The following is a 121,896-nucleotide window of genomic DNA, read 5'->3' as shown; positions in this document are numbered from 1 at the left end:
CCTCCCCAGTAGCTGGGACTATAGGCACTGCCACATTGCCTGGGCTACTTTTGGAGATGATCTGGCTCTTGCTCAGACTGGTCTCAAATTCCTGAGTTCAGGCAATCCACCCACCTCCATCTCCTAGAGTGCTAGGTGGCTTACAGGCATGAGCCACCTTGCCTGGCCTCAATTTGTTTCTTTTTTTTTTTTTTTTTGTAGAGACGGAGTCTCACTTTATGGCCCTTGGTAGAGTGCCGTGGCCTCACACAATTCACAGCAACCTCCAACTCTTGGGCTCAAGCGATTCTCTTGCCTCAGCCTCCGGAGTAGCTGGGACCACAGGCGCCCGCCACAACGCCCAGCAGTTTCCTGGTTGCAGTTCGACCGGGGCTGGGTTTGAACCCTCCATCCTCGGTATATGGGGCCGGTGCCTTACCGACTGAGCCACAGGCGCCGCCCCTCAATGTGTTTCTTAAAGACACAGTTGTGGTCAATAGCTTCTGGTCCTAGCTCTGCCTCCCATAAGCTTCCTGACCTTCAACATCCAGGTAACCTCTTGAGGCTCTGTTTTCTATTAAGTCAAAAGAAGATGATAACCCTGACCTCACAGGGAGTCTCCTGGTGAAATGATTTGTAAACTATAAAGTTAGGCTGGGCTCCTTTCCCAGGCTCTGAATCTGATTTCTACTTCTAATTCTTTATTCTTTTCCTTAAAGAGAGCCCCCAAATTGCACAAGCTTCAGGCCCCACCAAACCTAGATGTGACCAAAGTATTGTACAAATGTTAATTATTAGCATAAGTGGTTAAGAAGGGCTCCAGGGTCAGATGACATAGGATTAGAATCTTGGTTTTGTGGCCTCTGCCAAATTGCTTAATCTCCCGGAGCCTTAGTTTTCTCATCTTAAAACAGAGATAACACTTCAGAGAGTGTTCTAAGGATTTAATCTAATAGTATTGTAAAGCATTTAGCATAGTTTCTGCTGCGTAAGTGCTTAATACATGGTTTTTCTTTATGCTCAGGGGTTTTTGTGCTGCAATAGGGGAAATCTGAATTAGACTCAAGAAAGTACATAGTGACCTCTTGAAGTTCCCTTTCAGTTTAATTCTTTGGTGGATGATATCTTTAGGCCCTTCCCACCTATCACCACCTGGCGCTTCCCACTACACACCTGCAGGGGTAGTGTCCCGCCCAGTCTCCAAACACTCGGTACGAGCGTGAATGGTAGGAGGGGACCTTTGAGATTCTGCCCGGCTGGGCGCTGAAGGCAGGAGTGGATGAGAACAGGTTCAGTCTGGGCGAAGCTCCCTGGCCCGAAGTGCGCTCTGTGAAGGAGGCGCTCATTTCCACATCGACAGTCTTATCCCTTGATACCAGAAGGCTCAGCCCTTAGGGAAAAAAATGTTTTTTGCTCATTACAATTAGTGATATTGGTATGGTTGCAGCTAAGTATCTGTCTCAGTCGGATCACGGTGGTTGGGGCGGGTTGGAAGGATAAATAAATCTCGACACAAACAGCGAGGGGGCTGGGTGAGAGGAAGAACGCCCAGAGACCGCCAGACACCTCTTTGGGACTCACAGCTCTGCGGAGGCGAGTCCAGCATTCCAGGTAGCCGCGCAAGTCGGTGAGCAGATGCACCAACGCCAGTTCTCTCCATCCAGGCCGAGGTGGCCGCGCCTGGAACGGCCTTTCTAGCCGCACTAGCCGCCGCAGCAAGGCACTGGGCAAATCCCACCCACGGCCCCGCCCGTCCAAGCCATCTTGCTCCGGAGGCGACGCTTCTCTGGAGAAGCGAGGGGCGGAGAAGGGAAACACAAGTCTTTGAGGGCACCCGACAGGTGTTTGGGGGAGAGGGCGGAGTCGCAGTAGGGAGGATGAGGCGGGAGGGGCGGTGCTGCCCCTTTAAGAGGCGGCGGCCGAGCCCGGACCTTTTTTCTTTCCCCGGAAGGAAAGCGGAGCCCAAGCTGGGCGCACAAGGTGGGGAGGTGCGGGACTGGGCGTGGGGAGGCGGGGCACGCGCGGGGAGGACCCCTCCCTCCTGTTCTCCTTGCGGTCTACGGTTCTGCTTGCCAGATCCGCTGCCGAGCCCGGATCGAAGGCGACAGTACGGCCAAGGGGGCGCGGCTGGGATACGCTGGAGGGTTGGGTGCCTGGGGCAGGGACGGCGGTGACCCGGTTGCCAGGAGGCGGGAGAATAGACTCCACGGACCTTGGAAGGGGATCTGAGCTTGCAGACCCTGAGCAGACGTGAAACTGACCCCGGCTGGGGGCAAGAAACTGTTCTGCACTACTGGGCTCAAGGGCGCGGCAGTTCCAGTGTCCTCTGGCGGCGAGTGGAGCAGGTGAACAGGTCCTCACTCTCAGCTCCGAGCCCTCAGGCGCTCTCACCCGGGCCCCCGCTGCCTCTCGCAGTCATGGGCCCCGGGCCCAATCGCGCGCCTCACGCCCCGCGCCCGATGCTCTGCGCACTCGCCTTGATGGTGGCGGCCGGCTGCCGCGTCGCCTCCGCCTTCAACCTGGATACGCGATTCTTGGTGGTGAAGGAGGCCGAGAACCCGGGCAGCCTCTTTGGCTACTCGGTCGCCCTCCATCGGCAGACGGAGCTTCAGCGGCGCTACCTGTAAGTAAGGCTGGCGGGGTTTGGGGAGGAGAGTGTGTGTGCGGGGGTGCGATACGGACCCTGAGTCGGAGCCCTGGGCCGCTGGTTTCCAGGCCCTGGTGAGCCAGGATTAAGGGGGCGGGTACCCTGGCAGCCCTTCGGCTTCTGGGGCTTGGCGGGAAATGGAAGATTGGGTGTGGGATGAGGGGCAGTAATTATTGGCAAGTGCTGACCGGGCTAGAACCTGTCTAGACGCCACCCCTCCGCCCTTTAGACCTCTCTTGCGAGCGGAAATGGAGTCCAGGTTGTTTGAGGCCCCTCCCATTCTGTGAACCGAATACACCAGGGAGCTGGGAAAACTGCAAGATAAACACCTAGTGGAACCCCCTTTCCCTGCGCTTGGGAAAAACCCATGAGCATATGCATTTAAGCATCCCCCTCTTCCCTCACACCTCGCATGTAGTCTGCGGCCACACCAACCACACCCTCTGCAGAACCAGGCTTTCTCTGCTGCTTGGTGCTTGGAGCTTGGTGAGTGAGGTGATGTGTGAGTCTGGGCTTTTGGAGCTGTCCAGACACTCCCTCTGACCCCAAGGATGAGGAGAGTAGAAAAGAGTGGAGGAGCTGTCCTGACTTAGTCTCCTGCTGCCCACCCCCAGGCAGTGGCGCTCTCCCACCAGACATCTTCCCTGCATTCCACAGATTCATGTTGAATCTTCAACCCTGAGTGTGTTTGTTTTGGTTTGAAGAGGAAAATAGTGTTTTTCTCTTTCTTCTGTTCTCCTTCCCCAACAGCTGCAAAGGGGGGGGGGGGGAAGCCGTGCATAGGGGAGGCAGGAGGACATTGCATCCTCCTCCCCCATAGGCATTCATGCCCAGAGGGTCATGTCCAGATTTCAGAGGTCTCTCTGCTGTGGGCACAGAGTATGCTGAGTTTGGCAGTTGGGAGAAGACAGTGGCAGGGGGAGATGAAGCTGCCCAGGGAGACAAGGTGGTCAGGATAGGTCAGGGTGGTCCCATCCATCTCTTTGGGCTGACCCAACCTGGCCTCTAACTCCACTGAACAAGAAGATGTGGTCAGATTAAGGTTGCCTTGAAACCTCTCCCAGCTCTGACTGGGACCTGCAGAAACTTGAGGAAGTTGGGAATGTTCAAAGTCCAAACTCTGCCCAGCTTTGGCCTCTGCCCTTCTGATCCAGCCCCTGCCCAGCCTTCCTAACTAGGCTCAGCCTCAACTCTTGCTCACTTTGCAGAGGGCACCACACCCTTCTCAGCCCAACCCTAGAAGCTGCCATCTGGCCTTGGCCAACCCTCTACCTTTTGGAGATCCTGAGTGTCCAATAGGGCAAGTTCCTATATCAGGGCCCTTTCTGTCCTAGCCCAAAAAAAGATTTTCAGATTTTCAACACCAAATCTGCATGACATAACATAGACTTAGAGATCTGTGGGGAACGAATGATCAAATAATAATTCTTCCTCTTTGCTAAGTGACCTTGAGCAAGAAATTTCCTTTTCAGGGGCTAATTTTCCCCCCAAAGGGTTAGACCTGGATCTGTAGGCTCCTTCCTACCTCTGTTGGCCTGTGAGAGGCTACTTGGCATTGTAGAGAGAGCAGAGGCTCAGAAGTCCCATTGCCAGGATCCTGTCTGGTCTGTCACCAATACCTGGGGTTTAATTTCCTCCCATGTTGTGGGGAAGAGAACAATATGCCTTCTTCCTGGATGTTAGTGGGGCCTTAATGAAATAATGTGTATAAAATCCCGTGCATATGCCCATCTTTCTAAGGAGCACCCGAGGCACCCCCAATGGGCCCCACCCAAGATGGCTAAGCAGAGGTGTTCTGCTTTTCTTCCTGAGCAGTTACTGATGGCATTAGGCCTTCCAATAGCCCAGACAGTTCTCGAGCAAATGAACCTCTGAGAGGCAGGTACTTCTAGATAGAGTTTTCAGTCTTCCCTTTGGGTATCCTCAGTTTTTCCTAGGGCTGGTTCATGTCTTCATCTCACTGAATTCTGCCCCTTGGCCCTTTGGTAGAGCCAGCTGGGTCAGCTGGGCTTAGCTGCAGCCAGCTGTGTAGCCAGATGTGAACAGCTGCCTCAGTGCACAGCTCAAGGGAACCAGCAAGTCAAGCTTCAGCCTCATGATTAACTTTAAAATCTCTTTGGAAAAGCGGGGTGGTTCATGGTCTTGAACAGGCTCTTAGCCTGGGATTCATACGCTTTCAGGAGATACAGGGATCCCTGGAAGTATATGAAAAATCATGTGTTTGCACATTGTCCTGGGGGCAGAAAGAGGGGAGATCATGGCTTTCAGGTTTCAAAGAGACCTTGTTCCACAAAAGGTTAGAAACCCAGGGTAGACCTTTGCTGCACCATCATCTTCATTTCTGGACTGTTTCTCTGCCCACAACATGGGAGGTCCTCCTCAACCCACTTATCGATTTCTCAGTCTTTGGAAGTGAGAAAGAGGGACAGGCAGAGAACCAAGGTGCTTTGGGCTCCTTGCCAGGATGTACAGGGGCCCCTTGGAGAGAGAGGGACTGTTCTATGGAAGGTGGTTACTGACACCCTCCACCTAGGACCTGGTCTGTCATTCCCTCCTGGGAATTCAGGTGTCCTGGTCTGGCCTGACCTCATGGGCTGTGGAGGATACCTCTGGACCCTCTGTCCTTCTCACCTTTGCTGGGAAATAAGGGTGTCTGGTAAGTCTAGGGAGGCGGTGGCTGTGGCTTCTAGAAATGAGGTCATGCCTGAGGTAGGCAGAAGCCGGGCTTACCTGCTGTGCTCTCCTAAATCATGTCTCCCTGGGCAGGGCGGGTGCCTGGCACCTTCCAGGGCTCGTGCCAGCAGAAATGGGCACAGCAGCAGTGGCTGCAGGCAAAAGGCCCTCAGACGTGTATCCTTTTGCTCTGGCACTCTCCAATGACCATCCAAAGGGTTTTTAGTTGGGCTGGAGGTGGGGAAGCCTGATCTAGTAGTGAAAAAAGCAGCAAAAGGGGCTTGGTCAGAGCTAAACAAAGGAGGAAAAGGATGTCCTTTACAGTAAGAGGGACTGGTTAGATGATGTGAAGAATGCCCTAAGGGTTCAAATATGGAAAAAATACTAAAGAGCCAGAGAAAGAGAGAAGAAATAAGAAAAACAGCCTTGTTCTTTCTTATCCGAGGCTTGGCCCTGGCCTCTTTCTCCCCTTCTTTCTCATTTTCTCGCTCCTTACAGCTTGTTGCTGTGGTTCTAAGGCTGAGTCACCAGTAGGGAGAGGGGACTGGGTGGGCAGTGGAGGAGGAAAGGGCAGGACAGGGAGGGCTGCAGCTTCAGCTACCATAGGAGCAGCCTCTGGGGAGTTGGCTAATTGGGGCAGCAGGGCTAGCACAGAGCTGGGATCCAGGCATCCAAGAGCTGTCCCCCACCCCTACCCTGGGGCTCAGGATGGAACCAGCCCCCTCCCCACCTATTCCTTGCCTAGTGAGGGAGGGGAACCAACACAGGTGTCAAGGGACCTGAAGAGCAAGGCTCAGAGTCCCTCTGGCCTGTGTGCTAGATCCTCTGGAATTTTCCCACTGGAACCGCTGATCACCCTCAGGTGAGGGATCTGGGAAATAGAATCTTATAGGGTGTTTCTCTTAGCATCATCCCACCCCAGTTCCCCCACAGGGCCTAATCCTCTTTGGGGTGAGCTATTCTGGTGCCCTGAACTCTCCTGGGCCCCATACTCCAGCCTTCTTATTCCAGTCTTCTCAAATTCTATTGCTGTCCGCTTGGCTATTCCATTAGCTGTGAACTGCCCCGGGAGAAGTGCTGGGGCAGGGGTGAGGAGGCATTTTTTTCAAAATTTGGAGTTCAGAGGGTTCCCCAGAGGCCAGTAGGGGCTGTCTAGCCGCAGCCATTGAAAGGGTAAGGAGGCAGCTACTTGAAAGCCTGTGAGAGGTCATTTTACCCACCCCCACTACCTCCAGGCGGCTGGGGCTCTCAGCTTCGCCAGTCTAGCCTGACTCCAGGACAGGGGCTGTCCCTGGTATCTTCCTCCTCTAACTGTGGCTGGGAGGATGGACCCATAGTGATCTGGAAGGGCTCAGCTTTTGCACTTTGTGATCTAGACTAGGTCCAATAGCAGTGGCTAGTGGATGTACTCATCTGCATGGTAATTTACATTCATTTGCATATTAATAAAGGCCCTCACCCCCCCACCCCATTCTTCAGCTCCTACTGCACACACCTGGCTGTGGCTGGAAGAAGCTGTACCTGAACCTCTGCCCACAGCCTTCCCCCATCCATGTGCAGGCTTCTGGCTATAGACCCATTGGATCCTGGGCTAGGAGCCAGAGGGCCTAAGAGGGCTTCTGAGCAGGCCAAGTAGGAGCTAAAAATACTTCGGGGGGGGGGTTGAGGGGGCTCCCTGTGGAATCTCTGAGAAGGGAGGGCCCTGGGATAGGGGGCCTGGGTTTAGGTCACTGCACCTCCCCCACCAGTGGCACAAGGCTGGCTTGAGGCAAGAGGCGGGAAGGTGTAAGTGGTAAAGAGGGTCATTTCAGCCCAGTTGCTACTCATGCACAGTTCTGCCTGTCCAATACCTCAGGAGGCTTAGAAGAGGGGTCCCTTGGTACCCCCACTCCCAGACAAGGGAGCTGAGAGGGTGTGGAGACCCTGTTCCTTGGTCACCTTTCGCCCAACACCTTGGGTAAGGTGATGGCAGCAGTGAGTGGGGAGTGACATTCTGCTGCATGTCCTGGGAGGCATCTTGAGCTCTCTAGGACCCCCTTAACCCCCTGAGGCCTTGACTCCTTTAGGGTCATTGTAGCCAACCCTCAACTTCTGTCTCCAGCCAGATCTGAGCTCCCACCCTAGTATGACTCCCCAGTGTCCCACCCTACCTTAGTGATTGCCTGGTATCTTCAAGCCATGGAATTCCTCCTTATATGCCATCGCTGCTCCCTCTAAAGCAGTGGTTCTCAACCTTCCTAATGCCACAACCCTTTAATACAGTTCCTGTGGGTCGCCATCCACAGATTGAGAACGGCTGCTCTAAAGGATCTAAGAAGTCTGTTCTTTTCCCTTTGTTCTAGGTTCCTGCATGGGGCAGGGCAGAAATTCCTGGGTCCCTAGAGGGAGACCTAAGGTCATGCCAGGGCCACTTCTGGTGCCACAAGAAATCAATGCAATAGTCCTCACATAGGCCATGCCTTCTTAGTCATAAAACCCTTTGGCAGAATAAACCTATTTGTTCCTCCAAGCACCCCAGAAGTCAGGAGAACATCAGCTGTCCCCATTTTACAGAGGAGGTGCTCAGAGCTCAGAAAGGGAAAGGAAATTGCCCCTTCAGGCAGAACAAACCCTAGAACCAGGTCCCCAGGCTCCCAGGATGACAATGCTTCTTCCCCAAGGCCGTAGCTTCTCTCAGGGGTCAGGTACGCCAGGGTATGACGTCCCTGGTGGTCAGGCAGCTGACTCATTGGGCCCTCTCCATAGCCCAGACAGAAGGTGACTACCCAGGCCTGACTGCCACCCTGGCTCCCTGCCAGCCTCTCTGGCTAGGAAGCTGTATCCCTGCTCCCAGGAACACTTCTGAGGGTGAGGTCTGAGCTGCAGAGGTGATGTGTAGGCAAGCTCCCGCCCCCTTCCTGGCACCCCCCAGGCAGTACATTCCTGACTCCCAGTGGGTGGAGGCATGCCCAGGCCCTGGCATGCCCAGGCCCTGCCCTGCCCACTCCCTGCAGCCCACACTCACCAGTCCCAGGCAGCCATTGCTTGGCTCTTCCAGACTCTGGCAGAAGGCCCAGAGCCCAGGTTCTAAGCTGGCAGAAGGGTAACAGTGTTGTTGGGGCCAGATGGAGGAGCCCTTGGGAGGTGCTTGCCACCCAGCAGGCTGGGTCCATCAGGATTGAGGAAGGTGTTCTGGCAGAACATTGACAGGATGCAGGAAGATGATGTGGGGAGAAGGGATGGTAGAGCTGGGGTGTACAGAGTCCATCTAGATGGCCTATGGTGGGCAGAGGAATCTACCTCTTTAACAAATACCCCAGGGATTTCTGATGCTGATGGTCCAAGGACTGTCCTCTGAGGTGGTATTTCAGGGTCAACCCCCTGCCCTGGTCTACTTTAGCTACCCCTCTGGTATGGGGTGGGCTGACAGGGCCCTAAGCCTCCATGTAGGAACTTGCCTTTGCCATCCCCAAAGATAGGCTCTGGGAAGCTTGGGGGCAAGACAATAGTCCTTGCTCACCCCAACCCTCATGCCCTCCCACTGGGAACTCTGCTCTGGAACCACACTGTCCAACGCATCAGGTACACAGCATGCCTTGTGTCCCTTGTCTCAAGGTGGGGGGATGTTGGACATCACCTGGACCACTTAGGGGCCCAGGCCTCCAAGAAATAAGTCCTCAGATGGTTTCAGGAGGAAGAACCCAGGCTTCCATGACCTGCCCCACCCCCTCACAAATTCTCCCTCTGGACCCCCCAGAATTTGAACCCTATGCCAGGATTCCTCTAGTCTTGCTTTTTTCTGTTATACCTTCATCTCAAAGACCAAAGCATTCCTTCCAAAACCCAGATCTAACTGTGTTACCCTTTTGCCTAAAAATCCATCTGTGGCTCTCCCACATCTTTCCTATGTGTCCTCCCCTCCTATCCTTGCTAGGCATCCCTGGAACCCTGCTATTCTGAGGGGTTTTTAGACCCTGAGTCACCCTGCTTGCTCTCGCTTTTTGGCCCTTTTGCTAAAGTGCCCTTCCTGTCCTTCACCTGGTGAGCCTGAGTCATTGTCCTTGCACTCAGACGCCTGGGTCGCCTCCTCTGCAGGTGACTGCCCCCACCCCAATCTGTGTGTGCCCCCTGCTTCCCTCCCATGAGGCACTTACAACAAGTGTCTGTTTCCTTGCCTGCCATCCCCTACACCAGACACTCCTGAGGACAGGGGCTGTGATCCATTCATGTCCAGACCCTAGAAGCTGGCACAGAGCATCTGTAAATGCCTATTGAATTGTACTTGGTTCGAAGCTAGCCTTGGGAGTCTGAACTCAAACCCACCTGCCTCCCTGCCCCCAGGCTCCTGGCTGGTGCCCCCCGGGAGCTTGCTGTGCCCGATGGCTATACCAACCGGACCGGTGCCGTGTACCTGTGCCCACTCACTGCCCGCAAGGACGACTGTGAGCGTATGGACATCACAGAGAAAAGTGAGGGGAAGGGGCTGGGGACCAGTGCTGGGTTGGAGGCCTGGCAGAGGGGTAGCACAGGGAGAAGGAGCTGGAGGAGATGCAAGGCAGAGTTTCTAGCCACTTGTCCAGCAGGGAAGAGACAGCTTGGAGAGAATGGAACTGTGTGGGATTGGGGGAACTCAAGAGTAATGATGGGCTGCAGAAGGGGGGTGGGGAGGGTCCAAGAGGACTAAGCCCTCTGAGGATTTGGGCACTGGGGTATGGAGTGAGGTGCCTGGGCTCATGATCCCTCCATGCCCACAGGTGACCCTGGCCATCACATTATTGAGGACATGTGGCTCGGGGTGACAGTGGCCAGCCAGGGCCCTACAGGCAGAGTCCTGGTAAGTGAGCACTCAGTGTCAGCTCCTCCACTCCACCCAGCTCTCTCCATCTCCTAGGGATTGGGAGGAAGGCTGAAAGCCATAGAGGGCTCCTCGTGTATGTTCCGGGGCCTGTGCAAACATCTGTGTCTCTAGCTGTGTGTCCCTTGCTCCCTGAGCTCCTGGGGAGTGGGGTGCCTGGCATTTTCCCAGGGCCAGGCATGGCCTGAGTCCTCTCTGACTCAGCCACATCCTCCCTATACCCACACTGGGTGCTCACCCTCGTGGGAACCAGCCAAGGGAGCTGCCAGGAGGAAAGGGCAGAGAAGGCCCCAGGCGGCTCTGCGCTGGCCAGTGCTCCTTCCTGGGAAACTGGCTGCCGGAAGAGGCACAGCCCTTCTGACCTGGCTTACTGGGCTCTGGTCTGGGGGCCACTCCCCGATGTCACTTGTCACCTCCTGCCCACATTCCTTAGTGTGTCCCCTGAGTTTTCAATTTATGAGTCTCAGATGGACACATTTTTCTTCATTTTTTAAATTGATGTAAAATGTATATACAGTGAAATGTACAAACTTAAAATTTCAATAACTTTTTTACAAATTCATTGAAACCAAGGCCCTTTAAAGATATAGCACATTTATATCACTCCAGAAAATTGGCTTGTGCTGCTCCTATTAGCTATCACTGCTGTGATTTCTGTCACCTTTGAATATTGTTTTAAGCCTTGAGTTTGCATTAGTTTACTGAAATGCCTTTTCAAGACTCCTGTTATGGGCTCGGCACCTACAGCTCAGCGGTTTGGGCACTGGTCACATACACCAAGGCAGGCGGGTTCGAACCCAGCCCCAGCTGCTAAACAACAATAACAACTACAACAAAAAAAATAGCTGGGCATTGTGGTGGGCACCTGTAGTCGCAGCTACTTGGGAGGCTGAGGCAAGAGAATCACTGTGATACCACGGCACTCTACCAAGGGCGACATAATGAGACTCTGTCTCAAAAAAAAAAAAAAAAGAATGACTCCTGTTATGAAAAGTTGTGGGTTTTAGAAATCCATTTAAAGTGTTTCTAGATGCTGGGTTCTTTAGCAATTATCTACTCCAGACATTCGCTCAACAAGTTTTGTAGTGAGTACCTACCATGTACCAAGCAGTAGAAACTTAGCAGTGGCTCAGGGCAACTCGGGCATCATGTTAGTGGCATTCACAATAGGAAGGGACACGAAAACATGTAAACAAGAACTAAGACTACTTCTGGATTTTGCCTGACTCTGGATTTTCTAAGACTACTTCTAGATTTTGCCTGACTCTAGGCTGTTTTAAAATACCCTATTCTGATCCATTGATTTGCCCAGTAAATCTATATTAAGCACCAACCGTGCCCTGGAACATCTGGTGCATGTTCGGCACCCCTCCAACCCCCCGCACCCCGAGGCAGCACACTATAGTGCTTAGGAGCTTGGACTTGGGAACCAGACAGCCTTGATTTGAATACTCTCTGTATCTCTCTGGAAGAGAGAGCTTAGGTAAGTTATTAAGCTCTCTGTGCCTCAGTTTCTTTACTTTTTTTTTTTTTTTTCTGCAGTTTTTGGCTGGGGCTGGGTTTGAACCACCTCCAGCATATGGGGGCCGGCGCCCTATTCCTTTGAGCCACAGGCGCTGCCCTGCATCAGTTTCTTTATCTGAAATGGAGAATAATTGTTCCTATTCCATAGTTTGTTAGGAGCCTTAAAAGCTAATTCCTGAAGAGCTTAGAATTGTGGCTGGCATAGCATAAGCACTCAATTAAGTGTTAGCTGCTGCTGTTATTATTACTAGCATACCATTATTATCTGATTTTTTTCTTTTCTTTTTTTCTTTTTTTTTTTTTTGAGACAGAGTCTCATTCTATCTGACCAGGCTAAAGTGCCATAGCCTTAGCCTAGTTCGCAGCAACCTCAAATTCATGGATTCAAGAGATCCTTCCATTTCAGCCTCCTAAGTAGCTGGGACTACAGTCACCTAACACAAAGCCTGGCTAACTTTTTCCATTTTTTATAGTAGAGATGGAGTTTCACTCTTGCTCAGGCTGGTTTTGAACTCCTGAGCTAAAGTGATCCTCCCGCCTTGCCTCCCAGAGTACTAGGATTACAGAGCCACCTCGCCCACCCTGCTGTCATTATTATCTTAATAATGGTCTTTTCAATGAAAGGACAGGGTCATCTGGGGACAGCAGTGAAGCAGGTTCCTAATCTTTCAATAAATAGCCTCTTTTAGACCCAAGAGCTTGAACCTTATAGTCCCTCATCCTCCCCCGATTTCTACTTGCCAAGATCTCAAATCCAAACCTTCTGGCTTTCCAAAAAGTATTCCCAAACTTCAGAGTAGATTTTTGCATTCTGGAAAGAAGATATGGGCTTCAGTTTCACTATGAGAAGAAAGAGAAGTCAGGAGACTGCCTTCAGCTCCTCTCCCACAAAACCAGAGGTGTACAAGGCAAAGGACACAACTGGCCCTGGGTCCCCTACTCTTGACTGAGGCTATATGAATTGTGGGGGGGGGTTCCCCAGGTCTGTGCCCACCGCTACACTCAGGTGCTGTGGTCAGGGTCAGAGGACCAGCGGCGCATGGTGGGCAAGTGCTATGTGCGAGGCAACGACCTGAAGCTGGACCCTACTGACGACTGGCAGACTTACCACAATGAGATGTGCAACAGCAACACTGACTACCTGGAGACAGGCATGTGCCAGCTGGGCACCAGCGGTGGCTTCACACAGAGCACCGTGTACTTCGGTGCCCCTGGTGCCTACAACTGGAAAGGTGAGGACCGTGGGGGAAGGGAGGAAGAACAGAGACCACTCGCCCTAGTTAACTGCTAGGACAGCCAGGCCAGATCATCCACCTGGGGGACAGAAGAGCCAGGACGCCTGTACCAAAATCAGCAACCACCATGACCGCTACTATTTTACAGCACTTGCTTTGTGCCAGGGACCTTACGCATATTACCCCAGTGGATCTTAAAATATTCTTAGTGGGCAAGTATTATTATGCCCATTTCACTGAAAAGAAAACTGAGCCTCAAAGAAGTAAATTGCCCAAGGCCTAGTCGGGCGTTGTGGCGGGCGCCTGTAATCCCAACTACTCGGGAGGCTGAGGCAAGAGAATCACTTAAGCCCAGGAGTTGGAGGTTGCTGTGAGCCGTGTGAGGCCACGGCACTCTACCGAGGGCCATAAAGTGAGACTCTGTCTCTACAAAAAAAAAATAAAATAAAATTGCCCAAGGCCAATGGTAAGTTATAAAACCCAGATTGGAAAGAATGTCCATCTGACTTCCATTTAACCATTTAAAAACTCATTTTAAGGCTGGGCACCTGTAGCTCAGTGAGTAGGGTGCGGGCCATATACACCAAAGGTGGCAAGTCCGAGCCCAGCCCTGGCCTACTAAACAACAGTGATAACTGCAACCAAAAAATAGCTGGGCCTCGTGGTGGGCACCTGTAGTTCCAGCTACTTAGGAGGCTGAGGCAAGAGAATCGCTTAAGCCCAAGAGTTGGAGGTTGCTGTGAGCTGTGACTCCATGGCACTCTACCTAGGGCGACATAGTGAGACTCTGTCTCAACAAATAAAAATAAATAAATAAATAAAAATTTTATATATAATATAATTTATATATAATATTAAAATTATATATTAAAATGTATAATTTATATTTAGTATAATTTTCAAAATAAAACAGGCTCCTGGTATGACTACTAAATAGTAAAAAGTAAAAGTGCCCCTCCTCACCTGCACCTCCCTTGTCTCATTTTCCAAAGTCAACAGTATCTTGTGGATCCTTCTAGATTTATTTTTAATGTATAGTTAATCTTTAAAAAAATAAAAACAAAACAAAAAACCCTACAAACAGAATCATACTAATATGCTATTCTGATATTTTCTCTTTTTCTCTTAGCAAAAGCCGTGGGCTTTTTTTTTTTGTAGAGACAGTGTCTCACCGTACCGCCCTCGGTAGAGTGCCGTGGCGTCACACAGCTCACAGCAACCTCCAACTCCTGGGCTTAGGCGATTCTCTTGCCTCAGCCTCCCGAGTAGCTGGGACTACAGGCGCCCACCACAACGCCCAGCTATTTTTTTGTTGTTGTTGCAATTTGGCTGGGGCGGTGCCCTACCCACAAGTGCCGCCTGCCGTGGGCATTTTTTCGCATCAATATATATAGGACCATCCTTTTAGGGGCTGCAGAGTATCTTCTTAATATCAAGACCCATGCTTATAACTGCCAGGCTATACACAGGTATCTATCTGATCTTTCTATCTCTTTGCCTCTTTCTCTCTTTTTTTTTAAGAGATGGGACTTAGCTCTTGTTCAGGCTGGTCTTGAACTCCTGATCTCAAGCAATCCCAGAGTGCTAGAATTACAGGCATGAGCCACCAGGCCCTGCCTCTTTGCCTCTCTTTTTGTTAACACCAATTATAGCCATAGCAACCCCACTCTCCTTAGCAAGCCCTTATTATTACTGAATCAGCAGGCAGAGGGAGCCCTAAACCTCCTCTTCACCAACAGGCAGCATGGATGGAGCATAGTTAGAGCTCTGGGCTCAACTAAGGCTGAGGCCTTTGCCCCCTCCTCTGGTCCTGCCTTCCAGTCCCCCTGGCCCTTTAGAACGTTGGCAGGATCATTAGTCCTTTCCCAGCACAGCCTGGGGAGCAGGGGCCAGATTGGCAGCCCGAGTTCGGGGTCAGGACCAGAAGGAGGTGACAGTGCAGTCCAACCTCAGCATCCAGAGAGTGGGAAACGTCATCTAGTATCTAATACCCAGGAGCCAGGATAGCTGGATTCCAGCCATGTCTCTACAGCTAGAACCCCATGACACTATAAGCATGTCATTTTTTCTCCCTGAGCTGTGCTTTTCTCACCTGCAAGATTGTGGTCACAGTTCTACCTCACTGTATTTTTAAAATAAAAAGGAAGTGATTTACAAATGATGGAGGTCTCACAAATAAAAAGGGTTATCCTTCTCCAGTGTTGGGGCTGGGGGTGGGGTAGGGTCTTGGACGGGGTGGGAGGGGTGGGGGGAAGGAAGTAGTGACTTATATTCCTCTCACATCCCCTCCCCAAATTCTTGTGAAGGAAACAGCTACATGATTCAACGGAAAGACTGGGATTTATCTGAGTATAGTTATAAGGACCCAGAGGACCAAGGAAACCTCTATATTGGTGAGTGCAGTTGTGGTGGCCCATTGGGTGAAAGAAGGGGAAGGGGGCCCAGTCCAGGAACACTGGCCTTACCTTCAGCACCTGGTGGAAGGGTGAGGTCAGGGTACATGTGTGACTAGTGGCATTGAGTTCAACTTACTGAGCACCACTTGTATGCCAGGGCCTGTTCCAAGCTCCCAAGATGCAAAGTCCCTACCCTCAGAGTTCACAGTGCAGTGTCTAGTGAAAATAGGGGCTGGATGGGGTGTGGCTACTGGGTATCTGGGGTCAACTTTCTTGCCCAGCTTGTTATGATGGAATAGAAGGTAATGGCAGGGGAGTGGGAACAGACTAGGACGATGAGTCCAGAGTAGAAGGCAACACAGTTTACTGGGGCCTTCACTGAACATCTTTCCCTAATCCCAGGGTACACGGTGCAGGTAGGGAGCGCCATCCTGCACCCCACGGACATCACCATTGTGACAGGTGCCCCACGGCACCGACATATGGGTGCTGTCTTCTTGCTGAGCCAGGAGGCAGGCGGAGATCTGCGGAGGAGACAGGTGCTGGAGGGCACGCAGGTGGGCGCCTATTTTGGCAGCGCCATTGCCCTAGCAGACCTGAACAATGATGGGTGAGAATCTAGGGACATCCTCTGGACCCAGGGAGGGAGCCGGGGGAAGGTGGTCTTGACTAAGCCAGATCAGGGAAATGAAGGTTTTGCAATTATGATGCTGTTTGCAGGGATTTGCAGTCAGACTTCACGGGAGTTTGGGTGTTTTTGTGCTATTTGCATGCCACCTGCACTTGCTTGTCTGTGCCTGTCATTTGTTTGGCTCTGGTGGATGCAGGCTTTTTGGGTGCGGTCTGTGCCCGCATGCTTCTCCATGGCATATGTTTTCTGTTTGGTGGGTCATGTTGCCATTTTCATGTCTTTCCTATGACCTGTGCTGTGACAATCATGCCTGTTAAACGAGAGTTACTTGGCTATTGGAGGTTGACCTCCCACTCCCATTTCCCCCTCCTTCTCTCCTGTGCAGATGGCAAGATCTCCTGGTGGGCGCCCCCTATTACTTTGACAGGAAAGAGGAAGTAGGAGGTGCCATCTATGTCTTCATGAACCAGGCAGGCACCTCCTTCCCTACCGACCCCTCCCTCCTCCTTCATGGCCCCAGTCGCTCTGCCTTCGGCTTCTCTGTGGCCAGCATTGGTGACATCAACCAGGATGGATTCCAGGGTATGAGCCAGCACCCCTCCCCCAACACCCCCACTGACTAAGTGCCAGCTGCATACCAGGCTTGACAGGGCCGGCAGAGACCAGATGGGGGCAGATAAGGGAGTTCACAGCAGTGCTGGAGAGAAGCTGTGCAGAGGGAGCAGTAGAGGCAAGCTCGGTGGGTCCCCTGGAGCAGCTGGCATGCTGCTGTGCCACCCAGCCTGGGCCAAGAGCACACCACAGGCAGGAACAGAAGGACGCATCACAGGTGGAGAACGTGCCTGACATGCCCAAATCTAGAAGGTGTGGAATGCTCAGAGATGAGTCTGGGGAAGGAGCAGGGCTGGGGGTGGACGCTTTGAAAATCAGGTAGAGGAAGTGGGGCTTTATATATGGGGTGATGGGACATCCAGGGAAAGTTTTGGAACAGTGATGTGAGATGCTAACTTGGTACCTTGAAAGATGATTCTGGAGAGGAGAGATGTATGGGATGGATAAGGGAACAAGGCTGGGAGATTAAGACCACAAAAGTAGTATCTCAGGTGTGAGATGATAAGGGCTGGGACAAGGTGGGAACCCTGGATAGACAAGTCATCATGAGTGCTCTGCAAGACTTGGGGACCAGGCTACAGTATCAGACCCAGGGGTTGAGCCTGGGTGCCACAGAAGCACCTGCCTTATCTGGAAGTCACTTCTCTGACAACTTCAATATCTGAGGACATAGCTGAGAAGCAAGAGAAAAAGCCAAAATAGGTGCCAGACATTCTCTGGGAGGCCGAGGCGGGTGGATTGCCTGCGCTCACAAGTTCGAGACCAGCCTGAGCAAGAGCGAGACCCTGTCTCTAAAAATAGCCGGTCATTGTGGCAGGTGCCTGTAGTCCCAGCTACTTGGGAGGCTGAGGCAAAGGTATAGTTTGAGCCCAAGAGTTTGAGTTTGCTGTGAGCTATGACACCACGGCACTCTACCGAGGGTGACAGAGTGAGACTCTGTCTCAAAAAAAAAAAAAAAAAATAGTTGCCAGAAAGTTCTCTCAACAAAGACCAAGCACATACACAGAAGAACCCTTTAGTTTCTGCTTAGGGCCTCTTAACTCTTCCTTCACAAATAGGTTTGGCTTTCTGATCACCTAGGCCTTAATCAGATCAAAAGCAGCAAACTAGAAGGAGTTCAGTAAAGTTCAGGAAGATAATACAGTGTTTTGGGTTTATTTTTGGAAATAATGGTTACAATGTTAAAAGTCTTGATATTTGCAGTAAGATCCACTATAGTGTTATGATTAAAGTCCCAGCCCCTGGTGTTAGACAGACAGGGGCTCAAATAGCTCCTTCTCTACTCATTACTTGTGTGATTCTGGATTATTTGCATCTGTTCCCTCATCTATAAAGTAGGGACTATGGTACCTAACCCGTAGCATTCTTGTGAGGATTAAACAAGTTGAATGCTTGATAACTAACCAGTAGGGTCACCAATGGGGAACACATCTTTTTCTGACCCTGCTCGTAAATGGCATTAGAAGAACTAGAGTGTCTGGAAAGGAGGTTGGTGGGGGAGACGGAAAGCACTAGAATAAGGGGAAAACCCCAGGCTAGGTCAGGAATCTGGGGTGTAGGCCTGCCTGTGGCATTACCTTGCTGTGTTACTTTGGGTAAGTCACCTCCCTTCTCCTGAACCAACTTTTCCACTTACGAAAAGAGGACGTGGAGTGTTAATCCTGGACCACAGAGCTCTGGCCTTTCCCTGATGCTCAAAGCACTACCTGGCAGGGTGAGGTCAACATCATACTGGCTCTAGGGTTAGGGAGATGTGGGACCCAGGGTGCCTGGCTAAGCCTGTTCCACCTCTTTTCCCCAGATATTGCTGTAGGAGCTCCCTTTGAGGGCTTGGGCAGTGTGTACATTTACCACAGCAGCTCCAGGGGGCTCCTCCGACAGCCTCAGCAGGTATGGACGGACAGGGATGGGTCAGCTGCCTCCAGCAGCTGAGATGGGCTTTCCTTCCTTTCCCTCGGTCACCCCTTGCATGTATCCCCAGGCCCCACTCTTCAGAGCCTACCCCCATCACTGCCCCCTGTCCCCAGGTAATCTACGGAGAGAAGCTGGGATTGCCTGGCCTGGCCACCTTTGGCTACTCCCTGAGTGGGAAGATGGACGTGGATGAGAACTTCTATCCAGACCTGCTAGTGGGGAGTCTGTCAGACCGCATCGTGCTGCTGCGGTGAGCTGGGGAGCAGTGGAGAGGGACCTTTCTCTTCTCCATCCATGTCTGTGTGGGAGTCCCATCTTCGTCCATCTTCCACAGACAGGAGGCACTGATATGTGTGTCTGGCTCTGTTATCTCTGCAGGGCCCGGCCTGTCATTAACATCGTCTACAGGACCTTGGTGGCCAGGCCAGCTGTCCTGGACCCTGCACTTTGCACAGCCACCTCCTGGTGAGACTATCGGCCCCCACTCTGTCTACCTACTCCTCATTTATGGGAAGACCAGGAAGGAATCGAGCTCCCAAACCCCTTCCCTGGCAACCCCTGATATCGTACCTTTAGAGACTGGATACCTAAGGATTTTCCCTTTCTACCCAACTTCATTAAAAAGAAAACTTCCGGGCAGCGCCTGTGGCTCAAGGAGTAGGGCACCGGTCCCATATGCCGGAGGTGGCGGGTTCAAACCCAGCCCCAGCCAAAAACCACAAAAAAAAAGAAAACTTCCTGATGCAAGAGGTAATGGATGAATTGAGGAGCAGAAGAGTATAGTGCTTGACAATGGAGATCTGGGTTGCCTTGTTCAAATCCCAGCTATGCCACTGCAGGGATAGGGGTGGGCTTGGAGGAAGTAAGGTCCCAGAGGAAGAGAGAAGAGGGAAGCATTTACGTGGACCCATGTGGGGAAGAAAAGTCACCTTGGCACATTATTAATCTCTCTTGGTCTCAGATGGCTTGGCTGTACAACAGAATTCATATAACCAATTCACAGGGTTGTTGTGCTAATTAAATGAGAAAATGTACAAATTATCCCTAGCACAATACTCTGTACATCTTAAATGCTCAAAAAATGTTAGTTGCTAAGAAAGTGACAATAATCATGGCAATGACCCCCAGGTCTTCCAGTGAATGTGGATATTGGGTCAGAAGGGAAAGGAAGACAGCAGGAAAGCAGCAAAGGATTGTGGAAGGAAATCTGCGCTAGGGTCTGGGAGACTTGGGTTCAAGACTGGTCTGGAGGCTGGATGTGGTAGCTCACAACTGTAATCCCAGCACTTGGGAGGCCGAGGCAGGTGGATTGCTTGAGCTCACAAGTTTGAGACCAGCCTGAGCCAGAGTGAGACCTCATCTCTAAAAAATAGCTGGGTGTTGTGGCAGGTGCCTATAGTCCCCACTACTTGAGAAGCTGAGGCAAGAGAATCATTTAAGCCCAGGAGTTTCAGGTTGCTGTGAGCTCTGATGCCATGGCACTCTACCAAAGGTGACAAGTGAGACTCTGTCTCAAGAAAAAAAAAAAAAAAAGACAGGTCTGGGCCACCAACTGACCGATAACTTCAGACAAGTCCTTCTGCTCTCTGAACCTCCGTTTCCCCATTGGTCGCCTCTAACTCTGTTTGCTATGGCTCTAACAGGAGTGGGAGGGAAGGGGCCAGGGACACCATAGATCGGCTTTGTGGACACTCCAGTTTTGCCCCTACCTTTCTCAAGAGTGGCCCTCATTTCCCTTTACATGATACAGGAGCAAGAGCTAGGGCCTGGATATCTGTATCCCACTGTGACCAGGTCTTCCCATACATCTCCTAACAGTGTGCAGGTGGAGCTGTGCTTTGCTTACAACCAGAGTGCTGGAAACCCCCACTACAGGCAAAACATCAGTAAGTGCCAGGGTGGGGGGCGATGGGGTCATGTTCACTGGCCACTTGCTGACCACCCTGCCTACTTGCAGCCCTGGCCTACACTCTGGAGGCTGACCGGGACCGCCGCCCACCCCGTCTCCGCTTTGCCAAGAGTCAGTCAGCTGTCTTCCATGGATTTTTCTCCATGCCTGAGATGCGCTGCCAGAAGCTAAAGCTGCTCCTGATGGTGAGGCTGGAGCAAGGGGCAAGATGAGGGCTCTAGGATCCCTGGAGGTGGCCAGTGCCCCCCTAGGCCAAGAGTGAGGGCCTGGAATCTCCCCAGAGACAAGGAATGTAGGCCTAGAAGGCTATAGATGTGTAAGGGAACAGTGCACAGCATCCAGCTCATGGTAGGAGAGATGGAGAACCTCTGAGCATAGAGGGCTTATCACCTTTTGAGAAAAGTGAGGGATGTGGGAGCTTATAGCTCAGCTTAGTTTGGGGAAAAAGGGGTCCCTGAGGGGGCCAAGCTCAGTCGCTCTCTAGGATAGCAGGGTGGAAGGGGAAAGCTCAACCTGGGGATCCTATGAAAGAGGAAGCTCAACCACCTTCCCCAGGGACTCCTGGGAAAAGAAACCCTGATTCTTCTCTTGGGGAGTCAAGATGGTAGGAAGTCTCAATTTGGAGATTCGATTAGAAGGGCTTCAGCCTAACTGTGGGGTTTTCAGGGTGGAGGGGACCCCAGATCCTCCCTGGGGTTCAGGGTGATATGAAGATTCCATTGGGCTGAGGGTGCTGTGCAGGGCTCAGCTTGGCTTCTCTCCTCAGGACAATGTCCGTGACAAACTCCGGCCCATCGTCATCTCCATGAACTATTCTTTACCTCTGCCTATGCCCGATGGCCCCCAGCTGGGGCTGTGGTCCCTGGACTCCTACCCAGTCCTCAACCGGGCGCAGGCTCTGGAGAACCACACTGAGGTGGGTGGCGCCGGGGTCGCGGTCCGGGTCTGAAAGGCAGGAACCTGGAGGGCTATGGGGCGAGAGGGCACTGTGGGTAGTGCAACCTCTCACACCTCCGGCCACCCCTAGGTCCATTTCCAGAAAGAATGTGGGCCGGACAACAAGTGCGAGAGCAACTTGCAGATGCGGGCGGCCTTCCTGTCGGAGCAGCTGCAGAGGCTGAGCAGGTGGGCGCTGGGCTCATAGAGAGGCAAGTCCCAGGGCAGAGCCTTTAAGAAGCCAGGTAGGATGGTCAGAAAAGGGGCTTTCACCTCTAGGTGCGACTAAAGGGCGGGGCCTGGATACGCTGAGTTGAGGCTTTCCCTGGCCTTGGCGGCCTGGGGGCGGGGCCTCGTAGATCTGGGGCGGACCCGGGGCGGGGTCTCATAGATTTGGGGCGGACCCGGGGCAGTGCCTCATAGATGGGGAGGGCCAGGGAGCCGGACCTCGTCGATTCTGCCGGACCCTGCACCGGCCCTCGTAGATGGGGGGTGGACCTGGGGCCAGGGCTTTGTGGATGGGGACGGACCCCGGGGCAGGGCTTTTGGCTGAGCCCGGGGCACTCTGTTCAGGCTCCCATACAGCAGAGACGTTCGGAAACTGTACCTGGGCATCAACGTGACCAATGCCCGGAGCTCGCAGAGGGCCGGGGAGGACGCCCACGAGGCGCTGCTCACCCTGGCGGTGCCTCCAGCGCTGCTGCTGTCCTCCGTGCGCCCGGTGAGTGCCCGCCAGCCTGCTCAGAGCCCAAGTAGTGCTCCACGCGTATTTGCATCCATATGTCTGCCCTGTATATATGTTATCATTTGCCATGTGCCACCTCCTCCGGGCTGTCTCTGCGCCGCCTCTGCTGCTTGGCGAGCCTCTAGGGCTTACAACCCTGCACCACGGGCAGAGAAGACAAGCCTTGGTCTGACCTAATCCTGACCTAACTCATCCTCTTTCCTCAGGCTGGGGCCTGCCAAGCTAACGAGACCATCCTTTGTGAGCTGGGGAATCCCTTCAAACGGAACCAGAAGGTTAGCATGGGCCACTTCCTCCCAGTCCCCCGGGTCCCAGGCTGCTCCTCCAGCCAGGTCCTTACCCTTCCTTCTTCTGCCTGTGGCTTCCCAGGCTTCCTTGAAGCAGAGAGCCAGAGTAGGGGAGAGGTAGATCCATTGGAGAGTAGGAAAAGGCCCTGAGACTAAGAAAAATGCAGCTGCTGAACAGGTGGATGTGGGGAAAGCAGTTTTACCATGCACGGAATCTGTGCCAGGCCCCAAGCCCTAAACTATTTTTATTAATCTATGATATAATTTGCACAACCTTCCAGGAAGCACACACTCTTTTTTTACAGAAGAGGAAACAGAGAAAGTTTCAGTAACTATCTCAAGGTCAATGTCATATAGGTCAAAGTATCAGAGATGTGACCCAAGGGAGGCAAAGGAGGAAAAGGAAACAGAGATGAGGTAGGGAGGTATAGACCCCTCACCCAGAATTGGAGGAGGAAGAAGAAGTGGCCAGAGAATTAATTCCCTAGTATAGTGTTCAGCCCCTCTCTCCATGACATCATCCCCACTGGGCCCCAAACATCCTTCTCTGCCTCTCTGACCCTCATTACAGATGGAGCTGCTCATCGCCTTTGAGGTCACTGGGGTGACCCTGAACACAAAGGACCTTCAGGTGCAGCTGCAGCTCTCTACGTGAGTGACATCAAGATGCCAATCTAAGTTGGGGCTGAAGTGTCCTGGGCCTCCCTTTGAGCCTCTGTATTCCTTCCCCAGGTCAAGTCACCAGGACAACCTGCAGCCCATGACCCTGACTCTGCCAGTGGACTACACACTCCAGGCCTCACTCAGCATGTGGGTACCTCTGTCTACTCCACCTCCCACTCCCAGCCTCTTATGCCTGAGCTAAGGTGTCTCCCAGGCTCCCCTAACACCTCTCTTGGCCTAGTATCCTCAGGTTCCCACCTTCTGTGGGTCATCCTCCCCTCAACAACAGCAATCACTATTATTATTATTATTATTATCATTATTTTTCCCCTGCAAAATAGGTAGAAGTGGAGGAATCAGCCACCCTGGGGCTGAGGTGAGCCCCATTTCTTGGGCCCAATTCTTAGGCCTCATCACCCTAAAGATTTTTTTTTTTTTGAGACAGAGTCTCACTGTTTCCCCCTCAGTAGAGTGCTGTGGTGTCACAGGTCACAGCAACCTCCAATTCTTGGGCTTAAGCGATTCTCTTGCCTCAGACTCCCAAGTAGCTAGGACTATAGGCGCCCCCTACAATGCCCGACTTTTTTTTTTTTTTTTTTTTTTTGGAGTTGACGTTGTTTAGCTGGCCCTGGCCGGGTTCGAACCAGCCACCCTGGGTATATGTGGCTGGTGCTGTAACCACTGTGCTATGGGCACCGAGCCTACCCTAAAGATCTTATGTACATTCCTTCAATGACAGAACTATGATGTAGCAACTATTATCAACTCCATTTTACAGATGAGGAAACTGAGGCTCAGAGAGGATAAATAATTTGCTTGAGACCACACAGCTGGTAAATGGCAGAGCTGAGGTTTATACGCAGGTCTGCTGTAGTTCACTAGCTCTGGCACCCACCCTCCCTACCAGGGCCCCAACTCCTGTTACGCTAGCATCTTTCTTAACCCTAGGGTGAATCACCGGCTACAAAGCTTCTTTGGAGGGACAGTGATGGGCGAGTCTGGCATGAAAACTGTAGAGGATGTGGGAAGCCCCCTTAAGTATGAATTCCAGGTAAGGGGACCTCTGGAGTCCTAGGCTGGGGACATGCAGGAAACATAATGGTTTTTGTTTTTGTTTTTCTTTGTGCCTCTGAAGTCTGAAGGGAGGATTAGGGATTGGTGGAGGTGGTTTTTCAGGAGACCATGACTATGATGCCTCTTCTGCCCACAGGTGGGCCCAATAGGGGAGGGGCTAGCAGCCCTGGGGACCCTGGTCCTAGGCCTGGAGTGGCCCTATGAAGTCACCAATGGCAAGTGGCTGCTGTACCCCACGGAGATCACTGTCCATGGCAATGGGTCCTGGCCCTGCCTGCCACCTGGAGACCTTATCAACCCTCTCAACCTCACTCTCTCTGTAAGCCACCAGGAATCTTCCCTGTGCATCTCATTTGCATGCTACTGGGCAGAAAAGCCAGTGTTTCCCTTCTCTGCCCTCATACCCCTTTGGCTACCTAACTCTCCACCCTCTTCCCTCCTCCATCCCTGTTACCACATCTTTCTCTGCCCTCCCAGCAGATCTCCTCTTCCCTCTCCAGGACCCTGGGGACAGGCCGCCATCTCCACAGCGCAGGCGGCGACAGCTAGACCCAGGAGGAGGCCAGGGCCCCCAACCTGTCACTCTGGCTGCTGCAAAAAAAGCCAAATCTGAGACTATGCTGGTGAGTGGCCAGGGTGGGGCTGGAGGGGAGTGTGTCCACCCCATCACAGGTGTGTGGACTCCAGGGGGCACACAAAGCAAGGGGGATGGGGACTCCTCACCAGGAGACCCCAGTCTGATGAGGTGATGTGGCGCCACCCTAAGGAGCCTCCAGACAGCTGGGGAGACTCATCTCCTGCTCTCAGAGGGGACTCCACTGTGATGGGGTAAACAGTACAGAAGATCAAAAGAGGAGACACTGGCTGTACTCCAGGGAGTCCCCAGCTGTTGAGGGGATAGAGCTGCTCAAAGCCTTGGTCCTCAGGGCTGGGGTACCAGGAGGGCAGAAGTTGGGGCAGGGCATTGCAGGTGGTGTAGGGCTCCCTCTGTAGGAAAGGAGTGAGGAGCAGGCCTGACAAGCAAATTGAGGCCTGGCTGGGTGGAGAGGCAGGAGGCAGTGGGGGGACATGAATAGAGGTTCACTGTGGATGTGCTTTGGGAAGGAGTGTTGGAGGTTGGGCCCCGTTTACATGAGCAGAGACCATATTTCATGTTGTCCATGTGCCTGGCGATTCATCAGCTTGGCCCAAAGAATGTGTCTGAAAAGTATAAGTATAGGGGCAGGGTGTGTGTACACGAGTGAAGGCATGAGGTCAGGCCCTTTGGAGTCACCCAAAGATGAGACAGAGTCTGGAAGGGGTTGAAGGTAAGGATTCTCCCTGAAGGATTGGAAGGTTTAGACTGTTTCATGTTTGTGATCCTTGCCCACCTCAGAACTGTGCCACTGGCCGCGCCCGCTGTGTGTGGCTAGAGTGCCCCATTCCTGATGCTCCTGTTGTCACCAATGTGACTGTGAAGGCACGGGTGTGGAACAGCACATTCATTGAGGTCAGTGCCTGGGTCTGGAGGTCTCCACTGCCAGCCAGCCTGGTGGGCAGAACCACAGGGACAGGGCAAGGCCAGGGTCACAGCAGGGCTCTGTGTTTGGGACAGCATTGTGCTGTATACAGTTGTACTCCTGTCACTGTGTGCCATGTCACTGTTATGTTTCTGTCTCTGGATATGGATGTGTTTGTCTCCAGCCAAAGTGACCTTCACTCAGGTGCCCATTATTCAGCCCTCTGTCCATCACTTTCCCACCTCCATGCCTTTGCCCAGGCTGTTCCTTCTCCCTGGGATGCCGATTTCCACTCTATTATCTCTGCATGTAGATTCCTATTCTACCTTCAGCATTTCCATCAGATGCTTCACTGTCAGCAAGGTATTTTCTGACTTTTCCAGCTAAACATGACCTCTCTTCCTCTGGATACCCACAGAACTTTCTCAAAAGCCAAACACATCATTTATCACATTCAACTCTGGGTTACAGTGACAACCTTCTCATGCCATCTGGACTAAACTTTTTCTACACATGACTAGATTATAAATCATTTCTGCTTTGTGGGCTATAGGGTTTCTGTTGCAACTACTCAATTCTTCCATTGCAACACAAAAGCTGCCACAAATGAATGAGCATGGCTGTGTGCCCAAAATACTCCCTATTTACAAAAGCAGGTGTTGGGCCAGATTTCACCTAGACGTGACTTTCATTATCTCTGCTGTCCTCAGCATCCAGCACAGGACCTGATGTACAAATGAATGAAAAAATGAATGATGTGCATCATGTGTAGAGGAGAGGCCTGGCTAACAGATCTTTTGGGGATGCTGTTTAGCAGTGCTGCCCAGTGGATGGGAGTGCTTAGGGTCAGGAGGGAGGCTCAGGGGGCTTCAGCTGCCTCCTTTGACCCACCCCTTCTCCTCCTCCAGGATTATAGGGACTTTGACCGAGTCAGGGTAGATGGCTGGGCTACGCTCTTCCTCCGAACCAGTGTCCCTACCATCAATATGGAGAACAAGACCACGTGGGTGAGTAGACATGCTAACTAGGACAGCAATCTCTGGCCAGGGCATGGGAGTACAGGGCATCTTTTAGGAGCACATGGACACACGTTAGCTATGTGGTTCCCAATCTTGGCAGCATGTTAAAATCATCCGAGTCCATCCATCAGAGGACTTCTGATGTTTAGACAACACTCACAGCAATTCAGTATGAGTCCCTTGGAGGAACCCTGGTATTGGTATGTTTCAAAGTAGCATGGGTGATTCTAACATGTACCCAGGTGAATACCAGTGCTTTAGCTTATCTAATCTGCACAACATCTCCATGAAGAATAGGGCTGGGATTGTATTTCTATTTGATGGCTGAGGAAACTGAGGCCCACAGAAATTAGGTAACCTACCCAAATTGGCTCAGCTTGTCAGGGCCTGAATCCTGGGCCTTCTGATTTTCTCACCCATTGACATATCTACTATGGACATGTAGATTTTTGCCACAGGCCATAAAGAGAGAGAGGCAGGGTGATAAGACAACACAGAGGTTCAACCATGAGACCCAATCAGTATTTGCAGATGATGTGATTGTCTACATAGAAGAATAGAGAAGCAACCAAAAAGTGATTACATCCAATGAGGGAATTCAGGAGATTCAGAGGCTCAAAACAAGTTCAAAATACTAAAGCCCATAGGTTTCCTACATGCTTGTAATGACCAATCAGAAATATAATTGAAAATATCCCATTCAAACTCATCAGAAAAGTTATCCAGTATCCAAGAATAAACATAACAATAAATGTGCAACAGAAACTTGAATAATGGATAGCAAAAAGTCAGTACTGTATTATCAAGTTGTCAGATCTTCCTAAACTATTGCAGTCCTGGTAGAATTCAGGAAACTTGAAAAAAAAACTTCCCAGATTTGATTCTGAGTTACATCTGGAAGAATAAATATGACAAAATGAATAATAAGTTGTTGTAAAAAGAATGGAGATGTATAGGAGATACCTATAAAGAGATGAATGGAGCATTGACTAAATACATTATTGTACATTTCCTAAGATAATGTAGTATAGAAGAGGCAGAGGAAGGGCCAGAAGGATTAGTGGAACAACATAGAAAAAGAAATTTAGTTTATGATACAGATGACATTTTTAATCAGAGGAGAAAGGTAAATTATTAAGTAGTATTAGGGGATCACATCTGTAAAATAAAGATAAATCCCTACCTCACATCATAAACAAAAAGATTAAATATTTAAATGTGGGAATTAAAATTAACATGCTAGAATAAAATATAAAGCATATATATATATTTTTTTTTGAAACAGAGTCTCACTCAGTTGCTCTGGGGTTGAGTGCCGTGGCGTTACTGCTCATAGCAACCTCAAACTCCTGGGCTCAACCTCCCGAGTACAGGCGCCCAGCATAACACCTGGCTATTCTTTTTTTTTTTAATTAAATCATAGCTGTGTACATTAATGCGATTATGGGGCCCCATACACTGGTTTTATATACATATTTGTCATTTTTATATGACATATTTTCATCACACTGGTTAACATAGCCTTCCTGGCATTTTCTTAGTTATTGTGTTAAGACATTTATATTCTACATTTGGTGAGTTTCATCTGTACCTTTGTAAGATGCACCATAGGTGTAATCCCACCAATCACCTTCCCTCCGCCCATCCTCCCCCACTCTTCCTCTCCCCCTTCCCCATATAACACCTGTCTCCATGTTACTCAGGCTGGTCTTGAACTCATGAGCTCAAGCAATCCACTCGCGTTGGCCTCTCAGAGTGCTAGGATTACAGGTGTTAAAGCATAATTTTTTAAATTTTTATATTTTATTTATTTTTGGAGATAAGGTCTTGCTCTGTCAGTCAGGTTGGAATGTAGTGGCATAATCATAGCTCACTGTAACCTTGAACTCTTGGGCTCAAGCAAGCCTCCTGCTATACCTCCTGAGTAACTAGAACTACAGGCCACACCACCATACCCGGGCTTTTTTTTTTTACTTTTTGTAGATACGGGGTCTTGCTATGTTGTCCAGGCTTTTCTGAAACTCCTGGCCTCAAGTGATCCTTGAACTACAGTGGATACTACAGGGTATCTCAAAGGTTGCAATACATAGATACATAGGGAAAATAGGAAATTGTCACTAGATGTACTTTTATTTACAAAATATTCATTACAAAAGTTTTATGAAATATTTATATTTCTCTGCATTGATATATAAATATAAAAATATAAAATATAATATAAAGTACAAAATGAGTTTGATATTTTTCCTGTATATGGTGACTTTTGAGATGCCCTGTATAAAGATAAAAGGCATAAACAGGCAATGTACGTAGAATGAAATACAAATATTCAAGTTACTCATAAAGGAAGCTAAATAACAGTGGCAAGATTTTTTGTCTATCAGATTAGAAGATATTAAGAAGAATTATGCCGTCTGGTGCTGAGGAGATAGAGGGAAATGCTATTGATTGAAGTATAAATTGGTAGATTCCTTTTGGAGATAAAGTTGTCAACATCCATTAAAATTTAAAATGTCCATTTCCTTTGATCCAGCACATGAGAATATATCATAAGAAGCTAATAGGACAAGGATGCAAATATAAATATATAGGAATATTTTAAAAGATTGCTTATAATGGCAGAAAATTGGAAACAATCTAAATGTCTTTCAGTAGGAGATTTGTTCAATAAATTATGGTACATTTCCTGCAATGACTGTGCAGTCTTCAGAAGAGATTAGGTTGATCTTTACTGTGTGACGTGGAAAGGTAATGATACCAAGTGAAGAAAGAAACAGGTTGCCGAAGAGTGTATGTAGTATGATCCCATTTATGTAAACCATACACCTTCAAAAGTATGGAAAGGGACTCAACAGAGATTCTGGAGGCATTTCTAGAGAATAAAGTTCTGGGAACCTTTAATTTTCTTTATATCATCTATATTTTTAAGAAAATAATGGTCAAGATAATTTTAAAAGAAGTGAAAATCATGTATAGTCAGAAAAAAATCTTATACACACATATCTCCATTGTAAGGGAAGAAAAAGAATGGTGTTATATGCTATGCCTTCTTTGGCATTTTGGTAAATATTTATGGAGTGCTTGCTGTATAGCAAGGTGGTTTACTCTAAGCAATTTACACATGTTAACCACACTGAATCCTCCCCAGAAACCTAAGAGGTAGGCATGATTATCATAACAACAGAGGGGTTAAGTAACTTGCCCAAGGTCACACAGCTAGTGAACAGCATAGCTGGACTTGAACCCAGCTAGTCTGGCTCCCAAACCCAGGCTTTTGGCCACTCTGCTATGCTTATGTCTACATAACAGGTAGACATTATGATCCCCTTTGTCAGGGACCATGAAGTGGGGGATTCAGAGAGAAGAAATTTCCTGTCCAAGGTCATACAGCTTGTCAGAGGTGGAGCTAATATCAAAGCTCAGATGTGTGGGTCACAAACCCAGACTCCAGGCTGCCCCCCAGATAGGAGGCTACTCCTCTGGAGTCTTTACATAGCAGAAGCAGGAAGACTGATGGACCTGCTGATTTCAGTTGGGCATGTGGGGGCTTTCCCAGTTCCTGGCTGTCTTCTACTGGCAGTATTTCAAACAGCAGGGCCCTGGACCCAGCTGGGGCAAGAAGGGTGAGTCCAGGGTCAGGGTCCCAGACAGACACAGGACTGAGCCCATCTCTCCCTTCTCCAGTTTTCTGTGGACATTGACTCTGACCTGGTGGAGGAGCTGCCAGCTGAGATCGAGCTGTGGCTGGTGCTTGTGGCCGTGGGTGCGGGGCTGCTGCTACTGGGCCTGGTCACCCTCCTGCTGTGGAAGGTTAGCCTCTGGGACTCCCTCCTGGGGCCTCCTGCCCAGCACACTTCCCTCCCACATCTTCCCATCCCATTCCTCATTCCATCTCACCCCTCCCCAACTCCTCCCACCTCCCCAGCTTCCCGTCTTTCCTGGGTTAGTGAAAAGGGAGCCCCAAGTGCCCTGGCTTCTGGCCACACCACCAAGCCAGGCTGGGACCCGGCACCCAGGCTTCCCAGCCCCAGCCTGTGAGTGATGCTGCTGGTGAGGATACCTCCACACTCCCCTGATGGCCCCCACCTGCTCCCCTCCGCAGTGCGGCTTCTTCAAGCGAGCCCGCACTCGTGCCCTGTATGAAGCTAAAAGGCAGAAGGCGGAGATGAAGAGCCAGCCATCAGAGACAGAGAGGCTGACCGACGACTACTGAGGGGGCAGCTCCCCGCCCCCGGCCCATCCGGGTAACATGGCCTCTGGGTCCTCTTCTGAGGGGCCTCTGACTCTGTCCTGTCTGCTCCTGTCCCCTCTGGGTCCACTCTGACTTGACCTGTCCCCCACCTGAACCAGCAGGCCACTCTGTCTGCCCCATTCCATCCCCCTGGTATGGCTTTCACACGCCTCCCCATGGAGCCCCTCAAGGACTTGGAGCCATAAACCCTCCTGTGATGACTACTTCTGAGCATTGGAACAGGGCCATCTCTGTAGGCCACAGGGCACGTCCAGGGTGATTCCTCACCCCCTACCCACCTTGGTGAAGGGACTAGCAGGGACCTTGCTCCAGGGATCTAGCACTTTTCCTCTGAGCACCCCTCTGGGATGACAGAGTGATGACCACCCATCCCTCCTGGCCCTTCTGTTGCCTCTCTCTGCAGCTGCCCCTCGGTCTCCATCTGCCTCTCCCTCTCCTCTTTGCCTTCCTGGACTCTTTCTTCCTCTGGAGCCTGAGGTGCGGAAGCTCACCCTCCCCATCTCAGTGCAGGGAGATGGGGTGTGTCACAGTCAAGAGGTCCCCACTTCGAGGACCTCTGGGTGGAGGAGGAAAAGGTTGGGTGTTTCTTCCTACTGGCTGGAAGGCTGAATGCTGATGTGCTGTCTCTTCTCCCCAATGCCAGTGTGACTTCTTTAAGCGGACTCGCTATTACCGGATCATGCCCAAGTACCATGCGGTACGGATCCGTGAGGAGGAGCGTTATCCACCTCCAGGGAGCACCCTGCCCACCAAGAAGCACTGGGTGACCAGCTGGCAGACTCGGGACTGATACTACTGACATCCTTCCTGTTCCATCCTCCTCCTCCCCCAGTGTCCCCTTTCTTCCTATTTATCATAAGTTATGCCTCTGACAGTCCACGGGGGCACTGCCTTTGGCTGGCACCAGCAGGCTCAGGCACACACACCTCTTCAAGTGCAAGCTTGTGCTATCTGGCCACAGGCATTTCCCCGCAGCAGGGCTGGAGCTGTGGACCTAGCAATGCCTGTGTCCTAGACACACGTGGGGCCCACTGCTTGTGGATTGTGATTATGCACCAAGGATGGTATGTGGACATGCCATGTCTAGCCTCAGCCTGTGCCAAAACCAAGTCAAAGTCCGCCACCAGAGCCAGGAGGAAAAGGCCCCCAACGTGGTGACACCTCCCCCTTTCACACTGGATCCATCTTGAGCCACAGTCACTGGATCGACTTTGCTGTCGGGATAAAACTACTGACAAGGAGCAGCCCACTGGGCCCCCAGCTGCCGCTTATCGACACCCAGAGAGCTGGGGGTCCTGCCAAATGTTGTCCAGGAGGCATTTGCAGGACCAGATGTGCTCTGACCCAAGTGCGAATGAATTAGAAAGAAGGTCCCAGAATGGCTTTCTTTTATGGATCTCTGTGAAGCCTTCCTTGGCCATAGACTGAACTAGCAGGGAACGCAGCCTGAAGGAACAAAGGTAGACACAGCACTAGTAACCCAGACACACGGTGCTGGGACTGCCCTGGGAGCACGGTGGGCTCCTCCAGGGAGGGGAGGGGACGAATCCTGGGCCAAACGGACATTGGAAGGACGCAGAAGAGATGCCACTGCTGACACACCACTACCAGCCAGCCTGGGAAGGCTCTGGAGAGACCCTACAAGACAACAGAGGGAGCGACACTTGAATGTAGAACAGGGAGGAAGCCCTGTCCCTGCCCCATCCAGCCAGCCCCTACTCTGGCCCCCGGACTGTGTGTTGGGGGCCTAGCAGTAGAATTCTTGGCTACCCTTGGCTTTCAGAGCCAATATGGCTCGCTCTCCCCTATGGGTTATGTCTTAAGGCCCATGCTAGAAGTTGAGACTGGTTCCAAAAAACCTCTTCTGACCTGTTGGCAGCCAACTCCCAGGACCCACCATCTCTATGGTACTGTAGCAAGGGGGGCTCCCTCCCCTTTCTGTGCCTTCTTTGTACATAGGCTTCTCACAGTGACCAATAAACAGCTCCCGGTTTGTACATGCTGCACCTCCCAACCTCCCCTACCTCCTACCAACCCCTGTCTAATCTGAGTGGGTAACGACACTGTCCAGCTGACCCCTAGGTGAACAAAGTCAGGTGTGGGCACTTGGAGGTTTAAGAGTGAAGATTTACAGAGGACACAACAGCCCCTGCACTTGAGGATGGCCCTGTCTGAAAGGATGGTCTTGGACACATGACTGATGTCCACAGAAGGAGATGAGGGAAGAGACCTGAGTAGACTGGATGGGTCCAAAATAGCTTCTTAGAGGACTATGCATGGGCCCTGGAGAGGAGGGGCGGGTAGGGTGTGCAGGGTTGGAAGAGACAGGAGGCTGCTTGGCTGTTAGAACCGGTAATCCTGGTGGGCAGAGGAGGGAGGCAGGGTACAGGGTGGAGAGAGGAGAGTCCTTAGTCAGTGGCTGAATTCAGGTAAGACCCTGCTTTTCTGCCTCCATTTCCCTACCAATTCTCTTAGGCACCCAGGTGAACAAGAGACCCAAGGCTACAGAGACTGAAGGGCCCATAGTGTCCATCCCCCAGCCTCTGGGCAGGAGCTCTGATCTTTTGAGATCTCCTTAGGAGTGCTGAGGACAAGCTTACACAGCCATGACGTTTGCATCAAGCCCTCACATTACTTCTTGCCATTCCCTGGGGTTCCTGGAGCTGCTTCCTCCTTTGTCCTCAAATTGTCCCCACTATGGCCAGGGGAATGCCTGGGAAATGCAGCCAGGCTGCTCTCTGCATGACTTCTTTGAACTTGATTGTGGCATATGTCCTTCTGTTAATTTTCCCCAAGTCTCTGACCTTTGGCAGGACTTCACTGAAGGCTGGAAATTACTACTGAGAGAAGCCTCCAGGCTGAACCCAGGTTCAGATATTTCAGAGCCCACAGACCAGGCCATCCCAGGAGCCTCCCAGCCTCCTCACTGTGTCTGCCAAGCACCCTCCACCAGGGAGCACCCTCATCCCAACCCCTCCCTTTTCTGCCCTAGGATTTGCCCCTCCTCAAGATGATTGACAGTGGAATGTCTAACTCCCCCAGGGAAATCCAGCCCCTAGCCAGAGCTGCCCAGAAATCAGAAACTGCACTTTATTTTCCAGAATATGGGATTCACTTCTTTGGGGATTACACCATATATGGGTTGTCAGAGCTCAGCTCAGTCCTGTCCTTACAGCCACTTCCTGCCTACAACAAGGGGGCGGCTACACATCCTTCTGGCCAGTCACAGCCCCAGCCCCCAGTCTCCTGTGAGCTACATACACTCCTGAGGATAAGTTCTTTTTCAGGGCTACTGTAGCTATGCTTTTGTGAAAGAAACATATTTGGCGGATATACAGTGCCCACTTTAAAAGGACCCTCTACAATGCCAAGCTTCTTGAGCTCCTTGGAGATGTAGCACCTCCATACTGTTCCAGAAGGGGATCTTGGCTCTTGCTTTACTAAAGGACCCATTGAGGTGATTCTTCCCCATTTGGGCACATGATGGGATTGTACTGCCTAGGCCTAGGCTCTCTCTATTGAATGAGGACATGTGACTTGCAAGCAGGAGGAAAGTGGCTCACTTCTGGGCTAAAACATCGTATTGCTGGTGTGAAACACTCCCAGATCCCTTTTTCCTGCCTCTGCTGCTATGGAAGCCTGTATTGAGATAAAGCTTCTGTCGATCTGAGTCCCTGAGAGCCCCCCTCCACTCCCACAATGTCCTGCATTATACAGATAGTGGGACATTCGGGGATTGGAGTTTTTCTTGTTACTTCAGCATCACCTAACCCAGCTTGACCAATTACACCACATTATCACCACTCCTGTTCTCCCCCTGCAGCAGTTTCTACAGAAGGAATTTTTATCCCAACATAGAGCCCACTTTATAGAGGTCCAGTTCTAAGGTGAGGATCATAGGAAATCTCTTCCCCTATCCTACAAGTTAGCCTCAAAGGTTATGGCCTTTTCCTTGTTACTTTATTTTTGTTGTTGTTATTTATAGATATGGGGTTTAACTATATTGCCTAGGCTGGTCTTGAACTCCTAGTCTCAAGTGAGACTCCTGTCTTGGCTTCCTAAAGTGCTCCGATGACAGGCTGTTACTTTAATTTTGACAATAATAGTAATAGCTGCCATTTTTCTCTAGGTTCAGAGATAGGCTTTTGGTATAAAATATCCATATACTCTTCTGGCACTTGAAAAGTGCACTCACCAAGATCAGCAGTCACCTCCTAATTGTTAGCCCAGTGGATGTTTGATGGCCCTCCCTGACTTCTCTATGGCATGTCTCCATAGTGACCCCACCTTTTTCAACCCCTCCATTCTGCTATGTACTAGGCACTGTGCCTGGTGCTGGAGATAGAGCAGTGATGCTACAGACACGACAACCTTTCCCTCATGGAGCTTAAAGCCTAGTGGGGGAGACAGATGAATCAGCAATTACTGTTTATTGTGATAAGAGCTAACATCATGCTAAGATCAGGAGATCTCAGGGGCCCTCGAAGAGAGCCTATTATCTAGCATGGTAGGATCAGGGAAGGCTTTCATTAGGAAGGGGTGATTAAGCAGCTAAGACCTGAAGAATGAAGGTCGGTGAAGGTGAGAAGAAAGGATGATCTAGAAGGAAGAGATAGCATTTGCAAAGGCTTTGAGATTAGAGGCTGGTTCAAAGCCACAGATAGGTATGGCTGAGTTGAGAAGGGGAAAGTGGAGAGAGAAGGCTGGAGAGTTAAGCTAAAACAGATCATGGACAGCTGGAAAAGAATCACTAAGAAGTAGAGTGCCATTAAAGTAAGCGAGGAAGTAACAAGATCTTTTTTTTTTTTTTTTGAGACAGAGTTTCACTTTGTCCCCCTAGGTAGAGTGCTATGGTGTCATAGCTCACAGTAACCTCAAACTCTTCAGCTCAAGCAATTCTCTTGTCTCAGCCTCCCAAGTAGCTGGGACTACAAGCACTGGCCACAACCCCTGGCTATTTTTAGAGATGGGGGTCTCACTCTTAGTCAGGCTGTTCTCGAACCCATGACCTCAGGCAATCTACCCCACTAGGCTTCCCAGAGTGCTAGGATTACAGGCGTGAGCCGCTGCGCCATAGGTCAGTTTTTAGGTTGGCAAGGATCCCTGAATCTCAGTTTCCTCGTCTGTAAAATGGGGATAATAATACAATAGGTTTATCTTGAGAATTAAGTGGGATAATGCATGCAAACAATGCCTGGCACATAAGTTATTATTCATTCAGCTAAGAGGCCCTAACATCATGAAGCTTTGCTCTGGGTTGGCTGTACTGTAATCACGTTGTATTATAACTAATTATTTACTTAGGCAGCTTTCTGCATGTCCTGATCCTATCTGTTCTCAGCACAAAGCCTAACGTACAGTAGGTGCTTGGTAAGTGCGTGCCAATGACCCAACCGTCAAGGAGCAAAGCATTGACCCTAAGCCCAGGATGGGACATACCACGTTTGACCACAAGACGGCGCACTACGTTACCTCCAGGCGAGGCGGGGCTGCAGGGGCAAGACCAGCTCTCCGCCCCTCAGGGGTTTTCTTTAGGGAAACCCGGAGCGAAGGTTGCTTGCTCAGGTGGTCGCGCTAGATGTTCAAGGTTTTATGTTCGGTTAGTGGTTCTCAACCTTCCTAATGCCGCGGCCCTTTAATACAGTTCCTGTGGGTCGCGACCCACAGGTTGAGAACCGCTGGGATGAACTAGGTAATAATAAATGAAAGTGTTTCGAAAATTGACATTGATGTAGCTGCTCCCTCCACCGCTTCTAGTCCGGAGGGGTTGACTCTGGGTGTCTTTCAATTGGAAACGCAAAACGCCTGTCGTTTCCTGAACTGATGGGATCTTTGAGGGAACCGGTGGGCTGCACGTATGTAGGACGGGTTAGTATAGGCCTACATCCTGGTTCTGAATTTTGCAAATATTCACAAGCTAAGTAAGTCACTGTCATCTGGACTGGCAACACACGAGACGCCTTAAGGGAGAGCAGGTAAAGATCCGGACGGGAGAAACGGTACCTTTGAGAGCAAAGGGATCAGCTGAAAGCTACCTAGACAATTCGGGGAAGGAAGGGTTAAAAGGAGCCGGCAGTTGGAAATGTGGGGAGGGAGAAAGAGAAAGGCAGGGACTGGAAGAGGAAGCGAAGGCTGGCTAGCCTTCGGGGAGGAAGGGGTTAAGCCGGGCCTCGCCCCTTGGAGGAAAGGGGGCGTGAACTGGCGGGAGGAGAGCTCGCGACTCAGCCTCCCCAAAACAACAGGCTGCCTCAGCACTGGCGGGGTTAAGGGGGCGGGCCCAGAGGGAAGCCACGTGCCGGGACAGAAAACTATTTGTTCTCCAGTTGTTGTTTGTGCACAACCATTGGCGACGTTGGGCGCTTCGGCAAGCCGATTGGTTGGGCCTTGGAGGGCCTGTCAGGGCAGAGGGTGGGAGGAGGCGGCCGAACCGAGTCGCTGGGCCTAGCGGAGAGCTAGCGCTGCCGGCGCGGGGACCATTTGCCAGAGCCCAAGCCCGAGCCGCGGCCGCCGCTGCCATGCGCTGGGTGCGGGTGCTGCTGAAGAATGCGTCCCTGGTAGGGGCGCCCAAGTATATCGAGCACTTCAGCAAGTTCTCCCCGTCCCCCCTGTCCATGAAGCAGTTTCTGGACTTCGGTAAGCAGTGGGAGGGAGACGGCTATCAGCAGGGGCCCGCAGGACAGAAAAGAGAGGCCCTTAGTGACGGGGAAGGATTGCTTGGAAGCGTACAGGCAGGAAAGGGTTAACGGGGAGGCAGGGCCGCCAGGCCTTTGCGCTGGACTGTTAATGCTAACCCGGGCACTGAAAAGGAGGGGTCTGAGGTGGTGTCCTGGGCTTTGTGAAGTGTTTCAGAGAGTAAGGGGCGGCAAGGCCCTTACTCTCCTGAGGGCAGGAAGGGAGCAGGGTGTATCCAGACACTAAAGGGTTAGTGGGGGTTGTCCTGATGACTCTGAGTGGGAGACCGAGAGGAAATAGGGGGCATGCTAGCAGGAGGCAACAAGGCAGGGTTGGGAGGTGCAGCCATCTGGAAGGAGACCTGGGCCAGCTGAGCAGGGTCAGACATTCCTGGGCAGAGAGAGCGAGAGAATGAGGGGGAGGAGGCAGTAGAGGCAGAGGGCTCTTTCAAAAGAAGGAGCCAACGGGAGGGAGGGCCCCTGTCCAGTGTACATCCACCTGCAGAAGGAGCTGGACCCCGGCTATTCCAGTGGGGAAGGACGCTTGAAGATCAAATCTATTATGGCCTTGCAGCCTGCCGCCAGTTCGGCAGAGGCCCAAGGCACCATAAAGTAGAGTCAGGCCACCTGTACCCTCTCTCAGCTGCCCCTGGGTTCCTGGGTCTAGATCATCCTCCACCAGCATTCTGGGGGTGGCTCTGGGGCAGAAAGAAGGCTGTGCCAACGTAGTGGCTGAAACAGGCATTGTGTGGGCCTTGTCTGTCTACACAGTATTTCCATGGTGCCAGCTGGAGATTGGGGGTGGGGGGGAGGTCTTTCAAGAGTTGAGTTGATAGTGCCCTGCTTAGGTTACAGCTGCGTCACTGATGGGATGGGAGCAGGGATGTGGCAGCCAAGACATAGGGCACCTGTTCCCTAGGACTTGTCTGCCGACAACCCTGCCCTGTTTGAGTCCTGAGCCTCTCTCATGCAGGAAAGCTTCCTGGGCCCAGAACTAGCCCCCAGCACCTATCCCTCCAAACTGGATCTTAGTAACAGTTGTGAGGGGCTCACAGTAGAGTTTGGTCTCACAGTGGGGAAAACTGAGACCTTCACAAGGATAATGAGATACCTTGGGTGACAGAGGTGGAAGCAGAGCCTGGACTAGAACTCAGGTCCCCTGAATTTGGGCCAAGCTCTGGGTATGCAGTCCTTCACCCCTCCTTGTCTTGAAGCCAGACCAAGGACCAAGGCATTTGGACTCCCATCCTCAAGCCCTGTGTGCCTCACAGAGGGCATTAATACAGCAGCTGGGCATTCTGACCAGCCTGGGTAAGGTGGGCTGGGCCAGAGATAATGTTGGGACCCTGCAGTTGTGGTGGTCAAGGCATAGCTGCCCTCAGCCAGGCCATCCCTGGGTAGGGATAAATTTTCCAGGCTCCTCTGCCTGGATCAACCTCCCATAGTGAGCGTCTACTGGAGGGAAGGAAAGAGAAATGATAAAGGCCAGAGGCAGCTTCAGATGGACCCAGGAGTGTCCCTATTCCCTGTGGCTAAAGACAAGCCAGTGTTCAGCTAGGAGTAAGGAGAAGATGCCACCCCTAAAGTGTTAGGCTTTGTGGTGTGGAGGCTCGAGCACTGTAGGGGAAGGGGAGAGCTGCCTTGCTATGTGCCCTTGGGTAGGTCAATTCCCCTCTAAACTCTCAGTCAATGGGGGGTTTAGGCAACCTGACCCTAGAGACAGTTTGTGGCTCTGTGGGCTCACCCCTCTCTCTCCCTCCAGGGTCCAGCAATGCCTGTGAGAAAACCTCATTCACCTTCCTCAGGCAGGAGCTGCCTGTGCGGCTGGCCAACATCATGAAAGAGATCAACCTGCTTCCTGACAGGGTGCTGAGCACACCTTCAGTGCAGCTGGTACAGAGCTGGTGAGACCCCTGGCTCTGTCCCTGCACTTCCCACTCCATCACCAGGTGTCCATGGGCTCAAGGATAGAGTCTCCATGCTCCTGGCAGCCTTGTGGGTGGGGTGGGGAAGGGGATAGGTGGGCACAGGGGCTCTAAGAGGCTGGAGAGTTGCCTGGGGTCACATGGGAACCCTAAGCCAGAGCAGGGATGCAGGTCACACTCCTAGCCTCTGTGTCTGTGGGACAGACATATTATGACCTTTCTTTCTCTGGAAGAGAAACCAGGACCCACCCAGGAAATATTTTTCACAGCCAAAATCCCAAGTCAGGCTAATATCAACATTTAGCCACCAGCGCCAGTCCTGGAATCCCAGCACCTGTTAGGCAATATTTACTTGGAGCAAGTTTGGGGAAACAGAGAAACAAAAAGAAGCAAATCTTTGAACAAATTACATAATTCAAGCTGCAAGACAGACTATTGTGGGTGGAGGTTGGAAAATAGACACAGGGTTGACACAGTACCCTCCCAAAGAACTTTGGAGGGGCAAAGACCAAGAGTTTATTGCTTGTAGCAGTAGGAGCAGAGGGAAGGACTTGGCATGGTTTGTTTAAGAAGTCTGTCCTGGCTCAGCGCCTGTGGCTCAAGCGGCTAAGGCGCCAGCCACATACACCTGAGCCCGCAGTTCAAATTCAGCTCGGATCCACCAAACAACAGTGACGGCTGCAACCAAAAAAATGGCCGGGTGTTGTGGTGGGCACCTGTAGTCCCAGCTACTTGGGAGGCGGAGGCAGGAGAATCGCTGGAGCCCAGGAGTTGGAGGTTGCTATGATATGTGGTGCTACGGCACTCTACCCAGGGCAACAGCTTGAGGCTCTGTCTAAAAACAAAGAACTCTGTCCTGGGGCAGCACCAGGAGCTCAAAGGAGTAGGGCACCGGCCCCCATATACCAGAGGTGGCGGGTTCAAACCCAGCCCTTGCCAAAAAAAAAAAAAAAAAAGAACTCCGTCCCGGGTGATGTAACTGAATGGCATTAGTCAAAGGTGGTCACATGAAGACTAAACTAGGGTTCTTCTGTCACTGGGCACATAAATGACTAACCCTCATTGGTCTTTAGTGGCACCTGTGCAGAAATCTGCTGGCTCTTCTGGACTTGTAGCATGGGATGGTTGCTGTTTCCTTGTAGACTCGGGAGCATGTGCCACGCCTGTTGTGAGCCCATCGCTATGCTGGGTCTAAGAAAACAGCAGCAGCTGCACTCAGGGAGCCCGTGATCTGGAAGGAAAAATGAAACTCCTCACCCAGGCAGGGTGAACTAAGTGGAGCAGCACACCTGCTGAAAGGTTCATTTTATTTCAATTTAGAAAACAGGATTGGAAAGGAACATCGATTGGGCGGAAGCATAACATGTTCACTTTGACACTTGGAAAACACAAAAATGTAGTTAGAAGATAATGTCAACCACCATCCTCCACCCCATAAACAAACGCTATTCAGGTTAAGATGAATTGGTGCCCTTCCAACACTTTTTCTATGCGTGGACTCATGTATGGCCAACTTATTCTAATTAAGTGAGATATGGTAAGGAACAGTGTTATATACACAGGGCTAGGTATACAGTAGGTGCACAATGCATGTTGGTGCAATGAGAAGGTGTGGGGAAGTTGCAGTGGACGCACAGTGTCACTGTGCAGGGAACCTAGGCAAGCCTAGAGCTAGAAGGAAGGGAAGGGCACTGCATGCTAAAGGAACAGCTTGGGTAGGTGCAGAGGCAGGAAAGGATCTGGGCAGGGTGGCCAGGAACTTACTTGTGGATATTGCACAAGCAGTGAAGGTGGGATGGAGTGCAGAGCCTTGTTTTCATGTAGCCCAACCAGGTCACCCCTTGCTGTGTCCCTGCCCCTAGGAGGTCCAGGACCTCTGAGCCAACCAGCATTTCCCACCATGGGGTGGTGGGGAGGAGATAGAGGTGCCATCTGTTCTCCCCAGCCCTTCTCCAGCTCTGTCCGGCTGACTGACCTGGCTGCCTCTCCTGCTGGTCCTTGACTCTAGTACAGGGCTTTCAGGTCCCTCCCTGGACACTGTGTTCCTGGGAGAGCCGAGAGATGCAGGAGGAGGACAGGGGGCTGGTGAACTGCCCATAACTCCCTGGGGGCCCCCACAGAGTCCCTTCCTGAAAATCAGTGACATGTGTGAGGGTTTGGCCTAACATTCTTCCCTCAAAGTGTGGAAGTAATGTCAAGTAACAGCAGGAGGGAGTGAAGTTAGACAAGAGAAAACACTTCCTCGGTGGTTGATTCAACTTAGAGGGGAGTAGGACTAGGTATTGCTAAACCATCCTGCTCACTGGAGAGACAGCATGCTGAGAATGTTTCCAGGGAGAAAGGGCATAGGCTGCTGCAGCAGGAGAGACTGAGGTGTGAGGCCAGGAAGGACTTTTTTTTTTTTTTTTTTGCAGTTTTTGGCTGGGGCTGGGTTTGAACCTGCCACCTCCGGCATATGGGGCCAGCACCCTACTCCTTTGAGCCACAGGCGCCGCCCTACGAAGGACTTTTTGACAGGGATGAAATGGCTGCCTGTGAGAGAGTGAAGATCTCTTTCTTAGGAGAAACACCTGCCAGCTGGGATGGACAGAGGTGGGGAGGTGGGCAGTGTCCTCACCAGAAGAGGGGGCAACTTACTAGGGAGCCTAGCAACTATGAACCTTAGTCTGATGAATAAGGAGCAAAACCTCCCCCTTGGAAAACAGAAAAACTCTGTACAAATGCAATTATTAGTAGTGATAATGATTAATATGTGGTAATAGCTAATAGGGTTTCGTTCAGCTAGGGAGAGGTTGTAGGCAGTCACTACAGGGCAAGTTAAAAATTTCTGGTTCTAAAGAAACCGGATAAATTATTTCAACTGGTCAGGCTTGGGGTGGTGGGCTACTGTTATAGAGGTGACTAGACAGTGGGGGGAAGCCCTAGCCTTGGCATCAGAGTGCTTGACTTTGAGGCTTGCTAGACACTCAGTCCTTGGCAACTCACGTGGCCTCTCTGAGCCTCAGCTCTCTCGTCTATAAATTGAGGACCCATCCTGTTTCTAAGTGTCAAATGCCACTGCTAGATGTGAAAAGTGTGCAGAACTTTACCAACAGGAACCCTGTCCCTAAGCTTCCAGGTTAGCAGCACCCCTAAGCCAAAGATGATGTCATTGTGGTGAGGTTTCTCAGACAAGGGAGTCATAAACAATGATGATAACAAAAGGGAACATACCTCGAGGGCTTACTGTATCCCAGGAACTGTCCTAAGTGTCTTCGGATGGTAACTCACTCAATCTACACAACAACTTTATGAAGGAGGCCTTGTTACCATCTCCATTTTCTGGATGAGAAACTGAGGCTCACAGAGGCGATGAAACTTGGCTAAGAGACTCTGGGAGTAATAGTGGAGCCAGGACTTGAACCATGGCTGTTGGATCCGGAGACTGCTTTCTTGGAGGGAAAGGAAGAAGGCCGTGCCCTGGGGCTGTGAGGTGGAGTTTCCAAGTTCAAGGTGCTAGTACAAGTCTGTGGGAAAGTAGGACTCACTTTACTGAGGCAGACAGGATGACCTTGGCTCCTCTCAGGGGCGTGGTCGGGAGGGAGAGTGTGCCTCTAGAAAGTACAGGGTTAAGTAAGAGCTGCAGAGTAGAATCAAATGACAGTGAGTCACTGCTGTCACTAAGAGTCCTCTGTGTAGGTGTAGGTGGGAGGCGGTGTGGCCAGCACCTTCTCTGGAACCTCCCCCGCCTATGAGCAGGCAGAGTGGACCCCTAACCCTGCCTGTGGGGCTCCCCACCCCCACCCTGTGGGAACTAATCCTTGCCCTTGAGAAGAATGACAACGGAGGAGTGGCTCTGGCACAGGGACCTGCAGCTCAGGGAGCTGGGGCTTTAGCGGTTGATTCTGTCAGCCACATCAGTGACCGCCTGCATAACTGGAGCACAGGCTGCATAGCAGCAAAGCTTACTGCTCACAGGCTTACTGCACCATCTCCTCTGTCTTCAGTGCTTACACAGTGAACCCCCTTTTGCAGATAGGGATCTGAGAGGCTCAGTGGCCTTTATAGAGCACAGCCAGCAGCAGAGCCCAAGCCTGCCTGCCACCCCTTCAACCCTTCAGGACACTGCCACACTCCCCTTAGTGCAGGGAGCCACCCTCCACCACCTGCTCACACCTAGCAGCTGTGGACATTAGTGCCACAGTCAGGGGTGTACACATTCACAGACTGACACACATGCCCCTCTCACTCACACACAGGCCTGCAGGGCCCTCCTCCTCCTCCCCCCACTGCCAGGCTCTTCCCCATATCCCTACATTCTAAGCCTCCTTCTGCCTTGGCCTGGGCCCCTCCTTGCCACCCCCCACCCCAAACCCAAGGCTCTGGACTGGCTCAGGGTCCCAGAAGGCAGGGTTTGGTGGGACCTCTACATTACCTTGCACCAGGGTTGGAAGCTCCAGATCTCACCAGGGGTGTCCTGGCAGCCTTGTCACTGTGGAGGTCAGTAGGTCCCGGGGTACCTGGCCTTCCCCAGGTCTTAGGGAGTGGCCGCTGCCTGCTCTGCCTGGAAGTACCTGTATCACTGCACCACTGCTTTCACTGCCATGCTCTCCTTAATGTGGGGAGCCACCCTCCTCTCCTAAGTCCTGTTCCCTCTCTGGCCCACCAAGGAGTCCTGGCCCACCCAGGACCCAGTGTCTCTTTCTTTAGGACCAAGATCTGGCCCAAAGGTGACAGCTGGTGTGCCAGGCACCTGGGGGACTTTGGGGCAGGGCCACGGCCCTTTGGGAAAAATCCTTATTCTCTCTGTACAAGAGTAGTCCAGGACTGTGGCCCTGAAGGAGCAGCCCTGTGAGGGCAGCAGGTAGGGACTCCATCCACACCTGCTTCCCAGTACAGGGAGCTGAGGCCTGGGCCGGAGGCTGGCAGGCCCTGCCCATTGTCAGTCCATGCTGGCACCCTTTGCCCCACTTCAGTGGCCATGTGACCAGGCCCCATTTCTACTCTCTAGGGTTCATTGAGCAGCCACAAAGGGGGCGGTGCCAGCAGCTGGAGCTTTGCCCTACCCCTGGGGCTGGGAGCCCTTCATCCCTGGCTGCCCCCTGGGTCTTGGAAGGGGTCCCAAAGCCCCACTCTGCAGCTGGCTCCTCCCCTTCCTCCTCTGCTTGCCCCCCAGCCCTGCCCACTTGCCAGTTCTCTCTCCAAATCCCCTCTCCTCAGCATGTGATCATGAAGCTTTGTCTTGGGCACGGTTAGGGAAAAAGGGATCTGGAGTGAAAACCCAAGCCCTGCATGTTAAGGTCCTCATCTCACAGCAGGCCCAGCAGTAGCGCCCCCTGCTGGAGTTATTGTGGGGTTATAGTGGGGAGCAGGTAAGCACAGTCAGTATCCTGTAAAGCTGCCATCCCCACCTCCAGGAGCAGCACTGTCAAGGCCCTTGGACACAGTGAGCAGTTGGCCCCATGGAGTCCCACGGCCTTGGGTTTGGATCCAGGCTGCTGCTTCCTGTGTGGCCTGGGAAATATTACCTGTCCCGTGGAAGACAGGGGAGAAGCAGAGCTCGGGTTTTGTTATTATTCATTCATTTGATAAATACTTACTGAACAGTAAACAAGACATGCAAGGTCCCTATTCTCATGACACTTCAACATTCATGGTTCTGGGGGGTTGGGGAATGAGGCTCTGCCATGTCTGAAGGGGGAAGGCAATACCTTGTGCTCATCAAGGCTTTGGGAGATGAGAGACCCTGAGTGGGCCTTGGGGCAAAGGTGGGCATGAGTGGTCATTAGGTATACATCAGCTGCTGTTATTCTCCAGGGAGACTGAGGTGAGGTCTCAGGAGTTTGGGAGTGCCACTCTGTCTAACTGTTGGGGTGGCAGAAATAGTGAGGGGGGCTCTGGAAGGAAGCTGATCTCTACTGCTGTCTGGGCCCCCATCCCAGCAGTAGCTCCTCTGGTCAGGTTCTGTGCCAGGCCCTGGGTGTGGGGGGCAGGAGGGAGCTCCAGGGCTGAGATAGCCCCATCCCTGCTGGCAGTGGTGTAGCTCTCCAGGTCAGGGGGACACAAATATGGTGTGCTTCAGAGTCTACAAGCAGTAAGAGGATGTTGAGTGCCACCAGCTGTTGACAACTTCTGAGGCACTGTTCATAATAAGACCCAGTATTCAGAGAGTGCTCACTGTGTGCTAAGTACTATGCTAATGACCACATTTAGTCTTTACTAAAAAGCAGTGGTAAGTAAGTATAAAAAAAATGTTTTCCCAATGAAGAAAGTCAGGCCCAGAGGGATTCCACGATCTACCCAGGGCCACACAGCTCAAGGTGGCAGAGCCAGGTCTGGGACTCGGCAAAGCCAGCTCCAGAGCTAGGTCTTTCTCTCTCTTCTCTACTGTCTCAGGCCAGAGAGGGCAGCACAGCTGAGGCTAGAGCTAAGGAGCGGGTGTTCTGGGCAGAGGGCACCTATGAACAGCCCCATGGAGGTGAGACTCTTGAGCAATGTCAGTGCTACCAAGCTGGAGGCTTGGGGCTGGGGGGCCATCCTTGCCAGCAGTGGGCCTCAGTAGAGGAGACTGCATGGTGGGGCTGATGCCTGCCTATTTCACCTTATCCAGGTTACAGAGAAGATCAGAGCGCTGTGGACACAGGAATGATTTCCTAATGTGGTGGAGCCTTTCTAGAGACACTAAAATGCTGCAACAACCCTGTGGGAGGGAGATTAGGAGCCATGTCTGTGAAGGGGCTCAGAGAGGCTGCTGGACCTCGCCTGGTCCCCCTGTAGGCCCTTGCTCCAGCCTCCCCTCCCCAGAGTCAGCCTCAGTCTCCTGATTCTTGAGTCCTCTTGGATGGGAAGGGATGATCTCCAATCCCCTTCTGAGATGACTATTCTAGGATTCCAAAGCAAAGGCGCTATAAGGGAGGCCAACACATTCAAGGTTTACTTGCATAAATGACTGGGTTGTCAGGGAGACTGGTGTATAAGTGAAACGGGCAGAGAAAACTTGTCATACAGCTCGTCAGCAGGTGCAGCTCTGTGGGTTGGCCATAGCAGAAGCAGGACAAGAGTGAGGTCCAGCCGAGGAGGGCAGGGAGGGGAGCCTGGCCCAAAGCTGAGGCTTTTTCTCCTCCTGCCCCCCTACACACAGGTATGTCCAGAGTCTCTTGGACATCATGGAATTCCTGGATAAGGACCCAGAGGACCATCGTACCCTGAGCCAGTGAGTAGGGGCTCTGGTTGGGGGTGGGAAGGCAGGTGCCAGTGAAGGGCACCTTGAGTCACAGCCCCAGGGGTAGAAGTGCCAGCAGGTGGAAGGATAGACCCTGGCCTTCAGGGACATCCAGTTTGAGTGGGAGACAGACTGTACTTCAGGGAGCCCCAGTCTGATGGGAGAGACACCCACACCATTCTCAAGGTGCCCTGGATAGGTGAGAGTCAACACCTGCCCTTAGGGGGACTGAGGACTCTGGGCTTTTGAGCAGTTGAGAGATTCAGGACAGACTTTGGAAAGAGCTAGGAGAGCATGGTGTGCCTATCAGGTTGGAAAGGGTGGCGTGGGTGAGGACACTGTGGAGAGAGTCAGAAGTGGAGCCTGAGGGTGTCCCCAAAACTGGGCTGGGTGGAAGTGAACGTCCGCCCTCCCTTGCAGGTTCACTGATGCCCTGGTCACTATCCGGAACCGGCACAATGATGTAGTGCCCACCATGGCACAGGGTGTGCTTGAGTACAAGGACACCTATGGAGATGACCCTGTCTCCAACCAGAACATCCAGTACTTCCTGGACCGCTTCTACCTCAGCCGCATCTCCATCCGCATGCTCATCAACCAGCACAGTGGGTGCTCGGGCTGTGGGAGGGGTGCTCAGCTGGCACAGTGGGTGCTCAGGCTGTGGGAGGGGTGGTCAGCCAGCACAGTGGGTGCTCGGGCTCCGGGAGGGGTGCTGGGCCCCAGGTGGGCAGCTGGCTATTTCAGGGGCCTTGGCCATCATTCAACCCCCCTAAAAGAGTTACTGCTTCCAAAATGGAAAAAGAAAATGGCAGCATTGAAATTTATTGTTTTAAATGGTTATAATATGTAAAATGATGTCATAGCTTTAGAATTTTTTAATTTAGTATTCATAGAAAGTCTCGTTACATTCAAAACCAGTTTGTTGTTCAGAGTTTTTTATTCCAGGAGGATTCACTATGATTGTTGAGAAATTATACCCAATTGTCAATGAAACAAGTTCCTCATGCTCAAATCATTTCAAAAGCAAGATGATGAAAGTTGTCTTATAATGTTATAGTACAAGAAAAGAATAAATGTAATGTGGGATGTGATGTGAAGAGAGAGCTCTGAAAAGAATGCTGCAGGCCTACAAAGGCCCCAGAATGGCCTGACCCAGGAGTGAAGGGGTCAAGGGTCAGGGAAGAGAGAGCAGGAAGAGGGAGGGGTGCAGCTTTAGGACTGAAGCCCACAGAGGCCTTAGAAATGGAGGTACAGGGTTGGAGAGCCTTGGGAGAAGAGAAGGTGCGGAGGGCAGGCTCTGTGGCCCAGCCAACAGCACCCTCCCTTCCTGCCCACAGCCCTCATCTTCGATGGCAGCACCAACCCAGCCCATCCCAAACACATCGGCAGCATTGACCCCAACTGCAACGTCTCGGAGGTGGTCCAAGGTGAGCCAATTGTGCCTGGCCCACAGAGGAGACTCTCCTGGAATGACCCATTCCCCAGAGAGTGGGCCACAGCCCCATGGGTTTAATATTGGTTGTAGCCTATGTCAGTGTCAAGACTGTCGGGCAGCGCCTGTGGCTCAAAGGGTTAGGGCGCTGGCCCCATATGCCAGAGGTGGTGGGTTCAAACCCAGCCCCGGCCAAAAACTGCAAAAAAAAAAAAAAAAAAAAGACTGTCCACTGGGGCGGCACCTGTGGCTCAGCGGGTAGGGCGCCGGCCCCATATGCCGAGGGTGGCGGGTTCAAACCCAGCCCTGGCCAAACTGCAACAAAAAAATAGCCAGGCATTATGGCGGGCGCCTGTAGTCCCAGCTACTTGGGAGGCTGAGTCAAGATAATCGCCTAAGCCCAAGGATTTGGAGATTGCTGTGAGCTGTGTGATGCCACGGCACTCTACCGAGGGCGATAAGGTGAGACTCTACACTCTACAAAAAAAAAAAAAAAAAGACTGCCCACTGGATGGATCACCCAGTACTGACTGGCCCTGTCTTCTTTTAGATGCCTATGACATGGCCAAGCTCCTGTGTGACAAGTATTACATGGCTTCACCTGACCTGGAGATCCAGGAGATCAATGGTGAGCGTGTGAAGCTGTGTGTGTCTGTCTTGGGGCTGGGAGCATGGGAAAGCAAGGTGAGACGGGATCAGGATATGGACTGTTTCCTAGACAGGGAGAAGCAGAGCTGTTAGTGTATTATTCTTTTTAATTCATTTGATGAATATTTAGTAAACAGTAAACAAGAAGACAGTCAAGGTCCCTGTTCTCATAGAGCTTATATTCTTGGTGCTGGAGAGGTCAAGGAATGGGGCCTTTAACCAGTGAATGACTAAATAAAGGTAGTTTCAGATCATGATAAATGACAGAAGAAAATCAAATGGAGTACTGCGAAAAGAGGCATTTTAGGTGGCAAATCAGCTTGGCTGCCTTTCCAGGAGTTTCCCTCTTGCCAGCTCCCAGTTGGGGTGATCACAACTGGCTGTCCACACCATGTCTCAGCTCCAGCCTAGAGGAAGGGAAGGAGGGTGTGGAGAGCAGGGCCCAGGAATCCATCCCCTCCCTTCCATGAGTCACCTGGTTATAGCAGCTCAGGGGAAGATTGGATTTAGTCTTTAGCTGGGTAGCAAATGGCCCGTTAAAACTTGGGGGGCAGGCAGGCATGGTGGCACTCTGGGAGACCAAGGCAGGTAGATTGCTTGAGCTCAGGAGTTTGAGACCAGGCTAAGCCTGAGCAAGAGAGACCCTGTCTCTAAAAATAGCTGTGCGATGTGGTGGGCGCCTATAGTCCCAGATACTTGGGAGGCTGAGTGAAGAGGATCACTTGGGCCCAAGAGTTTGAGGTTATTGTGAGCTATGATGCCACAGCACTCTACTGAGGGTGATAAAATGAAACTCTTTCTCAAAAAAAAAAAACTTTGGGGAAGGGGTATCTTTTAGTAAAAGAAGGAAGGAAGAATGGCCGCAAGGGTAAGGTAGTTGACCTCTTGACGATTCCCTAACCTTTGGTCTTGACTCTCTCTATAGCAGCCAACTCCAAACAGCCGATTCACATGGTCTATGTTCCCTCCCACCTCTACCACATGCTTTTTGAGCTCTTCAAGGTGAGCGAGCTGGGGGCTGGTCCTCTCAGGAGTGGAGTCAGGGCCAGCTATCCCCATAGGGCCCCCATGTATCTCTCATTTCCCTCTGCAGAATGCCATGAGGGCCACCGTGGAAAGCCACGAGTCCAGCCTTGTTCTCCCACCTATCAAGGTCATGGTGGCCTTGGGTGAGGAAGATCTGTCCATCAAAGTATGTGACCATTGGCCTCGGAAACCAGGGAGCATTGTGGGTGGGGTCCCTGGGGAGGGCTCTCCTTTTCTCCCATGTGGTGAGCAGATCCCTGGGTAGGGAAGGCCAGGGCTGGGTGTGAGGGGGAACTGAGCTCTGGAGGGTCCCTGACATGTCCCATGTCTCCCAGATGAGTGACCGAGGTGGGGGTGTCCCCTTGAGGAAGATAGAGCGACTCTTCAGCTACATGTACTCCACAGCACCTACTCCCCAGCCTGGCACCGGGGGGACCCCACTGGTGAGATGGCTTTGCTCCTGTGTCCCGCCCACCTCTGAAGGATGCCTGTCTCAATTTTCACCTCTTGCTTCCTCATCTCCGTGTTCCCTTTATTCCTGTGTGGCTATATGTGGTGTTGGTCACCTCCCCTGAGTTTAGGCCCCCTGTTCCTCCTCTGTCTCCCTAACCTGCCTACCTGTCAGGTGTCCCTCTGCCACCTCCCTCTCCACTCTGTCCACCCTCTCTCCCCAGTTTCTGCCTTTCTCTTGGCTGTGTCTGGCTTACCAGCACCTCCATGTTTGGGAATTTGAGACTCAGAAGGAGCCCTGGGAGACCTTCTGCCCAGACCTTCTGGCAACCTGAGCAGAGCTCCTCTCCTGGCCCAGCCTGTCTCCTTCTGTCTGTGACCCCCTTCTGTTCATCTCTCAAAACTTCTGCACTCTCCCCACCTCAGCTGTGGGAGCCCCCTGCACACCCCAGCTTAGTACCCTTCCCTCACCCCTGAGGCTCCAGGAGGCCCTGCCTCCTTAACACTCACCTCATCACTGCTACCTTCCTGCCCCCTGCAGGCCGGCTTTGGTTACGGGCTCCCCATTTCCCGCCTCTATGCCAAGTACTTCCAGGGAGACCTGCAGCTCTTCTCCATGGAGGGCTTTGGGACGGATGCTGTCATCTATCTCAAGGTGAGGGCCTCCCTGAGAGCCTGGCCAGAGGAGGGCTTTGCTGCCAGGCCATGGGCTGGATTGGTCTGTGTTAGGTTTCCTGTCCACCCCACCCTCCAGTTCTTTCCAGGTTCCAGACTGGGGGAATCAGAGCAAAGCTATAGGTCCTCAACCTGAATAATCCCAACCCTCAGAAACGTACAACTTGGCAAGGAATGTCAGGGAGTCTAGTCTTGATTAAAACCCCTATTCTGGTACCCTTCCCCTGTCAGACTGAGAAGGAAGTTGGGGGGGGCACAGGTCTTGTCACTCAGTTCAGAGGGGAAGATGGAGGCCCAGAGTTGGTCACCTCACTGAGAGTCACACAGCCCCGCCTTCTCCCTCTCCCTCCCTGACCCTTGGAGGGAGCAGCTTTCTTGAATGAGCCCGGAGCAAGACACAGAGGAACAGACCCATCTATGGGTCTTTCCAGGCCCGGGTCAGTGGTCTCGACCAGTGGCTGGTGGCTGGGCTGACTCCAACTTGGGATGGGACATGTGGATCAGTGGTCAGCACAGCCCAACCTAGGGAAAGGGTGATCTGCTGAAGAGTGGACAGGGCAGAGGGAGGGGAGAGGCTGACCTTACCATCTCTCAGGCCCTGTCCACGGACTCGGTGGAGCGCCTGCCCGTCTACAACAAGTCAGCCTGGCGCCACTACCAGACCATCCAGGAGGCTGGCGACTGGTGCGTGCCCAGCACGGAGCCCAAGAACACATCCACATACCGTGTCAGCTAGGGCCACCATGCATCTGCCCCTGAGTGGGGGTCTGCAGTCTCTGGGGTCCGGCCACCACGGTGACCCTCCCCACCCCTGGGGGTGGGTTCTCCCTGATGACCAGGTTGTCTGTATGGAAATCACCATGGCAACTGGCCCGTGGTGGTCCCTAAGTGCCAATCTGTCTCTGTGGAGGCCCCTTGGCAGTCTCCCTGGTGTTGGTGTCTGTGAATGATGCCTGAGGGTTGGGGATATCTCTACCCTGATGGACTTTTCCATGCATTTTTCCATGCGGTCCTCCTCTCCGAGACCAGGGTTGTCACTTCTCTGCCAAGTGTCCTAGGTCCCCCTCACCACCCTCCACAGCCCGGCCATCCAGGTGGACACCCCCACTTCCCTTATTCCCCCAGCCCCTATGGGTGCCCTGCCCTGGTCTGTAGTCAGTGTTAATGAAGGGGCTGGCTGGTGCCCATAGATCCAGGAGTGAGTGGGGAAAGGGGATGCACCCTGGACACCTGTCAGAGACCTGGTCTTATCACCTCTCCCTCCACTCTGGGCTTTAAGGTGAAGGTTGGGGGGTGGGGGGGTCCCACCTGGGGTCCACTCCTAATGTGGAGGAACCTGGGAAGACCTAGAGGTCACCTGCCCAGCCAAGCTGTTCCAGGCCCTGCAGGCAGCCTTGGCAGTATTTGTGCCACTGCCAGAGCCTCTCCCCAGCATGTCCTCATGTGCTGACACACCCACTTGATCCTGCCTGAGCTCCAGACCCCAACCCCCACTGTGCCCAGACACGGGTACTCAGCGTGGCTTTCTCCCTAGAACACTCTATGTACATATCTAGTTTTATAACCCTGAATGCCCCACCCTCCCCTTAGCACACAGGGGGTTAAAACTGTGTGCCCCTCCCAGTGGCTATGATGGTGACAGTGACATCCACAGTAAAGAGGAGATTGAGTCTGTATCTGGGCTATGTTCCTGGGGGGAGGGGAACACACAGAGAGACTGAGTGACCAACACATGACGCACTCAGGACATCCAGCCCAGCTCAGGGCCTGACCCTGTGTGCACTGTGAGTAAATGCCAGGCAAAGCCACCCATTCAGAACACCTGACAGCCAAACACCAAGGGGCGGACTTGTCATCCCACTACACTCAGGGCATAGCACAGTTCCCGGAGCCGAGCCTAATCCCCCAACTGGGCAAACAGAAAGGTCACTGGCACATCATAGTGTTTATTGAAATAACTTGAGAACCACCTCCCCCTTCACATGCAGGTGGGCACCCACTAGAGCTCCTGACAGCTTCAAGGACATGGGTGCCTCCAACCTCCAACTGGCCCCTCCACCAGGTCCAGATGGTGCCAGTGTCCCCATATCTTGTTATCCCTCTGAAGCCCCTCTCCCAGCAAAGATGGCAGAGGGAAAGAAAGGGCTGAGTCCCAGGGCCAGTGCTCTGGCCACAAGCCACAGCCCCTGGGCAGGACTGAGGAAAGTCAGCATGCACTGGGTCCTGCCCACCACTACAGGCAGATGTGAAGAGGTGGAGGGAAGATTCTAATCAGAAACCCCTGGCCCATTGGTAACTCCGACCAGTGCTCCAGAAGCTGGGCTGGCTGCTGGCCAGCAATGCACCCAGAAAATCTCTACCCTGGACATTTCCTTAAAAGGACAGATGCAATCCCCAGGCTGCAGATAGACTCCACTCCACACCACCCCCAGGAGCTGCTCCAGCCCTCCTTTCCTCCCAGCAAACCCAAAGCCTGCAGCCTGTCTGCCAGTTCTGAAGCAGGGCAGCTGGGGTAGGGCTGATGAAGCCTTCCAATCTATCAACTGCCAGGTACCCCTGAATATGTTGCTTCTCTGCCTGGCTAGGGTGAGGAATCACTAGTTCAGCACCCCTAAGCCTTGGTGGGGTGGGGGGTGCCCTCATTCCCCACTAGCTCCCTAGTTTGCTCTGCCCCCAAAGAGGGAACAGCGGGAGAAGTGGATCCTGGCTTGGAGAATGGGTCAAAGACCACTACTTAATTGGGCCCCAAAAGGTGCTAACCTGTCATCTTGCCCACTGGGACCCACAGAACAGAAAAGGGGAAAGAGAGGAGGGGTGTCATTATCCCTTCCTTCTCCTAAAGTCCTTGCAAAGATCATGCTTATCCTGTGTTGCTTTTTCTGGTCTACTGAGGAGTTCATCTGGGAGTCTACCCTGAATGCTTCTTGCTGCAGTGCTCACTGGCCTCCCTGGGGAGCAGCATAGAGCTCCCCACCACACAGCCACCTCGGAGAGCTGGAGGGGAACAGCTCTGTCCACCTATTGCTTCTGAGATGCTCGGCCCATTTCTCTGAGCTCTGGGCTCAGGGCCTCTGGCAGGCAGACAGGCATCCTAGCTTACTTCCTCCGCCCCAGCCCCGCCCTGGCCTGAGGGCAGAGGGTTAGCCTGACCCAGGGTCCTCTGGGCTCCCAGACTTGCTTCAGCTCTGGCGTCTCTGGCTTCTCCCTTCATCCACCTCCTCCCCCAGGAACTCTGTGCTAAACAAGTCCTCAGAATGGGATTTATTACTGGGCCTCTTCCTGGATCTCTCTTTCTGGGGGCCCTAGATCCAGAGTGATGGGGTGAGAGAGGGCACGTCCCCCGTGAGAGTGTGGGCCCAGACCAGCTCAGGTGTGGCACCCATAGTGAGGCCTGTGCCCGCCGAGCCCGTGGCCACCCGTGCCTGGGCGCCAGCGCCTGCCTTGCCCTCTGTCCCCTAGCTCTTCTGGGCCTCCTGCTCCCGGCGCCGGAGCTTCTCCCGCTGCCTCGCAGCCTTCTCCTGGGCCTTACGCTCCTTCTCGGCAGCTGCCGCCAGCTCCTTCAGCTTCCGCTTCACTAGCGCCCGGTCATGCGAGTTGCTGAGCCCTAGGCTCTGGGGAGGAATCCAGGGGTAAGGGAGGAGTCCCCAGCCCAGTCCTGGTCTTCTGTCGCAGGTGTACTCTCTGTGGAGCCCCATGAATCCTCCCTGAAGAGAGGCCTCACCTCCCAAGCTTGACTGGCCAGCATCGTGGGGGGAGGAGAAGGGTAGGGCTTCCAGGCCCTTGACCCCTCCCCCAGGCCTTGGATCCTACCTTGGCATGACCTGTCCAGACTCCTAAGACCCAGAGACGGGGACAGACCTGCTTAAGGTCACATAGGTAGTCAGTGGTCAAGGGCCCTCCCTACTTCCAGAGACTTCCTGGGGGACTCTCCTCACCACTCTTTCCCCAAAACATCTCACCAGAGAGAAGATGGGCTAGGAACCTCCTGGGCAAGATCAGCAGCAAGATCCCTTCCTCCCTCCCCCATGACCCCTTGGAGACAGAATCAGGAGTTGATCAGGGAGACTCCTGGCTTCCCATAATAGTAGGAAACTCAAGAGTGTCAAAGGTCGGATGACAGTCCTAGAGAGCAAGGTCAGCCTGGAGGCTTGGACTGGAGCTTGAAAGTCAAACCAAAGTATTGAAGTATTAAGTCAACATGGGGGCCCACACTACACCACAGAAACTAGCCCAAGGGCCTTGCCTAGGGGTCAGAGGTCATGGCAGTGGCCACAGATGGAGTGAGAAAGTCAGCTGAGTAGGCTGGGCTGAAGGTCAAAATCAGGACGAGGGACTTCCCATCCTTGAAGTTTGCCTCAAGCTCCGGTCGGATCCCAGGCCTTCCACTTGGACCCACCTTCAGTTTGCTTCCATCCAGCTGTAGCAGCTGTGGCCCATCCACCTGTCGCGCAGCAAACTCCGCAGCATATTGCTCCAGGTTGAGGCTGTGCAGCCACTGGCCCACCTGCTGACTGGTCCAGTGGTGGACAGTGGGGAGGGGTTCATCTAGGAACTGGGGTGGAGACCAAAGTATGTCAGGGGGAGGCATGGCCGGTGACCTGAACACCTGGTAGAGTCAGAGGTCAGGGCTCCAGCAGGCCCCATGGGCCAACCTTGCTCACCTCATCCGAAGACTGGGACAGTGTATGATAGGGGTAAGAACATTTGGCCTCCTGCCGGGGCCCACTCGGGATCTTGGGGCTGCTGCTTGGGGGCGTGGAGTCATCACTCAGGGTGGATTCCTAGACAGGAAGGGGTGCTGAGGTAAGAGCTCACCCCCAAGCCAAAGGAGTTTTCCCCAGCCCACCACCCCAATCTGGATGGAGTTAAATCCTGGACTAGTTTCCAGGAGTTGCTCAGTGCCCCTTGTGCATGAGCCAGGAGCTCTTGTGTGGGGCATTAGGATCTGAGGCCTCTGGAAGGGCAGACAGCTGTCTGGAGGACGAGGGGCTAGAACTAGGCAGGATAGTTAGCAGAAATGGGGGAGGTCTCAAACCATGTGTTGCTTCCTACAGGCAGCCTTCTAGGATGTCCCCCAGGCTAGGTCAGGTGTCCCCGGTAAGTGCTGTTCACCTGGCCTCTAACACCCTAGGTTCGAAGTGCCTGGTTAGAGGCTTTTACCCTCACTGGACTATGAGCTCTCTGAGGCCCCAGGTTGTGTTTGTTCACCTGGGTATCCCCAGGACTTAGCACAAGGAAAGGAGTAGAGGGAAGAAAGAAGAAAATCCCAAGTCAGAGGGACTTTTTCTGCCCAAATTCCCCTCTTTCTCCTCTGCCCCAGCTCCGCAGAAGTTACAGAACCATAAAACAAGCATTGGGCTGGGAGTCACAAAACCTTGCAACTAAAGCTGTACAAGTCTGTGGGCAAGTCCCCTCTCTCTGGGCCTTCATTTGTTCATCTGTACAATGGGTACAATTGTGCCTGCTCTCCTCCCTAATTCACTGAGCCTGTGTGACAGTGAGCAGAAGCATGTGTTTGGAACTTTGTAAATTATAGAAGGCTGTCATAAGCAGATGCTCACTGTTGCTTGTTACTTAGTCTCACTTCTCTCACAGGGAACATTCAGAGAATTGGTTCGAGTCCTGTTTGTCTCCCCCAAGTCTTACCCTACCGAGAAGGCAGCCCAACTCCTAACTTGGGAGTAAGGTTAGAACCAACCCAGGCAGAAAAGCAGAATGGAGCAGAACTCAGGCTAGGTGAACAGTAGGAAAATCACAGTGTTCAGTGATGTGTGCTGAATAGATGAAGCTGTGAATGAATTGACAAATGAACTACTCAGAAAATGAATGAGTGAGCAAGTGAATGAATGAACTGAAAATGATTGAAGAAATGAATCACTGAGTGGCTCCATGGAAGAACCAATAGACTCCAGGAATGCCTGAATCCCAGCCCAAGCCAGGGTGAAGTAGGCCTCCATGGCACCTGAGTCTAGGGACGAGTATGGGGGCAAGAACGTCATGGACTTACCTGGGAAGCTGACTTCTTAGGGCTGAAGCCCTCATGTTTAGGAGAGCAGGCAGGGGATGTGGTGCTGCCTGAGGATGCTGAGCCTTTGCCGCTGTCTGTGAACCAGGAAAAGGGCAGGAACGGGGAGCCCCCTGACCTGCCAGACCCCTCCACTGACTCCCTGCAGAAAGAGCATCCAGCATGGGTGTGTGCACAGAGGGGTGGGCTGGGCCCTTAGGTGCCATGGAGCCCTGTGGGCACCTCCTACCTGCTGCCCATGGACAAACGGTTGCTGCCCTTCTCTTTCCGGCTCTTGCCAGTGGATGCCCTGCGCAAGGTGACCCTGTGGGGAGGGCAGGGGTGAATTGGGCAGGGCTGCACTGTGCCACCGCTCACCACAACATCTCCAAGCCCTGCGTATGGTCCTGCTTCCCGCTCACCCCAGGTCCAGGAACTTTCGGCGAGTCTTCTTATCCAGGCCAATGGTGGGGCTGGCAGGCTCAGGAGGGCTGGCATCCCGGCTGTCATCTTTCAGGGGAGGGGAAGGAAGGAGATAGCCATGCGGTGGCTTGCCTGCCTCCTTCATCAATGCGGGTAACTTAGAATCAAGCAACCTGGCTCTGGAGCCCTCTGCTAGCTGTGTGAGCTGGGACAAGTCATTTTATTTCTCTTGGCTTCCTTTCAAATATGGGAATAATACCACCTGTCTATTTCATGGCACCTAACAGGATGCCTATGAAAGCCCTTTACAAACTACAAAGGACTCCAAGAAGTTAGAGGCCACTGCTATTTACTCTTAATTTTATCCTGTTCAACTTCTAACCAGCCTTCCGATCCTGGCTCAAATGTCCCTTCCTCAGAGAAGCCTTCCAGGATTCTCCCAGCTACGTGAGGCATCCTGATAGGAGCTGTCCTGCTGCCACTGTGCAGATTACTGGCATCACGTTTATCATGGTTTGTAACCACACAGTTAAAGGATGATCTAATTGTCTCCCCTCAACTACAGCCCCATGAGGGCAAGGACTGTATCTGTTCACTTGGATGTCCCAGAGCCCAATAGTGTCTGGCGCAAAGTTGGCTCTGGGTAAATGAGTGAGCGGCGGCGCTCACTCCGCACCCGCACCTCCACAAGACCCCTGCCACGTCCCACCAGCTCTTCCAGGGACAAGGCCGCCGCCTCCTTCACTCACCTTCGCTGTGCGGCTCCGCCCGCAGGTGGCGGCGCAGGAAGCAGGGCGAGCTGTCGGAGGAAGGCGCGGAGCGCGGTGGTGACTTGGAGGCTGCCGCCAGGCCTTCGTGGGAGGCAGCGTTATGCAGAGGCCGGTAGCGTGTGAGCGGCGAGGGCGGTGCCTCGTCCTCGTCCTGGCTGCGCCTCAATCCCGGAGGCTCCAGGCAGAAAGAGCCCCCGGCTGGGGAACCTGGGCCTGAGTGCAAAGGCGAGCGCAGCCGGTGCAGGGGGCTCCCGCAGCCGTCGGTCACCTGGGGAAGAGGCCAGCCGCTCACCTAGAATCCTCCCCCTCTAAGGGGCTGGGAGACCCTTTCACCCTGTAAACTGTGGGTCCCCGGGTGAGGAGCTCGGATTTCTGGGTCCTTCTGGGCCTGGAGGGAGGATTTCCTCGTGTGTGCCAGCCTGCAGAGGAGTGCCAGGTGGGAGCTCTGAGTCACATAGGGTGAGGGTGAATTCCACCTCCTTCACTTACTGTGACTTTATTACAGGACCTCTCAGGGCCTCAGTTTCCTCATCAGTAAGATGAGGATAATAATATATTCTTCTAATGGACGGAATGAACCAGCTGCAGCTAAGTCTGGGGGGTGGCTTCGCTGGAAGAGCAGTTTGGAGGGATTATCTCCAGGGGCAAGAAGGGTAGGTGGGTGTACGGGTGTTTGCACAGCTTGCCCCAACCTTGCCTCCGGGCCCATCAGAGCCTTCACCATCTTCAGCAGAACTGGCACTGTCCCGAAGCCTGGAGCGGGATGGTCGGTGTCGCCTGCCCTTGGCCAGCAGCTGGGCCCGGGCCTTGTGTAAACTGCTGTCCAGTCTGGCGGTCTCTGGCACGGCCAAGTCCAGGTCTGTAAATCAGGGGAAAGGGGAGCAGACCAGAAACATGAGACATGGCCAGCGCAGATGGCAACCACCTGTGTTGACACCCCAGATATTCAACCTGCATTTCTGAGTGCCAGACCCTGGGAGCAGAGCCAGATGAAAAACAGGGTCTCAGGTGGGGTGGTGGTAGGCAGATGTCCCAGCACATCCATGTAGCACAGTGTGATGAACGCTTCTGTATACAGAGGAGGACTGGATAGGACAGCCCTGTTTGGAGGACTCAGAGGAGGAAAACCAAAGCTGGGCCATAGGGTCTAGGTAGGAGTTTACAAGAGATAAGGTTGGGCTGGGGGCAGTGGCTCATACCAGTAATCCTAGCACTCTGGGAGGCTGAGGCAGGAGGATCACTTGAGCTCAGGAGTTCAAAAATGTACTAAAAATAGGAAAACTAGCCAGGTGTGGTGGCAGGTGCCTGTAGTCCCAGTTACTTGGGGGGGCTGAGAGTCTGAGGTTGCTGTGAGCTAGGCTGAGGTCATGGCACTCTAGCCTGGGTGGCAGAGACAGACTGTCTCAAAAGAAAAAAAAGAGGTTGGCAAAACTGGTCTATTTCATGCTAGGAAGTAGGAAAGCAAGGGGTGGCACCTCCAGAGACAGTTGCACGGTGGCTTTATGGAGAGATGGATGAAAGGATGAAGCTGGAGAGATCATAGCCATAACAGTTATTTAAGAAGCACCTGCTACGCAGTAATGTACATACATCATCTCTTATTCTAAACAACCTGGTGGGATTGGAACAGCTACTATGCACATTTTATAGCCGAGTAAATTGATGCTTTGAGAGCCTAAGTCACTTGACTAAAGCCACCAGCTAGCAATGGTCTAGGATTTGAGACTGGCTAGTCTGGCTTCAGTGACTGGTCCTATTAGGGACACTGGTTTGCTGTGCCACACTCGGGGTGGCACTCAGAGATAGCACTGCTGAGCATCTGGAAGGCTCACAGTTGAAGAGGAGGAGAGGGACCCCCACAAGCCAGTGGCAGTGGTAGGAAGGAAAGCCCCATAGTCCCTTGAAGCCTGTCTTTCCTGTCCTGGAGTCCATGACTCAGTACTGGGTCCTGCATGAGGACATGGCGGAAGAGCAGGCAAAGTCAGCAGGTCATGCAGAAAAACCCTCATTGCTCACAGCTTCCTTTTGTGTGCTCTACCAGGAATGAGTCCTCACTTTGTTCTGGCCCTGAACTTGGCACTGGGATCTCCAAACAGAAATGAGTCTTCCCAGGCCTCAGGATGGGACAAGACCCATCTTCTCCACTCCCCCTTCCATGGTCTCAGGGACCTCATTCCATCACACACACACACACACACTGCCTGGCCTGCTGTTCTCTCGTCGGCAGACATCCCCTAAGCCACCCCAGTTGCTCTCTTGCCTTCAACCATCACCTATGTCTACCTTCTAGTCCTGACCCATCCCTGAATTCCAAGCCCAGCACTCAAGCACCCGCCTGGGAGCTTCCTATACCAAAGGCCACTAGACACCTCAAGTTCAGCCCAGCAAAATGAAATTATCGCCTTGCCTCAAACAGACTTCTGCTTTCTTTCCTGACTCAGTGAAAGGCCCTCTTGTCACCAAGTCAGACAGCTCCAAGCTATTCATCTCCCTAGCACAGACCCAGTTGGTAATTCGTGTGTTCCACTGAATTGACACCTCCATTTAGATGTCCACTAGATGTGTTCAATTTCCATGCTCCAAGTGAACGCCTGACCTCTTTCATGGCTCCAGCTTCTCCTCCCAGTCCCCACTTCTTGACAGAAAGCAGCTGCAGTCATTCTGGACTTCTTTCCCTCCCATCCTGCAAACCAATTCATCTACAATTCCTGTTAGTTCTACTTTCAAAATATATCTAGACATACTGAAATATTTATGGTGAAGTAATATGATGTTCTGGATTAGGTTCAAACTAATCCAGAGCAATAGGGATAGAGAGTGGAAGGGGATATATGTGACACAAGACTGGCCCAAACTTGACCACTGTTGAGGTTGAGTGACACGGACACAACCATATGATAGACAGTGCATTGCACTATTCTCTCTACTTCTGAACACGTTTGAGATTTTCTGCAAAACTTTGTTCGTGAGTGTGCGTGTATGGACAAGTGGAGAGGGAGCATTCAGCCTCTCTGGCCATGGTCACCACCACCTCTTGCCTTGATTATTATAAAAAGCCTCCCTCCCCCCTGGTTGTTCTTCCTCATCCCAATCCCATTTACAGCCTATTTTCAACACAGCAACCAGAGTGATCCTAATAAAACATGTCAGCTTGTGTCACTCCTCTGCTCAGAACCCTCTGGCAACTTCCATTTCCTGCAGTGCAAGAGCCAAAGATCTCCCAGTGGCCTTCCAGACTTAGGCCATGCTTCCTCACCTCTTTGGGCTCTACTTCTACCCCTCCACTCCAGCCACCTGGCCCCTGCCTTATCATTACACAAGCCTAGCCTTCTGCCAGCTCCCTGCAAGGCTCTTGCCACAGATTCCTGCATGGTCCTCTCCTTCACCTCCTTCAAGTCTTTGCTTAAATGCTTTCTCTCTGTGAGGCCCTTCCCCAGCACGCCCCCGACATACACATTCCAAAACCCCATTCTTATTTTTTCCTATATCCCTGATCACTCTCTAGCATACAATATATTCTGCTTATTTAGTTTATTGTCTCTCCCCACCCATTAGAATGTCAGCTCCACGAGGACAAGTTTTTCTCTGTTTTGTTCACTGCTCTACCATGGGCATAGAATAGTGCCTGGCAGATGGTAGGTGCTTAGTAAATGCTACTTTAAAGAAAGAGCGGAGTTCAGTTGACTGGCCTTCCTCATACCCGTGGCACCTGGCCTCTCCTATCCCACCACCAGCTGCACCCCCCTCCCAGCCCCTGCCATCCCCAAATATGTATCCATCCAACCTTCAGTCTCTGCTTCTGGTCTGGCTCCCTCCCCACACCTTCCACTCAACCAGAAGAAACCTTCTTTCTTTTTTTATTTTCTGCAGTTTTTGGCCGGGTCTGGGTTTGAACTCACCACCTCTGGTATATGGGGCCAGCGCCCTACTCCTTTAGCCACAGGCGCCGCCCCAGAAGAAACTTTCTAAAACATATTTCAGACCATTCCTGTTCTCTATGGCTTTTGAAAGTCTTTGAGGAGGGGGTGGGGGTTCCCCAAAGCCACCAATGTAGCCCATGCTCCTTAGCCTCCATTCAAGGACTGAAGGGGTCGCAGTTCACCCTTTCTTTCTTTTTTTTTTTTTTCTGAGACAGAGCCTCAAGCTGTCGCCCTGGGTAGAGTGCTGTGGCATTACAGCTCACAGCAACCTCCAACTCCTGGGCCTCAAGCGATTCTCCTGTCTCAGCCTCCCAAGTAGCTGGGATTACAGGCACCTGCCACAACGCCCCGCTATTTTTTGCTTGCAGCTGTCATTGTTGTTTGGCGGGCCCGGGCTGGATTCGGACCCACCAGCTCAGGTGTATGTGGCTGGCGCCTTAGCAGCTTGAGCCACAGGCGCCAAGCCAGTTCACCCTTTCTGGGATTCCCAGATTCTTCCTCTTACATGCTCCTTGGTTAAGAGCACAGGGCTCTGGAGCCATGTGACTCAGGCTGAATCCAGTTCTACCACTTCTTGGCTGGGCGACCCTTAGCAAGTTACTTCTTTTTTTTTGGCCAGGGCTGGGTTTGAACCCGCAACCTCCAGCATATGGGGCTGGCGCCCTACCCTCTGAGATACAGGTACCACCCTCTTTTTTTTTTTTTTTTAGAGACAGAGTCTCACTTTGTCACCCTCAGTAGAGTGCTATAGCATCACAGCTCACAGCAATCTCAAACTTTTGGGCTCAAATGATTCTGTTCACTCAGCCGCCCCAGGCAAGCCATAATGTCTGGCTATTTTTTAGAGATGGTGTCTTGCTCTTGCTGAGGCTGGTCTAGATCCCATGAGCTCAGGCAACCCACTGGCTTTGGCCTCCCAAGTGCTAGGATTATAGGTATGAGCCACCGCACAAGTTACCTCCATGTAAGTGTCAGCTTCCTCATCTGTTAAATGGATCTATAATAGCAGTACCTTCCTTATAGGATTGCTGTGTACATTAAATAAGATAATCCATATAAAATGTTTCACTGTAATGTGTGCAACTGAAGAAGTGCTTGGCAGGCACTGGCTGTTCACGGTGTTAGCAGGGATAATACCGAGTTGCTTATACTGGCACTTGCATGTGCCCTGGCGCCTGTACCTCCGCTACCTCTGCCTCACCCCAGCCCTGTGCTCATGCTACTCTCTCTGCTCCACTCTCTGCCCCTCCTCTACCTGGCTGATCAGCTCTGACACATCTCTCTCACACACGCACAGCCGCACCTCCTTCAGGCCTCAGCACTGTTTGGTTATGGTCACTGGCCACTGTATGGTCTGCTGTATGAGTGGCTCCCCATGCTGGCCTGCACAACGCACTATCCACTGTGCATCATGAGAAATGCATTATAGAAGGAACAAGCATTTTCTAAGGAGAAAGAAAGGTGCACAAGAGCCTGGTGCATCCCTGGCAAGATGTTCAGTGAGTGCCGAAACAAAGTCACACTTCCAGGGGCCCAATGCGTGCTTTAGTGGAGACATACACAGGTGCCAGCAAGGGTCACCTACGAGCCCATGTTCCATCACGGCCTGCATTTCAATCCTCTGCACAGCACACCTCACCATCAAATATATTTCTTGTTTATTATGTGTGTTTTTTCGTCTGTACCTCCACCTATCTCTGTATGAGAATTCAAGTTCTCTGAAGGCAGTGACTTTGGCCAGAGCCCAGATCACAGCCTGCACATACTCTATAAATTAGAGTACTTGTGGAATGGATGAAGGGACAGGGTGAGATTGAGGGTTTCTACTTTAGCTCAGGTAGCCAGGCTAAGGTCTGGTGACAAAAAAGAGCCCAGGTTGTAGGTAGAGCAAAAGGTTCCTTGGCTGGGTGTGGTGGCTCACTCCCAGCACTCTGGGAAACTGAAGTGGAGGATCCTTTAAGCTCAGGAGTTCTAGTTCAGCCTGCAGAAGAGTGATCAGTCCCTTGCCTCCCTGCACACTGCTCCCCACCCAAACCCTTCCTGTTTTCGTAGAAGACCCTGTCTCGACTCTAGGAAAAATAAAAAAAATTAACCAGGTATTGTGGCAGGTGTCTGTAGTCCCAGCTACTCTGGAGGCTGAGGTAGGAGGATTCTTTGAACCTAAGAGTTTGAGGTTGCTGTGAACTAGGCTGCTGCCATGGCACTCTAGCCTAGGGCAACAGAGTGAGACTCCATCTAAAAAAAAAAGTTTTCTAAGGAGAAGGAAAGGTACAGGCTGAAAGTGCCTGAGGGGCAACCAGGGACAGTACAGCCTGCAAGGGTTGGAGGAACAGTGGACACAGAGGCTACTGCAGTTTCCCAGGGTATGGTTGGCAGCTTGGAGAGGAGAGGATTGTCAACAGGACTGCGATCTTGGTCCCCAGGCTTAACTCCACTCCTCTGGTCCCTTAGCAGTCCCTGCTTAGAAACTGTTGATGTTTCCAGCCCCTGGGGCTGTGCTGGGGGAGGGAGACCTCTGGTCCCACCCCCCTGACACAGAATCTCAAGGTACTGCTTGGAAGCAGCAGGGATTGAGAACTGAAGCACAGAAAAATAACAGCTAATCCTTATTGAGCTCTTACTGTGGTAGGCACTGTTCTAAGTGCTTTACAATTATTAGCTCATTTGAAGTTTCCCCCTATAGGAAGGGACTCCAGGAATCCCCAGGGTGACCTTAATTTCCCCAAGAGCATAGAGCTGGTGAAGACTGGGCCACAGTTGCAGACAGGCAGTCTGGCTCTGCCTGTCTGGCTCCACTGGTTACCACCAGGCATGCTACACCCTCTCTGAAGCAGAGATAGGAATGACTTTTGACTCCAACTTCTCATTTTATGGGTGGGAAACTGAGGCTCAGGGAGAAAATGTTTGACCAAGTATATAGATGGAGTTAGGAATCCAAGTCTGGATTGGGGAGGGGACAGAAGCCTACAAGTCTCCTGGCTCCCAGGCCAGTGCTCTTGAATCCTCTACCCTTGTGGCTCCCCCAGCTGGTGCCCTGCCATCCTGTGCCGGGGGAAGGGCCCTGTGCACCTGACTCTGGGCCACATCATACTGTAGTCATCCTGCATTGGAGAGTCTGGGGGGCGTGTAGAGGGACTCCTAAGAGGCTGGGAAAGTTTTTTTTTTGTTTTTTTTTTGGTTTTTGTCCGGGGCTAGGTTTGAACCCGCCACCTCCACATATGGGACCGGCGCCTTACTCCTTGAGCCACAGGCACTGCCCAAGGCTGGGAAGTTTTGAGGCAAGGTGAAGCCAGCCTCTCCAAGGTTCCGCTCAAGCTTCTCCCATCTCTTGCCCTTACTCTGCTCCCTTCCTCATCCTCCTCCCCCACCCCTCTCCCTGCTTCTCCCTCCTTCTCTCTCTCCCAGCCTCGGGCAGTGGGAAGTCATGAATATTTAACTACCTTTCCATCTGGAAGCACAGGGCCCAGCTACCTCAGCAGTGAGGAAAACAGGAGGGGTTTGGGTGGGGAGCCGAGTACAGGGAGGCAGGAGGAACTCATCCTGGAAGGCCTTGCTTGGGCCAGGCCTGGATGGGAACAGAGACTCAGCCCCTGAGGCCCTGAGACAGCCTGGAGAGACTGGGTGGGAAGCCAGGAGGCAGCAGTCCCAAGGGGCAGTGGCAAGGCAGGGGGAGAGAGGGAAGAAGGGAGAGATGGAGAAAAGGCAGGGTAGGAGGAGCTGGGAGCCCCTGGAGGCTGCAGGTGACTTCCTATCTGTCTCTGCCTCTCTCTCCAAGTTCTTTTGCTCAATGACTCTTCCTCATCTTCTCCCCAATCCAGCTGAGAAACAGTCTTGCCACTCCAGTGCATGCTGGGAACACCACCCAGCTTGGGGGTGGGGGTTCTCTTTCTCCAATCCTCACAGCAGAAGACTACAGGGGCAAATGATGGGACAGGTGGTGTGCATGCACCCCAGTGTGAACTGAAGAGGTTGGCATGCACACCAGTATGAATGGGCCTCCGGGAGTATAGAGGCTATGTGTGTGTCATACATTTGATTTCGGTGCACATCTGTACAGGGTGAGGCCCCCTGCACTTATTTATTGATGTAACTCATATGTCATCTGTGCTAAAGTGTATAGGTATGCAGCACAGTGACTAAGAGCAGGATGTCAGACATTCTGGGGTTCTAGTCCCACTACCACTAACTAGTCTCTCTACCACTAACTTGCCATGTGATCATTAAAGTGAGTCACTTCAGCACTCCACACCTTACGCTCATGTATAAATGGCCTTACTTCTTAACCTTGTTATGAGGATTAAATAATACAGTATATCTGAGATGGGGATGCTTAAGTCTAGAAACTGGCATTTAATGAGCACTTAATAAAAAGGAGAAGAGAGGAGACCCTTATTGTTGCTGTTGTAACTGGCACATCCACTAAGACAGTGGTGACAAAAAAGCCACCACCACCACACACACATACATTGAAGCCCCCAAGGACCACCCTATCCCCCTCAATGCTTAGTAGCTGAGGAAGGAAGTGCTCTACAGCTGTATCTATTGACTAGAGATAGAGCTACACAAAACTTACCAAAAACCTCATCCATGGGTTCTCGGAGTTTTGAAGAAGCCATGACTCAAGGGAGCTGGAGAAGACAAGTGGGGAAAGAGAAAAAGAGATTCTGGATAAGAATATGAGGTTGAAGCTGGTGCAGTGGCTCACACCTGTAATCCTAGCACTCTGGGAGACTGAGGCAGGAGAGTCACTTGAATTCAGGAGTTCGAGACCAGCCTGAGCAAGAACAAGACTCCAGGGCGGCGCCTGTGGCTCAGTGAGTAGGGCGCCGGCCCCATATGCCGAGGGTGGCGGGTTCAAACCCAGCCCAGGCCAAACTGCAACAAAAAAATAGCTGGGCATTGTGGCGGGCACCTGTAGTCCCAGCTGCTCGGGAGGCTGAGGCAAGAGAATCGCGTAAGCCCAAGAGTTAGAGGTTGCTGTGAGCCGTGTGACGCCACGGCACTCTACCAAGGGCAGTACAGGGAGACTCTGTCTCTACAAAAAAAAAACAAGACTCCGGTCTCTACTAAAGATAGAAAAGTCAGCCGGGGTTGTGACAGGTGCCTGTAGTCCCAGCTACTCAGGATTGCTTAAGTCCAGGAGTTTAAGATTGCTGTGAGCTAGGCCACTCTACCTAGAGTGACAGAGTGAGACTGTCTCCAAAAAAAAAAAAGTTGAGTCATAGGAGTCATAGGAGGTGCTAATGGCTGCCTGCTCCTGGCCTGCTAGCCCCTCACCTTCCCTTGGAACTCTTCCTCTAGCCCCTGGGAAGAGAAGCCATGTGAATCATGACCCAGACCGTAGGCATTGAGGCAGAAGGAAGGGGCAGAAGCGAATCCAGGCATAACCCTAACCCTAACCTTGTGGTCACAGTCCAAGCTGATTTGTTGTGTGACTAAATATGGGTCACTGAACTTCTCCCTGTCACTGTCTTGTGTCTTTCCATCATTTTGTACCCTAGAAGCCTTCAATTATCATTAACTGTCCAACAACAAATCTGATGGGAGAGTGCCTATCTTTAGAGTCCTTAGTCTGATGGAAGAATACATAGCCCCTCTCTTCTCAGTGAGTTTCCCCACTCCCTGCATCTGATGGGGAGCGGAAAAGACACATTTAGAGAATCAGTGAAATGTGAAAAATTCCCCATTTCCTAGTGGTTGGAGAAGGATGGACTTAGAAATTATGTGGACAAATAGTACCTAAGATAGGTTTCTGGAGGAGATGGCAGCTGGGTCCTAGTCAGATAAGGCTTTGCAATTAAATGAGGAAAATTGGTTCATTCTTAGGGGCAGCCTGCCATCCCATCTGGTCCCTCATACAGGAAGAAAGGTTCTAGATCCTTGCTACTAGCTTCCAGAGTTCAAGAATAGCAGAAGGTTCTTGGAGGGCCCACTCCCTGACCCCTCTTACCCCTCATTTCCTGCTTTCAGCTCCAGGCATTTATGGAGTCTAGGGGTGGAGATGATTTAAGATGCTTTTCCTGGTCTAGCCTCCCAAATAGCTAGACTACAGGCACATGCCACCATGCCTGGTTAATTTTTAAAAATGTTCTATAATGATAGAGTTTTGCTATGTTGCCCAAGCTGGTCTCAAACCCCTGGCCCCAAGAGATCCTCCCGCTTTGGTCTCCCAAAGTGCTGGAAGTACTGGGATTATGGGCATGAGACATTACACCTGGCCCCCATTGGTTCTTTATGCAAAGCTCCTGTCCAGGGCCCAAACCCTCTTTCTTTCAGGCATCCTCTGGGCTTTCCAGCTCACATACTCAGTCTCAATCCATCCTGATTCAGCATAAACTGTTTTCTTTCCCGCTCTTCCCACCCTTCAAAAACTAACTTCCTGGCGTATGTATGGAGGACCCTCCCTACAAGGTCCCATAGGGAACTCTAGGGAAGTAGGCTTATCCAGGGGGATCACCAGGGCCTCTTCCACACAATTCTTTCCTTCCAAAACTGAGCTTTGGAAAATTAGAGACCAATCCCCACCTCCCACTCCTATACACACACACACATACACACTCAACACTCACACTCAGACACACACATTCAATCAGGTAGCTTGCACAGGGGTGAAGAACCTGTTCCTCTGGACACCTGTCTGAACTCTGGAGTCACCAGACCATCCCTTCCCCAAAGGCCTTCAGGGGAGCACTGATGACTTTTTGACCCTTCCAAGGCAAAGAGGGAGGCCGGTGAACTCACAGGACTGGATTGAAGGAGAAAGAGAAAGAAAGGGTGCCTGAGCCCTGGAGAAGGTATAGAGTGGGGAGTAGGAACAGAAGAGAGAGCTGCACACACAGGTTGGCAGGGCTGCTGAGCAGAAAGGGCAAGAAAGGGATCAGACAGAGGGGGCCAGGAAAGCAGCAGAGGAGACAGAAGACTCCCATGGCCCTGAGTGAGGCCCCAAGGGTGGAGTTCAAGAAGAGCAGGGCAAGCCAGAGCAGGGGAGACCTGGAAAAGGAGAAAGAAATCAAGACAGAAGTGCAGGAAAGGGAAAGGCCAGGAAGGGATGGACGGGAAAAGAGACTGGGGGTGGGGAGGTAGTTGTGGAGCTAAAGCAGCGATGCCCCCTTCCCTCAGGGCCAGCCTTCCTCTGGCACCAGACGTGGGGCAGTCTGCGGGAGTGAGGCGCCCCCTCAAAGCACCTGGAGATGGGGTGAGGATAGGGGACAGGGCACCTACTCCACTCCCGGGGCCCCTTTTCCCAATCACAGCCCAGTAGCTAGTTTCTCTCCATCAGTCCAACTCCGCCCCGAGCAAGAAAGAGTTAAGTCCTCTCCCCCCTTCCCCCACAGCAGCTTTTTATTAATTTCTCCGGGCATCCTGCGGGAGGGAGGGGATTAGGGACACCAATCCTATCTCCGCCCCCTGCCCCCTCCCCTGAGAGCCCAGCACCCCAGTGCCGGGTGGTCCCCCTAGGGATAGGAGAAGAAAGGCCCAAGTCCGTTGGCCCCACCAACCCCACTCGGGGTCCCACCGCAAGCCCGAGTGGCCCCCAGCCCTGCTTCCCGGTCCACTCCAGGGGGCCTGGCCCCTCACCTCCAGCCTCGGTCATCTTCAGTGTCCGGCGCCCCCGGAACCCCTCAGGCCCATGGTGCTCGAGGCGGGGGCCGGGCGGGAGAGGGGCGGAGGCACGGTCACCCCGGCCGCGGGGGGCTCCGGGCTGGCTCCAGCTGCTCCATCCCGGGGGGGTCGGATAGGGGTCGGCGGGGAGGGTCGGGGAGCCGAAGGGAAAGGAGGGCGGGGGGGAGGGTGTGAAGAGAGGGAGAAGGTTTGCTGGAGGCAGGAGGCGCGGGCGGGGCTGGACGGGGAGACCTGACGGGAGGATGCTCCGTGTGTGCGTGCGTGTGCGTGTGCGCGCGTGTGTGTGTGTGTGTGTGTGTGTGTGTGTGTGTGTGAGAGAGAGAGAGAGAGAGAGAAGAGCGGGAGAGAGGAGCGCCACCTTCCGCCCCGCCCCGCCCCCGCCCTCCAGGCCTGGCCGGACGCGGGGCCCCCAGCCGGGCTGGCAGACTCGCGCAGCGTCGCGTCAGCTGGGGTCCGCGGCGGTCCCCGAGAGAAGGGCAAGGCAGGGGGCGCGTGGCGGGCGCCCGGAGACAAAGAGCAGGAGGGAAGGAGGGAGGGGCGGAGGCGGCGGGAGGACGCAGGGGGAGGAGGCGGCCGGCGCGGCACCCGGCCGGGGGATCCTAGTTGTCGCTACTTCTCTGCCCGCGGATACGCAGAGCACCCGAGTTGGAGCGGGTGGGAGCGACTGGGGAGACGGCGCCGCCTTGGGACCCGTGGGACTTCCTTCTGCCCTGCCAGGCCTGTGACAGCTCTTGATTCATTCATTCATTCCACAAACGTCCACCGAACAGCCGGGGTTCCCAGGCTGGAGGGGCTCGCTGTGTGCTCAGGAGCACAAATGAGTGGGGACGCCCTCACCAGCCCGGTGCTACGGGCCGGTTCACAGAGGACACTTCAGCGTGGGCAGAGAAGGCGCACCTGAGGACGCCTGGCCTGCCAGAGGCCTGGTGAGGCAGGGGTAGAGTGGGCAGGGAGGATTTGTTTGGGGTGGGGTGATGTGTTGGCGACCCCTGCAGGCCAGGGTAGGGGGAAGTGCCAGAGGGGCATGAGGGTGGATGGGCAAGAGGAGAAGAGAGAAGGGGCGGGGGTGTGGCTTGCACTTTATTCTACTAGCCACGGGGGAGGGGGAGGTAATGGAGGAGGAAGGGACTCAGATTTGCATTTAGGAAGCTCCCTGGCTCTTCAGTGGAGTTAAGGATTTCAGAGAGCAGCCTGAAGCCAGGGGACCCCTCAGGAAACTGTTGAGAGACAGTGGCAGAGGGCATGAAGATGAAAGATCAAGTGGAGAACTATTCAGGATGTCAAAATAAAGAAAGTGACAGGATTTGGGGGACTGGCTGAACTTGAGGCTGGGAGCCCTGGAGCAGAGAGGGGATGGAGAAGGATGAGATCAGACTTGGATCTGCTGAGCTGGAGGTGGTGGCAGGCCAGCCAGGGGAGATACTGTGAGAAGCAACAACTAGCTGCCATACGGTGCAGCTTGGGATGTGCCAGGCACTCTCCAGTTATTTATTGTCACCCTCACAATAAACCCACGAAGTAAGTGTTTCTGTTACCCACCACCTCAGAGAAAAGAAACTTGAAGCAAAGTGGTTTGTTCATGAACAAGTGAGGAAGCTGGACAAGGTGACCAGCATCAGCGGAGAGATGTGGAGTCTGTGGGGCTAGAGTTTCCAGATGGTTCACAGGATGCTCTGCAGTCCAAAGCACTGTGGCAAGTGGCATGTCGAGCCAAGATGATCTTAGCAAAGATGAGTGGGGACAGAATTAATAGCCTTTATGGGCTAAGGGTTTCTGAGGAGATCTGTGAGAGTTTGGGGTCTCTGGGTGTCTTTAGAATCTGCCAGCAGCCACAAGGTGCCAGCTAGATTGTGGAGATCTGAAAAGTGATTGGTGTCTCTGATGATAGCCTGCAAGGGCTATGTGTGGGGTCTTTAAAGAGGATGTGGTTTGCAGGCATCTAATGAGATCTGGGTGGTGAGCTGTGTGGGGTAGTTACACAGTTCCTATAGATCTAAAGGGCTGGGGAGATGGGGTATGTAAGGTCAGTGCTGGGGACAAGGGGAATGTATGGGAGGGCATCTGTTAGGCCTTGCACCCAGGCAGTCCTAACCTTCTGGGACATGTGAAAATCCTCCTTATTTGATTTCTGTCACTTATGCCAAGTGATGGGATCTCAGTAAACCTACTCAGGCTGCAAAAACTAGGCAGGTGATGGGGGTGGGGAAACGACTTAGGTGACAAGTCTCACACAAGCCTTCCCCCAGTTAGGTGACACAGTCCCAAACATGGACATACTGTATATCATGGGTAAGTCACACCTTAGGCCTGAAAACTCACAGCAAAGTCATACACAACACTCCCTCCCCCACTTCCCCGGCCACATAACTCAGGCTTAAACTCAATGGGGATACTTGGCCCGCCTTTTGGAACATGCTGTGTACAGGCCCTTCTCTCACCTAATACACAGGACAGACGGGGACAGTGGGACCACACCCTGGATGCTTAGCCTGTCCACCCAGCAAGAAACCTCACAATAACCCTCATGCCTGCCTCCTACCCAGGAAGGTCCAGCCATTTCACTCCTTGGTACATCTTAGCTAGGTTTTCTTTTCTTTCCTTTTTGTTTTTTTTATTTTTTTATTTTTTTTATTTTTGGCCGGGGCTGGGCTTGAACCCGCCACCTCCGGCATATGGGACCGGCGCCCTACCCGTTGAGCCACAGGCGCCGCCCTCCTTTTTGTTTTTTTTTGTTTGTTTGTTTGTTTTTGTAGAGACAGAGTCTCACTTTATGGTTCTCGGTAGAGTGCCGTGGCCTCACACAGCTCACAGTAACCTCCAACTCCAGGGCTTAAGCGATTCTCCTGCCTCAGCCTCCGGAGTAGCTGGGACTACAGGCGCCCGCCCCAACGCCCGGCTATTTTTTGGTTGCAGTTTGGCCGGGGCCGGGTTTGAACCCGTCACCCTCGGTATATGGGGCCGGTGCCCTACTGACTGAGCCACAGGCGCCGCCCTACCTTTTTTTTTTTTTGAGACCGAGTCTCATTATGTAGCCCTCAGTGGAGTGCTGTGGCATCACAGCTCAAACTCTTTGGGCTTAAGCAATTCTCTTGCCTCAGCCTCCCAAGTAGCTGAGACTACAGTCACCTGCCAAATGCCTGGCCATTTTTTTGTTGCAGTTGTCATTGCTGTTTAGCGGTTCAAACCTGCCAGCCTTGGTGTATGTGGCTGGTGCCCTAACCACTGAGCTACGGGTGCCAAGCCCTAAGATAGGTCTTTAGTGACTTCTAACTCTGGAGTTATAACCTGTGACCCTGTGGTTTTGTAGTGTCTGATCTTGTGACTCAGCCACCTACATCTGTCTTCAGCATCTTTAGGGTTCCTGGAGTATTCTAAGGATGATCCACTTGGAGGAGATGCCATGGGAGGCACAATCACCATCCTCAGGTTTCCAGGTCACCCTTAGGTGGGTGGAAGGAGTACATGTACATGGTCCCAAGGTGTACAACTAGAATTTTTTTTTTTTCTTTGAGACAGAGTCCTATCATGTCCCCCTTGGTAGAGTGCCGTAGCATCACAGCTCAAGCAACCTCTAACTCTTGGGCTTAAACTGTTCTCTTGCCTCAGCCTCCCAAGTAGCTGGGACAATAGGCACCAGCCACACCTGGCTATTTTTGTTGTCGTTGTAGTTGTCATTGTTGTTTAGCAGACTCTAGCTGGGTTCGAACCCACCAGCCAGGGTGTATGTGGCCAGCACTCTAACCACTGAGCTACGGAGTTTGACTTGATAAGAATGAGATCTGTATGATTAAGCCATCCACAAGGAACAGCTGCCTTAAGAGCTGACTGTCCCTGGGAGTTCTGGCTACTCATTTTGGATATTGTCAGGGATGAGTCAAGGTGAACTAGAAGGGTCCTGAGGTTGGGAATTTCATTCCTTTTGGCAAAGAGCTATGAAGGTGACCTTGAGGCCAAACACTGAAAACACAGGCCAAACACTCAACACGAGGGCCTCGTGCTTAGTTCTCTCACATTGGCACACCAGTGTCCAGAGAGGAAACGCTGACGTTGGGACCTGCCATAGCTCCTGCCCCATTCCATGCTGGCTCTTGCCTCTCTGAGACCTCACCAATGCTTGTCCCCGGAACCATGGTATCTAGGCTTGCAGATCCATTAGTATTAGAGCTGGTGAGTCAGCACCCAGAACTGCTGGCACAGAGCAGGGGGCCAGAGCTATTTAAGGCCTCTCGAGATTCTCTAGGACCCTGGGGACAAAACTGTCCTGATGTGTCACTCCTTCCCCACCACCTCTGGGAAACCTTGGATCCTTCATGTAGCTCATACAGTTTAGGAGGACTTCTCAGGGGAGGGACTTAGGATTCACCTAGCCACATCCAGCCCATACTCCAAAATTCCTTGCCTTGAAAAAGGATGAAACTGACTAAAGGAAGTCTTTAGAAACTCCCAGTCCTGTCCTGGAGGACTGGACAAAAAGCATGGGTTCTGAATGGTGGCAAAGAAGCAGTTTGCTGCAACCAGGGAACTCTGTAGCAAAAGTCTATGGGTCAGAGGCAGCGCTGGTAGAAGGGAACCCCTCCCATCCCAGCTCCAGCGAATCAAGAAACCAGGCAGCAAGGCTCTGGGGGCTGCTTTTATGGGGATGACCTGACAGAGGGCATGGGCCGTACAAAACCAGGAACAATACATACATATATATATTATATACAGAGACGCGGTCCTCCGGAGGGCTGGGCAGGGGTGGCCGCTGGCCCAGGAAACCGGAAATGCCCTGCGGCCCCGCCCCCTCCATCTGCCAGGGTGGAGGGCATGGGCCGGGGCACAAGACAGCCAGCTCTTTCAGGGGGTGGGGGCACGTCTGGGGGCAGAAAGGGGAGGCAAGAAATACTGATCGATGGCATGGTCTATTTACAGGGACAAAAAGAAGCCAGAACAGATAGGACGGCGTTGGTGGTTTTTAAAAAAATGAACAAAAACCAAGGCTTGGGACAGGGCATGAAGTGGGAAGATGAGATGGATTCTGAAAGGGGAGGAGACCTGCGGGGGGTCTCACCTCCCTTGGTCCAAGCCCCAATTTGGGGTTAAACTGGGGAAACAGAGTCAATTCCACTTACAAGGCAGGCTACCAGCAGGGCAGCCCTGGTCTCCAAAAAGATGAGAAGTAGTAAAATTTTGCCCTCCATTCAAAACATTGGAAAACGGTTGAAAGGGGCTGGGTGAGGCTGAATCTCTGCGATGTTAGTACAAGGCTTTCAAGTGTCCCTGGGGCAGGCCAGGCCTGGCTCTCCAGGGAGAAATGTTCCCTTTGCCTAAGATCAGGGTCTCTGCAGCCAGGACTCCTAAGCTCACCTCCTCTTCTCCTTGGTATTCCTAGGCTTGGCCAGGAAACCTGGACCTTGGAGAGGCCACAGAACAGTTTGAGGAGGAGGTTATGGCTATTTGGCACCTGGGAGAGGGGAGGCATAAGGAGAAATAGAGGGTTGTTGCCCCCCGGAAAGGGGAGTCAGGGATCAGGTGTCCTGAACTCTCCCTTTTTCCTACTCTAACTCCCCTTTTCCCGAAGGATATATAACGCAGGGCCAGGCCCAGCCTTTAAGCTCTGGGGTGGACTCTATCCCTTCTGGGATAGGGGCAGGCTGGGTGTTGAGGCAACCCCCCAAGCAGGAGGGTCAGAATGCAACAGAGACAGCACAATGATGGGGGAGAAGGAAGGGCCAAAAAGGTAGAATCTCAAGTCAAGAAGCCCAGGGGCCACCCAGGTGCCCCATGGGCAGGGAGCAGCCTCCAGTTGGTGAGATGCTGGGAGAGCCCCAGCCCCATTCCAGTCCAGAGACAAAGGCTGGAGGTTGTAAAGTCTGGCAGTTTGGTCTGCATGTCCTTTGTGTCCATCCACCACCCAGGCCAGCCCACGGCATCCCTTGGCCCCTGTGCCTCAGCCCCATGGGGCAAGAAGGAGGCCGCCCTTCCAGCCACCTCTGTCTGCCCGGGCCACCTTAAAGGGGCCTGTATATGGGCCCTCTGGTCCCTGAAGCTGGGGGAGGTGGGGTGGAGGGATGGGGGAGTCGGGGCACCTGTCCCCAGGCTGGTAGGGGGAGGGGGAGGGTATTGAGGACAGGGAAGGGAGGACAATGGGAGGGGGATTAATTATTGTCCGGTCAAGGAATGATTCCTGTTAAGTAGAATTGGAATTCCTCAGTGTTTGCAGGTTTCCTTCCAGTTCTGAGATCTGGAAAACAAAGGCGAGGGGGTCAAACCTGAGTACTAAGCATGGGCCCTGACCCCTCTGAGACCGCCCTCAACTCCCCACCCCATCCCCCACCTCCAGGGCACAGGGTGGGTGCTAGATGGGGCCCTTCCCCCAGGACCTACCTTGTCCAGGAGCTTGTCCATTTCTTCCTTCCTAGCCAGCTCTGACTCTTCTAGAACCCGACGCTGTGCAGTCTCCTTTTTCAGGAACTCGATCTCTCTGGGGAGAGGCAATTGACAGATGGTAGGTATGGATGTGTGGGCCAGCTTCCATCCAGGGAGACTCAGGGTCCTCAGTGCTACCTGGGCAGTTCTGCCCCTCCCTATTGGCCCTGTGCTGGCTCTGCTGCCCAGCCACTCCAGCCCAGGGGCCCTCCAACTTCCGTTCTCTGTGCCTCCCTAACTTAGCTGTGGGGATGGGTTGAAAGACTGCCACCAGTGGCCTTCCAGTCCTCCCCAGGCCCAGGCCCCCAGCACCCTGGTCACGTACTTCTGTTGATAGTCCTTGATGAGGCGCTTGGCCTTGCTGTACTTGCGCTCCAGGGCCTGGTACTGGGCCTGGGTCTCCCGTAGGTGCTCATCCACAGCCTGGCACAGGCTCTGGGCCTCACCCCAGTAGCCCTCCAGTTTCTCCATGCGCTCCTTGTTCTCCTCCACGCTCTGCTCCAGCTGGGCCTTCTCCACCCGCCAGCGCCCCTTCTCCTGCTCCAGGTTCTGCAGCTGAGAGAGAAAGGAGCAGCTCTGGATTGGTGGAGGCCAGAAGGAGCTGCAGGGTACACCTACCCAGTCTCTAGGAGATTCTTACAGACATAGAGCCCACTGTACCCCAATTAACTCTACTTGGCTGAGCCTGAGAACTGAAACCCAGAGAGAGAAGAGGTAGGGCTTCACCTTCAGAGCTCTAAGCCAGGGTCCCTACCCCACTCCTCAATTAGTCACTGACTACTCTGACTTAGGACAAGGCAATGTCTATCTCAAGCCTCAAGTCCTCCTATTTGTAAAATGGGAGTGATACTATACCTGCCTCCTAAACTCACAAGACCACCACAGTGAGACAGCAAATGTGAAAGAGCACATCAGGTGAGGATCACCACTGTTCTCTGTCCCTTCTCTGCAGCCCTGGCTGTGTTGACCAGTCCCTGCTATTTCTGAACAATCCTGGCTCCTAGGCCTCCAATCCCCCACAGCTGAATCCTGAATCCTTTGTTCTGTCTATACTCACCGTCCTAAGGCATGGTCCCCCCTCTTACACCACCTCTGTGCACACTACCTCTGTGCACCCAAATTTCAAGCCCCAGTACATGATTGCTCCTGACTTCCAGTCTTAACCTCCCAGTTCCTCACAGGAATCATACTTTTAACCATACCTCCCACTTGCACAAACCTATGCCTCTTTTCCTGACTTGCTCACGTCTGTTAAAAGGAGCCACAATCTCATAAACATCCAGGGACTTGTCTCAAGCCCCTGCCTTCCCTGCCACCTTATTGGCTGCAAACACCTTGTTCTCTTTGTCCAGCCACACAAAGCTTCCTGAAGATCCCCAGACTTGCCACAGGGCCTTTGCACATGCTATGCCCACTGCCTGGAATGTGCCTCTTCTACTCTTCTCCGTGCCTAATTAGTTCCCATTAGCTCATTCCTCGGCTCACTGCTCAGTACATCACTTCCCCTGAGAAGCTCCCAATAGCACAGTCCCGTCCCACCCCTGACTGAACTGGATTCCTCCTGGCTTTGGGAGTTCAGCAAGCTTGTCCTTTCTTACAAAGCCCCATGTAGTCTGTAACAATACAGTCAGTGGTATGCAGACTCTAAGCTGCTCAAGGACAAAGATCAACTGGTTTTGCCACCACAGCAAGCAGAACAGTAGTGGGCATCTAGGAGGTACCCAGCAAATGTTTATACACTGAATGAATGAATAGATCTTTGATGTGTCCCTCCCCTTCTTCCTCTGCATACACCCAGGAACACAGCCTGTCCTCTCAACCCTTCCTTTCCAGACCCTCTGCCTATACTCTGGGACAGAGTCCCCTGCCTAGGACTCTAATCAGTTTGTCTGCCTCCACCCTCATACCTTCTCACGTAATAGGCACTGACCTTCAAAAAACCCCAGCCACGTAGCTCCATGCTGTGTGGACCAAGGCATCCTTAGAGGACAGTCAGGATGCTGTAAGCCATAGCCTACCCTGACAGCTCAGTCCTTCTTCCATCTCTCCCCCCAGGCACACTCCCACCTCCTGGCAGGCCTCCTCCTGAAGCCAGCCTCCAAGCTCATTCCAGCTCATCTCCCTGCCAGGAATGGCCTTTCTTCTGCCCCAACCACCTAAACCCTGCCATCCTCCCAAGCCTTGGCTTACACTCTCCTCTCTGTATGCAAAGGGGTTATACCCACTCGTGGGAATGTACACATCCATGGACCTGGTACACCGTGCCTACAATGCCTCTGCAGACCTGTCTGTCCCCCACCACCCCAGAGGCCCCACAGAGTTGGGATTTCTACTGTCCAGGCCCCCACAGGGGCCTGATACAGACTTTTGATATGAAGTCTGTATGTCTACATGCCTGTGAGGGTGCTGGCACCCAAGATGCTTTTCTAAATGTCTGTGCATGGTATATACATGTGTCTGTGTATGTCATATGTCACTATCTAATGACCTCAGCATCAACACTTCTGTGTTGCTTGCCCATGTGAGAATGTGCATGCCTGTGACACTCTTCCTAGACCAAGTGGTTCAAACAACAGCCGTGACTATGTGTCTCAGAGCAGATGAATGAAAAGTACATCTTCACATCCAGACTGACGCCCCTGGGTGTGCTGTCACAGGAAGCACAGTCCAGTATTTCTGTGATCATGTCTGTGTAGAGTGGGTGACTCTACACGTCTGGGAGAGTGGGTCTGTGGGTACCATGTGGCATGTATCATTGTGTGAATATCCAGGTAGTCTGTTATTCATCACTGGGCCTGTATGTAGGGGACAAAAATATGTGGGGCAGTGTAAACACAAAGACATCTGGAGTGGGACTTAGTGTGCTTCAGTATCAGGGCTAGTACTTTGGCTTTTTTCTTATTTTGAGACAGGGTCTCACTCTGTTACCTGGGGCTAGATTGTAGTGGCCTCAACAAAGCTCCCTGCAAACTCAAACTCCTGGGCTCAAACAATCTGCCTGCCTCAGCCTCCTGAGTAGCTGGGACTACAGGGTCTCATTATATTGTTGAGTATGATCTCAAACTCCTGGCCTCAAGTGATCCTCCCACTTCAGCCTCCCAAAATGCTAAGATTATAGGCATGAACTAGCATGTCTAGCCATACTTTGGCTTTTTATTGAGCATCTATTACGTCAAGCATTGTGCTAAGGACTTTACCTGTATTATAGAATCCTCACGATGATCCTATGGTATTAGGTATTATCATTAGCCCATTTTATAGATGAGGAGACTGAGGCAGAGCTGCATGTGATAATGGAGCAAATGAGTCCAGAGCTCGATTTCTTACCACTATATCGCCTTGCCTCAGAGTAACGTACTCTGTGGGTGGTGTACAAGTATCAGTGTGTAGGTGTGAGGATGGGGGACCTCATTCCTGGACACACACACCCTCACCTTTCTTTTCAGCTGCTGGATCTCTGCCTCAGTGACAGCGTGCTTGATCTGGAGCTGTGGGGCAAAAGGGCAGGCACTCAGTTCCGGCTGGTGAGGCAGGCAGTGCTGAGGGTAGGACACTGGCCCACCATCACCCTCCGCCACCTGAGGCAGCCCCTTCCTCCCACCTCCTTGAACTTGTGCACCAGCTTCTCAGGCTCCATGTCCACAGGAGACAATGCGTCCTCATTCTCTGCCAGCTCAAACACCTCAATGGCCATCTCGCCACCTGGGAACGTGGGGCTCAGCTCCTCATCCTCATCAGTGGCGTACTCCCCTGTCTGTGAAGGGAGGTAGGAGGCTGTGGATCCTGCCCACCCCAGCCCCTCTCAGCCCTGCTGACCTGGGCTCAGACCAGCAGCAGTCTGCCGTGTGAGGCTGCAGGCTACCCAGGGATGTGGGTCACCCCTTATCAGCCTGGGCTGCATCAGAGACAGGTTTGCCTCTTCTCCACAATAGCTTATAGAGTCCCCTGAAGGCAGAGGTAATTCCCCCATAAGACTGGGACCCTGAAGAAACAGGCTGTACTGTCTTCCTTACACTATGAGTCCCCTGAGGCTAGGGGCTATGCCTTTCCCTCAGAGTGGGAGCTCTTTGAGGCAACTGTGTTTCCTTGTAGAGATTAGGCAGCCTCTCTGAAGAGAGAGGGTATGACTCGTCCATCAGACTAGCGGTTATCTGAGGGAAGGTTCTGCATCTCCTCCCTGAGACTGAGGATCCCCAGGAATAGGGAACTGGTTCCACACTGCAGGTCTCTTTATCCTGGCCTGGGAAAGCGGTAGAGATGGAAGAGGATTGTAATGCTCCAGGTAGCCACCAGGGGGAGATCGCGCGGGCAGCCAGGCCTCAAGTTCCTACCTCCTCGTCTTCCTCTCCGTACTGGGCGTATCTCTGCTCCATCATCTCCCGCTGCCACCGCTCCTGTTCCAGGGTCTGTTGAATTAGCTGGGCCACTTCGCTCTGCTCTCCGGGCCGCTCCCGGCCAATCATAAACCTGGAGGGGCGCTGGCGTCATCCCTTGCCAACATCCTCCCTACTGATGCTCCCTTTTGCAAACTCAGCTCTCCCGGGGGAGGTGAAATGAGAGGGCTGAGCCCAAAGGCTGGAGTGTTAATAATGAATGGTAGAGTGTGGGGCCCTTACTGAGTTTCCTTCCCAAGGGAGTCAGAAAGGCCCACTAGCCTTTCTGGCCAGTTTTGGGACAGAGGGTATATCAGCCAAACAAAGCTGAGGATATGCAGGGGATATGAACTCAGAAGTTGGCTGTGCAGAGGGCTCTTCTCCACCACGTGGGAGAAAACCAGGCAGAGGAATGGTGAAGATAACCCCTGGGGCTATGGAGGTGTGACTTGGGTATGTTCCAAGCCCCCCAACCCCCAGCTTCAGGAAGGGGCGGGATGATGGCAACTGGAGATTAGGATGGAAAGGAAACAGTGGAACTTCCAGGCACCCGCCCCTCCTCCCCATGGCCACCCACATCCTGTTTCTCTCCACCACCCTTTCCTGGGGGCAGTGCCCCTCTTGAAGGGGGGCAGGGAGTCATCCCAGAATGTGAAGCCAGAGATGGAAGCCAAGAAAATTCTAATCCAATCCCCTTAACTTGCAGGCCCAGGAAGTAGCCTTCCCAGGATTACACAGGGCTAGTCAGGAGGGAGGGATGAAGTTCCTTATGAGAGGACCTTGATTTGGTTGGCACTGCCGCTGCACATCTTTAATGAGTAAGTCAGGAACAGGCAGGGGGAAGAAGAAGAAGTCCTAGGGGACAATTTGGGGGGTGCTGGATGGTGGGCCTTGAACCCTGAGCACTGGTGGTTAGCAGTTGTCAGGGAGCTCAGCATGGGAAGGCAGCCATGGGACAAGTGACTATGGGGTTGGCAATTCCTTCAGGCAGGGAGTCAGTGGTCTCTGTCAGCTGGACCACCTAAAACCTTAACTGACTCTGGGCCTGTGGCAGGTGAGCAGAGGATCTGTGTGAAGGCCTCCCTGCTCCCACACCCACCCCTCTGGACTCTCACCGCACTCGGCCCTTGGTGTTCCTGAGCACAGAGGCTGCAAAGCTTTGGGTCACTCCCACCAGACTTGTTCCATCCACTTCTACCAGGAGATCATTGACCTGGATCCTAGGGGAACGATACTGGTTAAGGGGGTCACAAGGGGAACTGTGGGGCTGGAATAGAGGTGGCTCAGTCCCCACAGGTACCTGATACTTTGTCTACCTTCATAACAGTCATGAGGCCCATAGGACTGACATCCATCCACCAGGCACACCTTTGTGGACAGTGAGGCAGGGAAGCAAAGCGGACACAGGCATCCAGGGCCAGGAGAGGTGGCAGGCACACTTTCCATGACAATCACACAACTATCACCTTCACCATCCACATGACAGCTCATCCCTATCATGCACCCCAGCAAGGGGCCCCACAGCTCACAAGGGACATGCTGACCTCTTATGTACACATTTCTTCACAGATGTCCTCCTAAATGCCTGAGACCCAAGTAGCACTCTCTCATGTTCACACACCTTTGCACACACCTGATACAGGTGCATACTTCTGAACACACTCCAGCTGTGGCACCTGATGCCCTTGCTCTCCACACGAGAAGAGATGGTGGCCCAGCCTGGCCTGCTGAGAGGAAGATGCTAAGGGTGGGGAGCCCCTTGGCCACCCCCATCCTCCACTTACGCTCTGGCACTCCAAGCCATCTCTCAGGGCTCCCACATGGAAACAACCTGTTATAAGCAGCTCACCCCAAAGTGCCCCACATTCCCAAATAGGCACAACCTCACGGACACACTCACACATGCACACACACTCCCCAAACAACCAGCAGGCCATGGTGGGAAAGGCTCTGAAGATTCAAATCAGGAGGGGAAGTGGGTAAGTGAAAGAGCAGAGATTGTCACCATTCCTATTTTCTGCCCCCTCCATGCCACCTGGGCTACAAGAGCCAGAAGGCCCCTGAATGGGCCAACCCCACCTCTAACAACAAGACCCCAAAGTCACCCAGCCCTTACAAGGACACCATTTCACCTCTGTCATGGAGGGAATCTGGGTTTGGAGGTATCACCACAAGCGACCTCCAGTATCAATCTGTCACAACCACCCTGGGGGATGCCCAACAGCCCTTCCCACAACCACTCCTACCTCCTATAATATACACACAGTGGAACACCCAACAGTGGGGTCACCAGGCTGGCCCAAAGCCCCAGGACACCCTCCCTAAACCTTCTGATGCACAGACCTCACCACCCCCAGCCACAGAAATTGCTCGACACAGGCAGGCACACCACACATGCAAAGAGCAGCCCATCTCCAGAGCCCTAGGTTGTCTGGTCCTTTCAACACCTGGCCCCGCATCTTCCACGCTTCAGCCACACCTCTTCTCACAGAACCTCCTGCACCCCTTCACTGCAACAAATGCCTGCACAACCTTCAGCTCTCAGCCCCAGTGTGTCACTGCCTCCAGTGATACCCACAGAGGTCACGCTCTCCTCTCTTAGGCCTTGCGTGGCACCCTGTATTTTGCCTCTATTTCGCCATTTTCTGTGTGTCCTTTTGTTTAACATCTGTCTAACTGTGACTGCACTGCACACTTCCAGGGAGCCAGACCCTCATCAGTGACTCTTCAGGCCCTGGCACCAGATCAATGATAGTCAGGGACTTGATGTTTGTTAAATGAAAGAAAATACTCAAATATACTCTAGACCAGTGATTTTCAACCAGTGTCCTGCAGCACACTATGTACCAAGAGAGGAGCTTAGGTGTGCTGTGAAAATTTTTTTTTTTTTTTTAATTTGGCCGGGGCTGGGTTTGAACCCACCACCTCCGGCATATGGGACCGGCGCCCTACCTGCTGAGCCACAGGCACCGCCCGCTGTGAAAAATTTTAAAGATCACTAATTAACCAGGCTCAGTGGCTCACGCCGATAATCCCAGCACTCTGGGAGGCTGAAGTGGGTGGATCACCTGAGCTCAGAAGTTCAAGACCAGCCTGAGCAAAATCGAGACCCCCATCTCTAAAAATAGCCAGGTGTTGTGGTGGGTGCCTGTAGCCTCCTGAGTTGGTTGAGGGAAGAGGATCACTTGAGCTCAAGAGTTTGAGGTTGCTGTGAGCTCCAATGCCATAGCACTCTACAGAGGGTGATAAAGTGAGACTGTTTCAAAATAAATAAATAAATAGCATTAATTAAATTATTTTTGAAAGAAGTTCAAAGTGTAAGTATATTCTTTTTTTTTAATTCTTTTTTTGGGGGTTAACAAAATTTAAGTGTGCTGCAGTTTAACTATAGGTTCAAGTGTGCCATGAAATAAAAAAGGTTAAAATACCCTGCTCTAGACACAGCTTCCCCCCTTGTGCCCTCCCTACCAAGGCCCAGCACACCCTTCAAAACAGGACACACAACTGACAGCCCCCATCTTCATCAGTGTTCCCCCAGATTGCAGTGCCCAGAGGGCAGGGGTTTCTGTCTGATGTGGTCACTGTTGTATTTCCCAGGGTGCAACAGGACCCCCTGGGGGAATAGCCGCACTCCACACACAGTGCGCATGCCCCCAGCACTCCAGGGCCCACCCCTCAGATGGCAGCAGGTAGGGAGGGTGGGAGTGGTACCTGCCATCACGATGGGCTGCACCACCCTCAGTCACAGTCTTGACAAAGATGCCCAGTTTCTCCAGGCCCATGTCTGCGCCAGCCCCCATGCCGATGATGCTGATGCCCAGGCCCTCGGAGTCTGTGGAACAGAAGGGGGATGGTGGTGGGAGCGCTTCAGACAGGGATTGCAGGGGTACAAGGGAAGCCCTCCATCCGGGATCCTAGGGCACAACTCCCACACTTAGGGGATATCCCACAGCTTAGAAGGGGGTGTGGTTCTGTCTACCCCCTCTCTGCCCCATCCAAAGAACTGACCGGCAGCGGGGTGTTCCAAGGGTGGCCTGGTTAGTGAGAGACCACTGGGGATGCAGACAAGGGTGTGTGGCCTGAAGGGGCTGCCCTTAACTCTTTTGGTCCCCTCCCTTTCTAAGCAGTCTCTATTGTCACAAAGCCTTGACCTCCTGGCTTACTCTCCCCTGAGGCTCACTCCCCTCTCCACACCTGCCCTGCCCTCTCCTGGGCCTTTGACACCCAACGACATGACCAGAAACACCACTCCTTTGTGGGGGATGGCACCACCGCCTGCCACCTGCCAGGCCTGGGAGACACCTAGATTCCTCCCTACCGCTCACAGCCTCTGCCTGAGCCAAATAATCACCAGAGTCTGTTGCTCCTCCTCCTCTCCCACCTCCTTCAAGGTCTTTCAAGTCCACCCACTCCCTGTTCTGCCATCATCTTGTTCACACCACAGTTGAGTTCTCACCATCTACTGGTGACCTGCTCCATACATCACAGTCTGGTGTGGTCTTACTAGAAGACCTTCCCAGTGCCTCACAAGGGCTCCCAGTCCATCTCAGAAGCAAGAGCATGTTCTACCCATGGTCTGGGAGGCCCTGTCTGTACACCTTTCTTGCCCTCCCTGTGAAAATGCAGCCACGCCTTTGCCTTTCACTCTCCTGCATACCCCTCTAAATTCCTCCTCTCCAGAGCTCAACTCAAGTACCACTTCTCTGGGGAACCCCCTAACCCAGGCTGGGTAGGTCTCCTGCTAAATGTTTTTATATCAGCCCCCTGATTCCCTCCCAGCAACTATGATACACCTATGGAAAGGATGCAATTAGATGTAACCATTCCACTCTGTCTGCCTTCTCCATCAATTTCCCCAAGGACACACACTCCTGATGGAGCCTGCTTGGGCCATCACTGCATCCCCAACATGGAGCCTTGGACCCAGTACACAGTGTCCAACAGAGATCTATTAACAGAACAGCAAATGTTGTTCCCTAACAGCAGCAGTGGGGGTTGTGAGCTTGGCACCAGGGTTGGAGTCCCTGTGTGGGTGGGGTGTTGGTAATGGAAGGTAGAAGGTCACCAAGGACCTGAATCAGAGGTAGAGGCCCAACCTGTCTGTGGGAACCCCCGCAGGCACAGGGCAGAAGCTGGCGCCAGAGACCCGGGTCAATGCCAGTGGTGCCCAAGCGGCCTGGCTGCCTGGCCTCTCACCCTTCTCCAGCTCCACAGGAAACAGCTCCAACCTCTCCACCCGCTTCTCCAGCTCATACTCAGCAGAGGCTGCCATGGGATCCACATCCTCATTGCGACGATCGTAGTCCTCATTGGAGTAGGTGCTGAACACCTGCGGAAGGGGAAGCTGGTCAGAGAGCCCGGCAGGGAGGCAACAGCAGAACTGGCGTGAGAGGCCACGGGGCAGGCTGAGCCACCCAGCCTGTGCCCTGCTCCCTCTGATGACATGCCTCTCTCCACCCCCAGACAGGCTTGAGATGAGTCTGCAACCAGTCCCGTGATGACCCCAGCTGTGAGCAAAGGCCCTTATAGTTCTAGAGCCCTTAAGAGAGAAAGGGACCCAGCCTTGCCCCATCCTCACTGTCATTCTCTCTGCAGCTCCAGCCAGCATGAGCATGGTCTGCTGGGGGAATGGATGGACAATCCCAGAGAAACTGTCAGGCTTAGGGACTCAGATCTCCGGATCAGAAAGAGTGAGAGATGGGGACTCCCAGAGACAAGGGGGAACACAAAGACACAGACAGAGAGGAAGGAACAGGCTGAACAGAAGAGGGAAATAGGAGGAGGGGAGAAAGGATGGAGAAGATGCTGGAGGATGCCAGATGGGGAGAGAGGGGGGAGCGGGTGTGAGACAGCAGAGGGGGAGGGGAGCAGGAGTGAGGAGGATGGGCAGAGGCAGGGATTACCCCTCTCTGACCTGCACCTGCAGGTGATGCTGGGGCAAGGGTGCGAAGCAGGAAGGACCACCTGTACCCCATGCAGAAAAGGCAGGCCCTCAGGTGCCCCTCAGGTGGCAGGAGCAGGGAAGAAGGCCAGGCCCTATGGCCTTCCCTGCATGCCTAGGCCTGTCTCCTTTCAGATGACAGCTGTCTGAGTTATGCCACCTGTCCCCTATGTGCTAGGAGGTCTAAGCAGAGGCTCTAGGACCTGGGCCCTGAAGAGACTGGGGAGACTGAGGAAATGGAGGAGGTGGTGCTCTCCACGGTGAACCCAAGGAGCTCCAAGGCCAGCCCTGACTTGGGATCTTCTGTACCCCTCTGCTGTCTCTCTCCCCTATGGCTCTCAGCTAAAAGGGGGTTTCCCTAGCCCCAGCCCCAAAGACAAGTGAAGCTGGAACAAGGGCTCTGTGGGAGAGCCTAATTCCAGGCCCAAGCAGGGGTGCCCTCTGTGGGAGGTTAATGAGCACCATTTGGGGTACCTTGAAGTGTTCTGGCTTCACTGCCTGCAGGGACAGGTTGACACCACTTAGAGCCAAGTGGAGGTGGGGAGCAGCTCTATTAGATGGCCGGGTCTAAGGCCTAAGGAGCTGGAGGGGGGACGTCTCCCTTAGGCCCCTGATAGGGCCCCTCTATTCAAAGAGCAGGCCCTATATGGGTACCCTGGTGGCAGCGGCACTCATGTCCCAGCCCTTCTTTGGGCTTGCTCTATGTCATCCCCACCCCTCATCACAGAGGCTCTCTGCCATGGTGTGTGTGTGAGAGAAAGGATACTCATGGGACTAGAAGCATAACATGGTCACTTAGTGCAATGCCTTCAGTATCACAGCTTCAGAGACATCCTGGCTCAGGCCCTTAAAGTCTATCTGTCCATTGCACCCTTTGGAGGAACAGGCTGCCCATTTGCACACAGCCCTAGATGTCAGGTTCACTGTTCAAGGTCACATAGGTTAGACAGTGGCAGGGCAGGATGAGACTGCACCCATCTGGGCTCTGGTAGTGGGTCACCAGTGACTCTAACTTTGTTTCTATTGCACAAGCGCCCCAGGCCCTGGGATAGGGGTTGGCCAGAGTCTGCACTAAGTAGATGGGCTTTGGTCCACTTTTGCATCTGAGCCCCAGACCCTCACCCTCTGCTCTAGGGGACCCCTCATCCTGGCAGGGATGTCCTCCCCTAGGTCTTCGTGGTCTCCTAGGTCAACCAACTCTCTACCAAGACACACAGAGACACTCTTCTCCAAAACACACCTTCACAGCCTATCCTGGGGTTTGTCCTCCCCTGTTCTTAGCCTATCAATTCCTATTCTTTCAAATTCTGCCTGTGTAGGAATCTCAGGCCTCAGGTGCCCAGGGCCACCCCTGCCCCTCCTCAGACTGAGCCCCACAATATGTCCAGCCTATCATAGAGCCCTGGGCCCAGTCCCAGGTGACAATCTGGAATTGGGTCCTCTGTCCTCAGCAGAAACCTTCACCTCTGTAAGGGCAGCACAGTTAGGTTGTCAGCAGGCATGGGGCCCTAGACTCAGTATCAGTGTAGGGGTAGGGGGGTGAGGAGGAGAAAAACTGGGGCCTTGAGCACAGGTAGGGAGAAGGAAATCCCCGGCAAGGCTAAAAGTCAGACTCATGAGGCCATACCACACACCCCACTCTCACACTGGGCGGAAGAACTTCAGAGTCTCCAGGGAGTCGGGAAGCACTGCTCCAAATCATGTGCTATTTTTTACCAAAAAATCAGGGTAAGGTGTCAAATATAGACAGTCAGAGGCCCAGACCAAACTCCATCTCTGAGGACATCTGAGTGCTCAGAGAATTGGTGGGGGTGGGGGATCCAGACTCCCTCAGAATTCCAAGAAAACACCATAATCCTCCCCTCCCTCTGTCCCTTTGTCCCTCCATACCCCTCTGTTCCCTCCACCCCCTACTGTCTTCAGGAGAGAGGGGATGGGAAAGGACTCTGAAGGTCCCAGCCCAGAGGAAGGGCCTGGCCTGGGAGAGGAGTAGCAGCCACTCTTTTTTTAACCTTGTAGGCCTCTTGCTGGGGTGGGAGGTGGGAGGGAGGCAGAGATTGACACTCTGGGGTGGATGAGAGGAAACTTGGGCAGTTTCAGTGTCCAGGAGTAGTTATGGAGATGACAAGCAAACAGTTGGGGGTTTGGCTGGGGGAGAGTAAAGGCCAGGCAGGGACCTGGACACTTCCATGGGGTGGCCCTGGGGCTGGGCACAGCTCAGCCTGGGGCAGTGAGAAAAAACCATCAAAGCTTAAACCTTCAAAGCCAAGACTGGAGGATGGTGAGAAGTTGCAGGGGAAGGTCTTAATTTTCCCCAGGGTATGTCCTCTCCCCAAATGTACTGTTCTGAAGATCTGAAAGCACTGGCACAGCCCGCAAACCAATCACCAATAGTGGTGGTGGGGATGGGAGTAAAAGGAGACCCCCTCCCCCAAAAGGACCAGCTCCCATTCCTTTTTCAGGAAAATGTGGCAAGAACACTGGGCACCTGCCAAGCCATGGGCGTCTGTCCTAGGGAGCAGCCAAGAGCAAAGGCATGCCGGCTACTGCCAGGCATCCTGGGGTTTCCCAGCCCCACCTCCTCCTGCCTACAGAAGGGGATCTCCCCTCAAGGGCTCACGGTGCCCCCTTCTGGTGCAAGTCAGGACCAGGTAGCTGGCCCGCACAGACCCCCCCAGTGGAACAGGGCCCCAGCTCCAGTCACATGGCCAAAAAGCTGCTCACCCTCACGTCCTGCTTCCCTCTTTCACTTCTGCAAAGTTGGGGCAGGGGTACAGAATGGAAGAAGAGCAGCAGTCCTCGTCACCTTCGTGTTGCCAAGTTCCCGGCTCCTCCCTCCCTTACCGCATCCCGGACCCCCTGCCCAGTGGAATAGGGCCAACGTGAGGACCCTGTCCCAAGGGCACACACTCCCCTTCACATCACCCAAACTACAGTGTCTGGCAACCTCTTAAGGAAAGAATGTCTGGAAAGGAAGGGAAAGCAGGTGTCCCAGACCCGCAAGAGACAGGGAAGGTGGGGCGGGCCGGGCAACAGGCGGAGGAACCAGAAGGCAGGTTGGGGCAGGCCATCCCCTTCTCAGACCTGAAAATCGTCCCCCTCTGATAAACAGCTGTAACTCCCTTACGCCCCCCTCAGGGTGGGAACTTCTGGGAAGGGGGCTGGGTGGCAGGGGCTGACTCAGACTGCCAAACCCGGGTAGCTGGCGAGCTGGGGGCGGCCGCGCGCACGTGGCAGGGGCGGCGCGGGGGCGGGGAGAGGGGGCTCACTTACTTGGATCGGTGCTGTGCTGAAATGGATCTTCCGGCTCGGGGCCGGGTCCTCTTCCTCCGAGAGCCCGGGAATCTCCACGCACCCCGACTCGGGTTCATAGGGGGGCTCCCCATCCTCCTCGTCTTCTTCATCGTCCTCTTCCAGGGCACTGCCCCCAGAGTCCTCCCCGAGCCCACTATAGGCGCTCACGTCCACCAAGTCCGCCTCTGAGAAGTCCTCCTTCTTGGACTCATCTGCCTCCTCCGGGGCCACGTCCGGGGCCCTGCCATTGCCCAGCCCCCTCTCTGGTGCCGCCACCTCCTCGGGTGCCGCTTGGGCCTTCTGCTCCTCGGGCGCGGGACTGGCTGTGGTTGCCAAGGTGCTGCCATTCTCCAGGGCCGCATGGACCGTCACCTCGGCCTGGATCACTTCTCCCGGAGCCGACTCGGCCTCTGACTCCCCGCTTTCCTCCACCTCCACAGGCTTAATCTTCCGCACCTCCCGGGGCTTGGGGGGCGGTCGGACGGGGGCCACTCGGTGCTGCGGGGGCTGCTGCCCTCCGGGGCCGCGATCCTTCTCGGTTGCGGCATCCCCCGACGGGGCGGGCGGCGGTGGAGGCGGCTGGAACACCCGAGACCGCTTACTGACCAGCTTCGAGTTGAACGGGGGAGCCCCTGCGCCCGCGGCCCTGGGGAGTCCCGGCCCGCGGTGGAGGCCGGTCCTCGAGTCGGCCTTTTCAAAGACTGCGCTGAGCTGGCTGACCGTCGGAGACACAGCGTCGGCGTCCAGCTTGTCCAGAGCCTCGGTGCTGCCGTTGAAGCGCACCACGACATCCAGCTTCCGGTCCTGCAGGCCGGCGCGCTCCTGCCTCAGCAGCCGCCGCGCCGCGGCCTCCTTGTCGCCGCCTGCAGCCGCAGGGACGCTTCGTTCAAACAGCTTCCGCGTCTCTTGCAGCCGGGACGGCGGGTGCGGCTGCGGCGCGGGCTGCGCGGAGGGCGCGGGCTTGGAATCGAAGCGGCTCACGCGCTCCGACACGCTGGTGCCCAGCTTGAGCAGAGCGCTGTGGTCCACGTTCTCGTTCAGGCTGCTGGCCCGCGGCAGCGACAGGCGCACGCCGCGCTCCGACGCCCGCGGGGCCTCAGCCAGGCCCGCGCCGCCACCCGCCTCGCCCGGCGGCCCCGCCGTAGTGCCCATCTGCAGGAACATACTTTTGATGCGGTGGACATTGGAGCCATATTTCTTGTGGTGGGCCCCCTTGGGTGCCTCGTCGGGCCCGGGCGCGTCAGGCTGCTTCAGCGCCTGGATGCCCGCCTCGTAGGCGCTGCGGTGCGGGGAGGCGCTCCGGAGGGGACCCCCGGGCCCCCGCGGCTCCGTCTTCATCATGGTGGGGGGAGCTGGGTTCGCATACCCCCGCTCCCCATTTACCCCCTCCAACAGGCGGCTGGCCAAGTCGGGACCACCGTCCCCTCCCCCAGAAAAAATAACCCCCGAAAGGCCTTTTTTTGGGTTCCCCCTAAACCAGGCTGCCCTAAACAGTTAATCTCGCTAAAAAAAAAAAAAAAAAATGGGGGAAACAATCTCCAAGCGCCCTGTGTGGGTCGCCTCCCCCAATCAAGCTGCCAAAGACAGCCAGTCCCCCTTCAAAAGCCCTAGCGGCCTGGTACGGTCGCCCCTATCCAAATTAGAAAAGCGGCGGCCAGAGCCGGTGGGAGCGCGCGCCCTGCCCGCGAAGCAGAGAAGCAGCGGCGGCGAAGCCGGCTCACATCGTCCGAGGCGGTGTCAGCGGGGCTGGCAGCCCGGGCGTCCCCGACTCCGGCCGGAGGCCTCGGCTCTCGGGGGGCCCGGCACCGCTGCGCCCATGGCTACTCGGCCGGCCGGGGCCGCTCCGCCGCCGCGCCTCCCTCCCTCCCTCCCTCCCCCCCGCGCCCCGAGCCTCGGTCTTTCTCTGGCTCTGCCCGACCGGCGGCTGCCGGAGACCGAGCGGCTGCCCTTCTCGCCGCCGCCGCTGGGGGACTGGCACCTCTGGGTCCTAAAGGGATCGGATTTCCGGGGCCGGAGCCTGAGAGCCCTCCTCTTCCCCTCTGCCTGAACATATCCCCTCCCCTGCCCATCCCTCTCAGACAGCCTTCCGCTACCCCCGGACCTTGCCCGGTCTTCTCCAACCCTTCCATCCCGACCCTTGCCTGCGGTTTATCACAGCCTACAGAACTGCACCCCCCACTAAATATCGGGAGAAGGCAATCCAGCCACCGTGGTATCAATGCGGCCCCTCTCCTCAAATATGAAGGGAGGTTCTGTGTAGAGACAGAGGATCATTTCCTTCAAAGTCCTTAGAACTTCTCAGTAGGCTTCAAGGCTATTAGTATCAAAATCACTGAGCACTTGATAAAAATACAGATTTCTGGGCCCTCCCCCAAACTTTGTGAAGGAGAATCTCAGGTGGAACCCTGGAATCTACATTTTGATCACTCCTATGGGGAAGCTTTTGCACCCTTGAGGGTATGAACCTTGACCCAGCGTTGCTGACCTTGTGGTAGCAGAAGAAGTGGATGAAGAAAGGAGGTGACCTCCATCACCCAAGTGGCAGGGGATCCCCAAAGCTGCCCTTTGCCCTTTGGAAATCTGAAGAGGGTGCCCTGTGGCCTGTCTGCTCTGCACCCCAGCCTGGAAGAGAGAGGGTAGAATCCTGGTCTTCATGTCCCTAACAGGGTACTCCTACCTCTCAAACGGGAAGAAGGGGTTTAGGAGGAGGAATTCTGGAGGCCTAGGGCCGAAATTTCCTCCAGTGTGAGCTCTAACTTGGGTCTCAGATTTAAAGGATCCTGGCCACTGTGTGCAAGTGTGTGTGTGTTGGGGGGGGAGAGGGTGACAGTAGTGACCTACACATCCCTGTCCTGGGAACCCAGGGAGCTGTTTGGATGCCTCCACCACACCCCATAAATACAAGGTGCCTGGGGCTGCCTGGGCCCTGGGTGTAAAGGTCCTTCCTCTGGACAGGTCCAAAAGCACTGCTGCAGTGCTCAGATCCCAGGAACTGATGAACACAGTGGACCCTAGGACCCAGAGAACAACTCAGGCACAAAGCCTCCCCCCCTCCACTCCCAGCTGCTTCCTGCATCTCAGGCCTTTCTACGGCCTCCTCCCCCGCCCTCTTCCCCTTCATCCTCTTCCTCCTTTTCCTAATCTCCCACTCTTTCCTCCTTGACCCGCAAGGGCTGAGGAAAGGAGTCTTCCTACCCCTCCACTGCATGAGTTTGTGTAGGGTTTGTGGATATTAACTCCATGCAAAAGAGCTCTGTACAGCGTGGGGGATGGGGTGTGGGGATGTCTCCTGGGAACCCTGAATATTGGGATGGGGAGGGGCCAGGAACCATGGGATTGGATCCTGAGGCTGGAGCTAAGGGGGAGGGAAGATCTGGGTTCTGAGCTGGAGCCAGAAATGAACCCAGACCTCAGGCTTTCCCATGCTACCTGCATCTTCTGTGCCCAGCTACCCAAGAAAGTTCCTCCTCCCCAATTTTGCACTTTGAGATGGAGCAGAGTGAAAAAGCTCCTCTTCTTCCTAATCCTTCTTAGAACACCCCTTTCAGGAATAAACTTTGGGACTTGGGTTTCCAAGTTCAAGGTTGGTGCTTAAAATCCTCCTCCCCACAGGCTCTCCAGCACACCATGGAAATTGAGAGGGGATAGAAGTCTCACCCAGTTGGGGGTTGGGAGGTTGGGCAGAGTGTCCTCAGAAGCTCTTGTATGGATTGGAGGAGGGCGCAGGCCCCTGGGTGTTCTGCCCAGAATCTCCCACACCCTTTGGGTGAGTCATCTTAACTGGTCCCAGCCAAAGGGTCTGTGCCTACGCTTCTGGCCAGGTGGGGAAGCCCCCAGTTTCTGAGGGTGGGAGGAGGAACCAGCTGGCAGGCCAAAGACCCTATGACCCCTGACATCTCCAGCTGCAGCTTGGAATAAACTAGAATTATCAGGATCCTCTCTAGTGTCCCTGGTCTAGAGATTTGTAAATCTCAAATCCAGAGATTTGGAAACCCTTTACTGGCTTTGGTGCAAGAGGGTGGAGCCAGCCCAGAACTTGGGTGACAGAGGCTAATGAGTGGGATTATTATTTCATGGACTCCTGGTTAGCACAATATCCCCAGCCTGAATTCCTTGAAGAAGCTTTTATGGAGCGATAAGTGCTTTCCCATCCCTCTTTCCCTGGTGTCAGGCACCAAGCTGGCTGGCCTGTGAGATGGGTGGAGAATGAGGTGTCATTTCCTCCATTCTCCTCTCTGCCTCCTGGAGCAGAAATCCCACCTGATAGGAGGGAGTCTGCTATCCAAACTGAACTGCTTTAAACCTAATTTTCATTCCACAGTATGTAATTTTCGCCTGTTTCCTCTGGTTCAGCACCCCAGGATAATTTAACCACCCTTTCTCTTTCTGCTGTCCTTGTGGAAGAGACCTTGATGGCCAAGTTGCCTGGAAGTCTTTGGATGGAAGTTTCTTCTTTAACTTTTCCCTGATAGAGAGAGTGGAGTTGTTCCCAAGGTTGACCATGGAACTGGGCTGTCAGAGTTCAAATCCTGGCTCTACCACTTACTAGCATATATCCTTAGACAAGACACTTATCACTTCTGAACAGTGAGAGGATACACTGAGGCCCAGAGAGAGGTGAGAGTGACTAAAACACAGAAGACACAAGCTGCAAAGGCAGAGATAATCTGCCCCAGCTGTCCTCTTGGTAAACCCCCTCCCTAAGTCCCCACATGTCCCCCATCTAACGAGGCCTGTTGGGAAGACTGCTCTGTGAAGACTGTTCCTGCAAGCTTGCTGGTTTTAAACACTAGGTATAACTGCAGAGAGGTGACAGAGGTGTGGAGAGGCCTGATGTGAGATAAGTCTGGAGCCCTCAGAGCCCTGGGCTCAAGCCCAGGCTGGCTGCCAGCCTTGGTGTCTTTTTCCATCCCTGGGGCCTTGAGACTCAGCCTCTAGAAGTGGTTTTTCCTTGGCAGGATCGTGTAAGCAGAGGCTGGCCCAGACCCTGTCCTCTGGCCCTTTTGTGGTGAGCCCGTGGTCTGGCCCCAGTCACTCCCTTTCATCCATTGTCCTCTGCCAGGGACTGGTGGGTCTTGCTTTAGGCTGTAGGAAAGGCATGCTGGTGTGTGTCCAACTCACATCCAAGATGTCAGTGTTAGAAGGGGATTTCATGGCTCTTGGCTGAAGGAGGGAAGGCTGAAAAGAGTCATCCCCAGTTTTAGAGGAAAGAGCTCAGGCTAGGATTCACAAGGCCTGAATTGAGTCTTAGCTGTACTTGTTTGCTAGATGACCTTGGGGTAGTCATTTCCCCTCCATGAACCTCAATTTCCTCAAGAAGCTCAATTTGAATGTCTGTCTCCAGAGCATGGGTGACCTCAAGTGTTCCTCATTCTGTGTGTGGAGCACAGCAGAGCATGGGCTTTGAAGATAGAGCCTCTTTGTTAGAATTTTCAACCTACCGCTTCCCAGTTAAGGGATTTCAACAAATTCCTTCACCTATGAGATGGTGATCATATACCAATTTAATAGGATTACTGTAATGATTAAATGAACTCTACATACATAAAGCACAAAGAAAACACTCAGATTATAGGCTCTCACTGACTGCATGAGTACCCGAGCATGCACGTGTGTGTGTGTGTGTGTGTGTGTGAGAGCAGGGGTGGTGGAGAATGAACGACAGTGTTTGCATCTCTATATGTGTATGCATGGGAGTTTGGGTCTCTTGTTTCCTTTTAAGGTCCACTATGTGAAATTCTGAAATATAAGCACCCCTACCTTCACTTCCTCCCAAGCTTTAGGGATCATTCTTGGGAGGAAGGTGGTCTCCCTTCTCTACCCTGAAAAGGGTCTTCATTCCCGCCTGTTGGTGGTGCAAGTCCCCCATTGGCTCTGTAGGAAGAGGGGTCCCTGGAAGAAGAGGGAGCATTCCCCTAGATAGGAGACCATCTCACTGCCTGTTCCCTGGCTCTGCCGCCTTTTTTGCTATCATTCTCCACATCTCACTCTAGTGGCACTCGGAAAGTTCAGATACATATTGGAGACCAAGGAAGGAGGGGAGCTGAGTGGGAGGAGTCAGGGTGTGTGGGGGGAGGCAGGGGAAGGGGTGGGACAGAGGAAAGATTTCTCCAAATCATCAGTTGCTTTAAAAGAAAGCCTATATTTAGCTGGGCTTCGAGGGCCTGTAAATATGTATTATAATTTGCAATGCAGACAGCCATAGCCATGGGAGCTCCAGAGATATGCAGGGAGGTCAAAGAAAAAAAATAATCAGAAGAATTAAGCAATATATTTTGTCATCAGCAGATTCAAAGAATTCTTTCTATTGCCTGCTCCCACTGCTAATAATACACATTTCTGTGTTTTGATGGTTCCTATTTTTCATCTGCTCTCTGAATCTTGTGCAGTGGGTGCCTGAGAAGGCTAACGGTTCTCAGAATTGCCTTTTTCTGCCAGCTTTTGCTTCTCCTGCCCTGGGTCAGGGGAAAGACAACTCTGCCCCATCCCCACTGGTCCTGATAGGCTCTGCCTGGCTTGCATGGAGTCTGGTACAGGTACGGTCTCCATAACACCAGCTCTCAGGTCTCCCACACTCAAATCCTTGAACTCAGGTGGCCTTGGGGGAAGGGTGAAAACCCTGCTCTTCAGAGCAGTTTTACTTCTAAATACAATTTTTTTTTTTTTTTTGAGACTAGGTCTCACTCTGTCACGCAGGCTGGAGTGAGGACTCATCATAGTTCATTGCAACCTCGAACTCCTGGGCTCAAGTCATTTCTCACTTCAGCCTCCCAACATGCTAGGATTACAGGTGTGAACCACTGCACCTGGCCTATAAAAGTTTCTTTAAAAATAAGAAATGTTCAGGGTGGCGCCTGTGGCTCAGTGGGTAGGGCGCTGGGCCCCATATACCAAGGGTGGCAGGTTCAAACTGGGCCCCAATCAAAACTGCAACAAAAAATAGCTGGGCATTGTGGCGGGTGCCTGTAGTCCCAGCTACTTGGGAGGCTGAGGCAAGAGGATTGCGTAAGCCCAAGAACTGGAGGTTGCTGTGAGCTGTGACACCATGGCACTCTACTCAGGGCAACAAAGTGAGACTCTGTCTTTAAAAAAAAGAAGAAATGTTCAGAGAATCCTGTAACAAACAGAATTTATTAGTGCTAGCAATGTGTCATTTTTGCTTTGCGTTTTTTCACATAAAAGAAAGAGAATATTCAAGCCTTTTAAACTCCCCTGTCCCATTTTCTACACTCACAAATTTGAAATGCATCCTTTCTAGCCCATAATTTCCATCGTATTTTTAGTGATGGCAAATTACACATATAAAATCCGCCATTTTAACCATTTTAACCAGGTGGGCAAGGCATTGGTATTATGTACATTCACATCGTTGTGCAACCGTCACACCATCTGTCTTCAGAACATTCTTCCATCTTCCAAAGCTGAAACTTCAAACCCATAAAATAATTTTCCCCGTTCCCCAACCCCGATGGCCCTGACAACCACCAAGCTCCTGCCTGTCTCTGTAAATTTGACCAGTGTAGGTGCGTACATGACTCGTCCTTTGGGTCTGGCTTATTTCACTTAGCATAATGTCTTCAAGGTTGACGTGTGTCGTAGCATGTATCAAAATTTCCTTCCTTTTTAAGTGTAGTCCATGATATCATATTTTCCCTACACATTTAAGTATTCAAAAAGAGGCATATAGTGCTGTTTTATGGAGTTCTGTATTTCTTAAATTAATGTAACAGGAATTATACTATTTGTACCATTTTGTGCTTTTTCCCACTCCCAATTCTTTTCACAATGGAGTCACCTTAGTTCATTTGGTGTGTTCGTTTTGACTTCTCTTTATTATTTATCATGGGACCAAGCTGTAATTTATCAGTTCCTCTACTAATGGGCATTTAGATTGTTTCTATGTTTCATTATTATAAGAAGGAGTGCAATAGACACTCCATCATCAGAGTGTATACTTAGAAGCAGAAAGCTGGGACTGTGGGACAGGTACACTTTCAACTTAACTGGTACTGCCAAACTGCTCTTTACAGCAGCTAAACCACTTTATCCTCTCACCGTCATCATTTAACCAGACGTCCTGTGTGACCACATCCTTGCCAACATTTGCTCTTATTAGACTTATTTTTGCCAATCTGCCGGGTCTGGAGTGGTATCTCATTGAAGCTACATTCCCTGCCTATGAGATTGAGCATCTTATTATGCTCATTGGCTGGCTGGGTTTCCTCCAGGAGACTCTCTTATGTCTATGTGCTTTGCTCTCCAATTGTAGCTTTGGGTGCAAGTTACAGCAGAAAGACCAACTAGAAGTGGTTTAAGCAAAAAGGAAGTTTTATTATCTCACAAAAGAAGAAGTCCTGGGGTTGGTTAATTCAGAGGCTCAACTGTAATATCAAGGACCAGGTTCTTTTTGTCCTTCTTAATACCCTCCTCGTTATATTGGCTTATCTTAGACTGGCTCCTCTTGGTGCCAAGATGGTTGCCTCATCTCCAGGTGTTTCATGTAGACATGAAATGTCCAAAGCAGATGAAAGTGGATGTTTTCTCTCTTTTTTTTTTTTTTTTATTAAATCACAACTGTGTGCATTAATGCATTTATGGGGTACAATATGCTGATTTTATATACAATCTGGAATGCTTACATCAAACCGGTTAACATAGCCTTCACCTCACTTACTTAATTGTTGTGTCAAGACATTTATAGTCTACTCTTTTTTGTTGTTGTTGAGACAGAGTCTCACTATGTCACCCTTGGTAGAGTGCTATGGAGTCACAGCTCACAGCAACCTCAAACTCTTGGGCTTAAGTGATTCTCTTGCCTCAGCCTCCTGAGTAACCGGGACTACAGGTGCTCACCACAATGCCCAGCTATTTTTTGTTGCAGTTGTCATTGTTGTTTAGCTGGCCCAGGCTGGGTTCAAACCCACCACCCTTGGTGTATGTGGCTGGTGCCATAACCACTGTGCTACAGGTGCCCAGCCTATACTCTACTCTTAATAGATTTGACATGTACCCTTGCATTATGCACAGTAGGTGAGGGCCCACCAATTGTCCTCCCTCCACCTGACCTCTCCCTTCTCCTCCCCTCACGCTCCTCTTCCCTCCTTCATTCCAGGCTATAGTTGTGTTTTATCATTCGTCTGAAAGTGTGGGTGATTGGAAACTTTCTTATTAGAATTTCTTTCCTATGGGCCTCGCAGGAGATCTCTCTTCCCATCTTGGTGCCCAGAGTTGCATACGTGTTCATGCCTAACCCAGTCATTGACTAGACGAGCAAAATCATCACATTATATTTAGACCAGTAACAGTTCACTCGATGGCACTAGGGAAGACCTAGCTTCCCCTAAAGCACAAACCCTTGAATCGGGTAGGGGTTCTATTATGGCAGAAGAAGAGAAAGGACGATGTTTGGCGTGGCACTCAAAAGGTCTGTCCTTTCCTTATTGATCTCTAGAAGGTCTTTATATCTTCTGAATATGAACCATTTATCTGTGGTATGTGCTGCCAACATTGACACCCAAGCTGTTGCTTGTCTTGTAGCTTTGTTTATAATGTCATTTTCATAGCAGAGGACTTCGGGGTGGTGGTGGTAATGTGATACAATCTTTCAATCTCTTGCAAGTGTGTCTCTTGTTTAAGAAATGCTTTCCTATCCTAGGTCTCCAGTGTTTTCTCCCAATTACTTTAAAGGTTTGCTTTTCACTTTTAGTTCTTTCATCCATCTGGAATTCATAATTATGGATGGCCTGAAGATTTTTCATAGGAAAAGCCAATTGTCACAACACTTTTTCTTGAATAGTATATTCTCCTTCACTGAGTTGCAGTGCCACCACCGTCATAAATCAAATTTCCACATATGCTTGGATCTGTTTCTGGGCACTCTATTCTATTGATCCCTTTGTCTAGCCCAGCACCAATACCACATTGTTTTAATTACTAATCGCTTTCAAAAAAGTCTTGGCATCTGTTAGAGGTAGGTCCTCCTCCTTATTCATTTTCAGAATTGTCTAGCCTTTTCTTGGGCCTTTGCTCTTCTCTATGAATGTTAGAATTAGTTTGCCTCGCTCACGGAAAAATACTGTTGGGATATTGATATTGCACTGAATCAACAGATCAATGTGGAGAGAATCATCTTCTTGATAGTGAGGTTTCTTACCCTGGAACTTAATAATTCTCCACATCTCTCCATTTATTCCTTTAATAGCCTATAATGTTTTCCTTCATAGAATATCTTGAAATGTCTTTTATAAGTATTTTCCTGGATTCTGTAACTTTTCATTATTTTGTAAATGATCGCTTTTTTATTTTAATTTAATTTTTATTTACTTATTTATTTTGAGACAGAGTCTCACTTTGTCCCCCTGGGTAGAGTGTTCTGGCCTCATAGCTCACAGCAACTTCAAACTGCTGGGCGCAAGTGATCCTTTTTGCCTCAGCCTCCCAAGTAGCTGGGACCACTGGCACCTGCTACACAACCCTACTTTTTAGAGCTGGCATTCTTGCTCAGGCTGGTTTTGAACTTCTGAGCTCAAGCAGTCCACCCACCTTGGCCTCCCAAAGTGCTAGGATTATAGGCATAAGCCATCAAGCCTGGCCTTTGATTGCTTTTTTAAAAGATACTGTGATTCCTAATGAATTCAGCTACACTGTTGAATTTTGTATTTTATTTGTATTTGGATGTTGATTTTTGTCCAGCAACATTGCTGAGCTCATTTAATAACTCCTAACAATATGCCTGGAGAATCTCTTGGTATATATGTGTATATATATATATATTTTCATGTCATCTGCAAAAGATGTCAGAGATTTTGTCTCTTTTACATTCCTTCTGTGAGTGAATGGTGGTTTCTAAACCTGACCTCTAAATCCAGCTCACAGGCTTTGCTGGCCTTGGGCAGCTATTGCCTTGCACTGTAGTTATAAATAAATAAAAGACCCCTTACTTTCTCCAGAGCTTTACAGTTTACAAAGCACTTCCCTTCCCATTATCTCATTGATCCTTCTTACACCCACTTTACAGAGAGGGAGTGTCTGGGTAGAAATGGCTCTGGGCCCTGGGTCCAGAAATCCAGCTGTGCAGAGCACTGTGTCCTGGCATCTAGGACAGTCCCTTCCCTTTTGTTTCTCCAGTAAATGAAAAAGCTTGCCCAGGAATGGTCTCTGGCCTTCTCCAACTAATGTTTGATGGCTTTCAGTGGCTGGAGGCTCTAGGAACCCCTTTTACCCAAAAAAAGGTAGGCGGCTGCTTGTGGTGACAGGCCTCTGTAGTCCCAGCTAGAGGGGAGGCTGAGGTGGAGGACTATCGAGCTCAGGAGGAGTTCAAGACCAGCCGGGGCAACATACTGAGAACCCTGTCTCTAATACAAGGTGGACGGGGAGGGGGTAGATTCCGGAGACAGGTTTTCAGGCTGGAACCTCCCGAATATCGGGGGGAGGGGTTCAGAGGGATATGGAAATATCCTTGGAAGTGGTAGGATTGATATAGATAATGGAGTGGGGAAGGGATCATTATGTTCAGCCCCCTGCCTCCATACGGGTTTTCCTCCTCCGGTAGGGGAGAAATCATCTGGATCCGGAAGGGAAGGGTGACACAGAACCCGTGGCCTTGGATCCCCTACAGTGGCGTTCAGCAAGCGCTGCTGACGATAGTCCCCGGTGCTGGGCGGGGCCCTCAGACGCTATCCCACCTCCGCCCCCCGCTCCGCCCCAACATTGCGCAGGCGCAGGTTCGGACTGGAGCCGGTGAATGCGCCCTCTCGTGGCGGACTTGCGGAGTCTCACTCTTTGTTGTTGCGCTGGGGGCGGGGAAGGGGATGGGGGAGAGATGTGGGTGGAGTCTCGGAGGCAGATGAGAGAGTCCGATCACAACGACGACAGTCCCTTTCCTTTGTCCCTCACGACAACGTATGGATGCAGATAAAGAAGACACAGGCTTCAGACATCAAGAGACTTAGGTTCCTAGAGACTGAAGTGGAATGGGACAGAATTGACAGAATTCATTGATTCATTCAGCAAATATTGTCTGGGACGGGGAGAGATAGGGACAAAGGACCAGAGGGCTTTAATTTAGGTACTGATGGGCAGAGATGGCAAAGAAGCGAGGACAGAGAACGAGGTCTCTCAGGGTAGGCTGGGTGGCAGGAGAAAGCGGCTGCAATGGGAGCTCCCCGTGAGACCAGGCCTGGAGAGGCGGTAGACATACCGTCCAGTTCCCCCAGACGGACACTCTAATTGGGACAATTTGAGCACCAGGAGGTACACTCATTGCAAGGGATTGAAGCAATCAAATATGTTTAAACCATAAATTCATAATTATACTATTAGTGGAAAAAGCCTGAATTGGTTACAGTCTGGAGGATGCCAAGGAATCAACTTATTTTAAAACTAATGAATACAGAAAAAGAATCAAGCATTTATCCCGTCTTTCCCATATGAACTATACCATTCACTCAGTAACCAAATCGTGAGGAGCATTTTCTCTGTCTAGAATTATTCTAGCTAATAAAGGAAGGAATAACTGAATTTTGAATATCACCATGGGGGGGGAGCTAAGACCACAGAAACACACGGTGTATTTCCAAATGAAAGAACACCACCACCACCTGAAGTGGTCTCCCTGAAAACACTTGAATGTAAACCTGATCAGTCTTCTAGATCTAACTACAATTTACAGGACACTACAATGTACAGGGAATGCAGAGGTCAGGGGAACCTGACAGGGAACATTACAGACATGCAATCAGCAAAATCCAGACTGTGGAAAACTACAGATAAACTGGTTCCTTCAAAGAGAGGGAGAGAGAGAAGTGAGAGAGGTATATGGGGAAACTTATAGATCAAAGAGATTTTAAAGAGACCTGTCAATCAGTTTGCAGTGTGCATACCTTATTTGGATCCTTATTAAACAAGCATATTGTAAAAAATGTGACATTTATGAGAAATGGGAAATTTGAACACTGTAACTTTGATATTAAAGAGTTATTGATGAGGCCGGGCACAGAGGCTCATGCCTATAATCCTAGCACTTTGAGAGGCAGAGGCGGGTGGATGTCTTGAGCTCAGTATTCGAGACCAGCCTGAGCAAGATCAAGACTCCATCTCTAAAAATAGCCAGGCTTTGGGGGAGGGCACCTGTAGTCCCAGCTACTTGGGAGGCTGAGGCAAGAGGATCATTTGAGTTTGAGGTTTCTGTACGCTAAGATGTCACTGCTTTCTATTAAGAGTGAAAAAGTGAGACTCTATCTCAAAAAACAAAAAGTTATTGATGATGTTAACATGTGTTAATTTAAAAAGAGTCATTATCTTTCAAAGATACACACTGAAATACTGACAGATAAATTTAAATGGGAGGGAAAAATTGGCAGAGTATGGAAGAAACTAGATCGGCCTTAAGTTGATAACCATTGAATCTGGGTGATAAATACATGGGAACTCATTATGTTATTCTATATACTTTTAATTTTTTTTTCCAGAGACAGAAGTTTAAATACCTTGTGAGAACCCCCATGGATGCTAGTTCCCAAGAGATAGAAGGTGCTGCCTATTACAACAACAGATTACAATCAAGACAGCTTGGAATGGGGAGGTCCTCCTGTGGCTAGAGGCCAAGAAGGGTTTCTGGGGACTTCCAGCTGACTCCTAGGATGGTCCCTGGCTTCCTTGAATTGGGGGGATCAGAGGGAGAGGTGGTCACATCTTTTCCATTAAAGAAGACTGGCCTCCGTGGGCCTGGTGACTCAGGGTGCAGGCACTGTTACCTTAAGACAGCTGAGGGTGTGAGTGGGTGGCTCCAAAAATAGCAGGGGGGTGGGGCGGGGTGGTGGAGGGATGGGAGTCACATGGAGAAGCTCAGGAGTGAGGCCTGGGCAGATTCCCAAGCTCTGGCATCTCTGCCTGCCCCTCCAACCCCCGCCAGCCCTCTAAATCTCCCTCTGTCTCCAGAACCTTTCTCCCTCCTCCATCTGTCTCTGAGATAGCAGAGATGCCAAGGTGATTCTGGGAAAAATACCACCTTGTCTGAGAGCCTGAGTGGACGCTGACTCTGGAATTTGGTGGCTCTCCAGGGATGGGTGGGACAGTCAGGTAGAGAGAGAGAGAGAAGGAAGGACAAGGACTAAGTAACCTTCCCACCAGTTACCCCAGTTTGCAGGGCAACACCCTCGCCCTGAGGCCTGACCCAGCCTTCCTTACCTGGGGCGTTTGGTTGTGGGGGTGATGGGACAACACCCTTCATCTTGAAGCCCTGAGGCATTCTCACGCAGGCACAAAGGATTCGGGAACCCTGGCAGCCATGGGCCCCTGGGCTGAATGCCCCTCTGCCTACTCTAGCGGAGTACTCTGGGAGAGAAGGGCTCCCCACCCCATTCATGCTTGGACCAAGATTCTTTGGCAGACTCCGGAAGGAAGGGGAAAGACTGCCCACAATTGCATTGACGGGGGTGCTGGGCTAAGCACTTTACATGCATTCAACTACTCAGTGACCTGGCCCTGGGGAAGCTATGCACCCTTGTGCCTCAGTTTTATCTTTTATAAAACAAGGACAGCAGTAATATCTGCTCATGGAACTGCTGTGGGATCCCTCACAAGAGCACAAGGAGGCAAGCACTATTCTTGTCTGTTTGTAGCAGTGGCTAAGAGGAGACACGTGCCTACCTCCAGGCCCATATGCTTAGTCCCAACTCCGTTGCCTGAGAGGGCACCTCCACTGCCCACCTGTCTCTACTCGGCTATTCCTGTCCAGGGCTCTCTCTCTTCCAAGACTTACACAATAAGGGTGCTTGGTCTGGAAGTGAGGACTGAGTGAATGGCACACTTATTTGCTGTTAAGGAAGTTGTCACCTAGCCACTACACCTATAAGTCACCATGCCCTGTTCCAAGCTCAGGGATGCAAAGATAATAAGATTCTAGTCTCTGAGGAGCTCAAAGCACCTATACCGCTCCCTGGTGCTGTGTGGCTGGGTCACTAACTAAAGGGGCACCCAACTTGGCCTAGGAGAAGGAAGGAGGGCAGAGAGTCTTCAGAGAGAGGAGGAGATACTGTGTGGCATCTGAAAGGGTGACTGGAAGTTTGCTTCTTGGACAAAGGCAGGAAGGGAACTCCAGGCAGAGGGAACAGCTGGGCAGAGGCTGGAGACCTCAGGGAACCTGTCACACAGGGAGGGGCAGATGGAGGGTGGGGGTTGGGGCAGGCAAAGGGAAGAGTTAGAAAGCCCTCAGCTGGGCATGAGCTGGGAAAGCAAGGAGAATGGGAGCCGTTAGGATTTTAAGGGAGGACCAAGGTAGCCAGGTTAGGGGTTTAGAAAACATAGCATGACCATCAGAGGGGATAATTGGAGGACATTGTGTGTGAGGATGTTGTCCTCCCCGATTCAGTCCTGCTCTGGGCAGGGATGGGGCCAGCGCCAGCTGCTGGGGAACACCTCCTCTCCCTCCCTCCTCCTCTCCCTCCTCCCTGCCCCTGTCTCTGTCACTCATAAAACCTGGCCAGACATGCACAGCCATGGCAGCAACACTAACCTGGATTTCTCTCCTTGTGGGCAAGTTGGGGCCTTCTTCAGGGGGAGGCCAAAGATCAGAAAGGGGATTTAGGAGTGATGAGACGGAAGTATGGGTGTTCTCAGAGAAGGGCGGTGGGGGCATGAGACAGAGGCCAGCCGTGCACTGGGGTGTTGAAGCCACAGCCAGCAGGAGGTTCAGGGAATGGGCTGGGAGCTGGGCTCTGGGATGTGGGGCTGTGAGCTCTGTGAACTGGAGGTATCCTAGGGCCGGACGGGCCTAGCGTAGGCCCAAAGGGTTGTGGGCCCTTTAATGGACTGGCAGCCACTGCTTCTGTCTAGGCCCTGGCTAAATTTGGCCCTGAGAGGGAGGATGGGGTGGGCCAGCAGGTCTTCTGGTTCTCTCAGGGGTTAGGGTCCCCTTGGCTCAGCTCGTAGATCTGGATGTTAAGGGACGCAGAAGGGGGTTTCCAGGTCCCAGAATGACTAACCCCTCATCCTCCTCCCTTCCAGCCTCTCAGACACTTAGCATGAGTTTTTTTTCCTAGTTCTCTTGAAACACACATACCAGTAAACTGCCCACTGTAACCCTTACCGGGGGGGCCTCAATTGAGTGTGGAAAGGTTGTCATGGGGGTGGCTCCCCCATCAATCCATCTTGCTGCTGATGAAAGTGTCCAGTGCCAGCAGGCCTGCCCTCCCTACTGTGTGCCCTGTCCTTTCCTGGAGCCAGCACAGGAGTCCCCTTCTCTGAGTCTCATAGGAGCACCAAGGACTTAAAGAGGAAGGGACTGAAGCAGGTCTGTGAGTTTGGGACTTGTGGGGTTTGCACAGGTCTCCTGGTGAGTCTGAGAGACACCACGGCCCAGCAGACCACCCTACACCCGCTTGTGGGTCGTGTCTTTGTACACACTTTGGACCATGCAACCTTCCTTCACCTTCCTGAGCACATTGGTGAGAGGGGTGCACAGGGCACAGGGAGGGCTGGGGTGGCCTTTGGGGTTCCAGGGATGACTCTGATCCCCTATCTCTTCTACCAGCTGTCCCCCCAACCGTCCGCATTACCTATCGTGCTCACCTCCAGGGACACCCAGACCTGCCCCGGTGGCTCTGCTACACTCAGCGCAGCCCCCACCACCCTGGCTTCCTCTATGGCACGGCCACTCCAGAAGATCGTGGGCTTCAGGTCATCGAGGTGCCACCAGGGACCCTCAAAAACTCATGGAGGTGGGGTGGGTCAGGGTGGCCTTCCAGGAGCAGCCCTGATGGTGGGAATTGGGTGTTCCTTTGCTGTCATTTACATACAATTCACATACCTCTAAGCTGGTGTAGCATCTCAGTCCTCTCTTGCCAGGCCCCAGCTGTGCCAGGTTTCTCCCCTGGTCCCAGCTCTTAGCTCTTCTCCCCATTCCCCTAGGTCACCGCCTATAATCGGGACAGCTTTGACACCACTCGGCAGAGATTGGTGCTGGTGATTGAGGACCCAGAAGGTACTTCAGGCCCTACCCTTTACCCAGCAGTGCCAGTGCTGAGGGATTCTAAACTGGGATTCTAGCCTCTGGAGTTGGGAACAGCCTATGAGGCCTTATGCAAGTCAGCGAGGCTGTGGGTGGTGGGAAGGCCCATCGGGCCTACGGGGTGATGTACAGGGCCTTAGGGGGCAGGAAGGGCTGTGGAGGGTGTGGGGAAGAGCTTGGGGCAGGCTTAGGAAGGATCTGGGGCAAAGGTGGGAGCTGGGTGATGTCTGAGGTGCCTCCCTGGCCTTCTTAGGCCCCCTGCTGCCACACCAAGCCGAGTTCCTGGTGCGCAGCCATGATGTGGAGGAGGTGCTGCCCTCAACGCCTGCCAGCCACTTCCTCACAGCCCTGGGGGGGCTCTGGGAGTCAGGGGAGCTCCAGCTGCTCAACATCACTTCTGCCTTAGACCGTGGGGGCCGTGTTCCCCTTCCCATTGAAGGCCGCAAGGAAGGGTAGGTGTGCAACCCAGGAGGGCTTTCTGCGAGAGGAGGCAGCTTGCTTTTCATCTGGGTGGTAGTAGTAGAATAGGAGTCTCCCTAATTTCCATGTGGGGCTTCACCACATCCACTTCTACCTCCCAACTTCACGCTGCTGTCCACACCCCGATCTCCTGTCTTTGCTATGCCCAAACTCTTGTTACCCTGAACTTGATACTTCCTGTGCCCTATGAGGGCGTAGAAGATTGGCCCACCCCCAATTTTTTGGGAGCTAATGTCCCCTAGAAGAGTGGGGTGCCCTGTGCACTTTCACCATGACCCCGGATCTTAGGGGCTATGCCATCTCTTTTGCCAGACCCTCGCTGTCCTCCCCTCTCCCGCCTCCAGGTCATAGCCTGCAATCAGGACAGTGTCAATGATGTCTGGTAGAGGGGTTCCTGGTGTCCCCTGCTCTGTTGACAAGGCGTCTCTCCCAGGGTGTACATCAAGGTGGGCTCGGCCTCACCCTTCTCTACTTGCCTGAAGATGGTGGCATCCCCCGACAGCCATGCCCGTTGCATCCAGGGCCAGCCCCCACTTCTGTCCTGCTATGACACCTTGGCACCCTACTTCCTCGTTGACTGGTGCAACGTGTCCCTGGTAAGAAGGGACCCTGGTTCTGGGGAGGGAGGACCCCCATCACAGTCCCACCTCCCTCTGCACTGCTTCCCTCTCCAGTCTCAGATTTGTCTAATCCCTGCTTGTCCCATGGTCTGTCTTGGCTTTCCTGAGTCTCTGGTTTGGTCTTTCATATACTCCATGAAGTTCTACCTTCTCCCACGAGAGGGCGACAAAGTCTGTGCTCCACCATTGGGGTCGCCCACTCCCAGTGTCTCAGATCTGTCCAGCCTAACATCTAAAAGTCAATCACGTCCCTCGGGGCAGTTCCCAGCCCTTTCCCCACCAGTGGTCTCTGTGTGACAACTCTGCTTCTTTCTAAGGTGCCTCTTGGCAAACTCACCTGCTACAAGGATCTGAGAGTGCTCTATTATAGCTCAAAGATGCTCACTACAGCTTTTGACATATTGAGCTGAGGTCCACAGGGTCCCACTGCCTGTGAATTGCTGACAGAGCAGGAGCTTTATTCAGGGTTGACAGCCAGGGACCGGTAGTTGAAAATATTCTTAAGCATTTGCTAGGCACTGTCCAATCAACATATTTTACCCTCACAACCACTCCAGGAGGCAGATGCTACTATTATTGACTTCACAGGTGAGACAGCTAAGGCATTTAGAGGTAAGTCATCCCAGCTAAGCACTTGTCTGAATTAGGATTCAAGCCCAGGCAGTCAGACTCTAGAGCTGTGCACTAACCTCTGCTGGACTTTGCTCTCTAGCCTCCCAATCCAGTCCTTGTCCAGCTAAGTCACACAAGCTGAGCAACTCAGGCAGGAGGAGCCCTGTGGTTACATGAGATAACAGGATATCCCTGGAACTCCTTTACCACCCCCTGGGGACTTCTGTATCCAGCCAGCCACTCCTTGGCCAGCTTTGGTCTCTTTGTGCAGGTGGATAAGTCAGTGCCAGAGCCTGCAGATGAGGTCCCAACCCCAGGTGACGGGATCCTGGAGCATGACCCGTTCTTCTGCCCACCCACTGAGGCCCCAGCCCGTGACTTCCTGGCGGATGCTTTGGTCACCCTCCTGGTGCCCCTGCTGGTGGCCCTGCTGCTCACCTTACTGCTGGCCCACATCATGTGCTGCCGGCGGGAGGGACGGTGCGTATTTGGACAAAGGGTGGGGGAGGTGCCAGCTGATGCTCAGACCCAGGAGATCCCGGTTACTTACACTGCATGGGGACCCAGATCCCTCAAGGAGTGATGTTCTCAGGCAGAAAGGAGTGGGGGGGCCCCTTCCTAGTTAGGTCAGGACTCAGAACCCACTTGTCCTGGCACTAGAAGGAGATTGTGGATAACCTCACAGCTGAGCCCTGGGGCACCCTGAGTAAAGCCCAGAGCTGGGCTAACCCTCCCTTTACTCTTCCACAGGCTGAAGAGAGACCTGGCCACTTCTGAGTGAGTAAGGGAGCTGGGGACTGGGTGGGAGTTGCCTAGATGACTAGATTAGGCCCACCAATCTCCATAGGCAGCACAGACAAAGCAGATTACTCTGGGAATATGAGCTACCCTTGACCGCTGAGCCTCAGCCCTGGGCTGGTTAGTTGCTGGGCCTGGCCTACCCTGACCTTGCTTTCTTGTTTGTTGGTCCCCATAGAAAAGATTTTTGTATCAGAGGGGAAGGGGACTTGATGCCGCCCCTGTAGGAAAGTTTGAGAATTAACTTAAGAAGCTCCAATGTGTGTACACACACACATACACTCACCCCACTGAGTCAGACACCTGAGGTCCAGGCCAGGCTCTGCCACACAAATTACTCCATCATTCTCTCTGGCCTCAGATCCTCCATCTGCAGGGTGATGTGGTTGGACTAGCTGTGTCTATGGCTGCTTCCAATTCTACCAGCCCTTCCCAGATTCATCTCACTCTCATTTTGCCCAAGGATTCCCCTACCTATGGCCTTACCCCTCCCTTGCACCCCATTCCCCTTCTTCTCCGACTTCCCTGAACCCCAGATTCCAGAAGGCAGGTGTGAAATAAGTTAGGCTCCTTTTATTTCCACTGCACTGAGCCTATGGCGGGCCTGGCGCCCCTGACCTCTTGCCTGGCCTGCCTTGTTAATTGCAGCGGCATTTGGCCACTCCACGAGCCCTCTTGAAAAGCCGCTTGTGCCCCTGTTTGGAGCCCAATAGCAACCTGCGCTGTCCAGAGCGGCGCTGTCCAGAGCGGCGGTACCCAGCACGGCGCTGCCCAATGCGGCGCCGCCCAGCCCTCCGCCGCTGCTGCCTTCTCTTGACCTTGAGCTTGGACTTGGAGCCCTTCTTGCCCAGGCGGAAGGAGCCTGAGGCCCCCTTGCCAGTCACCTGCTGGAGCATTCCCTTGTCCACCAGCCCCTTGAGTGCACGCTTGAAGTGATAGGTGCTGTGCGACACATTGTAGCCCATAGTGGCAACCGTCTTCTTCAGGGTGGCCAGGGACACACGGTTGCGTGCTCCCTTGTCTGTCACAATCTTCAGGATCACCTTGGAAATGGTGGGCTTCTTGTTGGATTTGGAAGAAGTGAGGCTTTTAGTCTCATTCTTGCTAGAGACCCCTGACATGGTGGCCTCCCGGCCTCCACCCACAGAAGTGTTTGAGGCCAAGGGTACAGACGCAGGCAGCTGTGAAGCGTCTTTCTGCATCTCTCCCTGCGGTAGGTGAAGGGAGTTGGATGTGAGGACCTCCAGGATGGCAGCTGGAAATCCCCTGCACTGCTCCTCAGTGTGTGGGTGAGGTGCGTCCCTGTTCCTGGTTCCCTCAGAGGTTTCCTCGTAGAGCTCTGGCCTATGCCTTCCCCTGGGTGGCCAGAGGGAGGACCAAGGAGGTTCACCCACGATGGCCTCAGCAGACTTGTACTGTAGGTGCAGGGGATGGTAAGGTTATCTCTGCAGTGACATCAGAGGGACATTGTGAGGCCATCAGAATCTTGCAGGGGTCACAGTGGCCCCATTGTTTCCTCCTGGGAGGGGTGGACAGGAGATGCCAGAGGGTGTGGGGTGTGATTTGCGAGGTATCCTAGGAAGGAGAGCTGTGGCTGTGTGGGTCAGATGGGTGACCCACACAGCGTGTTCATGCTCATACATGCACGTGCTCTAGCCAATTTCAGGGTATTCTGGGCTCACAGTTTTAAACCCACCATTTTGACCCCACCATGTCTACCCATTGGGTTTTTGGTTGAGGAATACCAACATTTTATACATCAGAAGTATAGCAACATTTATGGATTTTTGTACAGTATATGTTTTCTAGAGTGAACAGAGATGTAATTCCTTGATCTATATTAAAATTGATTTAATTCCTCGAGCATCTTTCTGTACAAAGCAGTTAAAAGCAGTTACTTTGCTTTTATTTTCTATTTTCATTTTAATTTTATAGAGTGCCTCCCCATTGGGATCAGAGATTTTTTGTATAAATTTCACAAGTTGATTCCTCACTTTTTTTTGGGGGGGATGGCCCAAATTTAATCAGTTATATCTATTGCTGTGGTGATTATTCTCTTGTGACCAATAGTTCTTCCCAGCACTGTGTCAATTCTATGGCTCAGATATTATCAAGAAAATCCACTTCCTCCGTCAATAATTTTACCATTTGTGATGTTTGCCTTAGTTGGTTTGGATTTTGTGTTGATTTATTTCTACAAAATCCTATTTTTTTCTTTTTTATTTATTTTTTTGAGACAGTCTTACTTTGTCGCCCTTGCTAGAGTGATCTGGTGTCACAGCTCACAGCAACCTCAAACTCTTGGGATTAGGCGATTCTCTTGACTCAGCCTCCCAAGTAGCTGGGACTACAGCCACAATGCCTGGCTATTTTTTTGTTGCTGTTGCCATTGTTGTTTAGCTGCCCTGGGCCGGACTTGAACCCGCCAGCCTCAGTGCATGTGGCTGGTGCTGTAACCACTGTGCTACGGGCACTGAGCCCCAAATCCTATTTTTTCACTTGTTCAATCTCCACCATTTTTAACATTTATCTGCAAGTTGTGATTCTGCTGCCTGGTTTTCACCTGGATCACATTTTACTGGTCACAGACGCCTCCAGGCCTGGATGACCTTCTGCTGTGGGTCTATGTGCCAGCTTCAGTGTTGGTCTGGCCACTTGGTGGTGGTAGACTGGGTGTGAGTGAGACCTGGGCCACGCGTGTGCGTGCGCATGTGAGGGAAGGCCTGTGTATTCATCAGTCTGCTTAAGTGTTGACGTGGAAGGACTGTAGGGAAGGTACTGAAGGGCCTGGCTTCGGCTCTTGCTCTAGAAAGACATCCCCAGAACACTTTTCCACCTGTGCATTGCCAGAGTAATGAGACACCAGACATATGGGGCTGGGGGGATGAGGAGGGGTTGTAGTAAGACCCTTCCCCACTGGGGCATCACCTGCCCGGCTGTCTCCATCAGTGTCTATGTACCAGTTTCTCTATTTCCCCTCAGTCTTCCCTTGCCTGGGAATGGAAAATTGTGTTTTGGACAACCTAGCTTGCCAAATTCCAGACTCAAGAGCTCATTGTGACCCTCCCCTGCTCTAGACAATGACTCCACCTCTTCCCACTGGCCAGACAGGACTAGATCCCACCCACTCCAAGGAGGAGTGTGGCCTATTCAGTGTGAAGCTGGGAAGTCTTTTCTGTAATCAGACCGGTCGGTCTCTAAGTGGAGTCTGTATCCACTGACTGAGACCTGGACATGAGTGGGGACCACTTCTGTCCCCCATCTAATCAATAACTGAGTGGCCAAGTGGGGCCCATTCAGTCCTACTTGGGGCCCCAGCCCCTCTAAGAAAACCCAATTTTGTTGTTTATAATGAAAAGTTCCAGCTCTGTCTGACTTGGCAGCCAGGTAGTCTGGGAAAATGTCACCAGGCTGGGCCAACTAATATGGTTCAAGTATAAGGGGCTTGGAAACATCTTCCACTAGAGGCCAAGTTCACCATCGGGCTTGCTGTAGTAAAATAACACTGAAGATGATAATAGCAACTGAAGGCTACCTATAATAATAACTACCACTTGCTACAAGCTTGATCAGAAGACATTCTAAATGATTTTCCTGGCTCAGCGCCTATAGCTCAGTGGCTGGGGCACCAGCCACACAGACTGAGGCTGGAGGGTTCGAATCCAGCCTGGGCCTGCCAAACAATAACGACAACTACAACCAAAAAATAGCCAGGCATTGTGGCAGGTGCCTGTAGTCCCAGGAGGGGACTTGGGAGGCTGAGGCAAGAGCATCACTTAATCCCAAGAATCGGAGGTTGCTGTGAGCTGTGACGCCATGCCACTTTACCCAGGGTGACATAGTGAGACTCTGTCTCAAAAAAAAAAAAAAAGCCTTTCCTATATTAAATCATTTAATTCATACAATAGTTGCATTGCAGTTGAGGAAACTGAAGCACAGAGAGGTTAAGTAATTTTCCCAAGGTCACACAGCTGGAAAGCAGTGAAATCTACATTCAAACTCAAAGCAAGTCTTTATGTTTAACTACTGTGCTACTCTGCCTGTCAGAATGAACTAAAGCTTGCCCCTGGACAGAAGAAAGGAAATCACTGGGAACGGGAAAAGAAAAAAAGGCAGCCGTCTGGGGAGGAACTGGAGCTAGCACTCAGAAAAGACTTTCAAGTGGCTGTGATCCCTTAGTGCTGCTGGGATTTCCAGCCCCTTGGAAAATCTCAGGGTAGAGCTCAGTGTCTGGCAGAGGAGCGCTGGTCTGAAACAAGCCTAGGGAGACAAGACTGTGAGAGCTGGTTAGTGCTGGGAGTGTGCTGGGGTGGGGCTAGGAAGGGGTCAAGGTACAAAGAGAGTGGCGGAAAGGCCTGAAGAGCCGAAGATGAGATGTTCAAGGCCTGGTAGGATGTGGGGTGGTATCCTGAAAGGGGAGACAGACAGCTTGGGCAAACCTTGGTGGTGAGGAAAAGTAGAAGCAAGGGAGATTTGCCAGTTCAACAAAGAGAATGGAGAGGAGGGAGAAGGGTTAGATGCTCTGTAGTTGGAGAAAGTATTGAGGGAGGGAGCTGAGTGCAAGAAGAGACCCAGAGGGTCTCCAGGATATAAAAACAGAATGCAGAATAAAGCCTGGGAAGCAACTGGATTCTGGAAAAATATATCCCCTGTGGATATGTATTCATGTCTTGGTATCTCAAGAGCACTTACCAAAGGCTGGCCACTGTTCTAAGCATTGAGCCACATTTTTTCATTTCATCTTCACAGCGATACTAGGAGGTAAGTATTATTATCCCCATTGTGCAGCTGAGGAAATGGAGGCACAGAGTAGTTAAATAACTTGTTGAGGACACACAGCTTTGAATCCAGGCTGTTTGCACTCAGAGCCCATACCTCAATCCCTGGGCACTAAATGGGCACCACAGGACTTCCTGTTTGTTCTCTGTGCCCTCATCATGTGTTTGACTGATAGGGAGGGCTGTGGATAACTCTTAAGCAGTACGAGGCTGGATCCTGGGGCCATCGTTCCTAGAACTGATGACCCCCTGGCCCTGTGCCTCCAGCATCCAGATGGTTCACCACTGCACCATCCATGGGAATACAGAGGAGCTGCGACAGATGGCAGGCAACCGTGAGGTGCCCCGGCCACGCTCCACCCTGCCCATGTTCAACGCGCGCACAGGCGAGCGGCTGCCGCCCCGTGTGGACAGCGCCCAGGTGCCCCTCATCCTGGACCAGCACTGAGGGCCTGGCCAGGTGGGTTCAGTGGGCACTTTCAGCATTCTTTCTGGAAACAAAGTGCCCTCCATCACAAGGCGGGACAAAAGGTGGGGCGCGGGGGATGTTGGGCATCTCTGAGGCAGACATGGGGGTGCCCAGAAGTGCCAGGGCTATGCCCTCAATGCCAAGCACTTGGGGTTAGACGGTCAGGGTGGCGGAAAACAGGAGGACCAGAGTCTGGCCCTTTCAGCCCTCCACTGTCCCTCCCCCAGCTGTTCTAGGTCCAGTCCTGGCCTCATTCTCCCTTTTCTGTCCACTCAGAGAGCAGCCACAACCCATGGCCAGCTACATCCCACCTGCTGGTTCCGGCTTCTGTCCCAGTTGGCCCCCAGGCTCTGAACAAGCAGAGAGATGGGTGGGGCGGGGTGAGGGTGTTTAGTGTCAAGACAGACAGAATAAATACCTGCTGCTCTGCCCATCTGTTGCTGCCAGTGTCTTCCTCTCAGCAGCCTCTCCCCACCCCAGTCCTCACTGCCTCTGTTTCCCTTTCTGCTTTCTGGGAGTCTCCAGAGTCATCAGCCCTCAACCTTTTGGCATCTTGCTATTTTGTCAAATCCTCTGGAAGAAGGAGGGAAGGACCTGCTATATGTGGCCCTTACATAAACTTGACTGCAAGGGATTACTAGATCATTATCCCTATTTTACAGACAAGGAAACCAGGCCTACGGGGAGTGAGTGACTTACCCAAGGTCACAAAGCAAGCAAGTAGCAGAGATGGATTGAAACTTGCCTTGTCTGGAGAATTTAGGGGTTCTGAAAGCGGGAGGTCCAGGCTCTTACCTGGAGATTTAGATGAAGTCTGTCAAGATCCCATGGAGAGAAAGTCTCACTGTACATTATGTTGAGAGAGAAGTCAGCCCATTTTTTTTTTTTTTTTTTTTTGAGACAGTGTCTCACTCTGTTGCCCCAGCTAGAGGGCTATAGTGTCATAGCTCACAGGAACCTCAAACTCCTGCCTCAAGGAGTTGCCTTGTACCTGGAACTATGGGCACCTGCCACCGTGCCCAGCTAGTTTTTCTCTTTTTAGTAGAAACCAGGTCTCACTCTTGCTCAGGCTGGTCTCAAACTCCTGAGCTCAAGCAATCCGCTGGCCTCAGCCTACCAAAGTGCTATGATTACAGGTCTGAGCCACCTGGCGGACGGAGAAGCCAATCTAGACTTGGAGGATGGAGTGTGGGACCCTGAATACACTGGGCTCAAGGGCTCCCCTCCTGGTAGGTAGAGGATACTGCACAGCCTAAAACTCTGGTTGAGCAGTGTCACTACCAACCACTACCATAGAGTGCTGCTGGCTGCCATCCTGGCCAGATCCAGTCTCGCATTTTCCATTCCTAGTGTGAGAACAGGCTGCAGACTGAGCCTGAGAGGGCACCCAGGGAAAGGAGGGAAGGCAGAGGAGGAAGGACACATGGTCAGGCCCCCACCTGACCCTACTGTGGCTGGCAGCTTCAAGAGAATCCAAAAAGGGGGCACCTGGGCCTCATCAACCCTCTTCTTCTGCAGGGAACCCCAGCCCATACATCCACACAACTCCCTTCTTAGGGAGGTTTTTGTCTCTGTCTCAGAGATGGCATCCCTGTGTCCCTGCAGCCCCCGGCCTCAGCTGCCCTCTCGGCGTTCCTCGTCCTCTGGGAGGGTTGTTCTGCTGGGGCTCCCTTGTTCCCTCTTTTCTTCCTGCACTAGAGTGCAGGATTCGGCTTCCCCAGGAGGCGCAGTGCCTATGCACAGTAGATGGTCAAGAATAATGTCCTAAAGGAATGCAGGAAGGGACGTGCAAGGCCAGTGCTAAAGCTTCTTCTGTTATTTCTGGTCCACCCCTCCCTGCCCACTTCCACTGGTTGGTTCATCAAACCATCAGACATTGATTCAGACAGAACACAGCAAATGTCCTTAATAAACATTTGAGTGGCTGCTGTTTAGATGCATACTCTGTAGCCAAATGGGTTGACACAAGGTGCTTCTGACATCTCATTTGCCATTTCCTCCTTTTTCCTGATGGAAACCAGGAGTTGCACAGAAGCGGCTCGGACTGGAGAGCAGGCCAGCTGTCTGGGGACTCCTCCTTGGTCCTTGCCCCCTCAGGCCTCCTGTTTGCTCTTCCTGTGCTGGCCAAGGACAGGAGAAGAGAGGCCAGCGTCTCTCCTCTCTTTGTGTCCCAGCTCTGCCTTGGGGTCTTGGCAGTGTCTTCCTCCCTGCTCAGCTCCAAGGAGCACACGGGAGCCTGGCTGCCGGCCTGAGAGGAAGTGGCCCAGACAAGTAGCAGGGAGGATGGCGTGCCTCCAGAGGACACCGAGCCATGCCTGGGCACACACACACGCACGCCCAGCAGCACTGACACAGACACATGAGGGCCCCCTGCTCACTGAGCAAGATTCCACCCAGTTGTCACACCCACCCCCCACAGCCCAGGACAAAGAGCAGCAGCCGTCCTCACCTCCATTCCCACCCTGAGACAGAGCACACTCTGTTCCACAAGTCTCACCAATGGCACTGCCCGCAAGACCCCACCTTTATCCTAAACAGTCCCCACGTGTGACCTGACTCCAGACATTCCCTTAGTAGGCTGGGGACACAGGGCACCCCTAGAGCTTGCCTCAGCCCCCAGATAAACACTTTCTCAGAGCAGGACTGGAATCATGAGCCTGCCACGCAATAGCTGGCTCAGCCAGCAGACAGTTAGTTTACTCATAAGACGATAATCCTTAACCGCCTTGGGGCTGTTGAGTTTGTGGGAACTGGGCCCTCTGGCAGCTCCCGAGAATGAGACGTTACTACACTCAGACCCTTGGATGATCCCCTGAAGGCCAGAGGTCGATAGGGTCTCCTTGCCCCCTACAGTCCAAACTAAACAGGCTCCATTTCCATCTGTGCCTTGTGAAAAGTTCACTCTATCCCTGTAAATTTGGGGAGGAGGCCAAATTTGCACGGTCCTTGGCATGGTCCAGTGCCTGATGCTGCACTGTTTAGGCTGTCAGCCACCAGCCACATATGGCCACTGAGCACTTGAAACATCATGAGTCCAAGGTGGGATGTGCTTCAGTGCCATGATGAAATGATTTTATTTTGGGATACATTGGGTTAAATAAAAGACATTATTAACATTAATTTAACCTATTATTTTTATTTTTATTTCTATGTATTTATTTATTTATTTTTAATTTGTTTTTGAGAGTGTCACTATGTCACCCTCGGTAGAGTACTGTGAAGTCACAGCTCACAGCAACCTCCAGCTCTTGGGCTTAGGCGATTCTCTTGCCTCAGCCTCCTGAGTAGCTGGAACTACAGGTGCTCGTCACAACGCCCAGCTATTTTTTTTGTTGTTGTTGCAGTTTGGCTGGGGTCGGGTTTGAACCCACGGCCCTCAGTATATGGGGCCGGCACGCTACTCATTGAGCCACAGGCACCGCCCTTCTTTTTATTTTTTTAAATAAATAAAAAATACATATGTGGCTCTCTTTCTGTGTTCATGGCTCTTCTCTTCTCTCCATCCCAGACTGACTCACGCACACAGCCCTTTCCCTTGCTTTTTTGCAGGACACCTGTACCCCCAGGCCTCTGCACACAGCGGGGAAGCCCTGGGGAGCGAGCAGACTGTGCCCCACAGTAGTGAGTTCACCTAGAACTTGAACGTGTGGCCTTCTTGTTCCAAAACATGCTTTGACCCTCACCATGGTTCTCAGCCACTTCTTCCTCTATCCTCTGTCCCTTTTCATTGAGCACCCCCTTTCCTCCTTCTTCCCTTGTCTTTAACAGAGAAAACCCCCCTTTCTCTGTCATCACCAAAATTCACCAAAACTTGCTTCCCTCTTGGCCTCACCTTGCATACACTTGGCCAAGTGTTGAAATCTCCACATGTGGAAGGACCCATCAACCCTCCTGGACAAAACCCTCCTTCTCCCAGGGTCTTGCCTCCCAGTCCATAGACATACCCTCATCCTGACTTGGAACCCTCTGGAGCACAAGCAGAGGAAAGGGATAGGGAGACACAGCCTCTCCCCAGCCCCAGGGCTCCTGCTGGATGGGGGACTTCACGATGGTGGTGTCCTTCCATACTCATTCATCTTCATTCACGCAGACGGATCCTCCTATACCCTCTGTCATGCTTGTGACACGTGTGTCCCAGATGCCATGATCCATGAGTTCTTACAGGTCACACAGTGTCATTTCCACTGCAGTGCACATGTGGGGAAGCTGCCCCCAACACACAGACACACACAAACACACATGTTTGTTCACGGGGGGGCACCTTCTCCTCCACGCAGGCACCCCCACAAGACTCACATGTAGACCACTCAGCGGTACTCACCTTACTCCCTCATTGCGCAGGCCTCCTTGTGTGGGCGCCGGCCTCAAGAGCAGCCACCCTGTCTGCCACGTGGCCCCATGCTCACACCTGTCCCACACACAGCCCCTCGGCCTGCCACACGTTGAGGGCCCCCAGCTAGGAAACCCTCTCTTAACCCCTCTGTGCCTCAGCCCCACCCAGCTCTGTCCCTTGAAGACAGTCTTGGAGGCACTTAGGAAGCTGGGAGGGGGGAAAGGAGGAAACCCACCATATTCCAGCTGTAGCAAATCCTGCTAGGAGCTGGGCTGGAGCCCCAATAGGGACCCAGGATTCTGAGAGCACCAAAAACCAAATATCTGAATGAAACCTCCTCCCCTTCTAGAATTTTCCATTTGGATTTGACTGAAAAATCAGCCACAGGAGCATGACGCTTCTCCTCACAGAGGAAACAAAATTGAGTGCAGAAGAGCAGCAGCGGCGCGAGCAGCAAGCTCTGTGCCACTGCTTGGGGACAGCGGGGGTCTCGGAGAGTGGGTCTGGGCAGCTGTATTTAGGGCAGCTGTGATGTCATCGGGAAGGAGGGCTTGGGCTGGGAATGTGGCACAATGGACCCTTTGTCCTCCTTCACTCCCGTCCCACGCAGGCACTGAAACGACTCACTGCCTCGCACCACGTGATACAGATGTGGAGCTGCACACGGGACACAGACACACAGGCTGCCACTTCCAGTGTCCTCACGGGCCCACGCACGTGCACATGCACACACATGTAGATCTGCACATACGTGGTGAGAGGCAGACCCACTGCTGTGCTGACCGGTACAGTGGCCACCATCCCACATGGAGCTAGTAAAGTTAATTGCAATAAAATTCAATAAAGGTAGACGTCAAACTCCTCAGTTGCACTAGCCACATTTCAAGTGCTCAATAGCTGCACTTGGCTGGTGACTACTGCGCATGACAGCACACCTGCAAGGCACCTTCGTGTCTGCACAAAGCCCTGGGCTGAGCCCTGCAGCACCTCTGGCTCCCTGGGAGGGCTGGTTTTCATCTGGCCTTCCTCGAAAACATGCTCACCTCTATGTCCAAAGTGCACACAGCATCACACTCTCACCCGAGAGACAACCTAGCCCACTTGCTCTTTATGATAACAGTGTCATGGATGGAGGGCTGAGGTCATCTTTGCAGAAACTCAAAGGAGCTGAGAGCAGCATGGGTTTGCCAGGGGAATGGGGGACGGTGAGACATTTGAGCGCTGAGCAAACAGAGAAGGGACATCATTTCAGGCATGGGATGGGGTAGCAAACAAGGCCTGGAAGAAGGGAAATGTGGTATCTACATGGAAATTATAGTCACCCTCTTTGTTTGGTGTGACAGATAAAGGAAGGGAGGGGACAATGAGCCCAGACAAGTGGGCAGGGGCTAGGTAGAGGCTGGGGTGGCTCAGCATGTTTCTGGATTCCCTAGGAGGGCAGGTAGGATGGGATCTGAACAACAAAGGTCCCCTTCCAGGGGCCCAGGTAGATGGGGGTTACCTGCACTGTGTCAGGCAGGCAGACATCACCAGATATGCAATGCATTAATCCACAGAGCAGTGGGCACCACACAACTTCGGGTAATTTTTGCATGAATAAGCTTTCATTTATATGCCATAATTTCTTCTCCTCTGGACTAATTCCCCTTCCACAGCATCCTAAGTGTGGTAGAAGTGCTAATGATGAATTATTAAAGGCCATAATGAATAGCCATGAATACTTCATGAAGCCATGGTGTTAGCACTGCTGATGGATGGCGCATGCAGACCCGTGCCTCTCTCTGCAGACTTCAGGGAGGAACAGGGTCTTCCTTCAAGGTTTGGGCCCCGAGACCCTGGGTGGGAGGGGTGACCTGTCTTCCAGTCTCTGCCTGTCAGGTTTGCTCCAGACTTCTGGTGCTCTGGATTCTCTACACTTCTGCCACGCCCCACACACACCAAACCACTGTCCTCATTCCCTGAGATTGGGGAACCAACTGGCCACCTTCCCTTTGGGGGCCTCAGGTTCTCGGGCAGGGAGGGAGGGGCAGGCAGGGAGGGAGAGGGAAAAGAGAGAGGAGGGAGAAGGAGGAGAAAGCAGCAAGAATTTGAGAAAAAAAGGGAAAAGGGAAAGAGGTGGGCAGAAGTGGGGCTGGACTCCTCCAGGCCACCTCTCCCAGGGATCTCAGAAGAATGAGAAGGCCCCAGGCTACACCAAGCAGGGAAGGCCTCTGTCCTTCCTGAGAGCACCTTGTGAGCACCTGAACCCCAGCTCTCCCAGACCCCCCACTCACTCCCCCATACAGCTCAGCAGACCCCACCTCAGACTATACACCTGTTGCTCCCTTGGCAGGAGCTCCATAGAGGTAAGGAGGGAGCAGAGGCCACATGGCCTTTGTCCAGGGAGGGGCCTTGTCCTCCTCACCAGGTCCATGTCCCTCACCCTCCCAGCACCCTGAGGTTCCTGGTGCCCATGTGCAGTGCCTCCCACCATCCCCAGTCCCGCAGGGTGCCCAAGGCAGGGGGGAGTTGAGGGGAGAGTGGGTGTGAGGTTTGGGCAACCCAGGATTTGAAGGGAAGGGCGTGTATGCACGCGCATGTCACTGCCCTCGTGGGCACTGCAGGGGAGAAGAGGATTTGGAAGACGTGCAAGGACACTTGCAAGAGACAGAAAAATAAGAGGAAAGAAAAAAGTTTATGACATAAAGAAGGCAAGAGGAAGAGGGGGCTCCTGGGGGATCAGAAGAGAAGGGGGGAGGAAATGGAGGGCAAGCCCACCCACCCCCAAGCCCCCTTCCCCATGCCTCTCCCTCCCCAGACTCCAAGGAAGGAAATTAGGAGACCACCGCAGATATATTTGGGTCATTTCCACATGCTTTATTCCAGCAATCAAAATAATTAAAAACATCTCAAATTATTATACACATACAAAATAGGTACAGAGTCTCTTGCTTCCTCCCACCCTTAGGGGGAAAAATTGCTTTGTGCTTTGGGAAATTGTCTCTGAAACCCGGTGGTGAGAGAGGACACAGGACAGACTAGGAGCGAGGCGGGGAGGGTGGGATGCAGCTGCAAGAGGAGAGGGTTTCAGAGGAGAGAGAGGTGGGGAGAGCAGAGGCCTGAGAAGCCAGCGGCGGTGGAGAGAGGGTGGAGAGCTGGAGCCGAGGCACCTGCTCCCCTCATGTTAAATAGCACCTTTAGAAAAT

General features: G+C 52.5%; 8 protein-coding genes across 11 annotated transcripts in view; 3 read left to right on the top strand and 5 right to left on the bottom strand.

Annotated features, from left to right (window-relative positions):
* Positions 1 to 436: 436 nt before the first annotated feature.
* On the bottom strand, positions 437 to 2,398 carry LOC128571106 (uncharacterized). Its single transcript, XM_053570755.1, has 3 exons — positions 2,393 to 2,398; positions 1,561 to 2,269; positions 437 to 1,369 (listed from the first exon to the last, which is right to left on the bottom strand). The coding sequence occupies exons 1-3, from the start codon at positions 2,396 to 2,398 to the stop codon at positions 1,125 to 1,127; spliced, it is 960 nt and encodes a 319-aa protein (XP_053426730.1). The 3' UTR covers positions 437 to 1,124.
* On the top strand, positions 2,261 to 32,826 carry ITGA3 (integrin subunit alpha 3). Of its 2 annotated transcripts, none has more exons than XM_053570661.1 (25): positions 2,261 to 2,602; positions 9,620 to 9,747; positions 10,033 to 10,112; positions 12,640 to 12,889; positions 15,199 to 15,285; positions 15,691 to 15,898; positions 16,305 to 16,501; positions 18,333 to 18,421; positions 18,559 to 18,695; positions 18,824 to 18,910; positions 20,264 to 20,331; positions 20,403 to 20,539; positions 21,121 to 21,270; positions 21,382 to 21,479; positions 21,864 to 22,011; positions 22,242 to 22,310; positions 22,894 to 22,973; positions 23,055 to 23,132; positions 23,934 to 24,036; positions 24,196 to 24,378; positions 24,560 to 24,682; positions 25,435 to 25,548; positions 26,467 to 26,565; positions 30,262 to 30,387; positions 31,473 to 32,826. In XM_053570661.1, the coding sequence occupies exons 1-25, from the start codon at positions 2,397 to 2,399 to the stop codon at positions 31,617 to 31,619; spliced, it is 3,192 nt and encodes a 1,063-aa protein (XP_053426636.1). In that variant the 5' UTR covers positions 2,261 to 2,396; the 3' UTR covers positions 31,620 to 32,826. The 2 variants fall into 2 exon arrangements, with proteins under 2 accessions (XP_053426636.1, XP_053426637.1); XM_053570662.1 differs by lacking the exon at positions 31,473 to 32,826 and adding an exon at positions 30,680 to 30,822.
* A 4,349-nt stretch (positions 32,827 to 37,175) lies between these two features.
* Positions 37,176 to 52,531, top strand: PDK2 (pyruvate dehydrogenase kinase 2). The gene is made up of 11 exons (XM_053570659.1): positions 37,176 to 37,462; positions 39,263 to 39,404; positions 46,546 to 46,617; positions 47,047 to 47,231; positions 47,964 to 48,053; positions 48,609 to 48,686; positions 49,632 to 49,708; positions 49,800 to 49,898; positions 50,068 to 50,175; positions 50,724 to 50,837; positions 51,453 to 52,531. The coding sequence occupies exons 1-11, from the start codon at positions 37,345 to 37,347 to the stop codon at positions 51,591 to 51,593; spliced, it is 1,224 nt and encodes a 407-aa protein (XP_053426634.1). The 5' UTR covers positions 37,176 to 37,344; the 3' UTR covers positions 51,594 to 52,531.
* Positions 52,532 to 52,783: 252 nt separating this feature from the next.
* On the bottom strand, positions 52,784 to 70,193 carry SAMD14 (sterile alpha motif domain containing 14). Of its 2 annotated transcripts, XM_053570657.1 has the most exons (10): positions 69,553 to 70,193; positions 66,548 to 66,602; positions 58,747 to 58,913; positions 58,034 to 58,322; positions 57,284 to 57,371; positions 57,112 to 57,186; positions 56,865 to 57,024; positions 55,519 to 55,638; positions 55,254 to 55,409; positions 52,784 to 54,468 (listed from the first exon to the last, which is right to left on the bottom strand). In XM_053570657.1, exons 2-10 carry the CDS (start codon positions 66,588 to 66,590, stop codon positions 54,313 to 54,315), a joined length of 1,254 nt encoding a protein of 417 aa, XP_053426632.1. In that variant the 5' UTR covers positions 66,591 to 66,602; positions 69,553 to 70,193; the 3' UTR covers positions 52,784 to 54,312. The 2 variants fall into 2 exon arrangements, with proteins under 2 accessions (XP_053426632.1, XP_053426633.1); XM_053570658.1 differs by lacking the exon at positions 66,548 to 66,602.
* Positions 70,194 to 74,214: 4,021 nt separating this feature from the next.
* On the bottom strand, positions 74,215 to 91,453 carry PPP1R9B (protein phosphatase 1 regulatory subunit 9B). Its single transcript, XM_053570656.1, has 10 exons — positions 89,593 to 91,453; positions 85,575 to 85,707; positions 84,090 to 84,210; positions 81,494 to 81,598; positions 80,337 to 80,472; positions 79,607 to 79,759; positions 79,440 to 79,493; positions 76,331 to 76,560; positions 75,964 to 76,060; positions 74,215 to 75,820 (listed from the first exon to the last, which is right to left on the bottom strand). Exons 1-10 carry the CDS (start codon positions 90,952 to 90,954, stop codon positions 75,767 to 75,769), a joined length of 2,445 nt encoding a protein of 814 aa, XP_053426631.1. The 5' UTR covers positions 90,955 to 91,453; the 3' UTR covers positions 74,215 to 75,766.
* A 14,469-nt stretch (positions 91,454 to 105,922) lies between these two features.
* On the top strand, positions 105,923 to 117,576 carry SGCA (sarcoglycan alpha). Of its 2 annotated transcripts, none has more exons than XM_053569353.1 (9): positions 105,923 to 106,058; positions 106,189 to 106,299; positions 106,522 to 106,594; positions 106,875 to 107,073; positions 107,535 to 107,697; positions 108,605 to 108,813; positions 109,084 to 109,110; positions 114,177 to 114,369; positions 114,606 to 117,576. In XM_053569353.1, the coding sequence occupies exons 1-8, from the start codon at positions 106,026 to 106,028 to the stop codon at positions 114,355 to 114,357; spliced, it is 996 nt and encodes a 331-aa protein (XP_053425328.1). In that variant the 5' UTR covers positions 105,923 to 106,025; the 3' UTR covers positions 114,358 to 114,369; positions 114,606 to 117,576. The 2 variants fall into 2 exon arrangements, with proteins under 2 accessions (XP_053425328.1, XP_053425327.1); XM_053569352.1 differs by having other exon boundaries at positions 105,924 to 106,058; positions 114,655 to 117,576.
* On the bottom strand, positions 109,164 to 110,718 carry LOC128570344 (spermatid-specific linker histone H1-like protein). Its single transcript, XM_053569354.1, has one exon. It carries the CDS (start codon positions 110,331 to 110,333, stop codon positions 109,770 to 109,772), a length of 564 nt encoding a protein of 187 aa, XP_053425329.1. The 5' UTR covers positions 110,334 to 110,718; the 3' UTR covers positions 109,164 to 109,769.
* A 3,970-nt stretch (positions 117,577 to 121,546) lies between the features above and the next one.
* Positions 121,547 to 121,896, bottom strand: part of COL1A1 (collagen type I alpha 1 chain) — a 17,069-nt gene continuing 16,719 nt past the window's right edge. Inside the window, exon 51 of the mRNA XM_053569350.1 lies at positions 121,547 to 121,896. This exon is cut by the window's right edge and continues 1,171 nt beyond it. The gene's annotated coding sequence lies outside the window, so the exon portion shown is untranslated.

This window comes from Nycticebus coucang, chromosome 18 (genome assembly GCF_027406575.1).
Source record: "Nycticebus coucang isolate mNycCou1 chromosome 18, mNycCou1.pri, whole genome shotgun sequence".
Classification (NCBI taxonomy): Eukaryota; Metazoa; Chordata; class Mammalia; order Primates; family Lorisidae; genus Nycticebus; species Nycticebus coucang.
The sequence above is the reverse complement of the archived record's forward strand: the minus strand, read 5'-3'. Positions and strand labels throughout refer to the sequence as shown.

Coding starts and splice junctions, on each gene's coding strand:
- ITGA3 (XM_053570661.1), top strand. CDS start 2,397: ATGGGCCCCGGGCCCAATCGCGCGCCTCACGCCCCGCGCCCGATGCTC. Junction 9,748..10,032: donor TATGGACATCACAGAGAAAA/GTGAGGGGAAGG, acceptor CCATGCCCACAG/GTGACCCTGGCCATCACATT. Junction 18,696..18,823: donor GACCGCATCGTGCTGCTGCG/GTGAGCTGGGGA, acceptor TTATCTCTGCAG/GGCCCGGCCTGTCATTAACA.
- LOC128571106 (XM_053570755.1), bottom strand. Junction 1,370..1,560: donor GGACTCGCCTCCGCAGAGCT/GTGAGTCCCAAA, acceptor TTTTTCCCTAAG/GGCTGAGCCTTCTGGTATCA.
- PDK2 (XM_053570659.1), top strand. CDS start 37,345: ATGCGCTGGGTGCGGGTGCTGCTGAAGAATGCGTCCCTGGTAGGGGCG. Junction 47,232..47,963: donor CATGCTCATCAACCAGCACA/GTGGGTGCTCGG, acceptor TCCTGCCCACAG/CCCTCATCTTCGATGGCAGC. Junction 48,687..49,631: donor GGAGATCCAGGAGATCAATG/GTGAGCGTGTGA, acceptor CTCTCTCTATAG/CAGCCAACTCCAAACAGCCG.
- SAMD14 (XM_053570657.1), bottom strand. CDS start 66,590: ATGGCTTCTTCAAAACTCCGAGAACCCATGGATGAGGTTTTTG. Junction 57,372..58,033: donor GGCGGAGCCGCACAGCGAAG/GTGAGTGAAGGA, acceptor CTCCCCTGAAAG/ATGACAGCCGGGATGCCAGC. Junction 57,025..57,111: donor CGTTTGTCCATGGGCAGCAG/GTAGGAGGTGCC, acceptor CTCTTTCTGCAG/GGAGTCAGTGGAGGGGTCTG.
- PPP1R9B (XM_053570656.1), bottom strand. CDS start 90,954: ATGATGAAGACGGAGCCGCGGGGGCCCGGGGGTCCCCTCCGGAGCGCC. Junction 76,561..79,439: donor TCCAGCAGCTGAAAAGAAAG/GTGAGGGTGTGT, acceptor TTTCTCTCTCAG/CTGCAGAACCTGGAGCAGGA. Junction 75,821..75,963: donor TGGACAAGCTCCTGGACAAG/GTAGGTCCTGGG, acceptor TTTGTTTTCCAG/ATCTCAGAACTGGAAGGAAA.
- SGCA (XM_053569353.1), top strand. CDS start 106,026: ATGCAACCTTCCTTCACCTTCCTGAGCACATTG. Junction 106,300..106,521: donor GTGGGCTTCAGGTCATCGAG/GTGCCACCAGGG, acceptor CCATTCCCCTAG/GTCACCGCCTATAATCGGGA. Junction 108,814..109,083: donor TGCTGCCGGCGGGAGGGACG/GTGCGTATTTGG, acceptor ACTCTTCCACAG/GCTGAAGAGAGACCTGGCCA.
- LOC128570344 (XM_053569354.1), bottom strand. CDS start 110,333: ATGCAGAAAGACGCTTCACAGCTGCCTGCGTCTGTACCCTTGGCCTCA.